At 37.9% G+C, this 103,120-nt stretch overlaps 3 protein-coding genes, 1 long non-coding RNA gene and 1 pseudogene across 4 annotated transcripts; 3 read left to right on the top strand and 2 right to left on the bottom strand.

Moving 5' to 3' along the window:
- The first annotated feature begins 16,867 nt into the window (after positions 1 to 16,867).
- On the top strand, positions 16,868 to 53,032 carry LOC139122036 (aldehyde dehydrogenase 1A1-like; annotated as a pseudogene).
- Positions 53,033 to 63,792: 10,760 nt separating this feature from the next.
- LOC139120957 (uncharacterized) lies at positions 63,793 to 65,415 on the top strand. Its single transcript, XM_070685546.1, has one exon. The coding sequence runs from the start codon at positions 63,793 to 63,795 to the stop codon at positions 65,413 to 65,415; it is 1,623 nt and encodes a 540-aa protein (XP_070541647.1).
- A 478-nt stretch (positions 65,416 to 65,893) lies between these two features.
- Positions 65,894 to 66,358, top strand: LOC139120958 (uncharacterized). The gene has a single exon (XM_070685547.1). It carries the CDS (start codon positions 65,894 to 65,896, stop codon positions 66,356 to 66,358), a length of 465 nt encoding a protein of 154 aa, XP_070541648.1.
- A 10,787-nt stretch (positions 66,359 to 77,145) lies between these two features.
- Positions 77,146 to 87,647, bottom strand: LOC139122038 (uncharacterized). Its single transcript, XM_070687403.1, has 6 exons — positions 87,207 to 87,647; positions 86,696 to 86,810; positions 84,488 to 84,655; positions 80,025 to 81,486; positions 77,954 to 78,241; positions 77,146 to 77,388 (listed from the first exon to the last, which is right to left on the bottom strand). The coding sequence occupies exons 1-6, from the start codon at positions 87,528 to 87,530 to the stop codon at positions 77,373 to 77,375; spliced, it is 2,373 nt and encodes a 790-aa protein (XP_070543504.1). The 5' UTR covers positions 87,531 to 87,647; the 3' UTR covers positions 77,146 to 77,372.
- Positions 87,648 to 92,073: 4,426 nt separating this feature from the next.
- On the bottom strand, positions 92,074 to 94,426 carry LOC139122039 (uncharacterized). The gene is made up of 2 exons (XR_011549383.1): positions 94,332 to 94,426; positions 92,074 to 93,148 (listed from the first exon to the last, which is right to left on the bottom strand). It is a non-coding gene; the product is annotated as an uncharacterized lncRNA (long non-coding RNA).
- Between the last annotated feature and the right edge of the window lie 8,694 nt (positions 94,427 to 103,120).

Below are 103,120 nucleotides of genomic sequence, written 5' to 3' on the forward strand. Positions count from 1 at the left end.
TATGTATGTATATGTATGCATTTATGCCTATATTTATTTGCATGTATGTCAGTATTTATGTCTGTCTATATATGTCTATCTGTATGTATGTTGTATATATGTATTTATGTCTGTGTGAATGTATATAAGCATGTATGCGTGTATGTCTGCAGGTATATATGTATGTATGTATGTACATCTGTATGTGAGTATGCATATGTATACATGTCTATAATGCAGACATACATATATGCATACAGTGTATGTATGTATGTTATAGAAATAAAAGGTGACGTGTTGACCATTAATGTTTATTTATGGGCAAGGAAAAGAGGAAAGCAAAAAATTAATGGGTAAGGCTTGCCGCGCCCTTAAATAAATGTTAATGGTCAGGGCAGAGTATGTTATTTCCATTATATTATCAACGAACCCAAGAAAACCATCAACATTTTCAAAAATTTACAAAGCATATGAAAACTTGGCCCCAGAACTGAGCAATACGCGACACACTGTCATGTGCACTGTAAAAATTTGGCTAATCCGGAGATGTTTTCAGGAAAAATGTATCTGAACTTGGCCCACAAGTGCTCCATTTCATTTTGTGATTGATTATGAATTACGTTTCAGCTGTAAAGTTACAATACTTTGAGTTGTTTATCTTATTATTCATATTCACGGGATGTAAACAAACCATTACTGTGTATTTGTGGTCAGTCACCTGGTTCTGCTTGACCAATCAAAATGCAACGTGCATGGTATGGTAGTGCGACTTTTTCTGTAAAATCCAGATTATTTTGTACTACATATGGCATAGAAAATCACAACTAAATTATGATGTAAGGTGTTCCGTGTAAGGACGTTGCAAGTACTTGCCCATATTCCCAAACTTGGTAATATTTTGCACTTACATGTTAGTTTTTGGTTATTTTAATAGGTTGCATATGGATTCTTAAGAAGATGTGTGAATGTTCAAGAGCAAGCCTACATTGGTTTTCAGAAATTTATAGATATATCCAAGTACTGCCCATACAATGCAAAGTGTTACGATAATTGTTGATATCGAGTTTGTAAATGCTAAGAATATCGTTGGTCACTCATGTATTCAGCATATCTGCGAAAGAACTACATGTAGAATTGTCACATCATGTAGCAGAGTTCAAAATAATGTAATCCGGACAAAAATATTTCAACACAATAGCCATTATCCTTTTTATAGAGTAAACAAGTATTTTATTGCAAATTGTTAAAATTATAACTATAACATAGTTTACATTTAACTTATATTGCAGTATTAAAAGACGGCAACTGTTCTATATGAGATTTATACTTAGACAGAAAGCTAAAAAGTGTGCGGTAGAGTCTGATTCAGTGGAAATTATTTAAAAATGGTAATTCTGAGACATTCATTTTTGTGGTAATTTGTATCTTCGCTGTCAGCGACATGGAGCACTTATCAAATAGACTGATTGTCAAGTGTCATCCAGCATCACCATTGTGGTCCATCTGTCATCCATCAAATTCTTCTCTGGGTCTAAAACCACATGTTTGATTGCTTTGAAACTCGATGTACAGTTCACTTGGGGTGGCATCAGTTAGGTTTGTTCAAATGTTGATGAAATTTGCATAATCATATTTTTTGAGTATTTTAAGCTGTTTTCAGTCAAAAACTCTTCTCTGAAACCACATGTTCGATTACTTTGAAATTTGATATGCAGGTTACTGGGGTGACCTCAGATTTAATAAAATTGTGATGAAATTCGCAAATTTGTATTTTTAAGGCAATTTTTTGTCATTTTTGGTAAAATCTTTCAAAAATCTACTTCAAAACTTCACGTCTGATATCTGGGATGTAAGTCCGTTGGGAAACTTTATTTCAGCTTTGTTCAAATTTTACAGAAATATGCAAATTTGCATTTTTAGGGCAATTTTTGTCATTTTTGGTCAAAAATTTATTTCACCAAAAGCTTATGTCTGCCAGCTTTGATATTTGGTATACAGGTTCAGAGGAATGATCAAAATGTGATACATTCAAATTATGATGAATTTATAATTTGGGGCAAAATTTTGCAATTTTTGGTCTAAAAGTCTATTACTCAAAAAGTACTGACCTGATAGCTTTGATATTTGGTCTTCAGGTTTCTACAGATGAGTTTCTACAGATGAATTTAATGTGATATATTGAAATTACATGCATGATGAAATATACAGTTTTTTCATTCTTTGGCAATTATTGCTATTTTTTTGTGAAAAAATTTTGTTTCTCAAAGAACTACTTGTCTGATAGCTTTGATTGACATGTTCTTAGGATGATATTAATGTTATACGTTCAAATTATAATGCAGTCTTCAATTGCGTATTTTTGCATCTATTTTTGCCATTTTTTTGTCAGCTCATCCTGAAATCTGCTAAAAAAGATTTCAGTCTTCTGTATCAACACATGACATAAGTAGTTATTTGCCACATCAGACGTTAGGTTGCTTGTTCATATCATTATACAATGTGCATTTGTCAACCTTGCTACAAATTCAAGATGAATGAATAACGTTCTTGTTGACACCAGTTATCTGGCTTACTTCACACCTGACCTATCATTGTGGGTTTTAGATATTGCACTATGTTAAAAACTTGAAATAGTGTGAAATAAATCATTAATTTCTGACATTAAAATGTATCATTTTTGTATGTTTCATTGCTGTAGCACTTTTGTATGAAAGAGGTGTTGTGTGGAGATGTATAAACACTCTCATAGTGTACAGAATTGTTAATAAGGTGCAAATGCAAGGCAATAAGAATGCCTGAAATGATACACAGGGTTGGTACACATGTGTGGCCAATAGGACTGTACAAGGTCTGTACGCACCCCTGCAACACATGTGTGTAAAGTAATGTAACAGGGGTGTATACACCTCTGTGGCAGGGCTTCTTAGCAGAGCTGCTGGGACATGGCTGTGAAAGGAAACCATAGTGAAGGGATCTAGTTTGTAGTCTAATCACAGTGCTGTTTCACACATCCCTGTGACACAACTATAAAAAAATTGACTCTGCTACAGGGTTTCGTGCTACATTCATGCACAAGGACTGCATAAAAATCTACTCTGTTACATGGATGTAAATCACAGCTATGCTACTGGGTTGTGCTCATCTGCACTGTACTAGGATGCTAGCACAACCCTGTAGCATAGCTATGCACATCCTAGTACATGGTTGTGCCAGGTCTCTTGTGCTAGCCTAGATGGGAAAGGATGAAAAAAAACCCAAGAACCGAAAGAAAATGCTCAGTATTTAATTGAGGGCAAGTAGAGGACGAATACCACATGTGCATTATTTGTCCTGTATATAGATACTGCGAGCTAAATTCATTTCTTAGACTAGTTATTTCTTTGACCTCCTGTAGAATATAAGTTTATCAACTTATGTCAACAAAAACGTTTATTTATTGAACCAGCTGAGGAAATATATATCTTTTGCTTTTCAAAACAGGGAGAATTTGTTACAAACTTAGATTTCTGCTCGAATATCAAGATGGTATGATGCATTGCTGTATGTCTTTTGTATGCAAAAGGCCATCGGCCTTATATGTACGGAATAAATTATCATTCTTTCATTCATTCAGTTAATCATATGCGGTATTTTCATAAATTGTATACTGAGACAAGCTGATAATTCCAAGAATGTCATTACAGTTCCAGGCATTTTATTAATCATCTCATCATGAATATGCAATACCTTTATTGAAGTTTTGTTTATCACTTCAGGTATTTGTTATAGTATTATAGACACTTAGTATATTATTTAGGCATATTTAATGACGTGAGAGACATTTAACAAGCATCTTAGGCAGCCGATTTATGTTGTAGGCATTTAGGCCAACTCAATAATTGGAGGCCTTGGCAATAGTTTTGCATATATAAGTAATTTTAGTATCATATCATGCAAGCCATTTTTACATTCCGTTTAAGTATGGATTTTCAAAGAGGAATGACCTCTAACCACGCATGATTTTAGTATCAGTCGTGGTGAACATTGTCTGACAAAGTACAAAACTGAAAGCCACGACCAGGCGACCTATCGCGGAGAAACGACATAAAACATAATTTTACACTTTGAAGCCAAGACTTGACCAGTTGTGGAGCGAAATTACAGAAGAAAGTCTAAAACCGAAAGCCACGACCAGGCGATTGGTCATCACAATATAGTAGTCTCAAAACCCTAGTAGTCACCAAAACAACAGGTATGTGGAAAGAATTTGGGAAACTAAAATATCTGAACGAAAGAGAGAAATGAAGTGAAGAGAGAAAAGCTGAAAATCGTTTATCAAAGGGACTCAGTTTCTAAATTAGGTTTTTTTTTCATCAGGGACATATTTTCCAGGCTTTAGCTCCATGGTGTTCTGTGTTACTGTCGTTGAGTTGCGCGTTGGAAGCACGATAATGGTGGTGTATTTTAAACTGCATAACAATTCAACATCCCGGCGTGGCAGTCATTTGACCTTCGTCCACATTTGTATCTATACTACCAGTACTGAAAGTAAGCCGACACAGTTCGTAAGTGAGTTTCACTAATTCTAAGCAGTCGTACGACAGGTTGTGTAGCGTGCTTATATAACATTTTGGTTGATGGTCCTATGTGCCAGCTGTCGACGGATCTGGAGACCAATGGTGCCAACTCCCAGTTGCATGAGTTGGCTACTCATTGATGGACCAAGCGTTTGATCAATCCGCTCAGCTTCAAAATTTGAAGCTGGGAAACATTTTCTCGAGGATTCCTTTTAAGACCAGACAAAAAGTTCGAGCTCGCTCCTCATAATATGATGCGAGTGGGCGGACACGGCAAAAACAAACCAGTTGTAGTGGGTATACAAAGTGTGCGGGGGTGATGCACATTTGTTATACAACGCAGACTCAAAGTTGAGAACAGCGCTGCACAAATGGATTCTATAATGATGAAAATGCCAAAGACGACGAGCGTAATAACTTTGACTGTATAGTGCGAGCTTACTATTGACTTACTACACTGCAAATTTTTCTGGTTTGCCGGCCAGCTAAATTCAAGCCAAAAATAAACCGGCTTGTTTGTCAGTAAACGGTTTTAAATTTTGGCTTATTTTTGGCTTTCTGGCATGCCAAGTCTTGTTTCTGTGCATGCCAGTTTGATATTTGAAACGGCATATATACATGCCAAGCAAAGATCACTTCAGCTTGCCAGTAAACCAGTTAGTACTACAAAGTGGTTTACAGGCAATCCACTCTTATATGAACAAGGCTTGCTGGCAAGCCATGTTTAAGATACTGTGGCTTGCCCATATACCAGATAATGCTGAACAGTGGCTTATTTATAAACCAATACCACACTTCTCTGGCTCGACAGTAAGCCAATTCTGGTTCCATCTGGTTTGAAGACAAGCCAATATTACTGCAATATTCCTTGCCGACAAACCAATTTCTGACTAATTCCGGTTTACAAGCAAGCCACTTTAAGGATTCCTCTGGTTTACCAACAAGCCATTACAAGCTGGCTTGCAGACTTGCCACTCTATCTTTTTTGTATGGCTTGCTGACAAACCAGTTCAATATGAACCATAATGGGGAATAATTATTTCTCTGACCATCCTTCAAATTTAAATTGGATTTCTTCAAATTTTGTAGACACAGGGGAGGATTATCATCCAATGGAATGGCCTATTGGGTCCTCCATGTGATGGAGCTACACAAAGCAAGACTGTAAAACATCTGAAACACAAACAACAGCTGAAGTAGTTAGAAATCTTGCATGCAAGCTACATTAAAAAAACAACAACAACAATCATCAAAATTAATTTCAGACTAACATTTATTGCAATTTACAAGAAATGAAACAGTAACTGTTGCAACATAATTAAATTTAATACTTACAAGGGTATACTCACTAAAAATGACATTCTTATGAATGTCACTTGTAAAATCATACTGCTAACATAATTTGATGTTATGAAGTTTACCTCATGCATCTGATGCAAAATTGCTAGCTGTTTCACTGGGAAATCCCCTGCACATTACAGACCACTCATAATTGTCAGCACATTTACTTCACATCCCAGCTTTGTCAAGCCAGAAGTACTCTACAAATTGACAAGTTCCTTTCATACATCTGATGTAATCAAACTTTGAAACCCTAGATAACTAAGCAAACCCACCACAACATTGTCTCTTTCCATGCTGTAGAATATAACACCTTCAAGAAACAACACAAACTGCTTGCTCCTTCATAGACGAGCATACCTAAACAGGGCTGCTGCTTTGCATCTCTTTCTCGGAAAGTGAGTTTTCCAGCATCCTGGAAAGATGTAAACATTCAAAATTTGAGGTAAAAGATTAGATCCTGGTAAAACACTCAGTGCCAAGCTACTAGTACAATCAGGGCAAGGCCCAACTATTGGTATGTTTAGGGAATTTGTACAAGTATATTGTAATGTTCACTGGCAGCATTCTAAATTACAATCATGTTCTTAAGGTGAAGCCCCAACTCCCGTATAAAAGCGCGAGAACCTACGAGAGTGGTCATAATGGTGGGATATTCAAACGTACTCGGTACGCTCTGGACGTCGTCGATAGAAACCTTTAATTTAGAAATCTACCGATTAATTTTTTTCTTGAAAATTGAGGGATAGGTGTATAAGTATTTGGAGCACAATATACTTGGTTTCTGACGAAATTAAATTTGAAATGACGTCTGGAACCAGAAAAAGAATAAAATATTTGCCGTCAATATCGCCGGTATAACGTTCGATGTTCAGTTTGAATCTGCATGACTGACATGATATGCAAATTGCAAATGAGTCATTAGCGATACGTTGTTTACTTTTTACGTACGTAGCGTTGATTGTTCAACGCAGAGAAAAAACACCAAATACTCGGAGCGTACCGAAAGATACAAACGCACACACACTGTGTATAATAAATACATGCAAACACATTTGATTCGGTAGTTCTCTTTTTGGAAAATTTGTTGGTCCTGAAAAGGACCGTTTTCATTTATGTTGGCCTACCTGAGCCGTACATTTTACAGACAGGAAGGCCTACCCGGTATACTGTCATTTCTGCCAGACATAAAGTACGTCTGCTATGTTCGGGTTGAGACCACTGACAAGTACCAGCACGAATTCTGACATGATCTCTCACTTTGTCTACATTGTCTGTATATCTTCTGTCTTCTTTTCAAATTTCAAGTTTTACCTTCTAGTCAACGTACTGTTGAAAGCGCAATCATCGCAATGCGATATGCGTAACTATCGCTTAGCTGTTTCCAAAAGTGATATACATTTTCTTCCCGACCTAAGCCGTGCATGCCTATGTAACACAAAGCGAACAAAGTCAAAATTCAAAAAACAAGTAGCCTCCAGAATCCAATGTGCTGACAAAACCGGGATTTTTTTGACGCCTGCTATCGCCTTCGGCATGTTCGGTCGTCACTGCTGGGTCACTTATGCTGATCAGACGTCGAGTTGACAAACGTCGCCGGCGCGGCGGCAGCTGAGGTCACCGTACTATGTCCAAAGTTGCACTCAAATGTCCGCGCTCGATCCCCATCACAGCTAGCTCCAATTCATTCCTGGCAAAGAAAATTCCCGAGGCTACCTCTAGTGCTCATCAGTGACCGCTATCTTCATAAAACCAGTTGACATAGTGTGATTAGCAGTCTGACTCTAACTTTAGCTACCACGCGTTTGTAATGAACTAGTATCGCGACTGCATGAAGAGTGTAGAAGTGCAAGTGCACTCGATTTTGGCGGGATCCGTTCAAAGTAGCGAAATACTAGAACTCACCATTTTATAAGGAGGGATGAACATTGAAACGAATGCGCCGAGAATTCATGCGATCACTTTATTCTGATTTTATTTTTGGTGATTAAATATTAACAGGTTTGATTTCTAAAATGAGTATTTTTCAGAAGCTTTTTGAAATAATCATAAGACAACAAATCGACACCATATTTCATTTCGGTCACCATAAAACTTGTAATCGAAGCCTGGGAAATAGTCGTCGGTACCCTCCCATCCGACAGCGCCGAGTTCATGAGACAACGAAATTTTTGAAATTTAAACTACAACTACCATCCAAGAACTGTAGAAAACTACATTTTATAATGGAGACACAGCCCTGCCTCGCTGAACTAAGATCGAATGAGGAAAGGATTGTTTGTAAAGCTCTACAAAATTTGGTAGACGACTTGGCCGTTGAGCATCGAAATAACCACACTCAAATTTGGACACGTTCTAGGCGAATTTGCTGTTCTTTCAGAACTGTTTTGATTTTTTCCCGTTCTTTCCTGAAATGCGGCATTTCTAGGACAGCGTTCAGACTCTGTAATCAAGACTCCCTGCAAGAGTGATGTACAATATGAGCCGAGGAAAACCCCGATAATTGATCCCGTGGCAGAAAAACTACTCGTTGGATTTCTGCATCGTTTACCCGTATACAAAGATGCGGATAGCTATTGCCACTGTCATGATACGCATTATGTTGAATCATTCAAAAACGCGCTGAATACAATGACAAACGCTTCGTTTTCGGACGAGAAACGTATACTAGTGTCGATCGATCGCCTGGCAACGTCATCACGGTTTGTACAAATCCGAGGCGCCGCCGCGCCGAACCTCTGCTCCAGTAAGACTTCGAAAAAGTCTATGTTCACGACAAACCTATGGGGAAATGAGTGGATGTATCGTATGGAAAGTAAACCGTAAAATTGGGTGAAAATAGTATACGTAAAGTCACCGTGCAGTCAATGTTTACATTATGTGGCATGCACGTTCTATTTTTGGAGGTGTTCAACCAGCTGTTTTAATTTGCTACTTTTTGTTCACAAAGAAACCATATTAGTTATGTTTTGCTCCGCCCATTTTTATCGATTTTTCTCGGTAGGGCCCTACCGAGAGTTACCCGTTTAAGGTGAAGTACTACGAATTACGTCAAAATTAGGTTGTGGTGTCATTTTCTTGAAACTTTGCACAAATATTCTTGGAAGTTGTGCAAGTGCAAAAATGAAATAAAAAATGGGGGTCACCACGCTCGTTTCCATGGAAACGGAAGTTAACATGGCGTCGTTAGAAATAAATAAAAATGATATAATTCACTTAAACTAAAGAAAATAATTATAAAACGCTTAGCAAATGAGTTAATTTTAATAAATACCAAGAATTAAGATCCATATCGATCGAACGTATAGTTTTCATGATGTTTGTAAAGAAATTTTAACATAAGTATCGATTACAAAATGACGATATCGAAATTATATCACTACATAATTTTCTAACTTTCTTCCTGTCGCTTTGAATGGTGTCATTTTGACCAAACTCAGCAAATAAAATCCTGACATAATACCATTTAGTTTACACTTTTAATGAAAGGGTGTCACCACGCTACTTTTTACAATATCTCCAGGTGAATGGGTGATATGCGCCATGTAAATGGGAGAGAAATGTTAATTTTGCTCTCATATTGAATAAAAACCAGCTTCTTAGGGGGTTCAAAATATGACAAGGTTAAAGGTCACATGTATTTCTAAGGGACTGGGTCAAAAAATTAGGTAAAAGCGCAATTTCAACAATGACAGGTGATGTTAAATACATGCGCTACAAAATAACCCATTTGCGACAGGCCGGAGTTAAATCTGCGCAGTAACGTTCTAAAGCGTGTGCGCGTCCGAATTCGGCGCCCTTTACCTTAAAAACATATTTTACTGCAGGTACACAATTATCAAGTCTTTCTTGGTGCACCAATAATCTGACTAGATTGCTCAGGGTAAAGTCTCTTAGCATGAAAAAGATAGCTCTTAGTAAGTTATTGTCAATGTTATAGGCCTTGCTGCATCACTGCACTGACAAAAATGTGTAAAACTATGGTTTGAATGTCATAATAATGAATTTCAATTCCAGAATATCAAAATGAATATATTACAAGGCAAGATACATTAGAGTCACAATGCGATGTCCTTTTGAGACTTGCAAATACGTTGGAAAGACCTTTGAGAAAGCATTTTATCACTCTGGCTATGCAACAGTCATCATTGATGATATACTTCACCTGTACGATGTAGTTTGAAATAAGTAAATGAGGCTCCATTAACTGTAACTTTTGGCTACTTCTTCAGTATTCCACTTCTGTTTATCATCTAAAGTTTCTTGGCCTACTTTCCTCAACATACTAAAATGCCAAGTATTATGTCTGTAAACACAGCCTTTATTTTTATGATTTTTATAATTGACAAATGAATTCTTGTCCGGCCCTAAATTAAATTTTCAACAATAACAATGCTACATGTACAATGTATTGTAGTGAGATGACTTGAATGGGAAATTGCAGTTGATAAGCAGAACAAAAATGCTGGCAGAAAGCCCCAAAGTTGTGGCTAATGGAGATCAGAACAACAAAACTAAGCCAAAATCTACCAAGTAAACATGATTCATGTGAATGAGGGTATGATTGATGGTCATATTGGCCTTTTATCCTGAAACAAATTGACAAATGCATGGCCATGTCCTTGTACAACATCCTAGCACAGCTTTGACGAGCACGTCTGTGTACCACCTATGTATTGACAACACTGTAGCAGGGGTAATTTTATACACAGCCCTGATATAGGAATGTGTGATGTAGTTATGTGACGTGCCTAGCGCTATATGCATGTACCAGAAGTACCAGCCATGTTGAAATTTTCAGCACATAAATGCTCACCTCCCTGTACCAGCCTTATTATAAACACACAGTGCAATTGTGCCTATGCAGACATTCATGTACCAGTTATGTTGGAATTTCCCTATTACAGAACTGTATACATTGCTTCTACAGGGTTGATTTGGAAGCAAATTTTCAAGCTCATTTTTTCAAACCCATGTTACATGTACTATTTGCAAAACTATTGTACAGGACTGTTGACACACTAGGTACATGGATGTAACATGCAGCTGTGCTAGTTATTTTTCTGACTATGCTATACTTGGGATATTATTTCAATAGCTGGTAGTCTCTGTAGTATGTGCACATCCCTGAACCAGCCCTCGTAATGTAACAGGGCTGTGAGAGATTTCAAGTGTAGGATTACACGGACGTCGTTGTACTGAATCTGACAGGAATTATAAATCCAGCATGATGAAAACTCCATCAGCTGTAGCCATTGGCAATTCCCAAGTAGTCTTGTTGTGTGTATATACTGCAGTTTCTTGTTCTACTTCTTAAGGTATGATGAATGTCCAACATACATTATCAACCCAGTTCGTATGTGTATAGCATTGTTATTGTTAAAAATCTAATTTCAGTCTGGAATAGAATTCATCTGTCAACAATAACAATGGTTGTTAAACATTTACACAGTACACTGTCAAGCAGAATATTGGTATTCCAAGAGACTGTTATATAGCTATCAAAACTGCAATTTGTCCACACAGAAATGAAGATTGAAAATTGCTAAAACTTGCAGCTAATGTGCCTTGACTAGTTTGCACTGAATCACAGTAACAAATGTTTTTAACAAGCAATACTTACATCACAAGTGTTACCATTTTTCCAACTGCAGTTTTTCCACCAAAGACACTCTTGAGAACCAAAAATGTTTGATGCCTGTTCACAAATAGGGATATGGCAAATTATGGTAATTCTGCTCTTGATACACCAGACTAAGATTCAATATCATAAACCAGGTGCAAGCAAGTGGCTCCCCTCATATGATTGATTATAACAATAATAAGTTTAAACATGTCTGTCTGTTGCTTGATGACGACAAAGATATGTCACAGATATGTAACAACAGCTCAAATTTAAACAAAACCCAAAGTGTTTGTGTAATATGTGGAAATATGAGGAACATTCATGCCTGACGTAATTATCATAACTGCACATAACGATACTTGATCACCTTTTATAACCACTTTCTGAGTTCCACCATATCTGAGGGCAGAGTCTTCATTCTGCTTCCACATTAATTGTACTCAGAGAATCCATTGTTAATTTGTGGAGCTGAAGGCATTTTCTATATCAAGTATATTATGTCCTGCACTATCTGTTGAAAAAGAAACAAATAAGTATCTATTACCGGTAAGTTGAAGTCAATAGTCAACATTTGTACATGACGTTATTTGCTGAAAAAGAATCACTTTAATATGTACCTGTCTTGAATGACAAGATGGCTCACAAGATTTGTGTAAGCAATGATGTTGAAGGACCAAAGTTCAAATCATGCTGTGGAAACATAAATTTGCCACTTTTTTTCATTATACAAGCCTTACCTGTGTCTAGTTTGTGCCCCGAGTAAATCAAGCTCGTCCATAGAGTGGCGCTCCGTAGTCAGTAACCCTGCAGGTTTCACGCTATGCTAATATCGTCGTCACTTTTATGATTTTATTTGCTCATGTACTTCCTTTAGCACTTTTGTCAGTCACACTGGGTCCAGAATGCGAAATTACTGATAAGAGCTTCGGCCTCAGCAAACTTTATGCCCACTTGTTGTGGATATATCGGCCTGTCAGTATAACAGCGTAGGACTGCGTGTTTAATTACTGTTACCGGCCTCCCACCACAGCTAGCGCCGCGGACTTGCGGCGCGCGATTTCTCCACCGAAAACAGTCGATTTGGAATCCAGAACTTGCTTTGATCTGCGTTTTCGAGCACACTGACCTCGTCTAGGTACATGGTATGCTAAGCTGCGCTTGTAAACTCATGCAAAGCCCACTTTTCCCCCTATATGCGAGGGAAACGTGCGTATCGCCGCCATTGTGGATCTACTTCCCCGAAAAGCATGCTGGTATACTATGACAATCCTCGGCCATCGCCAAATTCTGATTTTTTTCTTTTGAAAATTTTTGCTTGTGACACGACGGCCGAGGATTGTCATTAGACTGCATGTAACTCTATGGGAACCGAAAAGGATGCTGGTCTACTATGACAACTGTCGGCCATAGTTGAAATCATTTCATTTCGTTTTCATTTTACTTTGAATTTAATTTCCTTTTTACTTTGAATTAACTTTTATTTTCATTTTACTTTGAATTTTTATTTTCAATTTTACTTTAATTTTTTTTTCATTTGACTTTTAATTTCTTTATTTCACGTGAAATGTTTTTCATTTTAATTTCACTTTATCATATTTTCATTTCAAGTATGATTTTATTTTTTTGTTTCTTAAAAAATGTTTCAAATGAAATGTTCCTGCTTTTTTAATCAAAATAAAATCATAAAACAAACAATTTTTGTTTTCAATGTCTAATGTTTGATTTTTTCCTTTTCAAGAAACAAAAAAATATTTTTTTAAAATTTATTTTGACTTATTTGCGATAGTTTTTCGTTTTTGTTTTGATATCACTTATTACGCACGGATTCGTTTATCGCTTTTTAAATAATATTTGACATAAAAACAAAATACAATAATAATTTAGACGTATTTTTATTAGTGACAACTCCAGGCCACCATAGACCTGTACGCACGCCTAGACAACGCCCGTGTATTTACTGCAGTGGATCTCATCCGCCAACTGTGCTGCGAATCCGTAGCCTTTGCCACTCGGGTAGCTTGACCACTCCCAAAAGAACATGTCAAGGAGTGGCAGGGCTCGTTTCGCAGCAACCGCCAACTGATTGCACAGTAGTATCAGATGCAAAGTCCCGCATGGAGATCGTACGCCGAAATAAACTTTGCTATAACTGTCTGGGAAAACATACTGTCGGACATTGTGCTTCAAAATTCTCATGCAGACTGTGTAAACGTAGACATCACACTTCGCTACATCAAAAATGTATTTGTTCCTCGCCATAAATCAAGTAACCATAACGAAAATGGATCAACTCGCAGGCAGGAAAACCATCTAACTGAACGAAAAACTCAAACTGATAGCGGAAGCCAAACTTCAAAGTTTATTAGTGAAAATACTCGGGTACATTTCTCGCTCGTCAGGCAGTTGTACTCCGACAGGTCCACTATTGTTGAAAACCGCCAAGATACCAGTCTCATCAGACAGTGGAACTGTTGTGACCGCTACCGTACTATTTGACGAAGGGGCGAACCGTACATTTGATACGGAGAGTTTTGCCGATCGCGTTCGCGCCAATGTCACGCGTTCAGAAACCATCGATTTTGCCGCCTTCGGAAATACGCATACACGGGTCCACTCTATGAAAAAAGGAACTTTCGATCTTCACACTATATATCTATACTGTGAAGCGTACTTCTAGGTAATGAACCCATCGAAAATCACGTGAGCACATCCAGTTCACATCTGGTTTTCCACATAACACAGAGGGCTCTTTCGCTCCGGAATTTCGAAGTTCTCCATTATTTTCCGTACACAGCAATAGTAGGCACGCACTTGGAGTCTTATTAGGCATCCAATTCGTAGTCAAAGTATCAATAAAATGTGTAACAGAAATTGATAAGGGTGTGCCAACCGTCGGAGTTTTCTGAGTCTTCCATTTTAGTGTTACTGCATGTTACTTTTGTTGGCATTAGCATAGGCCTAAAATTTTTGGCTTACATTTCCTCTGTATCTTTGCAGCACTACTATGCGCACAGACTGTGTGCCGTAGTCGGTCGCAACTATAGTATTTGTAACCTTGAAGAAGGGAAAATATGCTTAGGTCTTTAATGGACATTGTACTTAGAGAACAAACAAATGTGACTGTCCTCAATATTTTCGTATTTATCCGTTTCCGTCGGCGAAAAGGGATAGCTGCAAACTTATCAATGGACAGAATTCAAAGTATATAATATGGATGCCAAATTCAAATTCCCGCGTCTGATTCATAACGAAAAAGAGAACGCCCAGCATTCATCCTCAACGTTAACATCAACCCAGGATCTATATAAAACTCGGCCTTTACTCGAGAGCACATTCAATATTCCGAATGAGAAGCCCAAGCAAAGTGATAATTCAAAGGTGACGAACGATAAAGACACTGCCAAAATTTCAGTTTTTTTAAGAGTTTCCTTTGAGTAATATAGGACCGATTAAAAGACTGAATAAGTGTATAACACAGTAATAAGTGTTGAAAGTGGCAAGTATTTTAACATCATTTTAGATTTCCCGCCATTTTAAAACTAATCATGTGACAGAGAAAATAAGATTACATCGTGACAAGAAAATGTTGTCTACCGTGTGTTGTGCATTCAAGTAAATGGCATCATGCTTGTTTCTTGTATGCTCACGATGTGTATGTGCAGTAAATACTGCATTTTTGTACTTTTCCGTGGGGGCGCCATTTTATGAGTGTGGCACCCGTTTATTATCGAACCTGTTAAAACGTTTAGGTATGGTCCAAATCAGCGAGCAGTGATACTTCTATTCATGTCCCTCAGTTAAAACATTTACACGAACCAACTTTAATTTGACAATAAAATCATGAAAATAATGCATATAAATTCGCCGCTATTGTTACTTAACTTGAATAAATAGGTGATCCATAGTTTTAATAATGAAATGAAGTATTCTTCAATGTGCCAAATCAAAAATGTTAACTTGGAAACAGAGAAACCTTTGTCCCCCGCTGAACACTCTCATTTCCTGTGTGATTTCACATCATTTGCATGTCAAGTTGATTACAATGCAACAATATAATTGTCACCTCTTATACTTGTTACATAAGTACAGTATGCACAAACGTTAAAACAAATCTAAGTTCGAAGTCCCTTTTGAAGGTAACATGGCCTCCAGATTTGCGACATTTTATACCAACAGCATGGGAAACGTTAAAATATTGTAGTTTAAGGGGGTGAAAATGACACGTAAATAGCATGCATAACCTCAAGTTAGGTGTTACTTGATGTTTATTCATATTAAGCTCTGTCACAGAGAAACCTGTGGCCTTCCTGATGGAGAGAGTGAGGAAAGACAGTGTTTCGATCCACCTTTTTAGGGGCCGTGTTTGATATAATACTGAACGTTACAACTGAGAGAATTTATTCCACGTACCTGCGCCGATACAGAACCTCTCACATAACTCGATATCTGTGACATTTCCAATGAAGAACTGTATTTTTTCCATCAATCGTACGCTAAAATATATATCGCAACATGTTGACTGACTCATATAATCCCCTGATAAGGTCAATAGCTTGAGGTAGCTCATAAGGCAATGTTTATCGACTAACTGCTGTGACTGTGTGAAGTTACGTGATCAAAGATTGCGATAGAAGTGCCAAGCACGGTCCATTCACCGTGTGCCAAGTCATGGTCCTTCTGGTCCTTCCATCATGTTCAAGTAAAGGGGGACAATATAAGGATATCTTAATATCTTGATTTTCGTGCAGGCCCCAATGGGTCGGTGGAAATCTGACACACGATTTCCAGATACGTCGTTTATAAGCACAATCTTCAGATGCTGACCCAATTACACTATTCCGAACCTCTTTTGGAGATAATGTCATCCAACCAAATCGTTCGACATTACCCGTGTAGAAATATTTCAAAACGAAAATAAAAAAAATATTATGGAAATCATGGTGTGAAACCTAGTTCTCCCTTTAATAAGCATAGTATGACCCGGTCTTGTAACGGCAAAGGGGGAATATCTTTTAGCAGAACGGGAAAATAAAATGGCACTTCTCGTCTAGGCAATCGGATAATAGTATATCATAGTACCACTCCTGTGAAGACTATCTGCTTGAAGCCCTATGAAGGGTGCAACAACGCGCAACTATCTCTTCAAATGGAGGTCGATAGCCTATCACAACTAGCCAGATTCCGATTGTAGATCGGCATTTCATTTTACATAGGAAAGATTGTACAAGTCATGCATCTTTCTTTATTTTCAACATGTACGAACGCAAAAGTGGTATTTGTTTAAACTTGTGCCATTTCAATTCACAAATCGTAATCACCTTGACAATGACAGGAAGTGACAATGAGGGCTTTTATTTGACAAGCGTGTTCCCGTCTTTGAAATGGAACCTACCATCGGAAGCTCTTTCTGTAATATAATTTCGCCATTTCGCTCATTCACAGTTTTTGTCAAACCGTTGAATTTCTCAGTCGTCCGCGAGCTACGATGTCGAAGTCTATCGCTGAACCAGTAGTCAAGTACACACAGGTAAGCCAAGAGAGTACAAGTACAAATATTGTTCCTCAGATTTTTCTCGGCACATGCAGATACAGAGACGACGAGCGAAACTGTTTTTATTTTTGTTTACGAACAAGTAAAATCTACCGCTAGTTACATTGTTACTGATGACATGGAGTATTGATTTTACAAATTGTCCACAATAATAGGCATTACATATACAGTCAGTGTTAACAGAACACATTCTGAGCGAATCTTTTTAGAGCTCAGAGTAAACAGCCTCAGAGCCTCTGTTATAAACACCAAATTACCGGCATGGCGATATATAAGTATACCACTCACATCAACATTTTATTCTCGGCGGAAAAGGGGATGTACTGTACATGCTGGTCTTGTGAGTCACGTGTGAAATTTTCTTTTGTGTTGGGCCGCAAGTTTTATAGCGGGAAAATGCTGAGAAGTGGGAACAGCTAGTGGTATATCCTATCAAGAAAACATTATTCGTACAAATAATAAATGAATTGTGGCCTTACGTTAAGTCCATCCTGATCAAAATCAAGTTTGAAAAATTTAATAGCTAAAAATAGTGTAGAATCAAGGAAGTTTCCTGGCCGCCTTTGTTTTCAGACAATCAGCCCTAAAGTGAAAACTTTCGAAGTTCATGAATAAATTAAGTTCTTTGTTGACCAATAAGTATTACATAATAAGGCCTTGTTTGTCGATTATGCTTTACAACACGACGGCCTAAAGCAACGCTTGCGTATTTACAGCGAGGTCAAGGCATGGTGGGGAAGAATAACCATAGTTTCTGCGAAACTTTTGGGTAAACATCGGTTGAAATCTCTGCTGCAATAGGTCTTAGGCCCGAAAGTCTCAAAGCTGGCCGTTTTACCCAGAACATTGGTTAATTTTGCTTTTCGGCGGCGATCGTGCTCACGCTTACTTCCTCAAATCAGGCAGCCACTGCAGCTTTGCTAATTACGCTGCACCATGGAGGTAAATGGTTGCACTATGTCGAATTTTCAAAATGCAATGAAATGATCTCGTACGGTTTTATCACCTGTTAATCGGTAAATGCTGATGGTGAAATTCTTCAGACCGTTACAAAGTGTAATACCAAACGATTGAATTGGCACAAACAGTTGCAAAAAAGTTCCGCTTTCTTCTTTTTCCACGTAAATACAGACGAAATATTGCGATTTTTTGGCAACAGACAATAAATCATTTATCATTGGTTATCATCTGGAAAACCTGAAATTCACTAGAATTACGTACAAACCTAGATTTCTTCGTTGAATGGATTCCTGACAACACATTCGCATAGTTTTGGCGTGTGTTTTCCGTCGTTTCTCGAGAAGACATAATGTGGAATGATCAATGTAATGGTTTAATCCTATAATGAATGCAATTAGCAACTCGTGATACCTTAGCCTAACCACAGACATCGACCATTTTCTATGGTGTATTGCCTAACCGTAAGCTATAAGGATTGGACAGGGAACAGCGGCAAACACAAGGGAACTTTATTACTTCCGCTGTGTAAGGGGCGTGATAAGTGAATTGCGGATATTTCCGCCTTTTTCTTTTGATAGTGCAATATGGGTTGTGTACCGGATTTACTATAAAGGTGCGGGATTGCTGGATTGCCAAAATAGCTTAATTTGAGCTATTTAGCAGCTAATGAGCTAAGATAATTTATAGCTGTAGCATGAGATATTTAGAAGCTATTTAGTGATTATACTTTTTAGCCATTGGCCGAGATATTTAGCAGCTACTTAGCTTTAATAGTTAATAGGTTAAAATCGAGATATTTAGAAGCTATTGAGGTATAATATTTGATAGCCATTAGTCGGTATAATTAGCAGCTATTGAGCTAATATACTTTATAGCTCTAACTCAGGATATTTAGCATCTATTCAACTAGAACATTTAATAGCCATTAGCTATGATATTTAGCGGATATTTAGCTATTAGCAATGGAGCGGGATATTTAGCAGATGTCCAGCTATTCAGCTATTCAATTTCCCCTAAACCCTAGCTATTCAACTATCCAAGCTTATAGCCGTTTTTAGACGCTATTAGCTGTTTGTAGCAAGCTATTAGCTTGCTAACAGCTATTCAGATAATTTGGCACAGTGGGCGCCTCTACTCACTTTCATATGGCTTTCATCGTTTTGATCATCATACTGTGGAATACAAATTCTTTTGGATGCTAGATGTGCATTTTGATGAAGAACGGTGACAGCTGTTGTATTTCTGTCAATACCTTTTCATCGGAAGTTCAACTCTATTGTTTACCGTTTAGAGCCAATTTCTATGTACGAGAAAAATAATTCTCCAAATGACTTTTTAAGGTCACATATTATTTTCTAGGTAGAAAGAGACCTCCATGGTTCTACAAAGTTTCGGTTACATTCTTTATATTTAAAACTACCATGAACAATTGAAATAAAACATGACTAAATACAAAAATAGTTGCAAATAATTATTTGCGCTCGGATCGGTTACTCATTTTACTTTTATTACAACCACAAAATTTTATAGTACTTTCTGGGTTCTACACAAGTCATCCACTGGTTAGCTGGTAGCCAGCTACTAGCTAGCTAAGAATGGCTATTAGCGGCTAAAAACGGATAATAGCTTGAATAGCTGAATAGCTTGGCCTTCTAGGGAATGCTCACTGGTTAGCTGGTAGCCAGCTACTAGCTAGCTAAGAATGGCTATTAGCGGCTAAAAACGGATAATAGCTTGAATAGCTGAATAGCTGGGCCTTCTTGGGACTCCTCACTGGTTAGCTGGTAGCTAGCTAATAGCTAGCTAAGAACGGCTATTAGCGGCTAAAAACGGATAATAGCTTGAATAGCTAAATAGCTGGGCCTTCTAGGGAATGCTCACTGGTTAGCTGGTAGCCAGCTACTAGCTAGCTAAGAACGGCTATTAGCGGCTAAAAACGGATAATAGCTTGAATAGCTGAATAGCTGGGCCTTCTTGGGACTCCTCACTGGTTAGCTGGTAGCTAGCTAATAGCTAGCTAAGAACGGCTATTAGTGGCTAAAAACGGATAATAGCTTGAATAGCTGAATAGCTGGGCCTTCTTGTGACTCCTCCCTGGTTAGCTTATACGTCCTTGTAATGGGGTGTAAAATAAATAAAGAGTCACAGAGGCTAGGTTAGATTATATAACCGTTTATTTTATTTACTCCGATCAGTCAGAGCATCAAGACACAGTCCCTATATCCATTGAGGGACTGTGATGAAGAAAAGGAGAGGAACTGATAGAGAAAACAGTGAGAAAAACTCAATAATAAGCTTATTAATACTGTCTGGGTAGCCTGTGGTCCAAGTCGGTGAATCCGGCAGAAACTAACTCACTACTGCGCAGACTCAAAGGTAACGCGTTCAATCGCTGGGGAAAACCTGGCATGGACCGCCAAATTCCAAATAGGTTTGAATGAAATAGGAGAGACACGGGAGAAACTATTGCAAATGATTTTATTTTTTTTTTAAATTCGCCGACTTGAACCAAGTCTAGATCAGTTCATGCACAAACAGCTTTGACTCTTCTATTTTCTAAAGTTTCAGTGAACAAAATCAACATACCTTGTCATATATGACCATAATATCCTTTGAATTTATTTGCACTTTTTTTACGTCTTTCAGTGTAAATGTGTTATAAATACCTTTCAGTTTAAAAATGGATATTTTAAACAATAAAACGTTTAATCACAATTGTTGTTAACATCAGCCTCTACAAACATAACAAACTTATTTTTTTAGTGTCTGACATTGGTCAACAAGAAGTTCGTGCTTACACGAATGTACTTACTCATAATATTAATCTTGGTTGGTATGAAATATGGTTTGTATACGTATGATACATATTTATTTTTCTTTTTCATGTATGTTATTACAGCTCTTCATCAACAATGAGTTTGTTAACTCAACAAGTGGTAAAACATTTCCAACTATCAACCCATCAACTGGAGAGAAGATTTGTGATGTTCAAGAAGCGGATAAGGTCATTTGCACTATTTACATAAAAAATCTTCACCCACCATGGATTATTAAAGTTTCCTCCGAGTTGATAGCTCCGCTGTCAGTGACACGGGGCCTATTTTGTCTGGCGTCCAGCTGCTATTGCCCGTCAACTTCACACTAAAACCAGGTATCCCTGGCCTGAAAATGTTATTACCCGGACAACAATGAGCTTACTTAGATAATGATATGATAATGATATGCTAATTTTGAGCCGAGTCTTCTGTTTTGATTAACAAGTCTTTTCTAATACTCTCTAGCGTCACAGTTGTCAAATTGGATGAGCTATTTTCACATTTGTTAAATTTGATTTTTTTTTTCATGTTTTTATCCACTTTTTCAAAAGTCTACTTTTGTAAAACTACTTGTATAAAAGCTGCCAAATTTCAGGTATAAAGGTTTACAAGGATAACGTTATTCAGCTTGTTCGTTAAACCCCGGTGCGGGGTATAAAAGACCCCTAACTCATCGAAAATTCATAATGGCGCTTGAGTGACAACTGGCAACAGCAAGGTAGACCGCTCCGTGAAAATCAGCCGAAGCGATTCTCAAACAAACATTATTGGCATACCATAAACATAGACTGTTTCATAAACACGTAGGCCATACAGGTATCCGCAAAGTTTCACAAAGCCTTTTAAAATTACGACGATTAGGGGAAAATCGCTTTCGTAACAAAGGAAATGGCCCCAAGGGAACAGTCGTTCCACGATTCAAACAATTGTCAATCATTCAGTGACGCGCAGAGGTGTAAACTGGTCAAACATTTGCTGTGCATACGAGAATAATTACGATGTAAGCAAACCATGTGTACGCTTAGAGTTACATGGATATTGGCGTGCACACAGAATGAAAACTTCGTGGTTGTCATAAACTATATTACTAACAAGCGTTTATGATGCAATGACATCGCGAAAGTGAGTCATTTTCGGTCGTGACTTAGCAAGAGATGAGTCAGTACCGGTACGATGTATCCTTGCGAAAAGTGCGTACACTGTATTTTACCATGGAGGTAGTAGAACTGCAGGCAGAGTCCATAGTTTACAATGACATCGAAAACAACTAAATATTAAAGCATGGCGGTAGCCTACATGATCAATTTAATTACAGTCAGTCAAAGAGAGCCACTTTTTTTAAACAGCCCCCGCATATCTACGGCCGAAAGTACCGGTACGCTACAGTCGCTTTTGATATAAATGCTAGCCCTGAAAGCGGCCGTATGGTTTGTGTATATGTACACGTGTTCTCACACATGGCAATGACATGTCGTGTTCGGAGGGTTGGTAAGGTTTTGACATACCGGTTGCCCCAGTAACGTTTGGACTTCTGTTATGAGAATTAAACAAAGCTTGTAAAGACATCAAAACAACATTTGTCAATGTCAGTTCAAGGTGAGCAAGTGAGCGTCATCACCCGATCTTCTTTGAAAGGCTTAGCCTATTGATACGTGTGTCCGAGTTCGGCTCATTGAGTTGGCACTACATCGTAAGATTTCGACAAAGGTTGGACTTTAATTTCTTCAATAACGAAGATATATATGAACCCAGTCCGTGGTTCATCCCATTGCTCCGAAAATGTGGTGAGTTGTCCGGGTCACCCTCAAAGCAACCGAACAGCCGACCTTGATCGCTTACAGATACCGTGGTACGCGAGATTCATGGAAATCTCGATCCTTCCGTGATGTAGTGAACTTATTTTTTATTTTTAGCGATCGGTCATGACGTCGCGTCATTCACCTATTTCCTACCATTTCCTTACCGTGTTTCTCAGTCAATGTTCTCGGTAATTCGTGATTGCAAACATACGAAATTGCCAGCTTCGGATTATTTTTAATGTTTATGTTTATTACTTTCTTGATGATTATTTCCACTACGTACGGCGCAATTTCCAAATGTAGATGTGGGGGTCAGTAGCCGAATCATTCTCGAACGATGACATGACACCGAAACTTCAGTAAATCAACTCAGCAAAAACTTCAGTAGATCAACGCAGCACGCTCCTGTTTTTATGAAATTGATATTTTTCCTTCTTCTTTTTTCTTTCGCGTATTGCGAAGGCTGTGATTTGAGAGCAAACAGATTACGCAGATAATGCGAACGATAGCAACCGTTACCAACAGACTCATTATGCAGAGCCATGCCCCAAAACGCCACCCAAACTTGGCATTAATCCGGATCCCGGTCCATTTCGCCCCGGGCTTTAAAACGGATTCAAATAATGGATTTTGCATATGCCACGTTTAGTGCGGTCATTTCCTTTTTTAAAGATTATATCTCTTAAATAACCACAGTGTGACAACTGTAAATTTTAATTCTAAACTCTCGAGCAATGTCCTCATTAATATTGGTTAAAATTTTCATAAGATTGCATAATACACTTTTAAATTTTTTCATACACTTTGTTCATGCTTTCTTGAAAACGATTATTTGTCGGTAAAACCACCCGTGCAAAAGCGGGCATAAATTTTCCTAAGGATGACCTGTTTCATTTTTGTTCAAATTATGATGAAATTTGCATGTTGAGAGTCTGTGCATAAAATATTAATACTTGGAATACTTTATTTTTTCCTCAGTAAAGCCAAACTGTAAATTCCATGTGTAATGTTAACTGAGAAGAAATACTTAAATTGCAACAGTGGCTGGTAAATTATTCCTTTAGAATTTTGCATGAGCAACCGTACAATAATGCATTATTTGTATAAGTTTGATGATGTATTTCGAATATTTCATTGCCATTTCACATTTTGTGTTACGGCAATGCAATATTCTCGAAATATATCATCATAAGATTCATACGTTCAGGTTCGATGAGATGTATGACTTTTAACTGTGCAATATGAAAATACTCAATGCGAGTTAACTGTCGATATTTATCGGATATACATACACTGAGTACATATCTTGTTTTCATAATGTCATCAATAATATAACGTATCTGTGTTACAGCATATCTTAACTAGAAGATCGGACAACTGCTGAGTTTGATCACTGTCAAAAATGTCATAATGACATCGATAATATATTTTTATTTGTTTAACACCGTAACTTGGCGATTAGACGATTGGCTTTGAGTACACATATTTTTCTATAATGACGTCGGTAATATACTTTTATCCTGTATAAGGTCGATGTTGATATTGCAGTGAGGGCTGCCAGAAAAGCATTTCAGCTTGGCTCGCAGTGGAGAAAAATGGATCCCTCTGCTAGGGGAAAACTTCTGTATAAACTTGCAGATTTGATTGAACGGGAAAAGGAATACTTGGCTGTAAGTAAGAAATAATCATTTTCCTCAACATCTTTTCAAACATCGGTGTTAAGCATTTTAATTTTCTAATTTTGATTTGTCTTCTTCTTTTCCGTACAGATGTTTTGTTGACTCTCATCTGACTCTGGTTATTACATTTATTAATTGAATCATTGAATCAGTATTTTAATCACACTGAGATATGGATATAGTACTACCATACTTGTGTTTTTGTATTTAATTTGATTTATTTGGCAAATTATTCATTACAAAAGCAGGGGAGGTACAGAAATAAAACACTGAAATAAACATTTAAAAAATTCATTGAAAATCACTTGCCGATCATTACACAAAATAGTTAAAATCTTATTTCCATTATGGCACTCAAGTTAAAGTAGACAAAATAATAAAATTAGTGCGAGCAAATACAACAACCAATGAAGGACTAGCCAAAAACCCTACATACATCAAAAATTACGGTAAAAAGAATATAAATACTCTTAGCCGTCTAGTTTTGAGTACAGGTAAATTTTAACCTTTTTGAAAGCCCGTAAGCATCGGCTTGAGTAATGAATACTAAATGGAATATGCACACAGGCTGTATTAAAAAGTTGAACATTAGATATCTTACATAATTTTGGGTAACGAAGAGATGGTGTACTCTTGAAAATAATACTTAAAAACCTCAGGATTTACACCTTCGGCTGCTATAACCGCAACTATGCTAACATTAGGGTACTTAAGCCTCTCCTTTCATATATAAACAGTAACACTGGAAAGTTTTTTATTTATTTTTAGGCACTTGAAAGCCTTGACAATGGCATGCGATATTTTGATGCATTGGAACAGGCAGAGGAAGGAAGCTGCTGTATTCGTTATTTTGCTGGATTTGCCGATAAAATCAATGGTTTGTTTGCTGGATTTGCCGATAAAATCAATGGACAAACCATTCCTGTCGGTGAGGAACGATTTTTGCTTGGTGGTAGGACAAGAGGAAATATGTTAGACTGAATGGGACGACTAAAGATTAGCGGAATCACCTTTGGTTGCGAACTAAAAAAAATGATTTTCTTAGCACTCTAAATATAGGGTAATGGTATGAGTGGACTCCCTACGTTACTTACAATTGGAATAAAATTCTTTGTGTACACTAATCTCCAGTCTTGCCAACTGAATAAAAATTGAAGAAAGGTCTGTTCTTATGGATTGAGGCCGATGTTTATTGGTAAAAAGAAGGAAATGCCGAGACGTGGGTATAAACTTATCCAGTCTTAATCGGCTTAATCTTCTGTCCCCGGTATACAGCACAAATTACCATTTACAGTATAAATTAAAAATTTGAATGTAAACACTTATTTATACATATTTAATTATCCCAAACGTGTATGTATGTATGTAAATATATATATATATATATATATATATATATATATATATATATATATATACACAACACACACACACACACACACACACACACATATATATATATATATATATATATATATATATATATATATATATATAGCTATATATATAGCTATATATATATATATTAGCTAGGCGACTGATGCCGTATGTTGTGGGTTCGAATCCGATTGAAAACTATCCGAATTTTCTACCCTGGGTAGGTAACACTGCTGGTGGACAGAATTGTCCCCGAGGTTATCGTTCGCCCAGTTAAAGCGATGAAATTCGTTTCTTCGCTTCGATAAAGTGTGTATGTGCGATGTATGATAGTGAGCATGCGTGCGTGAGTGCTTCACGAACTCTACAACGTGTTGAGCGGTCTCAGTCAGAAAAATGTAACAACTTAGCCGGCTATTGAACCACTCTTTTTTGGGAGTGGAGATTTAGCCGACTGGTTCTGTCTGTGGCCTCTTAGCTAGGCGACTGATGCCGTATGTTGTGGGTTCGAATCCGATTGAAAACTATCCGAATTTTCTACCCTGGGTAGGTAACACTGCTGGTGGACAGAATTGTCCCCGAGGTTATCGTTCGCCCAGTTAAAGCGATGAAATTCGTTTCTTCGCTTCGATAAAGTGTGTATGTGCGATGTATGATAGTGAGCATGCGTGCGTGAGTGCTTCACGAACTCTACAACGTGTTGAGCGATCTCAGTCAGAAAAATGTAACAACTTAGCCGGCTATTGAACCACTCTTTTTTGGGAGTGGAGATTTAGCCGACTGGTTCTGTCTGTGGCCTCTTAGCTAGGCGACTGATGCCGTATGTTGTGGGTTCGAATCCGATTGAAAACTATCCGAATACAATAAATATGGGAACATATACAGTATGTTTGGTACCTAATACTCGAGTTTCACGCATACAGGCGATCGTCAGACCATCGCATGTACCAAACATACTTGATGTGTTCTTATTTTTATTGTAATATTGCTCTGCATCCCTACATCGAGCACTTTACCCTCTGAGAAGATACACCTAGGGTTTTTGCTTTCATTATATTTGTGCATTATATACTCTATTTTGTAGTGCATAAAATAATATTGTTATGTTTCTGTTAAGATGTTCTCTGGAAATTGGGTTTGTTAGTCGGGAATGTTTTATATTTTTTCGTATTTATTTCGGTGAAAATAATCAAAGCAGAGCAAAATTTGTAACATTCATGCCGTGAATTTTGAAAATGCGAAAAAAAGTTTAGGGTTAGAGGGTTATAAAATAGGGTACGTTGGGTTACCGGAAACACAAAACTTTTCTTTTATTAGGGGGTAATGCATCAGTCCGTTAGTGTAAGAGATATTCCCCTTTTTGCCGTTTTGTTGGATAAGTAAAAGCTTACGATTATATGTCTTCTTTTGTCCCATTTAACCTTACGAAGAGTGATGTAGAATGATCAATCTTAGCCTATGACATGCATGTCGATTCAAAATGATCTGCGATTTCTGTTGATTTTTGTTGATTTCTGTTGATCTGCGATTACTGTTGATTTCTGTTGATCCTTACATATGACTTATGTTCACACCAAGGAAGCAAACTTAAAACGACAGAGTTGATAGTAAATATGTAGGAATCATGAAATTTTAAAAGAATCGATCATGGAATTTTATAGTTTGCAAATTTTACGTTGCATAATTCTATCTTGTTAACAGATGGCCCTTACTTGAGTTACACACGTATTGAACCAATTGGTGTGTGTGGCGTGACCATCCCATGGAACTTTCCCTTGAGTATCACGTCTTGGAAGATTGGCCAAGCTATAGCAAGTGGCAATACAGTCATATTGAAGCCATCAGAGGAAACACCACTCACTGCATTATATATAGCATCTTTAGTTATAGAGGTACCGTGCGTTCACATTTCATCATAATATACTTTGTCTGAATGGAGAAACCTGATAAGTTAAAGCTGAATTCCAGCTCTAGCTAAATTTCTTTCCTCAACTAGAAAAAAGCTTTCCTACGCTACAGTGAAACATCGAATGCAATGGTTTGCTCTGGCGTGATGAAATTGATGATCTGCAGAACATCATTTGACGTTTGCTACTTTGGAGATGACATGAAGATTAATGATAGTTTATACATGTCGGAATGTATAATTAAAATGGTTTCATTTTTTTCAAGCCGTAAGACAAAACACCAACAACATCTTTTACTTACACACGCACAGAACAGAGCATTTGCTCGCTAAATAATTCATCATTTTCTTCTGCGGTTTCTGTCACAAGGCTGGATTCCCTCCTGGTGTTGTTAACGTTTTACCAGGATATGGCTCGACAGCTGGTGCCGCCATTGCAGAACACATGGATGTGGATAAACTGTCCTTCACTGGATCTATTGAGGTATCACTGCATCTTAATTCTCGACCATGGTAGACAATGTAGAACTAATTCGTTGGTATCAATAGAGACGTAGTATGTGATCCATATGGCGCAAACAACTTCAGAACAAAATTAATAATGTTCAAATAATTTATCAATGTTGTTTTCGTTTCCCAACAAGTCACCCTCACGATAAAGATGGTTGCTATAATATGACCCAAGATGTTTATATTTCGTACATGCGTTATTTTGTTTTAAGGTACAATAATGCCTATGAGACAAAACAAAAATTAAACAGCTATCCCTGGTTTATTTCTATCGTAAATTTCAATGTTCAAGAAGAATCACTATGCAGATACAAGGGGGTGTTTTTTCTCGGAGACTCATACATTCAATGGAAGCTTCTATTAGTGTGCCCGTGGCCATAACTCAGCTACCTGCTTAATATGCAGCTCAATTAGATGTATCGTTTTTGCTTTTTTGTTGATCAGATGATTTGAAATCAAATGTAACTTATGTAAAAAGCGCTCCTTTTTTCAAATATTTACGAAAAACGCACAACGTAAATTTAATGATTAAATAATTTTCGAGTTGCACGTCCCAAGATAAGTGCCGCAAAAATCCCGTTTGCGTCGATATTTTATAGAGGAAATCCACCATTGATATTTTCAAAGTCAATTTGGCTGAATAATGGAACATAACAGCTCTCCTAAGACAGGATGGTTGCTTTTCTAAGCAAAATGCAAAAAACAATACAGCTACATTGGGGTTTAAAATAATTTGCTTTGAGCTGCAATTCATAGCGTGTCAGGTTGCCCTTTATTCGTTACCCAAACTCATTACTGGAGCATTTGGTTAATATTTAAAACTAGCATAACGAGAAGCTATGCTACTATAATAGCGTCAAATATTGTCGCCAAGAATCCTTTCCGTAGATAGAATCTCTCCAGTGCAAGGCTAAAATATTCATACTGTAAACAACTTGTGAGACCTCTTTCCGCATCGGAAGATTGGTAGTCACGCTCGCTAATCGATCACTTTTAATAGGACACGAATGGAACAGTATACACACTCTGACTGGCCTTTCAGTAACAACTCAGATTTATGGGTGAGAATAAACCATTTACATGACCAAGAGTGACCTTGATGTATCTTTAGCTGGAACTTTTGGCTAATTTTTTGTAGTTTTGATTTTGTATCTACTGCAGTTTCTTGTTCTACACCCTGAAGCGTAATGAAAAGTCAAGTTTTTAGCTCATCAACACAGCCATATGTGTACAGTTAGTGTCCCTTTTTACAGTTATGATATTTATGTTCGGTTGTCTTGATGTGTGAGAGAAGTCATCCTGTTTCCAGACCTTTTTCATGTGATCCTTGTTTTTCTGTTTTACAAGTTTCCAGTATGAGAAAATATCAAACCAACGCACTCTTCCCTGGAAGAAACACACACATACACACGTACACACACCTAGACACAGACACACTGGCACAGACACAGACGTACACACACTCACAGACACCGAAAAAGTCTGTCTATTCCATAATCAGGCCTATTTTATTTTTAGGGGAGATTTCAAAATTATAGCATGTCGGGAGGTGGGCATTTGAACGCGTTCTCAGTTTGTAGGGGGGGGGGGCATATCGAAGAATTTTTGAGGGATTCTCTTGCCCCCTCCACAGGTGTTTGTGAATGCAGCCTAAGGACATTCCATTCTTGAAACCCAGGACACCGACTATTCTGTTGGCTATACCTCTGCAATTATCATTAATGTAGACAATGTCTTGACCTTATATCAGGCATTTTTACTGCGGTTGAAATTTTAAACTCCTTCTGTAAACAGTTTCTCTTTCAGAATTATTGTAGCCACTTCACTGTAGGTACTCGATTTTGATTCTCTTACTGCCGTTACTTAAGCATCTAAAACTCCATCAACTCATTAGGTTGGCAAGAAAGTGAAGGTCGCTTCTGCAATGGGTAATCTTAAACGTGTGGCATTAGAACTAGGCGGCAAATCTCCAATTATCATATTTGCGGACACCACAGACCGTATGTATGACTTATTTCTTTCTCTTAAATTTTATCTTACGTCGTTGTCCTTGATATTTTCTCTCATGACGGTATTTTGTTATTTTTCAGAACTTGCGGAAGGGCCATCAGCTCTACCTTTGATCATGTTTTTTCACTATTTTTGTATTGTATGCCAATCGCAAGTTCTTGTTCTACTCTCAAAGACATGTTGAAACACTTACAACTTAACTTGTCAGAATAGCTTCTACATGTGTACGATGCAATGTTATGTTTACATTGAATTCGATTCGGGCAAGATTTTACTTGTCAACAATAGCAAATGCAGTTAAAGACCCGGTTCGAGACGAGGGTAGGTCCAGAGTAACGGACTCATTTTCAGGGGATGGTGGGTTCGAGATTCTAACACGGTATTGTGGCCCTGAGCAAGTCACTTTACTCCCCATTTGGTTGTGAGTAAATTGTGGGTACCTCATCCTGTAAGTTGGTTCGTCTGTCGGATGATAAATAAAGAAATTAAACAATACCCATGTATAGACTGAATTGACAAGCTAAATAAACATAATGCTTTGGGGAGTAGAACAAGGAACTACATTTGTCATAGAATGAAACTATAGTGAAAACATTGCTCAAAAATTAATGATAAACAGCAGCTGGTCCTTTAAATGAATCGACGACTTTGAAGTTGGTTTGAAAAGCAGTGCATATGAAATGATTGTAACACGTTTTCCAAACTTTCTCCAAACTTGTAAGCGGTTATGTTACGCTCGATTTTGCTCATCAACACGGTCTGAAGCTAGAGTGGCAACAAAATTGGCCTCGCAGTCTAGATCGGTGCATAGACTAGACCATCTTGTTGACACTTGCAATGCAAAACAATTTCATTTACCGTTACTGAGTAAGTGCACCATATCGTCCAATTGAGGTACTCGCAGAAAGTGTTAAGATGTTATTTTCTTCAAAGAGACAGTTTATGGCTGTCCATAATAGACAAACTTAACTTGACTTTTGTTTTTTTATCTCAGTGGATGAGGCTGTGATCATGGGTCACGATGCGGTGTTCTACAACACGGGCAAGGTTTGCTGTGCTGCTTCTCGCACATTTGTTCAAGAGGAAATCTATAATGAATTTGTGAAACGCAGTATAGAAAAAGCCAAAGCCAGATCAATAGGAAATTCTTTGGTGAATATTGATGCTGAATCGGGTCCTCAGGTGAGAATTTTACATCCTTGTCGCTGACCAAAGCAAGTACCGTATGTCCTTAGAAATCCCTGTGTATATCAATTATGCTGATTTCACTGCTGATCAGTGCTACTAAATTAACAACTTTTAGAAGTGTCCTGCCGAAAAAGAAATAGAAAAAGTATTACGTCACATAGAGTTTGAAAGACAGTAAATTGTCAAAATCACATGTACATTTTATAGAATATCCCTTCGGAAGGAGCATAGTTCTCAGTTGAAAATAATTGTAGTCCATGGTACAACTCTACCATGCATCAGCCATGTAAGAGTCGGGCATGGATGATCTGTTCCAACTTATTACGCCTGCTCGCGCGCATTAAAATATGTGTCAATGATCTTCGTTTTCTGAACCTTAGACTAGTATACTAGTCCCAGCCCAAACACTGTAATTAGGACAGAGGGTGCCTGGCTTTGGATTGCATTGCGTCACGAGCAGTAGAACGAGAAAGGAACCAATAGTGTTTTAGGAGATTCTCGATCGCGTGCGTTTGTTTACCAAAAGGAGTGATGCTGCTGCTCCGTTTATAATTTGTATTTCTGTACTTGCCGAAGACGTCGTCAACTGCTTCATGCCAGATTAGTAAAGGTTTGATTTCGAGGCCTAATAATTGGTTTTACCTTCCCTCAATTTCTTCAACTCTATGTTTTAGTCTGATTACTAAAATTTCACACTGCCACGGCGTTCCCTGCAAAATGTTTACATCAGTGTCATGAGCGCCACTTAAAATAATTCTTCGACTTTGGGACCCTTGCACCACACTTTTGAACAAAAGATAAAGAAATTGTAATTCGGTACAGTAAGCGAGTGAATTTTCATATCTCTGTCTGTCTGTCTGTCTGTCTGTCTGTCTGTCTGTCTCTCTCTCTCTCTCTCTCTCTCTCTCTCTCTCTCTCTCTCCGAGATGTTTAAAAGTCTTAAATTAGCAAGTAACAGAACTAAACTGCTGCATATAACTCACAAGTCGGCTTATAACGTGTGAATTATATCAAGTTGGCAACGTAAGATTGAAATTACCAATGTATATTTTACCACTTTTCAGTTTGAATTCATTTCCGGGCGATACGACTATTTCAGTGTACAGCAATCAGATCAAAGTTATAAAAAGTAAGCAAGTACGTAATTAATACAGTGGGAGAACTATACCACGTGACGCACCTAGAATTTTACACAAACTATGTAATTTAATAAAAGCCTGATTGACGGCGGGGGGAGGGGTAGAAATAGCTTAAGTGAAATTAGTGTAAATCTACCTACCTCAAGGGCAGTAACTGAGCGGCGAATGCAAATGGGAATAAAAATGAAGGTCAAAGATATACACAAAGAAATGAAGATTGATATGTGCCAGAACAAAACTTTCAGGGCATGCTCAATGTGTACGGTGTGATATGGGTTTTTTTATAGGGACAGTTAGCCCTTCCAGAATGTAGCAACGTTATGACCAGTCTGTTGACCAAAGCAACGTTTACATTGTGCTAACAGAAAGAACACGTTAGAAACTAATGTGTTGTATATTTGTAAGTCAGAACGGAGAAAAGTTATTGACTCTTGAGGAGATTGCTGGACGAATGAAATCCCTATCTGTTATTCAACTGATTGTAGTTGTTCAAAATATTCAATTCCTTACAAATCGGTTCACAGGGAGTTATGGGTGACTTGAAGGTAGCATATACTTTCTATTTTTTTGTAACTGGGCTTGTTTGAAAAGTTTGATATGTTTTCCGGCTAGCAGTCGCAAAATGGGACTAATGGGTTTAATCTGCGACATGAGTGTGTAGAGCCGTGTTAATTGCCTTGAAAAAGGCTGCAAAGATGTGTCACGTAAAATCAAGACCGTCGTAACCCAAGCTGCTCGTACCCAGATATGACATTGTAATTGAAAGGAAAAATTGGTCGCCAGTTACACAAATAACAGCTAGGTTTTGCAAAATCTTAAGTTGACTGTTCATTACTTGATACATTTGTTTCCGAACTTCGCCGGAATTAAGCCAACTTGATCAGGGGGAGCGCAGCGATTGAGATGATCTGATGATCTGGCAGCGCAGACTTGCGGCGTAGATTGAAATGCGCCGGCGCAATGTTGGTGCAGATTATTTCTGAGAGCTTACATGCCACAGTGAATATACTTGATAAGCAAAGAGAAAACGGTCACATTTATAGGGACACTCTCTTTCTACAGATTAACAAGAAGCAGTTTGACAAAGTTATGGAGCTAATAGAGAGTGGAAAAAGGAAGGTGCAATACTTGGCTGTGGAGGTTGTCGTCATGGTGAAAGCGGTTATTTCGTTCAGCCAACTGTCTTCTATGATGTTACAGATGACATGAGAATCGCACAAGAGGAGGTAAGGAACAATGGGAGAATATGAAAAGCCTCCCAACTATACTTTAAAGACGAAACTTGAGAAAGCAAACCAACTAATCAACGTATTTTGCACAATATTTGGAAGATTGAAACAGGGTTTCTTTAACAAGACGTTTTCAAACATTTATGTTGAGGTGTCTATACCAAACCTTCAGCTTTAAATGTGTTTTGCTCTCATTTCGAAATATCATTTCCCTCGCAAAAAGTGCTCTGTGGTTGTAACGAAATTGTTCATCGATTTTGTTCACATTATGGCATAACTGACGATATTATGCAGTGATTCAATTGACTTGACTTGACAAATGCTAAGGTCCCAACCATAGCGCATGCGATTGTATTGAAAATCAATTCGTTTGAGGTCAAAGATACCTGATGAAATATGGTCAATATGTGTACATGTAGTATATGTGTAGTGGTTTTAATTAAACAGATTCAGTCACTTCAAATAAATAAAAGTGTGTTCTGCGAAGGGCAATCCGGAGACGTGATTGGCCTATTTACTTTTTGAATATTGCTCACTGAGGTTCGAAAAATAAAATTATCGTAATTATGATATTCCTTCAGAAACTGTGACACAAACAATGACAGGTTATCCATATCGTTGTTTTACGTTGATCTCTTACAGATATTTGGTCCGGTTCAGTGCATTTTGAAATTCAAAAGCATAGACGAGGTGATTGAGAGAGCTAACAATACAAGATATGGCCTTGTTGCATCAGTCTTCACAAAAGATATAAATAAAGCTATCAAAGTCTCAAATTCCATCCAAGCAGGAACTGTATGGTAAGTTTGGATCAAACACCACATCATACTACCCACTCCTTGTATTTACCCCATCTTGCAAAAAGGTGCACGTCTTGCAATTCGGCACTTATGCTCTATTGTTTGGTGTATAATAGAATAACAGGAGAACGCAAGACATGCACTTGTGATCTTGGGCCCGTGATTACTTTGAATGTTCATCTTAGTTGAATCTAAAGTCAATTGTGCTAGATCCTTGTTCTTGTGTTCAGTTAAGGCCTGAATTAATTGCTTTTTTCATAGCTGTTCAATTCAAGATCAGTATGGGCGGTAGACATGCGGCTGTTTACAAAGAATTGCTTTCAAGCAAGACATATTGTCTAAATCGAGATGATGCCAACACTGTCAGGTGCAATTAACAGCTAAGCGGTAACATGAGTCGATTATAAAAAGAATTAACTCTCCAAAAGCTGAAACATTATTGTCTAGCCGGAGGTCAGACTTAGTCAAAACAACACCACACCACACATATTTAACCTACTATGCGGCAGGGGTGTGCGCTCAAGGGTAGTAAACCATGAACTAGAACATGCCCCTATACACATCTGCATGAAGCCACGTTTTTCATTCAGTGTAGCTAAAATGTGTGGAAATGTACATGAATATTTGCACAGCCTGCCAACTGCCCAGGACGTATGCTGTCACGTTTATAATGTCTTTCGAATGTACAAATTTTTGAACTTTTGAATATTTGTGTGCCGGTTAAAAATTGTAATGCTGTAATGTAATTGTAATTCGTAGAAGTATTATATTATGTTGAACTAAGCAACAACAAGTGATTGCGTGCAAGGCAGACGTGATGTGTGTGGATTGGGTGTGTTGTTTTGACTACATCTGACCTCCTGCTAGACAATGTTTCAACTTTTGCAGAGTTGATTTCTTTATGATCGGCTCAGTCTCATATTACCGCTTTGCTGTTAATTGCACCTGACAGTGTTAGCAACACTTCGATTTAGACAATATGTCTACTACGTCTAATGCCAATGCTTCAAAGCAATTCACTGTAAGTTATATTGGTTACACAAGGAAGATCGATATTACATGTATACAGCTGCGTGCAGCCTGCTTTTGTGTCTATGTATAGAATTTCTGACCAACTATCGACCAGACGGTAATATGGATAGTGTATAAATGTAATAAAAATAATCACACTAAGGTGTAGAGATCTGGTTAGTTGTAAGTATAATAGTGTGACGTAGCCACGCGATAGTTAATATTTTATCACTCGAATTTAGCTTTTACCAATGACAATGACAGTGACCTATAGTAACCCCTTCTGCACGTGGGGCATCGAGAGAACGATTTGCTTGTTTATCTTCGAGACTCTTTGATGTAATCGCTCATCCGTCTTTAGCGAACGTATTGTTTTAACAACAGCTTAAGTCATTAACACCGACCAGACACTTAAGGAAGACCTCCTGCTTTATGTTGACAGATGTACTGATGGGAACGACCTTCCTGTCTTTCGACTGCTGTTAGTTACAGCGAAAACGGAGTCAGCGTGGACTCTCTCTTGTGCCGCGCGACAAAATAAACGCAGCCACTGATGGTTTTTACAGACAAAACAAACAGACAATGTAGCAAATGTCATGAAATCTTTTTCAAGGCGTACTAGGATTATAGTCCAGTCAATCTAAGCCAAAAAAGGGGTCAACCTAGGACTAATTGCAACAGAAATTATTTCTTCACCATGCATTTTGGAAAGGTCCTAGAAATAACATACTAAAAGTATAATAAAATCTAAGGGGTGCAACAGTGCCTAATTTGCATAAATGTAAAGGGGGCTCATGGGTATAAAATTGTCGCTGATAGATGGTTTTTACTTAAAATATGTGGCTAAACATGATTTTGATACAGGGTTTTGGCTTATTTGCCTCGTTTTTGGTCGAGGCAATGTTGATGGAAATATTTTGTCGTCATAGAAATATTCCTCATTTGCATAAATCCAATATGGCCGCCACAACACTTCACTTTTCTTTGTTTTTCTCCAATTAATAACTATTCTTAAGCTACTACTGACACTAATAGAATAATTTTTTTCACTTTGTATTTTAGAGAAGTCCTAGAATAACATACTAAAAGCCTATTACAATCTAGAATTGTAAACAGTGCCTAATTTGCATAGATGTAAAAAGATTATGGTTACAAACTTGGTGCTAATAGAATGTTTCTGCTAAAAATATTTGGCTAAACATGATATGTTATGTAGGTTTTTGGCTTATTTGCCTTGTCTTCGGTTTAGGTAATGTTGATGGAAATATTTTGTCGTCATAGAAATATTCCTCATTTGCATAAATCCAATATGGCCGCCACAACCTTCACTTTTCTCTGTATTTTTCCCAATTAATAACCATTTTAAGCTACTTCTGACACCAACAGAATATTTTATTCAATGTGTATTTCAGAGAAGTCCTACAATGACATACTAAAAGCCTAGTACAATCTAGAAATGTAAATAATGCCTAATTTGCATAAATGTAAAAAAGATTATGGTTACAAACTAGGTGCTGATAGAATGTTTCTACTAAAAATATTTGGCTAAACATGATATATGCAGGTTTTTGGCTTATTTGGCTTGTTTTTGGTTTAGGCAATCTTGATGGAAATATTTTGTCGTCATAAAAATATTCCTCATTTGCATAAATCCAATATGGCCGCCACAACACTTCGCTTTTCTTTGTTAATCCCTCATAAATAACTATTTTAAGCTACTTCTGACAGCAATATAATTATTTTTCTCTTTGTATTTTTGAGAGGTCCAAGAATAACATACTAACATACTAAAACCCTAATACAATCTCAGGGGTTTAACAGTACCTAATTTGTATAGATATAAACGGAAAACGGGTGCAAAACATTAACTGATAAAAGAAATATGCATATTGAAATGAGAAAAACGCGACATTATGTTAAAGTAATGTATGCATTTACATTATCTTTGGTCCAGGCAATATTTTTTATTACATTTTATTGCCCAAGAAATATTCCTAATTTGCGTAAATCAAGTATGGCTGCCACTGTGTTTCACTTTTCTCTGCATTTTACTTAAAAATTGTATTTAATCTACACAAAAAGGAGTTAATGTTTCCACTCTGTATTTCGGGAGGGTCCCAGAACGACGAACAAAATGACTAGTAAACTCTAGGAGGAAGAGATGAGACAGTGCATAATTTGAATAAATGTAAAACTCTATAATGGGAACAAAATCGTTGCTGTTAATAGATTTCTTTCAAAAATATTGAGCAAATTGACATTTTATTCAAGCAATTTGATTATTTATTGTATTTTTTGTGTGTAGGCAATGCATCATCTCATTTAAGATTCCTCATTTTATATAAATGCAATGTGCCCCTCCTACCACTTTACTTTTCCCTTTCTTTGACCTATAAATGTTAAAAAACAACCGAGATCATTAGAACTATTTCTTCCTTGTAAATTTTAAGTAGGATCATGAAAATTACAAACCGCAAGTTTTAGGAAGTTGTGCATACGACAGCTAATTTTACGCAAATGCTAAACGGGTCGTAGATGCTATACAAACCTGGTGCTGATAATCTATTTACGAAAGTGATTTAAGAGATAAGCTGATATTGTAATGAATATGTAAGATCATTTTTGTATTTTTAGTTTAGGCAATGTTTACAAATATATCTTAAAGGCGGAAATAAAACAGTTCTCATTTGCATAAGTCCAATGAGTAAACCATGTCACTTCCTTTTTTCTAATTGGAACATGAATTACTTCTTCACCTCAAATATTTAGAAGGTCCAAGAAAAGGTATATTCAAGGTCTAATACAATCTACATTGTGCAACAGGGCTAATTGTATAAGATTTTATAGGAAATGCCTACATTTTATTAAATGTAATACTTGAAACTTGAAATATTATACAATATCACAAAGAGAGATTGGAATTTCTTACCAAAATTTGCGAAATATATTTTACCTATTTCTGAACAATTCCTCATGTGCACAAATCCTATATGGTGATCATTAGAATAATTTTCTTTAATTTTTCAAATTGACGTCAACTTATTGTAATTAATTATATTATCAGTAAAATGAATAGTTACATTAAGAGACACTACTTGTTTAAGTTATTTATTTCTTTAAGTTCTTCCTATCGAAAGATGATCATTTTTATAACTTGAATGAAGATTCAAGCTTAGATCCCTTGAAAAAAACAAACTCTCAAGGGTCTATGATTCAAGTAAAAAGGAAAATTGACATAATTTTTTATTTTTCTGTGTAATTTAACTCATTGTAATGATTATATATTAATAGGGCTTACAGAATTAAAAAGCCTGTGAAACTAAACAATGATTGATTCGTATAGTTCGTTAGAATTATCAAGGGAATTTGCATAAGGTCAAGACAATTTAATCGCTATACCTACCAATAATATTTGGATTATCTTAATGCATACCAAAATGCTGGGCCAAATAACCAACGCTTTGTACTAAGGAAGGCTGAAGAAAATTAATGGTTTCATCTATTTTCACCCTTACTGCTATTACTAATATAGATTAAGTGTTGGTAAAATGTAACTAAAGACCAGGTTATGTGGTCACTGGTAAATCAGATATACTTTTGACTGTGTGCAACTTGCCTGTTAAAGCCACGTACAGAAATTTATGATAATAATGATATAGAAATACAATTATAATGATCATTGTGATATAGAGGTACAATTTATTGTACTATACTGCCAAATATGAAATATATAATGAGCAAAGCTGTTCCTTAAACAGCTGGAAGACAATACAATAATCGAAGAACACTGCATTTCTCAAAATTTTGAAATTTCTTGAAGACAACAATTGAAAATTAATATAAAGTCATATAATGGACTGAAGAGATAGGTTTCCTGTTTAATCTTACAGCACACGGCCATAGCATTTAAGGAAAAACTGAAAAAAAATCTGTTGACTGAATCATGATAATCTAAATCACTGGTAAAAGTAAATCTAGATACTTTTCATAATGTTACATGGTCTAGCTGCTGTTTCCAATTTTTTTATCACCGTGAAACAAGAAAACCAAAATGTGAAGGGGTTTGCATCACGGAAACTGCCGTTAATGGGTTTATCAATTTAGATATCAAATTTTTGACATCAAATTATTTTATAATTGGTCATCCTGTATTTTGAAACTTATGGCAGTCTCACCTAAGATTGTCCAGACTGTCAATTCCTTGAATCAATCTTATTGGTAATGATTCAAAAGTCTTATAATCTGCAAATGGAAAGTCCATTAAAAAGTCCCCGTGATACTTGCATAACTAAGATCTGATATGATACGCGGTACAATTATACCATCCTTTGCTTCACATCTTTTCATTGAGTTGCCCTTCCCCATTCTTATGGGTTCTACGATGAACTGCAGCAGCCTCAATAACACCGGCAGAAAACAAAATCTAGACTTTCTGTTGTCAACGAAAGGATTCCGGCTGTAAACAAATGAACCACCTAGAGGAAGATGTGAACAGGGAGGAAGAGGAAGAAATTTATGATATGATAATGACCATTAAAACAATTGTCATCACTACCACCATCATGGTGATTCAAATGATTCAAATGATATTTATACTAATCATAGTTCAATAATGAGAAAGATGATTCAGGCACAACTGTTAAGTGTAGTGAACCGTTTATTAGTAACTGAATATTTAAATTGTCATTGAAAATAGCAGCCAAAAGCATAAAAATTTCCTTCAAAAATTTCACAGCAATCAAACATGTTGTAGGAGAAAATGACTGAACTATTGACAATTGATGTCAAAAAATAGAACACGTCAAATGTTTTTTCATGAATAACCTTAACATCGTAAAAGAAAGAAGAATATCCGAAGAAAGTATTTTGATTCTCTTTATTTAAACAGTAGTGCTTTGAAACTCTTCTCTTTATTCATTGCATTTCTGAATTATCAGAAAATGTCAATGGACGCTATTGTAGTCGTATATTATTCAGAAGACAGTTTGAGTCAATTATGCAAATTAGGCCTTGTGTATTAAAATAATTAGCATGCAAATTAGGTCAACCTTATATTTTTTGTTATGGAATTGATATTTCTCGCAAAACCTTAACAATATCATAGAGAAAAAAATTATATACGAGCTTAAACATTAATTTTGTCTAAAATAATGGAAAAACTGCAAATATATGCAAATAAGTTAATTTTCATAATCTTTATTGTTCAAGACATTTAGAAAATAACTTGTTGAACCTTACTGAATTGTGTTGCAATGAAAAAATGTCACTTGAATTCAGTTTACGTGCCCAAAATGTGAGTATGGCAGTCATTTTAAAGGCGATATATAGCTAATTTGAATATATGCAAATTTAGCCAATTTGCACCCCTTATATTTTCCTATACTTTTAATATGTCATTAGTGAGACCTTTCCAAAGGTCATGGTGAAGAAATAATTTCTGTTGCAATTAGTCCTAGGTTAAACCGTAAATTGACTGGACTATTACCAGGACTTACTTTTTTGAACGTGTTGATTTCGTCATGGATGTGTAAGACAAATATATCCATGTCTTGAACAAAAAAATTGAAAATTCTAAATTTTAATATTATCGATGGTTTTATCCAACTCACAAACTGAAGCAAGAGTTTTCCGTCTTTAAGAGGAACTACTGACGCTAAAAGCGGATAGCGTCAATGGAAAAACACTACGAACATGACCCCGGGACCCGACCCTAGTACGAGTAGTCGCTGGTGGGTGTGGGTAGCGGTAGAGGTGTCAGTCAAACAGTCGACGGCGTGCTCACTGTCGTCGGAATTTCATCTGGACGTTTATAATAGACGTACGTTGATGAAGGTTGCATCGAATAATACTGTCATTTCGATGGCAGCAATCTATATTGAGCTGCTTGATGCGGTGTTTGTTAGGTTGATGCTGTCCCAGTTTCGCTGAAGCTACCACCTCGATTGACCAAGGAAGTCTGTGTAGATGCAGACGCAGGAAACGTGATACCGCGCCGTTCAAGCTCTTTCTGTACATAATTTACCGTATTTTTGGATTTATTCTCAACTCGTCATGAGGAACTCTTTGTAACAATAAGAATACAAATTGAATCTTTTGTTTGATTTGTGGGATTGATTGAATAGGCGGTGTGCCTTCGATGACGTTTAGTTTGGGTGTTCATTCTGAAATTAACGTCTGTGGCTGCGTTTATTTTGTTACGCCGCACAACAGAGAGTCCACGCTGACTCCGTTTTCGCTGTAATTCTTTAGATAATGAAAGACGCACACCAAAGTCATGACAAAGCCAGATATTCACCCAATATAAACTCTGCATTTTAGTGTGTTAGAGTAGAACCTGTTGAGACGCCCCAGACGACACTGACCGTGACCGACGCCTATTATTAGACTAGTGTGAGACATAGAAGTTTTACCGTGTAACTAATGTTACTCAGCTGAATAAAGTGCTACGACTTAGAGTATATTTCGGTGTATCGTTGCCGTCTCTTATACGTCTACTGCCCTGACGTTCCACGCCACAGAGTGTACGTATCCGACGATAGCTATATCACAACCACGCTACGTGACAATAGAAACTTTAACAAGAATACTAATTTGCATTGGTACTCTAAATGTAATGTTTTACTCAATGGCTACTCTAAGTGTAATGCTGCTAGGTGGAAATCTTGATCATATAATGCTATGTACTGGTAGTCTTCGCTGTTGTTTTGTAATTTGCCAACTAACTTTATAAATGAGACAAGATTTATATTTACTAAAAGGCTGCCTGGCACACAGTGTTTGTTGCAATGGTGTTTTTATGACTTCTCTACCTACTTTGATAACATACTACCGGTTGATTTCCCTGTTGTATTGTTTTTACCTCGTCTAACACGCTTTAGACTTAGTTTTCGATTATGTAGTTGGACAAATTAGCATCGCAACGACCGTATCTCCGATTGTGAACTTATCCTAATCCGTGTTTCTGGGAGCAGTCTCAATCAATGATGAATACCTTGACTCGTTAACCCTCGGTAATCATAAAGATAAGGCCTTGTCTAGATTATATCGTGTTTTAGAAATACTGGTATTAAAGATCATATAGGTGTATTACTTTTAAGTTGCCAGATCTGATGTAATTAAAAATTCCACAAGCAAATTATACTTGTAGTCAATGTAGTGCTACACATGAATATGTATACTTATAAACATGTTTGTCTTCCACGCCCTGTGACTGTGTGAAGTTTTCGATTACTAGATAGAATAATACATCGCAATAAGAGGGTGTTACTGCTCATTACCTCCCTTCGGGGAATAGCTAGGGAGAGTACGTTGGGACGGGGCATAGAAAGAGAGTTGTGGCTCAAAGTCTTCAAAGATAACACCATTACCGTTTATTTCTTATACATGGGTGTCGTCCCTTCTTCCTTCTTCCCTCTGCCTGCTCCCCCTGTCTTTCGTAAACATATCTCTCATGCACATGGGTATTTACTTGCAAGTAAAATATAAACTCATCATATCATCCCCTGTACATGTGGACATCATGCATGATCAGAACCTCTCACACTGCTACGTCAATATCATTATCGTTTAATGGTTTTGTTTATAATTTATTGACTTGTTCGTCATAAGGGGAAGGTAATAAGTGTAGATATTACTTGATAATATCAAAGTGAATGACCTTTGTAACAAGGGAATCTCTTTATCAGCAAGGAATATTAATCGGATGAAAAATATAAAAATATTGGAGTAGATCTCACGTCTTCAGTGCATGCTAAAATCATTCAAAAACAAGCTGATAAATGCAGAATAATTTAAATACTAATTTATGTACCACATATCAAAACTATCTGACAGGTGGTTTCGAAGAAGAAGATTTTTAAAGATTTTTTCCAAAAACGACAAAAATTGCCTTAAAAATACGAATATGCAAATTTCACCACAATTTGACCAAATCTAACTGAGGTCACCCTAAGTAAACTGCATATCAAATTTCAAAGCAATCGGACAAGCGGTTTCAGAGAAGAAGAATTTTGTACCAAAAAAAGTAAAAAATGCCCCAATTATACTAATATGCAAATTTCACCACGATTTGAACAAACTTAAGTGAGGTTACCCTAAGTGAACTGCATATAAAATTTCAAAGCAATCGTATGGAAAGCCGTCGCTGTCTTAAGTGAAGTAAAATGATGATTTGATGCGCGTTCGTTATACGGTGATGGGCATTTGTTATATGGTGATGCGCATTTGTTATACAGTGATTGGCATCGTTTATATTGTGATGCGCATTTGTTATATGGTGATGCACGCTGTTATATGGTGATGCGCATTTGTTATATGGTGATGCACGCTTGTTATATGGTGATGCGCATTTGTTATATGGTGATGCACGCTTGTTATATGGTGATGCGCATTTGTTATACAGTGATTGGAATCTTTAATATAGTGATGCGCATTTGTTACATGGTGATGCACGCTTGTTATATGGTGATGCGCATTTGTTATACAGTGATTGGAATCTTTAATATAGTGATGCAGCATTTGTTATATGGTGATGCACGCTTGTTATATGGTGATGAGCATTTTTATATAGTGATGCACATTTGTTATATGGTGATGCTCATTTGTTGTATGGTGATGTGCATTTGGTATATAGTGATGCGCACTTGTTATATAGTGATGTGCATTTGTTATATGGTGATGCATGCTTGTTATATGGTGATGTGCGTGTGTTATATGGTGATGTGCATTTTTTATATAGTGATGCACACTTGTTATATAGTGATGTTCATTTGTTATATGGTGGTGCACAGTTGTTATACGGTGATGGGCATTTGTTATACAGTGATTGGAATCTTTTATATTGTGATACGCATTTGTTGTATGGTGATGCACACTTGTTATATGGTGATGCAAACTTGTTATATAGTGATGTGTATTTATTATATGGTGATGGGCATTTGTTATACAGTGATGGGAATCTTTTATATTGTGATGCGCATTTGTTATATGGTGATGCATATTTGTTATATGGCGATGCGCATTTGTTATATAGTACTGGGCCTTTGTTATACAGTAACAATCATTTGTTCTACTGTGATGCGCATTTTTATACGGTAATAACGTGAATTTTAAAGGTTAATTATTGACCAAAATGATACCCATAATGCCTCGCCATGCACATGCTCAGTTTATATTACTTATAGCACGTGAGATTACCACACATCATGGCGACAACTACATGTATGGAGAATATTTTGGATGCTGTAGGTTTGGGACACCTCGTTGATAAATTTACTTCTGAGAAAATAACCCCCAACATGGTATGTAAACTATCAGCTGTAGACATGGAGACACTCGGACTGCATAATAGGGCCGATATGATGGCACTACGTGTAGCTTGCACCACATTTGGAGGAAGAACGCCAGCTAAAACATTAGGACCCAATGGTGGCGCACCATTATTTACCATTCCAAAATGTGTATTAGAGCATCATCTTGGTGAAGGCTTTACTATTGCAGAGGTAGCGTCAATGTTGTCAGTTCTAAGAGCAGCATTTACCGCAGAATGAGGCAGTATAATCTGAGTAAAATGGATTTTTCTGATATATGTGATGATGAACTTGACGCTAACATCAGGCAGCTGACCACGGAATTCCCATATTGTGGTGAAAACATGATAAAGCAGATGTTATACGATAAGGGCTTAAAAGTCCAAAGGATGAGGCTAAGAGACAGCATCCATCGTGTTGACAATAACGGTGTCCAATCAAGGAAGAAAGGGCGCTTACAGAGGCGCGTTTATATGTGCAAGGACCAAACGATTTGTGGCACATAGACACTAATCACAAGCTTGTAAGGTGGCATTTTATCATCTTTGGAGGAATTGATGGTTTTAGTAGATTACCTTCCATTTTATCATGTATCAATAACAACCAGGCTACTACCCTGTTGCAATTGTTTATGGCTGGTGTTGAGAATTATGGACTGCCAAGTCGAGTCAGATCAGATTTGGGATTAGAAAACAAGGCAATAGCAGAGTATATGGTAAGAAAGAGAGGCCCTAACAGAGGGAGTATGATAACTGGGAAAAGTGTTCATGACCAAAGAATTGAAAGGCTTTGGAAAGATGTGTATGATGGCATATTAAGTCTCTATTATCAGCTGTTCTACTTCATGGAAGATAACGGTATCTTAGATCCATTAAATGAATTGCACTTAGCCGCACTCCATTACGTATTTATGCCAAAGATCAACGAAAAGTTGGAAATATGGAGAAGGGCATGGTGTCGCCACAGAATGCGCACAACGAAGTCGTCCCCTCTTCGACTGTGGATCTCAGGACAGTTACAAGATCCTGTAGGAATAGAGGTGACTAACTTTGAAACGTATGGTGTCGAAGGTGTTGTGCATGGTGATGATTCAGAACAAGAGGCCTATTCAAGACCGATCGTTGACCCCATAGGATTTCAGTTCAGTCAGCATTGTGAAGAGGCACTCTCAGCACACATACCACCGAACTGGACATCGGACAATTATGGCATTGATGTTTTTAATACAGCAGTTGAAATAATAAGTAACCATTCTCAGGGGATATAGATTCATGTCTCCTGAAAAATTGTCATGCAATCTCGGAAAATAATTTTCTGGTTCAATGATTATAAAACATTAGATTGCAATGAAGTAAAATGCATTAAAATTATCACCATATATAGGTAAGCTTTCAATTTCAGGGTTTTTACACATTTGCCAAGCAATAAAACAACTTGAACCATTGGTTTTCCGACAGAGTTTAAAGGGTGGAAACAATTGTAAAAATTGTGGTCAATGCAAAGCATGTGTCAATTTACCGGGTCCGTATTTCTGATGAAAATACTGTTTCATTTTATTCCGCCATAGTTGTTACCCTACAGGTGTTTCAGAAAATACCATAAATACCATCTTGTGTATATTGGCCAACTCTTAGACGATTAAGTAATTCTGCAAAATGTTTACCATCTTTCTGTCTGTACAGGCACAATAGAGAAATAAATATGCAAAAAAGATGAAAGGCTACAGTAGTTGTGAAATCGAGCTCAAAGGTCATCGAAGTCATGTGACATTTTGTCAAAAAAAAATTGCATCTCATAGTTATCCCTCTGTAATCTAGAATCGCGACGATCGCGTTCCGAAACATTTCTGGGAGCCGTCATTACCAACTTCCGGTAATGGCGGCTCCCACAAACACCAACGCCCCACGCTCAATGTTTTCGGAACGCGATCGTCGTGTTTGAACAAATTTCAAACCCCATAAACGACAAAGTTAGTGCAGTATACTGTTTAGTCTTCAATAGTGATAAATCGGTACGACCAAATGCAGTAAATATGTTGCATTCCACATCAACACGCCTGGTCGAGTGGGGTGCGCTTATATGATACTCCCCAGGGCCATTGGCCTTGTAGCGCTACTGGTGAGCGAAGTCGCAAAAACCAAAAATCACCGACCGCATCACCGTAGCGCTACAATTTTGCAGCTATCTGTCGACCATTCGTGGGGTGATGCCATTTTCGTTGAAAACAGACCACAAGGTCGACAGACCTAGTCTTGTCAGAATGTTCTCCATATTTTAAGTGTAAGAAGCTGTGTGCATGGCAGGCAGCAGGGCAAAGGAAGGCTCAAAAGGGTGCACGCATTTGCTCCCCATGAACAGTGAAAGCATTATGCGCATGCTCAATCTGTTGGCCCATGCCTACAGGAAAATTCATATTATGCCTACAGGCGTTTATTTAGAGACCAACTCTTTTTTATCAATAAACTCACAAAGTGTAATAAGACCACTTATTCTTGATTTCATTACATCGTATCACATGTATAGTTAACGTTTAAAAACTAAATTTCAAGATGTTAGACTTCTCATTAAAATACAAACACTTATTTGCATCCGATTAATAGGGGTTGTGTGGTCCTCATCACTTCATGAAGAGTCCACATCACTATATAATGAATCACCATTACAACATAAGAAATCCACATCACTATATAACAAACGCACATCACCATACAACAAATAAGCATCACTATATAACAAACGTGCATCACTATATAACAAACGAGCGTCACCATATAACAAACGCACAGCACCATATAACAAACGTGCATCACTATATAACACATGCACATCACCATACAACAAACGTGCATCACTATATAACAAACGTGCATCACCATATAACACATGCACATCACCATACAACAAACGTGCATCACTATATAACAAACGAGCATCACCATATAACAAACGCACAGCACCATATAACAAACGTGCATCACTATATAACAAACGAGCATCACCATATAACAAACGCACAGCACCATATAACAAACGTGCATCACTATATAACAAACGAGCATCACCATATAACAAACGCACAGCACCATATAACAAACGTGTGCGACAACTTTTTCTCTTTCTGGCCTTTGTGTCGTCAGTCGGGTTCGAACAGGGCTTAACACAGTGAGTATATCTTAACAGGAAAGTGGTAGCCGGCCTGAGTAATACAACACTGCTTAGAGGCCCCGTAAGGGTTTCTGACTTAATGGTACCTGCCGGCGAAGTTCTGCTGGGGTTAACGGCCCAACCCAGGCCAATAAAACACTGGGAGTCGTGTATTACAGCTCTCTGCCATTCGGCTTATATTCTTTAATGGTTAAATACAGCATTCAACAGGAACTACAGCAACAGCTTACTGGAACTAAAGCAACAGCTTTACTGGAACTAAAGCAACAGTAAACTCTCTGCTCTCTAAACTCTCTGCTTACTTAACTCTGGATCGTACGTAGCTCCACTCAGCAGGGAATGAATGTCTGGAATGCCAAGTATGCCCACTGGAACTATTTGACAGCAACGGAGTACTGGAACGAACTGTCTGTTAAGACAGTCTGGCAAGGCTACAGCGGCAACACCAGAGTTTACGGTGATACTCTGGGAACAGGAACGAGCAGCATACAGCCATTAACCAACTTTTTTCCGAGTCCTTAACTGGACTTACCCCTCTGCTCGCTTAACAGGAACCTGGTCTCAGTGGGGTTGGCTGTCGGCACACTGGCCGCTGGTCAATGCTGAAGCCCCTCGAGGCTAAGTCAGCAGCTGCTCAGGATATCTGCAAGCCTTGCCGCCGAGACGTCTGAGACGTCTCGTGCACATACAGCAACTCCGTTCTATCAGCAACTCCGTCTATCTGCTTACAAAACTTTAAGTCCAGAGCTTAGAGATCTCTGCTACTACTGCTGGGCATAACAGCATCCTTCTCCTGTGCGTGGAGTAGCGCCCGATGCTAACTCAACAAAATCACACAAAACACTGGCTTAAGTATGACTTCTCCGCCAATCAGAAGCTAATTTTGCACACGAACAAAGCCTTAAGCCAATGACATACAGTATTTCGCTCATTATGATTGCCTAATCTGTATATTAATATCCCTACTTAATATAATCTTAATACTAATACTGCCACGTTGGCAAAAACAACTGTCAGAAGAAGTGATAAATTACTACACACTCTAAGACAAAGAGACGCATTGGAATGCAGGCCAGTCATGTCATCGGATATGTCTACTGACCTCTTAAGTGCATGTACCAAGGACAGTACGCTACTGGCTACTATAATTAAACGTAAACACAACAATTAAAAGACACTTAACTAATTAAGAAACCATTACAAAGACGTTTACACATCCAGAAACGTCACACGTGCATCACTATATAACACATGCACATTACCATACAACAAATCATCATCACCATATAACAAACGTGCATCACTATATAACAAACGCACAGCACCATATAACAAATGTGCATCACCATATAACACATGCACATCACTATACAACAAATGAGCATCACCATATAACAAATGTGCATCACTATATAAAAAAAAACGCTCATCACCATATAAAAAACGCCTATCACCTTATAACAAATGTGCATCACTATATAACAAATGCACGTCACAATATAAAGGATTGCTATCACCATATAACAAATGCTCATCACCATATAACAAATACCCATCACTGTATAACAACTGCGCATCACATAATCAATTTGCTTTACTTAAGACAGCTACGGCTTTCCATACAATCGAACTTGCGGTTTCAGAGGAGAAGGCAATTGTTGACGTACGATGACGGACGATGGACGACAGTGACGATGGACAACGACAGAAAATCAACCTATTTGATAAGCTCCGACAGCGGAGCTAAAAAGTTGGTCAAAGATTCCCAGACTTCCTATGCTACATTAGTTTTAGTGCATGACAACACTGACTCTAAATGTCATCAGCCGTTATCCAAAATCTCCATAAAGATAGATATGGAAGCATTGAAACATACATTTTTGAATAATTGTACAGCATGATGTCATACTGACCCATGCTTTTACTTTATTTTTTGTTCCAGGGTGAACACGTACGGTATTATTCAAGCCGGGACACCTTTTGGTGGCACTAAAATGTCAGGTGATAGCAGAGACCTGTAAGTATCATTTGGAAAAACAGGTCGTCCTCAATGTGTATTCAACACCATTTCTTAGACTGTACACGCAGATGAACAGATTCACTCGAGAGTTGCCATGGCGAGTGTTTCCTCTGACACTCTGCTCTTACCGCAGTGGTAAACACACAAATTAACATTCAAATCAAGTTAACAAAATCAAAGGGGTTTCTGTACCCTTTACATGCACATGTACATAAGCCTTCAAGGCGTCTGCTGTCTTTGCAAACTGCAGATTCAGGAAAGGTCCCTAAACAGAGAGAATTATGGGAAAGCGCTAACCAAAAACCTACTGTCTATGAATCTGTTCATCTTGCACGGTAGAACCACATCCAGAAAGTGCACTATGTGTGTTTGAAAAACAGACACATTACTCTAAAATTTCCGTTTGTAATATTTTTTGATAGAGTTCAGAGCAAAAAGCTGGGAACATCAGCAAAACCGATATTTGGTAAAACCATGCGCGATTTTCGAAAGCAGAAAGATGGGTCAGCAGGTTCAGTACAGATAGGGTTAGATTACAGACACATAATCACGTCTTGTCAAACTACAGTGTTGATATCATCCCACTGAAAAGGAAGTTATGATCTTGGCAAACTCTCACTGGCACTACCTTACATTAATTCAGCAGCGCCTCTGCATACGACAATTTTGTTTGCATCGATTTCCATAACGATGCGATCCTTTTTGCAATTGGCAGAACACTCCAGAACTCCCTGTTTTATGTTAATAGGAATTGTTCACCAGGATTTTGGGTGCCCTTGGGATAGCTTGGTCACAATTGACAACCATTGATTGGCCCTAAAATTTGTTTGAATTTGTATAATATAAAATCACTGAGACATTGACCTTCGTAAGCATTGTATTTAAAGCACGTGAATCGTCTACCATTCTGTTCTAATCTTTGAAAACACCATGGTACCGAAGGTTCTCTTTTATATAGGCAGACAGCAGCACTGTCATTTGTCGAATACTATATGCAATTAAAACATAGTTATTTTTTTCAATTTTGCAGTGGCGAATGTGGTTTACGGGAATATACCAATATCAAGACAGTAAGTGACTTGAATAATTGATATGTTATACTACAAGTTATATCATACCAGTATATCGATGGCGCAAATACAGCGATCTGATTGGTCGAGACGCGAAAAGAACCATGGTATATTGGCGATATACCACGGCTGGCACACGCGTGAGCTCTCAGCTTGAGTAAAAATCCGTTTTTGACGTTCCACGCCATAATTTCAATATACTGTTATGATATAATAGCAATAAATCACACCAAGCGACGGTATATCACTCGATTTTGACCAGTTCAAGTCATATATGAACTCGCTATCGCTCATGCATACATGTCGTGAACTGGTCAAAATCTCGTGGTATACCGTCGCTAGGTGTGCTTTATTGCTTAATCAATACATGTGGATGCTATATGTACTTGCTGATCCCAGATCATCTCACACGCTGTCGAAAAGAATTATTTGCTTAAAAGATGTGCTGGAGTTTTATCTATCAAGGTGATTTCAGCTTAGATCTATGAAAGGGCAGGAGTAATTATTGACACATCAAAATCATGTACATCGATTACGATTATGAAATGTATGTCCCGATGGCAATGGTAAGGGTCAAGAAATATAGTCCAGAAATAGAATGTATCTTTATGCACGAGGGGAGGCAAAACAGGGCAAGTTTCTGTGGTGTACACCGACAAAAGCATATTTTATGACTTTGCATTCATTCCAAATAGAATAATGCTTGTTCTTTCTTCAGTTGCCGTTCGCATTCACAAACAGAGACCTCCCAGAAAAGTTCGTTTAAATGACTCCCTCGTTCCTGATTGCTCTGTACATTATATAAGATAGTCATTGTGCAATATCAAAATGATCCAAATTTAGCAATGGTTTGGTAGTGTTTTACAAATAAAGAGTACACAACTTTGAAAGGTATCATATGATTTTCATCCATTTCAGGATTTCAATCCAAACGTCTGCTTTCCACAAGTAAGCTTAGGCCAAAAAAAGAAAAAGAAATGTTTCTGGTCAGCGCGCGCGTCACTTGAACAACAGCGCGTCACCCTTTTTTTCTGTTTGTGGCCGGCGGCCATGGCTGACACCAAACCAAAATGGCTGAAGAGAAAGAGAAAATTCTTTGGGGGGCATGATCAGTGACTGCATGAACAGTATATATGTGACTACATTGATAAAACTATAAAACTGACCCTCCTCCCTCCCTTGAGAGAAAAAAAAATAAAAAATGAAAAAAAATAAAATGCGCGTCGCCGCACCATTTTTTAAAGAAGGACCTGACCAGAAACATTTCTTTTTTTTTTGGCCTTACATAATGTTTTTTTTATCCTGCAGGTGACTGTAAATTTGTCCCAGGATTGCTAGTATGTGCACAGGGAACAACCAAACAAAATTTGTACCAAGCTAGCGATCCCCATGTACCATATTTCTGTTTAACATAGTTGTTTAAAGGGATACATATTGTAAAATTAAAAAAATATATTGTAAATCTCTCCAAAATCTATCCTTTACTTCACTTTAGGTAATGAAGAATAATGTCACATCGTGAATTTTTTAAGATGTTTGAAAATTTCGTGATTCACTATATCATTTCAGTCTGAAAATCAACCCCAATGAGTCTTAAGACTGTCAAGGTCGTGGTTTAGCTTCAATGTTAAAGAAGAGATGTTAATGCTTTCACTGTCAAGACATCACAATCTAAAATAAATTGGTTCTCACAGGTTTTACATCCTGGTGTGTTTTTAGCATATTCATTGATATAACAGTCTGAAATGATGAAGACACCTCACTAAAGGAAAACAAAATTTGTATAGTCTGTTTTGCATCTTTAAAAGTTATAAACACGCTTAATGCTTAATATACTGTTACTTGTCAAACTATATATTTTACCTGAACACCGATGTTCGAAATTTGTCGACAATGTGTAACAGATATCAGGGCTTGTAACTTTTAAAAGTTGTCATTCCTTCTAGACTTGATTCAAGTCGGTGAACTTAAAATAATAAAATCATTTTTAAACGTTTCTCTTGAGTCTCTTTTATTTCATACCAGCCTAATTGGAAATTGGCAGCCCAGGTCACGTTTTCCTTGCGATCGGACGCGTTACCTTTGAGTGTGCGAAGTAGTGATTTAGTTTAGTTTCTACGGGATTTACTGATTTGACATCCTTGCACAGTACCAGCGGCTAGACGGACTGTGTACACGGTCACATAAAGCAAATACAAAATGATTGACAGCCCCGGGTGAAACTCCCCTCTGTCGCATTCATTCAAATCATCGCGGTCACACGTTTCATGTGAGAACAGAATACAAAATTATGTGTCCACCCCACTCACAAGTACACAAATCACAGATTTGAACCACGTCTATAATCCTGCCAGAATGTTGAAAGCCCGGAAACTTTAACTTATTTCTGCGGTCGGAACACATAATACTACTTTGAAAGTTCAAATTTGAACAATAGGAATCGATCGCCTGGAATCGAGCGTGTGCACAGTGTCCTACCTGCACATTCAAAGGATACAAAATATATGCCCTAAAGTTACTAATTGGCTATCGTTTTGCCATATACCATAAGCATTCACTCATTTGATCATGTTACGCATTTCCAATACCTTGGCACTGCAAGTTAAGTATGTTATGTAATCTGGGTTTTGCAGAGCTGTGGTTGCTATAAGGTGTTTCAAATGAGAACGTCTTTTTACAAACATTTAAAGAGCGTTGTCAAGATGTACAGGTGCAAAATATCATGTCTGACCTTCATGTAAAATCTGTTAGGAAGATGAGTACACCTTTGTTGTTTGAAATATAGCCAAAGCATGGAAAAATATTGTTTGTAATGGCAAAGAAGATTTACGTGCAGAAGTGCTTTGACTCGCTTTTGACTATTCAGTCATGTATTGCGCAATAAACAATAAAGGCTTACATGGGAAACGATTAAACGAGATGGATAAAACTCCCAAGAACTTAAAGAAAATGCTTAGTATGTAATTGTGGGCAAATCAAGGACGAATACAACATGTGTCTTATCTGTCCTGATATAGATACTGCGAGCTAAATTCATTCCTAGTAATATTTCTTTGACCCTCCTGTAGAATATGTTTATCAATTTATGTCAACAAAAAACGTTTATTTATTGCACTAGCTGAGAAAATATATATTTGTTGCTTTTCAAAAAAGGAGAATTTGTTACAAACTTCGATAGATTCCTGCTCGAATACCATATGATGCACTACTGTATGTCGTTTGTATCCAAAAGGTCATCGGCCTTATATGTACGGAATAAATGATCATTCTTTCATTCATTCAGATAATTATATGCGGCATTTTCATAAATTGTATACTGAGACAATTAAGTGGATAATTTCAAAAATTTCATTACAGTTCAAGGCATTTTATTAATCATCTCATCATGAATATGCAATACCTTTATTGACGTTTTGTTTATCACTTCAGGTATTTGCAATAGTATTATAGACACTTAGTATACTATTTAGGCATATTTAATGACGTCAGAGACATTTAACTAGCATCTTAGGCAGCCGAATTATGTTGTAGGCATTTAGGCCTACTCAATAATTTGAGGCCTTGGCAATAGTTTTGCATATGTAAGTTATTTTCGCATCACATTATGCGAGCCATTTTAACATTCCGTTAAAGTATGGATTTTCAAAGAGGAATGACCTCTAACCACGCATGATTCTAGTATCAGTCGTGGATGATTCTAGTATCAGTCGTGGAGAACATTGTCTGAAAAAAGTAAAAATATTGAAAGCCACGACCGGGCGATGTATCGCAGAGAAATGAGACAAAACCTATAACATTTTAAAGCCACGACTTGGTGACCAGTTGTGGAGCGAAATTACAGAATAACGTCTAAAACCAAAAGCCACTACCAGGCGACCGGCCATCACAATAAAGTAGTCTCAAAAACCTGGTGGCCACCAAAACAACAGGCATGTGGAGAGAAAGCGGGAAACTAAAATATCTGAACGAAAGAGAGATGAAGTGAAGAGAGAAAAGCTGCAAATCATTTATCAAATGGACTTAGTTTGTCAATCAACTTTTTCATCCGGGACATATTTTCCAAGTTTAAGCTCCATGGTATTCTGTGTTACTGTCGTTGAGTTGCGTGTTGGAAGCACGATAATGGTGGTGTGTTTTAAACTGCATAACAATTCAACATCCCGGCGTGGCAGTCACTTGACCTTTTTCACATTTGTATCTAGACTATTAGTACTGAAGGTAAGCCAACACAGTTCGTAAGTGAGTTTCACCAATGGAAAGCAATCGTAAGACAGGTTGTGTAGCGTACTTATGTAAAATGTTGGTTCATGGTCCTAGTTCATATGCCAGGTGTCGACGGATCTGGAGACCAATGGTGCCAACTCCCAGTTCATGATTTGGCCACTCATTGGAACAAGCTTTGATCAATCCGCTGAGTTTCAAAATTTAAATTCATAAAAGTACTGCGAAACATTAGCTCGAGGATTCGTTTTATGACCAGACAAAAAGTTAGAGCTCGCCCCTCATAATAGGATGCGAATAGGAGGACACGGCAGCGACAACCAAGTTGTAGCGGGTATACAAAGTGTGCGGGGTGATGCATATTTGTTATACAACGCAGACTCAAACTTGAGAACAGCGCTGCACAAACAAATGGGTTGTATAATGATGAAAATGCCAAAGACGACGACTTTTACTGTATAGTGCGAGCTTACCATTGACTTACTAATGAATTGGTCAATCTTAGATTACAGAACAATACGTTTCAGTGTGATGTGAATGACTAATGCCACAATGATAGTGGATTTCAAAATAAAACAAATGTAAAACAAGGCAGTATTGCTGAAGGCAATGAGTACTTGGGCCGTGATAGAGTAATTTTGAGGACAATATATACTACTATTCAAATATGGTCTTGAATTTCCTCCTGTCAATTAGGTATTTGATTAACTGGTTATTAAACGAAGCAATGGCATGACAACGGCAAAATATGTCTAGCAACTTTTGTGGAGTTTGAGCAGGGGTTCTTTATTTATAGTGGAAATTGCTTAAACTCCTTAAATATTCAAATTACAGCAAATTTCTTTTGTTCTCGATGGTAGATGTCTAATATTTAGATGGGCATATTTAGATTTCTACCCTATAGTTATCCCTATATACCAAAAATCGGACATCCAGCTCTATTGGCTTGCTCAGAATTAGATATGCGCATAATTAATGAGGTACAATATGTGGTGTCATAAGGTGTCCCATCATACCAAATATGAAGGGTGTAGCACTTGTGGTTACTGAGTTGTGGACAAATATGTATATTTGAGGTCAAAGGTCATTGAGGTCACGTGAAAGTTTGTCAAACAAATTACATTGTTAACTTATTCCTATATACCAAAAATCAGACCTCTAGCTGAATTGGCTCGCTCAAAATTAGATATGCGCATAATTAATGGGGTACAATATGTGGCGTCATAAGGTGTCCCATCATACCAAATATGAAAGGTTTAACACTTTTGGTTACTGAGTTATTGACAATAATGTATATTTGAGGTCAAGGTCACCAAGGTCACATGATATTTGTCAAAATGTCTGAGATATCTGCGTGAACCGATGGACTCACTGATGGACTCACGGACGGATATGACCCAATCTATAAGCCCCCTGGACTTTATCCGTGGGGACAAAAAACTGTGTCACTGCATCCTTTAGGCAATATGAATACAATGAGAAACTAAATTTTTATTTTTCTTGGCCTTATACATGGGAGTCTATGGAGAACTGCCTTATACATGGGAGTCTATGGAGGTGTAAACTAAAAAGTCCTCTAACACAGCCAAATTCGATCGCATTGTGAAACAAATCGACGTGCATCTGTATGGGGTTGGGCACTATTCTTGTGCAAAGTTTGAAAGAAATTGACCAGGGCATTACTGAGATATCTGCGTGAACGGACGGACAGACGGACTGACATGACCAAACCTATAACTCCCCCAGGACTTCGTCCGTGGGCACTAAAAACAACACAACAGTACAGCTACACCGGCGGTAGGTTCATATCCAGAGCCCCGTACGGTCTGCCGCCGTCGCTTGAAAACAATCTCATAAACCTGGCCATATGGGCAACTGTGTATGGGCAGCTGGATACTTGACTTCCCGGAGAAGGCGCGCTGTCACGTTCAAGCTCAGGATTATTTGTCGATCAAATTTCAGTAAATTTACCTTACCTAGATGAAATTTTGTCTATAGGCTGAAATTTCGCCGAAGTTTGACAAAATTGCATCGATTTTTCAGGTTCATATCCGACATTTTTGAGTTTTGAGTGCAGACAGAAATAAGTTTTGAGGCAACATGGCTGCGACCCCATGTTGACCCCTAGCCCTGCGTACGATGCTATGTGCTACAGCTAACACACAGCATCGTACGCGGGGCTAGCGAGAGAGTTGCCGACATCGACGGTTATTTACGAGAAGTGAATAAAAGACTGTCATTTTTGGAAGCGATCGAGTAGCTGAGGTAGGCTGGGATACGACTTGGGCCCAAGAACGCTGAATTTCGGCAGTAATTTGGCTTTTTACGTCAAGTCCCAAAATGGATTTGAAGTCACCGACCCTACGTACGGGTCTTTGCAGGGCTGTGGTGAGCGGGGCGATTAGCTGTAGCGGAGCACACAGCATCGTACGCAGGGCTAGTTGAAAATGTGTTCGCGATCAAATCTTCCTATATTTTTTTCAGAATTTTCGACAAAATCATTGCTTCTTGATTCTTTTGTAAAATCTAAAATACTAAAATAAAAATGCGATGTGCCATGTCTCCAGATTTCTAAAATATCGTTCGTTGACCGTTCGACGGAATACTCATTTCGCAAACTTGTGACGCAGTTGAAATTCAATACTGACCGCCAAATAATCTTAATGAGACGAGATCATTCTAGACATCCTCCAAATTATCCAACCATTCGCGTTAGAGTTCAGCTCGCTTAGAGTATCATAACATTCTTTGGCCTTCGTTTAGATCGACCCTAATCTCTCCCATTTAGGAAATAAATACACAAGCTACCTTGACAAAACTTCGTGCACCATCCAGGACCAAACGCACTACAAATCTGTCTTGACGTCATCATCTCCTTACATGGTAATCGGCATACCGTATTTTTTAGCAAAGGAGACACAGAATACGTCGGAGTATTCAGTTTCAAAACGTATTACATTGTGTGATGTTGTCAAAAAAAGGTAATGTTACTGCAGTGGTATAAATTACAAAACACAAAAGTTCAAATCAGTTTATTTTGGACTGGCTTTACCCAACATTTCATATTGTTTCTTATGCCAGATTTGACCACGTGCTTACTGGCGACCCCTTTACATGCAAATTTTGTGTCAAATGGTGTGTTCTCCTGGAAAAACAAACGTACGATTTCTATATGAAGGAGGCGAAACGAAATTTGCCCTCAAAACTCGAAACCACCCCTTTATGGGGTGTACCTAGCTATTTTGAACGAGCTTCTCGAATCTGCAGCTCTATTTCGAAATGATGGTCTGGTTTTCTCAGCTCAAGGATAAGTGTTCTCCATCGCTGTGGGCATTACTATTCTCAACTGGGGGTACAGTTTCCAGTCGTAATGTTTTTCATTGTGTCCGGGATATAAAACCTTTCCTTTTCACACTTTTACTTTGATTAACACTAGTCCACATCTTGTCAGCGATTAAACATGTTTCAAGTTTAAATGTTAAATTCTGGTCTCGAGCCCTCTTGTTCGACCAAACTGAAATTACCCCTCCCACTTTGGCTCGTCCAGTGGGTGTAGCAAGGGTCGTGCCATCGCCTAGGAAACGGAGGGTGCATTAATTGTTGCATTTCGATGCACATTTTGATTATATTCAGAAGATTTTGTGGCAAAAACTCAGATAGAGAAGCATTAATATTCACATCTCACTTATTCAAGACTGGCTGAGAGCAGCACTTCCATTCAGTTAACATCATTACGCCATTTATTATGCCAAGAAAGATGAAGCCAAGACATTTTGCCCTCCCTGGTCTCAGCCAGAAATGGTTATACCTTACAGAGTTTTTTCCCACGGAATGAAAACAAATGTACTTGGGCTGAGGCCCAAGTACAATAAACAATGCAAAAGGATGAAGAGCATATAGGAGATATTTGAAAGCCAATAGAAACTGAAAAATACACGATTTGGAAGAGGAGCAGCAATAGAGTATAGTAGCAGAAATACAAATGACAAATATGCTTTTTAACAATACTGGCAATTTTTAGAATATGACCATAGTGTTATCTTAAATTATATACCACTTCGTATCGATTTCAGCACAGACAAATAGAAGAAACAGACTTGCAACGCGGCAAGGCTTTTGTTCCATGGTCGTCTCGGTAGACTGTGGCCTTTTCATATTAAAATGAGCTTCACAGGTGTTAGATTTTTTTGAGACCATTGTTCGTGGTTGATAATTGCACGAGATTATGCAAAACGTACGACGAGATGGCATCGTGCTGCCCGTCGCGTAGCAACCATACTTACTTTGTGAGCTCTCAGGGCAGAAACACTGCTTCACGCCAATCAAAACATAACACGCCCGCAGTTTCATATAGTAAACACGTTCTTCAATGACCAACTTTTAATAGTCGATATTACTGACCATAAACCATTGAGTAAAACCAGAAAGTATCGATAGAAGATTTTCAAATTTGGTTGAAACACACTCATTATATATTCATAAAAATGTGAGAGAAATTTTTAAAATGGTAAAACTCACTTTCCCGAAGCTCAAAACTTTCCCGTTTTCGCCAGCATGCCGATTCCACTCAGCACCACATGACAACAATAACACAAACTTTGCCGAACATACTTTCGCTTAAAAATTGGCGAAAATCCGGAAACTACCAAAGGGTGCATGGCCGGCACTCTTCGGAAAAGCGAGGCGAGAGCTACCTGAGGCGAGGCGAACATGGATGACTTACGTAACCGCTTCACGCCTTTAACAATACCCGTTGCAAGTCTGTTTCTATTTGTCTGTAATTTCAGCGATATATGCTAAATTTGAAAAAGAAAAACCATAAAATAATTGAGACAATTTATAAATTCGGGATCACCTATTGAATCACTAAAATAATATAGAAAGTTTCTACACAAATCTGCAAAATAACAAGCAAAAAACATGATTAAAAACTCACATTGCCAATAAATGCCCTGAATATTTGTGCAAAAAATACACAGACATATACAAATATAATGGCGTTATTTGAAAGAATAAAATGCGATGACATATGCCTAAACCATCTGACGAAAGTCAAACTTATTGTCAATAATCAATAAACATAAAGAAAAGAAATGTCACAATGTTTGTCTAAATTGACATAATGCATGCAGAGAATACTGCACAACACTTATCGCCAAATCTGAATAAAGACTTGCAAATAAAGGTGAATGCCTATGATTATGCCTTAAGTGGCCTGATATGTAGTGAATTGTCTCAAGTGTAATTGGAAATGCTTCACAGAATAGGCTAAATGCTATTGTAAAGTTGTAAATACCTTAAGTATTTCATTCAATGCCTATAGCAGTATTTCGAGTGACAAGAGTGACCAATCAAGTGCATTAGATAAGTTGCTAAATTACCTATAATATTGTCCGAAATGTCAAACGTGATCAATTGAATGCTATTAATGTTATGATCTGTCGGGAACGAACTCTGAGCACAGTAAAAGTATCAAACTATCTGTCAATCATTACGTTAGTATTCACCTCCGGTCACGTGACTAAGAGTTATTAGATTTTAGAACTTTCTAGTGTTCATGGCGTGCAGACGTGCGTTGTCTTGCAGCGCCTCGTTGTACTTGCACTGAAACCAGTCAATAAAGCTCACGTTCAAGTTCAACCAGGTTTACGTCTTCCCTCTCTATCCATCTCACGAACCTAATCACCACATAAACTTTGGTGCCGAGACCAGGATTGAATTGGATTAGGATAGGATAGACATGGCGACTGGACGGGAAGAAGCACCCAAGTTACAGAACGAGGGCAAAACTGCAGCCGCATCAGGAGACCCAGGGCCCACCTCACGAGCATCGTCACAAACGTTCAGGGACGCTCACAGAAGACAAACTGTGAAACTACTTGGGATGGCAGACTCTGCGATTCGTGACGTCGAATCTAGCATCTCTGAGGAAACGAAAAACGACAAACTGTTGGATTTACAAGGAATTATCAACAGTCTACACATGAAGGTTGACTACCTGCAGCGATTGGATGAAAACATACTTACATCGGCAAGACAAGACGAACTCACAAACCTCATCATAGAGGCAGACGACTACCTGCACGATACTCGCGTACAAATTTTGAAAAGGGAAAATACTCTGAAACGGTTATCTACTTCTGAGTCTTCGTCCGCTACCCCAGTGACCCAGCGAGGAAAAACAACTCAGCTACCAAAGCTACAACTACCTACTTTCGAAGGTGACGTACTCAAATGGATAACATTTCACGATTCGTTCAAGTCAGCAGTCGGCAACGATCCAAACTTGACTGGAGTACAAAAGTTCCAGTATCTCAAAGCACAGCTACGCGAAGAAGCGTTGAAGTCGATCGAAGGACTCTCAATGACAGACGCAAACTACGAAAACGCACTTGATATTCTGATTAAACGGTATGGGCAAAATCATAAGATTATCTACGCACACATGTCAGCTCTTTGGGACTTACAGGCACCGAGTAGAGAAATTTCCAGTATGCGAAATTTCTACGATACATTGGAGACGCACGTGCGCGGTCTCAAGGCTCTTGGTAAGAGCGAAGATTCATACGGGGACTTGCTTGTTCGATCATCATGCGGAAACTACCGGGCGAAACACGTACACAAATTTCGCGCGACCACGAGGATGAGTGGAATTTGTCGGACTTACGAAACGCTATACTCAAGGAAGTCGAAGCATTGGAAGACGGCTCACAGTCTGATTTATTCATGGGTTCGGAAACCTACAAATCTCGTGACATTGCATCGACTGCAGCTTTTCATGCTCAAGGGAAAAAAACCCGCGAAAAACCGAAATGTGCGCTCTGCAATGGAAGTCATTATCCCAACAACTGTGACGTCATAACAGACATTGATAAGCGCAAGCAAATTGTTACACAGAAGAGATTGTGCTTTAATTGCCTCGGCAACCATGTAGTCAAAGTTTGCAAATCCAAGTCGCGCTGTAGAAAGTGTGGTAAGAAGCATCATACGTCGATATGCCACACACCCGTTGAAACGAAATCGACTGATCGTGTACAATTTGCAGGAACTGGCACTGACTATCAGTTTGGTTCAGTGATGTTGAAAACAGCTATCGCAGACGTACGGCATCCATCAAAACCAGGCGTACAGACTACAGCGACAATTTTGTTTGATGAAGGGGCAACATGCTCATTTGTCACACAAGATCTCGCGGACAAATCGGCGCAGTTACTACGTCTGCAGAGACAATAAATTTAGCTGTATTCGGCGACAAATCACCTCGGTCGAGAACTTTCAAAGTTACTGAAATAAGCGTCATCGCGGAAAACGGAGAAACCATTCCAATGAAAGCTTTGGTCGTACCAAAGATCGCTGCACCGCTACAGAATCAGCTGTCAAGGAAACTCGGCGAGTTAACTCATTTACGCGGACTGAAACTCGCTCACCCGCTTTCGGACTGCCCATCATTCGTCGTAGACATACTCATCGGGGCAGATTTCTACTGGGATTTTGTTGGCGACAAGATAATACGAGGTCCACCCACAGCGGTATCATCAAAGTTAGGCTATCTGCTCTCAGGTCCAGTACCCGGACGCGTGCATGGTCGCAGATCAGATTCTACATTTCTACTTTTGGATTCATCGGATGAACAACAATCGTTGCAACGTTTCTGGACATTAGAAACACTCGGTATTACGGACGATCCACAAAGCGTCAAAAATGAACTGACATTCGAAACTTATCGGGACAGTTGTATCACCAGAGAAGGTGATCGATACTCTGCGAAGTTGCCATGGAAACAGGACCATGCTCCTCTCCCAACCAATTACGAGATTGCCGCCAAACGCACTCGTAATATGATTCGCGCTTAGAACCGGACATTCGGGACACTTACAATCGGATCATCAACGAACAAGAGAAGCGAGGCTTCATAGAACGAGGTACCGATCGACGACGTTACTGTCGGACATTACATTCCGCATCACGCTGTAAAGAAGGATTCCCTGACAACACCCATACGCGTAGTCTACGATTGTAGTTGTCAGGCTGACCGCCAATCACCGAGCTTGAATCAGTGTATGGAGGCGGGACCACATATGCTAAATGATCTCGTCAGCATCTTGCTTCGTTTTGATTGAACAGAACGGCCATAAGTAGCGACATAGAAAAGGCATTTCTGCACGTGGGACTTGATGCCGCTGACAGACAGTATACAAAGTTTTTATGGCTGTCTGATCCCGCAGACCCAGAAAGCGATCTCATTACGTATCAGTTCAAGTCAGTCTTATTTGGTGCTACCTGTTCACCGTTCATTCTGAATGCTGTCATCAGAACTCATTTGGACACATTCGATTCGGACACTGCAAACGCAATCAAGGAAGATATTTACGTCGATAATGTTTTGAGCAGTATCAACGGTGATGCGACTAGTTATCTCATCGAAGTGAACGATATAATGGAAACAAGGCGGTTTCAACTTACGTGCGATATCAACGAACGATGCGACACTACGGACAATCGCTGAACGCAAAGGAACGTTCCATCCAGAAATGACCACAAACCTTGTCGGCATGAAATGGAATACGGTTACTGACGAAATTGGCTATAAGGACAAGGATACAAAGCTTACAGATCAGAGTGACTGTGATACTTCAGAGCTACACACAAAACGCGAGGTCGTCAAACGCGTCGCTTCATTGTACGACCCACTAGGATACGTATCACCTGTCCACATCAGAGCGAAGATGCTTATCCAAGAAATCTGGAAATCAAATCTAGACTGGGATGAGTCTCTCCCACAAGAAATCGTTACTAATTGGCGAGAAATTAGAAACGACCTTGATCATGTGACTGACACTGTGTTGGCGAGACGATATTTTCCAGATTGCAGTTCGGACAATAACGACTACGAACTCCACTGTTTCGCAGATGCCAGTATGAAAGGATATGGTTGCGCTACATATCTGGTCCATGATTCGAAATCATCACTCGTAATGGCGAAAAACAGGGTTGCTCCGATCAAAGAAATTACTCTGCCCAAACTGGAATTGATGGCAGCTGTAATCGGAGCAAGACTGACCAAGTTTGTACACACTGCACTGGCTAGCAGAATCAACATAACTAAATCTGTTCTATGGCTAGACAGTCAAATCGTGCTACACTGGCTTAGAAGTGACAAAACACTACCACGCTTCATCAGAAACCGAGTGAACGAAATTCGCACAACAATACCGAATGCTACTTTCAAATACTGCCCGACGCGGGACAACCCAGCTGACGTCCTCACCCGGGGTATTAACTCAAAGCAACTAAAGGAATCACAGCTATGGTGGAACGGACCGTACTGGTTGAAAACCGGTGACTGGCCAGTATCAAGGCTAATCACAGACACAGACGCGAACGAACAGGAAACCGCTATGGTAGTAAAGGCAAACCCTACTACAAACCACGCGAACGCAGACAAAACGCACACGGGAATTACCAAGATTATTGATGTCAATCGTTACAGTTCCCTAACTCGACTGCGTAGGATAACAGCATTAGTTCTACGTTTTGTCGGAAATCTGCGGAATCCTAACAATCGGGTAACCGGTGAAATAACCGCTAGAGAGATCAAAGCCGCAGAGAAACTTTGGATCATCGGCGTCCAATCAGAGTGCTACGCAGATGAACTCAGACTGCTCAAATCAAACGAGAGAAAACACGGACAACTCGTCAAACAGTTGAAACTCTTTCTAGACGAAGATCACATTGTCCGCTGTGGAGGTCGTCTTCACAACTCGCCGCTGACGGAAACAGCAAAATTTCCAGCATTGATACCGAAGTACCATCACTTCACGCGCCTCATCGTGTTGTATCATCATCGTCGTTCCAAGCACATCGGCTTACAAGGAACAGTCACAACACTACGCCAATACTATTGGATACCAAGTATTCGCATTGTTGTGAAATCAGTCACACGTCATTGTGTCACTTGCAAATTCGTAATCGGACAATCATATCAGGCACCTATAAGGCCACCACTACCCAAGATGAGAGTTACCGATCACCCAGCATTTACTGTAACAGGTGTCGATTTTACAGGGAACTCTACGTTAAATCGGAAATCAGCAAGGAAACCAAACGCTATGTTTGTTTATTCACCTGCGCTACGACACGTGGTGTACACTTAGAATTAGTGGAAAACATGAGTACTGGTGCATTTCTACGAGCATTTCGTCGCTTCGCTGCCCGACGCTCATTACCACATCGCATGTTGAGTGACAACGCATCAACATATCATGCAGCAGCGAAGGAAATTCACGAAATCATGAACTCTCCATCTGTAAGGGGATTTCTCGCGAACCACCTCGTCCAATGGGACTTCATACCGAAGCGAGCCCCCTGGTTCGGGGGGTTCTGGGAACGGTTGATTGGCATTACAAAATTATGCCTGAAGAAAGTACTGCGACGAGCTTTCATATACGAAGATGAGCTGAGAACACTACTCACAGAGATCGAAGCAGTAATTAACGATCGGCCACTGACTTACGTGTACGGCGACTGCAACGAACCCCTACCTCTAACTCCGTCGCAACTCATCGTCGGCCGAACAATTACCACTTACCGTACGACGACATCAACGTCGACGAACTACGCGATCCAAACTACATGTCGCAAACCGTCTTGGAGAAGAGATCTCATCGTCTTTCAAGACTTTTAGAGCAATTTCACGCTCGTTGGAGCAACGAATACTTGACTGCACTGAAGGAAAGAGACTTTAATTGCGTGAGGGGCTCCACTACGAATGAAATTAAAGTCGGAGACGTCGTACTCATACACGACAGTCAGAAGAAACGTGCGCAATGGAAACTAGCCATTGTACAGAAACTGAACGCTGGCAACGACGGGTTAGTTCGCTCAGCTGAAATTAAAACGGCAAATGGACCTAGCAACCGACCTATCACCAAATTACATCCCCTTGAAATAAACACTGGCGATGTCAACGGAACCAGCCCATCAACAGATGATTGCGCTACAACTAATCACATCCGACGCTCATCCAGACGAGCAACAAAGGAGGCTATGAGACGAATCAAGGAGTGGAATAGAGTAATTGCCACGGATGAACAATGACAATTAACGTCGTATGAGTTTCATGTATTAACTTTATCAGAACTTTGACGGACAGTTCTCGTGCAAAGAAATAGTTATGCTTGCAACTTTTCATGTTTCAATAGTTCATTGAATTTCATATTTGTTGAGTTAAGTAAACTGATACTTCGCGGGCCGGAGTAAATGTCGGGAACGAACTCTGTGCACAGTAAAAGTATCAAACTATCTGTCAATCATTACGTTAGTTTTCACCTCCGGTCACGTGACTAAGAGTTATTAGATTTTAGAACTTTCTAGTGTTCATGGCGTGCAGACGTGCGTTGTCTTGCAGCGCCTCGTTGTACTTGCACTGAAACCAGTCAATAAAGCTCACGTTCAAGTTCAACCAGGTTTACGTCTTCCCTCTCTATCCATCTCACGAACTAATCAACCACATGATCTGCAAATGTCTAAAAAAACATCTCAATGCCTGCTGACGTTGGAGTAGTGGCTAGCATGCTCTGAAATGTAAACACGTTCTAAAAATGGAAAAGAGAATAGTTTAATGTGCATTATATTACAATGCGCTGCCCGTCGCATCTTGATTGGTCGAGCTGAACCACGTGACTGACCACAAATACACAGTAATGGTTTGTTTATATGCCCGTGAATATGAATAATAAGATTAACAACTCAAAGTATTGTAACTTTACAGCTCAAACGTAAATCATAATCAATCAAAAAATAAAATGGAGCACTTGTAGGTCAAGTTGAGATACTTTTTCCTGAAAACATCTCCGGATTTGCCAATTTTTACAGCGCGCATGACAGTGCGTCACGTATTGCTCATTTTCTGGGGCCCAGTTGTCGTTCGCTCCTGAAATTTTCGAAAATTTTGACGGTTTTCTTGGGTTCGCTGATAATATAATGGAAATAACAGACTCCGCTCTGACCATTAACATTTATTTGTGGGCGCGGGCTCGAGGAAAGCCAAATTAACGGGCGAGGCTTATTTTTTGGCTTTCCTCTCGCCCTTGCCCACAAATAAACGTTAATGGTCAGCGCGTCGTCCGTTATTTCTATATTTATGACAGCTAAGGCATCCACGCCATTAGTTTGGAAATTCATGTATCGACCAACTTGCTATTTCAAATAAGAATTCTCTTAAATTAATAATTTGATTAACAACACCAAATAGAGGCATGGGTAGGAATCAATGTTCGCGTGATGCTCAGGACAACACGGTGAAAGCCTAGTACAGCATAGTAAATGCCTAGGGCCGACAACAACATAGTGAATGAATAGGACAGCATATTGAATGTCTAGGATAATACCCACATTGTGAATGCACAGGACAATATGGTAACTACGCATGCTAATGCACAGGACAACACACAGTATAGGGAAAAATTGCGAGACTAGAGTGAGAAAATGACGCTTTCTCGCAATCAGTGAGAATCTGTTCTTATTCTCACCGCTGTCGGTGAGAAAATTTTAATCTCCACTGGAGATTGGTGAGAAATGCACTCCTTGGCGAGAATTAAGTGTGAGAACGAATTCTCACCGGTGAGAATGGAAAAAACAGTGAGAATTGAAATTCACTGGCGAGAATCATCAAGACTCCCCATTCATTGGCAAGAATCAGAATTTCAATTCTCACTGTACTTGGTGAGAATTTCCATTCTCACCGGTGAGAATTTGTTCTCGCCAAGGAGTGCATTTCTCGCCAATCTCCAGTGGAGATTAAAATTTTCTCACCGACAGCGGTGAGAATAAGAACAGATTATCACTGATTGCGAGAAAGCGTCATTTTCTCCCTCTAGTCTCGCAATTTTTTCCCTATAGTGACAATACTCAAGACAGCATGAAGTCAATTCGCTGCACCCAACACAGCGTATTTTGATCAAAAATCACTTTTTTTGCAAATATTCATTTAATTTTTATTAATTAATTAACCAAAGAATAAAATATTTGATGTTTACACATTTTAGCTTTTCAAGCAGTGGTAAGTTGCGTGATAAAGTAGTGCTAATTTATGCAAATGTTTGCAAATCACCCGATTTCCTGGATTCTTTTTTCTCCCGATTTCAAGATTTCAAAAGAATTTAACTCCACTTTTGCTGGGTCAAATTTTCTGACATTTTCACATTATGTTTTTTAAATGCTATGTAACAAAAACCATGATTGTAACAAATTTGCACTGTGTTGTCGCAGTCGACACGTCAAATATCGACCGTTGGCATTAAAAAAATGTGCTTTAAAAATGTTACCAAGTGGGAGTGCCACTTTTAAAATATTTTTCAAATTTCTCAAAAATGTCAGGTGCTATATGGCTGAATATTGCAATACTACAAATTACTCATAAAAACAAGTGTCTAACTTAAAAAGAAAAGCAGATGAGCTTACATTTGCAGGTTAAAACAACCTTACTTCACCATCCAATTATCCCAAATTAGTTCAAATCGTGTTAAAACGACTCTAACTTTTGTTTGGCAATAAAACTCTTACATTTTGGGTAAGAGGCATTTTAATTTTGCTAATCATGATTTTAGTCACTTTTTTGAGTGTCAGTCTTTCAACCCATGACAATTTTAGAATGAGGAAGATAATGCATAACAAAAAAGTCGATTTTTTTTCATATAAACTTACTCTTCTTTCGAGTGAAATATTACATTTCAGAAAATAGCGTCAAGTTTTTGACTTCAATTAATTTTTATCATTAATACCAAAATTGAGTTTTTTTACCCCAAATATATACCCACTTCATCCTTCGAATTAACTACTGCTACCATTCTAAACTTTAGAGTCTCAGCTTTTTGAAATAAATAATATGAGGGGGTTTCCTTGTCATCTTTGATGAGAAATATTGCTTTGCAAAAAACTGTGTTGGCAACATACACATCCAGCTTAAGTCAGTGACGACTTTTCATACAGCATCGTGTAAGTTAGATTGAAGCATTTTAGGTTTTCAACAGATACCATGATCAGAACACACTTCATCCACAACGGTGGAGAGACTGTGGTTTGAAAAATACAATCTTTGAATTAAAAAAAAAATTAGGAAATGGTCAATGAGTCGTTATGTTTACAGCCCTGAAAAAGTACTGATGACGATGTCACTGTTCTTTTATGCAAAAACACACACTGAAACTGCCTTACAAAATTGTATCGAATATAAGCAAGATTGAAAAGTCAGGTTAAATTTATATTTTGTGTAATTACAAAACTATGTATGCTACAGAATAGATTGCAAATGAAAAAGTCACTCACCTGACGTCATGACTTCCAACTGCCACCTTGCTTCAAGCTGTAAGCATATCCTGAAAGTAAAGGTAGTTTTAAAGCCTCCACGTATGTCTGGAGAGCTTTGTGATGACCTTTCAAGATGAAAGAATCATTAAAAGATGAATTCAGGTATTTCGAGATTAAAATGTGACACACCTTTGTCAGCAACCCCAATAATATCACCCTTGTGCGCTTACTCAAGGAAGTAAAGAGGGTTCATTGAAGCATATAAAATGGGAGGGCGTTGTGGGTTTAGGTAGAACGTGCCTCGGGACAGAAATTCGAGTTTTCAGATTTTATCAATTCTCTCCTTACCTACCACTTGTGGAGCTATTTTGAAGCTCTTGATGACAGAAAAGTCTGCACCTTCTTAGTTTTTCGAAAATCGTAAATTTTATTTTTTACGATAGAGTTAACACAGGGATGGCGGCCATTTTGAACTTCAAATATCGGGAAATCTCAGGAAATTTGTCTCTCTAGTACAAAAATTTGCACGGTGACCCCTAATTTTTATTCTTGCTTCGGTAAGAGAATGGTCGACAGTTTCATTGAGGCAAGTTTGATCACAAGTTTAAGTCTTTCACTTTCGAGGCGCACATTACCGTAAGTTTATTATGAATCACTTTGAAACATGGCGTTTCACGTAACACAGTGTATTTTGCTCAAAATGACTTTTCTGCTATGAGTCATTCAATTTTAAGTAATTTGTTAACCCAAGATTAAAATACTGGTTGGGTTTACCTTTTAGCATGTCTAGCAGTCGTAAGTTGGGTGAGATAGAAAAGTAAATTTATGCTAATCATCGATTTCCTGGTTTCTCTTTTCTCCCAATTTCAAGATTTTAAAATAATTTAACTCAATTCTAGCTGTGTCAAATTTTGCGAAACTTTCGCGTTATAAGCTGTGAATGCTTTATAACAAGACGACTATTTATTTTGCAATAAAGGTTTTACATTTTCAATGAGGCATTTTAATTTACTCATGATTATACTCACTATTTTGAGTGTCAATCTTTCAACCCTTGCCATTTTAGAATGAGGATAGATAATGTAAAATAAAAGTCGTTTTTTCTACATCTGCTCTTGTTTCAAGTGAGATATTTAATTTTAGAAAATATTTTAAGTTTTGACTCCAATCGATTTTTATCATTAATACAAAAATTAATGTTATCTACCCCAAATATATACCCCTTCATCCTTCGGGTAAACTATTGCAACCATACTAAACTTCAGATTCATTGCTTTTTGAAAATATACAATATGAGGGATTTTCCTTGTCGTCTTCGATGAGAATATTCCTTTGAAAAAACCGTGTTGGCCATGTGCGACTCCACCTTAAAAAAATGAAAGTAATTATGTTACAGGTAAAGTATCTCGTTTTAATATTGCATGTTAACAGGTGATCTACATACAGCTCTCCTTGAGAATAATCACTACTGGTAAGGATAACATACGCTAACGTGAAGAAAAATGTGCTCGTGGACGATCTTCTACGAAAATGGGAATATCAATACCTGATCTTCGTTATTGTTTTGAGTTGTGCTCGGTCAGACTCTGGTATTAGCTTCACTTGCGTTTCGTTCATTTTCCCTGTTGAATCGTATAATGTGTACCCTGGCTGACGTTTCTTGTTTAGTTCTCAAGTATCTTTTTCTTTTGTTTTGTTTCCGCGTTTCGGGTAACCTTATGTGTGTGAAAAGCTTCGCTGGCTGTTTCTGCACATCTATGTTCCATGCATGTATAGAGGCTGTCTGTCTGTACACATGTCTATCTAATACATAGACGACGAGAAAAATCCCAGATTAATTATCTGTGATTTTCGTCTGAAAGAGAAACCAAGGTAAAAATTCAATGACCTTGTGAGATAGAAAGTTATTTTTACATGTTCACGGAAATAGTAGAAGCTGTTCCATTCACTTCCATATGAGATGTTCGGCAAAAAGGAAAGGGCTTGAGAGATTTTCGTAGAGGAAAATGCGAATGTCAGAAACACAACATGTTTTATACATGTGAACAACTTTAATGGACGGTATACATATTTCAAGAAAGTGGCCGTTCTCAAACGAAGACCTGCATTTTTCCTTTCAACTTGACCGTAACACATGGCAGTGAACAGTATCTTTATCAAAAGCAAATTTTTTTTCAGACGAAGTGATCGAAATCCCATCATTAATTTATAATATCTCAAGATTACCTGTAGGTTAATGTAGAGGAGGCCCACGGTGTCAGCCAATTCCGTTTGTTTGTAAGTAGAAATGCGAGAAAATATCTTAGTATTAATGCCATTTTCTCAAAACTTCACGAAAGAATTGAAATAAGAAGTGATTTTAAAAAAATAATCAAAAAGTTATATCACTGCTAGAGTTAAAAATAAAATGGTAAATATTGTTCTTTTCTACGCAAAAGTACTTGAAAAAATGTTGAGTGAGCAATTTTTCGTAGTGGCTTTGATAAATTTATCATTGTATTACTTCATCATATCATGAGGTCAGGAGCACATTTTGCACACAAGATTCAAAATTCAAATTTTCGATTCTACGCTTCAGGAGATAGTATTGATCATATCCCTCTATATTGTAGGGCTGAAATTTTTCATAAAGTAAGGTGAAGTGTATAAACTCAAATAATGCATGGCATATTTCTATCAGGTGTTTTTTAAAAGGCATGATAGGTACCCTACTTTTTGTCATCGTGTTCTTGGAGAATTACTGTAGCCTACGCTGCGTATGCAAAACTCAGAAAAAATGACTGTATTTTATGGCAAGTTTTCCCCTTGTGTTTGGCTGAAAAAATCAAAATATATAAAGGAAAATTCAGCCCGTTTGTAAGGTAGGGTAGGGGTACTTCAGGAACCCGGAACTCAAAACGTAAGACTCTAACCCCCCTGTTACTCTTTATTTTTGTTATGAAATAAATCAAAGAACAACATTTAAAATCTAAGAAAAATGACAATATTCCCTATAATGTTTTAGACATGTCATTTGTTGAAATAATCAAAAGATGATGAAAAGGCAGCTCTACACAGGTAGGGGTATTTTGGCACCCTAACTCAGACAATAGGACGGGAACCTCGCTTATCTGTTTCATATCATTTATCACAGCAAAACGTATGCAAAAGTCATTAAAATGACATTACTCTCAAGACTTTTTCGTGTGTTTAATGATATCACGAAAAGATAACAAAGCCTGATTTAGTAGAAAAAGCGTATGTACGGTTACTTATCATAATGACCCCGAACTCCTTAAGAAGTGAAGCGGGAACCTTGAACGTTTCTGTGTTTTTGTTGTTATAATTAATCAGAGCAAATATCAGAGAAATGACAATGCAAACGTTGAAGTAGACCCATCTTAAAGGCAAGATTTCATGTAAATGGGTATTAATTTAATTGAGAAGGGGATGTAGATAACCGTCGAGTAGCTGGCACTATTCTCACTCATTAAACTCAGTATGGCTGCATCGAAATTCCAACTTAGGCTTTCCTCAATGGTATGCATTCTTTATACACTTCTATAATGACACAAGCTTACTGGCGCAATTTCAAAAAAATCTGAAATTATCAGAACGTCATATGTATGTTTAAATTTTATTTGTCCCCTTCGAAAGTAATGCAAAGGTAACTTTGCATCGATATTAACCCTTTGAGTGCACTGAGTAATTTTAATTTTCCCATCAAAATTTTACTGCCACATTTTATCAATTTTTATAAATTTTTCTGAATATTTTTGATAATTTTGGACCGACAAAATGGACATCACATTTCATCGGCTACAGATTGTTATCAAATTTTTAACAAAAATCTGAAAAAAATTGACAGGAGTATATTTCCTAAAGGTGACAAAAATTGACTTTGGCGCTCAAAGGGGTAAACATGAATATTCAGAGGTGGAATTTTCGAGGGCCACTGAGATCACACGTATATGTTGTTGTCGCATTATTTGTAGTCCTGTTTATTTGTCATAAGTGCAACCATATCTTCGTTAGAATGTGAACAAATCGCTATTAAAATTATTGTTATTGATGACGTCGAAACAAGCAGTTTTCGTCAAATTCTTGACTTGTTTTATTGTTATGTTGTCTTCCAATCGAAACAGTAAACTGGATTGGAATCATATGTGTATTCGCAGAATCTTTGTTCTTGTGAACCCCTTCGCTGTCAATGAACAATTAGGTCGAAGTGTTTTTACTTATTTAGCACAATATATCTAAAAAGACAGATAATACCCACATGGCCAGACTGTTCTCCGCTTTCAGCCAAAATCACTTCCTCTTATGGCAAAAATTACCTTGTGAAATCTGCGTCCTATTTTTTTTTATTTTGCACAAGGTTCGATAACCCAGCTGTCACGACTTTAGAACAAGTTTGACTATAGATTCAAAAAAACACATTACTGCACAATACCTGTTGTGTAAGCCACTTTCGTTAAAATATGGTCGAAACAAGCAGCTTTTGACTTGATCTGAAAACTATTTGTTACAATATCGTTCCGTTAATTCATTATGATTGTTTTTAGTTGTATGACGTGTCCTGATCGGTGTCGTTGGAATGGCACAGTTTTATAAGTCAACTCACGAAGTTCACCAACATAAATCACCAGGACAATGACTAGTGGTGAGTTCTGATAAATTGTGTTTGGCTTGCGAAGCATGCCAGGGAGAGTGCTACCAATGAAAACAACGCTAGTTGAACATCAAATTATTACCACAACTTGATCCTTGTACCTGTTCCATTCATCCTAGAAGACACTGCCGGGGCACTTTTAATCACAGGGCGTGCACGGTATTTTATATATGTTGACTGTGTAATCCCATCGTTGTTATTGGCAACTTCAAACTCATGACTATTGTCGATGAGTGCAGTTACACGAGTTCCCGGTGGGCAGGTACTGGGCCTTGTGCGATATTTGATCTTGTTATTCTCACACTGTTGTATGTGGTGATCTTTCCAGTCTTCCGTACAGGTATTTCCAGACGTATTAAAGCGCCCGCTTCTCCTCCTAAGATGAATTCGTTCACCGTACATCATATAGCTCGGTCGTTGTCTATCGCTGGCAGTTTCCTTATACCATGGCGGCCTTCCTTCTGGGCTTGTACCGCTCGAAATGCGAACTTGGGCCAGTGATAGTTTCAGTAGTCTGATGTCATTGTTGTAACAACGCAGTACATGCGTACGTTCTCGGTCCAACATTGCCAGCCGAAGTCTTAATCTTGCTATTTCAGTTCGATTACACCTCAGGGCATGCTGTACTCGGTCTGAGTAACAGTTTGGTTTTTCCACGTTGCCGACCATGTTGCGATAAGTTTTTCACTCCGTGCAACCATACTAGTAAAGTCTTATTGTGTCTGAAAATCGACACTGAAACACTAGCCAATTGTCTATTCAGCATGCATTTAGCGCCGTCCTCGTCCACTCCGGTGTTGTATTCTCCGGTCGAGTTTCATAGCCATTGAATGACCGGATTTTTAAAAGCCATGCCAGTAGAGCATATGGTGGCTTTATCTTACCAATCTAAAGATGGGATCATTTATCGTCCGAAGCCAATGTATATGTACTCAGGTCTAAGCTGGCTTTAACTCTGCTAACGCCTTGTCATCTTTGATAGGAGATGGAAGTTCAAATCAGTTGCTGTTCAGGGTCACTATACAGACTAAAATTCGCAAGCAAGCTATAATCAATTTGGAAGCAGCGATGAAGAATTCAAAGTACTCAGTTATATCTGCCGTACAGACATCCTTTACCTACATTTATAATAGTTCGGAGGAAGTAATTGTTCCAGCACAACACTCAATTTTGAATCTGTACACTAGAATAGGTCTGAAAGTCAATAGATATGCATTCAGTGTACTAATTTAGCCGGGAACGGATTTCTGTCACAAAATTTGGGTCCAAGACAAGTTCAAGGAGCCTTAGTTTTGTAAATCTATAGAAATGTTAAGAAAAGTTTTTCGAGTGTTAAAAGTCATGAAAAAGGTCGATAACAATCAAATAATATATCGATTAGTCCAGTGTATCTCTATATCGCCAAAGGTTTTGCAAGAAATAAAGGCTCAAATATTACTCAATGCAAAGAGTTTTCAAAACAATGCAGAGAGTTAAATTTCAGACATTTGATCGTTTGAAGTTTCCCATTTTCGACGGACTATGTAGAGTTCAGCTTTGTAATTCAATACAAAGGGTAAAGTTACGCCTTTACCGAAGGCGTGTAGATTTTCTGTGTTTAAAGCACGGGTGAATGCACTTCCAAAGTCGCACATAGAGTTTTCTATAGTTGAAACTGCCAGACTGGTCTTCATAGACTTGTATGCACCAAAATGTTTAATTTGAAGTCTTTTCTTTTCATCATTGTAGTGATATTAGTAAGATGGTTACGGTTACTATACCAGTTGCTTTGTCTGCTAATGTATACAGCGTCCATATTACTGGTCAACATAGTATTGTCCGCATTGCTAGATTAGTTTAGCGTAGTCTAATCTCCCCATTTAATTTGAGGAGCCTTGCTCGAATAAACCCCTTGGCTATAGCGAAGTTGTGAATCTACCAGTGTTTGATAATGACTGACTGAGAACTTCCTGATGAAATATTTTCATTTACCTCTCCAATTTGAAGGAGGCACTCAAGCAAATGCAACTGATTTTTAACACTAGTTTTCAGCATTCTGGTTTGACATGAAGTTGAAAGGCAGAGCGTGTACACTGTGTTTAACGTTTGAAACTAACCCGGGGTAGATTACACAGTTAATACTGGCTCAGATTGTCTCATAGTAAATGGGAACCTAGACTTTCGAGGTAGAATGGGCCTCGGGGACAGATATTCGGACTTAAACTTTGTCAATTCTTTTCAGATTACCACTTGTGGGGGTTTTTTTTAAACTCTTGGGGTGAGAAAACTTCAGTCTTAGTTTTTCGAAAATCGTGAATTATATTTTCCTTCATGGAGTTAATACGGGGATGGCGGCCATTTTGAACTTCGAATTCAGATATCGGTAAATCTTGGGCAATTTGTATTCTACGTCCAAAGTATGCACTGTGACCAAGATTTTTATTCTTGATTTTAAATTTGAAAGAAAATGTTTGAAATATTCTTTAAGGAAAGTCTGAGCAAAAGTTGAAGGCCGTTCACTTTCGATTCGCATAATATCTTAAACAAGGTGTCGATTACATAACTGAACCTGGTTCAACAGAGTAAATGGGAATCTGAAACCAAGCGTAAAAAAGTATCTTATTATCACCTAGAACATCAAACTATTGTTCTCGGTTAAACAGTTTCACGAAATGCCCGAAGTTCCGACTGAATTTTGAGAGCATTACACAAACTAAAAGCAAAGTTTATGTCAAAAAGCAAGGCCATCTGTTAGAGGTTAATTCAAGAAAAGACCGATATAATTTTGTCGAAAATGTAGCTTCTTAAATGACAAAAAGGTGGCACGAATGACCACAGAATCAGAAGGCTAGTCTTAGATATGTAGAACGTAGTCTTTCACCGTTAGGGTTGTTTGGAAAGTAACCGCATTCTCTCGACCATACTCTCAGTAAATAACAGACAGGAGTGGATTTTACAGTAAACTTAATCATTTATGTCGAAATAAAGTATATTACATACATACATATGGATAAATATATTCTAGTATTTTACATTTTTGTACATACTCTTGATTTTACAAACAGGAAGAGAAGCCACACTTTGTCAGATTGTTTAAGACCATAGTATACAATGGAAGGAATGTTGTTCTTTGCAGGCTCTCAGCGATCCGGACTTTGAGAGTATAAGAGTTTCTTATTCGCCATCAGACCTGAAAAGATCAAAATAAATTAGAGATCTCTGGAAACAGACACCTGTAGTGAGACTACTATCAGCTAGCGAGAACAGAAAAGGACAGGCACCTATAGAGAAACGACTATCAGCTATAATGAGAACCGCAAAGGACAGGAAGATGTGATCAGATTTTGATTGGATTGGGTTGAGACTTAAAAAAATTAAAGTGCTATATTAACGACACAGCACAGCTGTTACACGCGCGAGCTTTCCGTAAGAAAATGAGTCTTTTTAGCGATTCACACCAGAATTTCAATATAATATTATGATATGATTGCAATAGACCATCTCTGCGACGAGTATTACAATATTTTGACAGGTTCACTGAATACATGCACTCACTTGGCGTCCGTGCATACACAACGTGAACTGGTCAAAATCTCGTGGCATGCTCTTCTCCCAGTGTGGTACTGCTTAAATAACCTTGGCAGGTGTCACGTGGTACGAAGACCATGAAAAAAATTGGCCAAAGCGAAGCTGCTCGAGAAATTTTACACATGGGAAGCATCTTTTGGAATAGTAAATATAAATATTGTACTTACAAGTTACAGCCAAACCTTATGTCAACCGCCAGAGTTTCCTTCAGTGTAACAAGCCATTCAGATAGGGTAGCTATTGTGCTGCTGACCGACTGTGGTAGCATTTCCTTTCCAGCAAACGAGTTGGTAATGACAGGAAAATCCATAACTGGTGGAGAGGCAACTTGACTCAATGATCGGTTTATCATATGTAGAGTATCATTGGAGACTTTGTATTTGTTTTCCAGGTATGCTGCCAGTGTAAAACACCATTTGTCCACATCTCTCCTTTGCCGACTTTTCTGTTCATACCTGAGATACGAAATAATCCCATAGTGATATTGATTCCCGAAGAAACGAAAAATGTTAGGTACTTGATTGAAATCCGCTACCTATGGCCACTGCTTTGAAAAAAGCTGAAGTGTATCCTTCCAAAATTAACACAAAGGTAACATCAAAGATGCAATTGTCTAGGGTGATAACTGAATACTGAAACTTATTTTAAAAGTGGCTTATATCTTGGCTCTCAAATGCAAATTAGTTCACTGGCCAAGTAGCCAGGAACTTGCTGTCATCTATTTCATAAGCTTATGCTGTTCTGATGATATCATACCATATTGTTCTTGACATTGAGGAATCGATTCTGTCACAAAGTGGAATTAGTTGAATTTCTCGATTTTCTCCATGAAATCTCTACAAATGAGAGAACTTTCAGAAGTAAAAATGGAGTAATTTTGACATTTCAAACCTAAACATCTAAATATTCGGACTTTACAAATATAAGAGAGGTGACTTGACAATCCGATCGAAACTCTAAGAATTTGCAAGATCTTCATTCGGAGTATAGTTTTTCGGTCAATCCAGTACATACACATTTATTTTGAGATGAGATCAAACATGGCAGACAAGCACGACAAATTAGGTGTATGATTAATTTTAAAGACCTATTAAAATACGTAATATTTGTGATTACTTTATCATGGCCAGCAGTAAATTGACATACAATGGTTTCCTACGTCCATAATCAATTCCGAATAGTTTTGCAAAAAGGTCGAGATGATTGTAAGAAACTGGAACGCCAGTTTCTCCGAAGAGTATGATATCAGTGATATGAAGTCTCGACTTTACAAGAGCGACTATCTGATTGCCTCGAGAATGAGTATCGGCTGCAACCTCGCGTAAATCACTCGCTTTACACTCATTTACAGCCATACAGTATAGCAAGCTAGTGACATCACAGGCATATAAAGAGTTCCATGGCTTTGATTTCATTCAAATTCTGCTAAATGACAATAAAATTCACGATAAGAGCAGAAGCACCCATTTGTTATGGTTTTTAATTTTCAGACATATACTTGATTCTATTAAAACTTGGCGAAGGTATAATCCATGAGCGCTTTGTCAATTTGTCTTGAAATAAACAAAGATAACATAAGTGATTGACATGCTGTGAAAATGGATCGCACATTATTATATTATAACCATAGTTTGTCAACAACTTCATAACTGTCGGGGGTACTGTATCATCGACGTCGAATCGCTCTTGTAGGGCCTAACGTAACCTTCATAACATACAATCCGGAAACACTAGTGTTCGTCTTGTATAATGATCTCGCATCTTGTAGGAAAATCTTTAGTCATTGAAAATGAAAAACTGGGAATAGTTAAATATCAACTTGCTGCAGGCATCATCTCGAATATGAAATTGTCTTGGAAGCTAGTGTCATTGTGGTAAACGTATCAAACGATCGCCGATAATTGATAATGCAGTTTACATTTTCTAACATTATAGCATTTCATTAAAATTAAATGAATCTAGGACAGTATAAAAGAGCCAACTGCGTATATAATCAATCCTGAGTACGAGTTTCCAAGATTTCGATACTTATATATAGTGATGTCCTCCACTTAGGGCCTAGTATGTACGACATTACAGACGTGTACAGATTGTATGATCTTCGAAGATTCGCTTTCAGTGCCATTATTTGAAAATTTCCATACTGAAAACTATGGTATAGCTCCGGGGAAAAGAGTACAGGAGAAAAATACAGAATGTTACCAAAAATATGTTTCCTAAATCATTAATCATACTCACCACTTCTGAAGTAAAAGCTCTTTTATATCTCTTATACCGACAGAAACTGATTGTCCCAATTTATTAAAGACATCAATGACAGCTTGCTGCAATTTCTTGGAAGGAACCGAAACACGACCTTTACCACTTTGGATTTCCTTGGCTGCTTTTCTGAGTTCTTTCTCTTCAAGTGCATCCAAATCATCTTCCTTCACAATTTCACAAATTGCTCTATCCATGAAAGTTTCCAACACAGAACAGTCACCACGTAGACCTAGGAAGAAATTTTCTCCATCCATTTCACCTCCAGCACCAACAGACACTGATTGTCCCAATTCATCAAAGACGTCAGCGATAGCTTGCTGCAATTTCTTGGAAGGAACCGAAACGCGACTTTTACCACTTTGAATATCTTTACATGCTTTTCTCAGTGCTTTCTCTTCAAGTGCATCCAAATCATCTTCCTTTACAATTTCACAAATTGCTCTGTCCATGAAGTTTTCCAAAACAGAACAGTCACCACGTAGACCGAGAGAGAGATTATCTTCATAGATTTCATTTCTTGTACCAACAGACACTGATTGTCCCAATTTATCAAAGACGTCCGCGACAGCTTGCTGCAATTTCTTGGAAGGAACCGAAACACGACCTTTACCACTTTGAATATCCTTACATGCTTTTCTCAGTGCTTTCTCTTCAAGTGCATTCAAATCATCTTCCTTCACAATTTCACAAATTGCTCTGTCCATGAAGTTTTCCAAAACAGAACAGTCACCACGTAGACCGAGAGAGAGATTATCTTCATAGATTTCATTTCTTGTACCAACAGACACTGATTGTCCCAATTTATCAAAGACGTCCGCGACAGCTTGCTGCAATTTCTTGGAAGGAACCGTAACACTACTTTTACCACTTTGAATATCCTTACATGCTTTTCTCAGTGCTTTCTCTTCAAGTGCATTCAAATCATCTTCCTTCACAATTTCACAAATTGCTCTATCCATGAAGTTTTCCAAAACAGAACAGTCATTACGTAGACCTAGGAAGAAATTTTCTCCATCCATTTCATCTCTTGCACCAACAGACACTGATTGTCCCAATTTATCAAAGACGTCCGCGACAGCTTGCTGTAATTTCTTGGAAGGAACCGTAACACTACTTTTACCACTTTGAATATCCTTACATGCTTTTCTCAGTGCTTTCTCTTCAAGTGCATCCAAATCATCTTCCTTTACAATTTCACAAATGGCTCTTTCTACGGCGCTTTGGGAAAGTGAACACCCGTTTCTAACTTGTAATTCATCTGATTGACGAAAACTGTCACTCACTGTAGATCCGTCAATGTCGAGTAGTCTTGCTAGTACGCTTCTCTTTTTTCTTTCAGTGGTCACCTCTGGCGTCTCACAGAATGTGTGATCTAGTACATCCCTCACATGAGTTACATAACGGACCAACTCTTCAGGAATTTGCAAGCGAATCGTGTCTGAAAGTTAATTATAACAATTTTATTTTTTTAGATAATTTCAGAGTGCGAGCATAATGGGCATGAGTCAGTACCATGAGAACATTTCTAAGTAGGTTATTACGAGAAGTTTTGTCAATATTGCGTCGTATTCGAGCGGTGTCTGTATTTTGAAAAGATGCGCAGGAACGAGTCAAAATAACCCCTTTATCATACATGCATACTTTGTTCATGACTTTTCATTCGCGACGAAATCGACAGAAATCAACTTTGCTTGCCCCTCGTTGCACTCACAGAAAGTTAGTTGCTATGGAGTAATGGCAACAGCGTCATTTATTGATATTATTCCGCTGTTGGGCCATTCCACTTCATGGGAAGAGTTGCGGTACGCTTTCAGAGCAAACGATTTAAATATTAGGATGTTGACATGGGTTTTTACTATATGAAGGATGTTTACATTTAAGTTCAGTACGACGGTAGATGTTAAACATACGATAAAATCACGAAATTGTGAGGCCCACCAAAGATCGGGTCAAAATCGAACTCGCACCGGCATTCAAGACCTTGATCTCGTGGCCGTTCAGTGCTGCACAGAGCGAGCAGTTCAAGGACATTTACAGACTGGATACAAATTACAGGGGAACATTGGTGGCGGTGTTTATCAAAATGACGCTGTGTGAAAAAGTGACCCTTCAAAGTGTTTGCAAGAAAACGTGGCCCTCCTCAATTTCCATGCGCAAAAACTGGCCTTCCCCTTCAAGTTGCGTCTCAGAGTGCCTATCAACATCTTAATTGCATATGATTATTAGTTTGACCTTTGAACTTTCAACAAATACGGTTTAACCTTTTAAATAATCATTTAATGCAAGGTTTAAAGTCATTAGATAAAAAATGGTCACATTCACATTAAAAAATTCTATCAACAACTTGCAGCACAATTGGCTATTCAAAATCACAAGTGACAACAGCTGTAATGTTAACCTCCATTTCAAAGTTTGGCTTGTAATTGTACAGAGAACAGTTATTGTCAAGAAACCTCAAAAAAGCATGAAAGTCAATATTTAACAACATTTACATGTAAATGTACAGATATAGCAGTTTTGCAAGGGAAAATCGTTTAATAGTTTACAAAAGCACTACCATGAGAAATGAATAATGTATTGGGTGAAATCCAAAAACCATATTTGTTGTTCACTTCTCCACTTTTAAACACCTGACAATTATGTCAATTGGAAAAAATTGTTCATAGGTTTCTTATAGACTACCATGAATGGTGAGTGGATCAATATTTTCCGTGAAATTCCAAAATAAATCCCCCCCCCCATATATGCGCTTGTAACATTCCTATTCCTGTAAAGTACATTTATCAAACCGTCTGTAAATGCACAGATATTGATTGCTTTGTCTTCGAAAAATGTTCATAGTTTCCATTCACATAGACTACTATTAATAGTCAAATCCACATTTTGGAGATCCAAAAATCAAATGTCTGGTACGCGAATGTTTCTTTACTTCCCACTTTAAGCAAAGTACATTTACACAAACTATCAAAAATAGAAAAATGTACAGATGAGCTTGTTTTGTGGTGGGACATTGTTAATAATATGCCAAATAGGCTCCCATGTATTATAAGTCTATATTTATTGACAAATCACTATAATTAGCCACATCTTGGCTTCTTATATTTTTGCGAAAAATGGTGACCGTCCCCGAAAGCCATGTGCAACATTTCATGACCCTTCAAAAATGCTTGCGCAACAAATGGCGACCCACCCCCGCAAGACACTGGCCTCCCTGTTCAGTCCCTTACGAATGCAATGTTGATATATTAGCTGTGACAGTCACAGAGTTCATCTCCTGGAATAATACATGTCCTGTTACGTCCCATATGTATGATATGCCACACTTACCACTTTAGAAAGGATATGGGGAAAGTTAAGTACAGCCGTGTAACTAGTTCAGTGTAACACGGTCCTCCCGTGGAGGGACGGTGATTCTACTGCAAATTTTGTTGCAGTACGAATAAAACATTTCAAAGGTATTTACATATTCCGTTCGTATAATTTTGTCCCTGGCTTGACTAGTAGAACTAAATATTAACTGATCTACACGAAAGTTTGACTTTCTTGGGAATACACGTATCTTAAACTTTGTATCGGAAACTTGCACCGACCACGATCATGTCCGAGGCGCTGTATGAATCGGAAACATGATATGAGCTTATGCACCTTCTCTGTTGTGTATTTTCAGAGGTGTAGTCTGATTCTTGTGGCTCACATGTGGCAATGCTCGATATAGTTCATTACCTAGATATCAAAACTCGTCAACAGGAAATTTGTCGTATTGTATAGCGGTTCTCAGGCTGTCACGATGCACTATCAACCAGGACCGTACTCCTCAGCAGCGTTGACAACATGAAAACACAGTACGGAACCGTGAACGATGAAAAGTGTCGGTCGTAATACATACAAATTTGTTACATACATATATATTAGTTCGTTTGTTTGTCATTGGGAAGACCGTGAGTATACTTAAATGCAATGCCCAAAAAACTGAAAGTAAACAAAATCTGGTCCCTAATAAATGACCTTTCCGATTGTCAGCAGTTTTATCTGTTTATGTACATGAACACAGGCATACGCCTGGCTGTAGTTCCGGTTATAGTGAAAATATGATTCATATTTTAACATGTACGGGTTCATATCAGGACTCTTTAAACAACATGAGAATGCTGATACAGGCATAACATATAGGATAATTGTACGAACAATAGGAAAGTGGTGATACGGGCATAGCATATAGGATAATTGTATGTATCCTTCGTGTTATTTCCAGGATCCGAAAGTTCTCAATTATACTTTACTTTGGCTTATGCCAAAGTAATATGGCGATTGGAATGCGTGAAAAATGTAGGTGTAATACATGGGTTTACTTTTACCATAGACTATAAGGGTCCATGCTTTTTCATGTACCAGCGATCTGGTAAAATTGATAAAATGAATGATGTTACATAAGCACCAACCTTTGTATTTTGGAGTAAAGTCCAACGTATCCTGCAGGGTGTGCAGTGATGTCGATGTTACCATGACAGGCGGCTGCAAACTGTCAAGTACACTCCACGTATCGAAAGAAGTTTCTGGATAACCATTCCGTTTTCTCAAGCAGCCGCGTCTTGTTAATCTTTGCAAATCTAAAAAAAAATAATACAAACGATTTCTTCCCTGCCTACATACTTCTGACGATGCATCGAAGCGGACAAAAGTTTCTAGGAATTCTATGACTGTCACTTTTACCAATATACTAAGACCAACAATAGACTAGTCGATCCGAAGCATTACATTGCTATAAAAACCTTAAACTTCAAATGAATCCTTTAAATGAAATGAAATGAAGGTACACGTACATGTAAATGAAAAATTCGGTTACAGCAGCGTACAAGGCATATGTAAAACTGAAGTTCTTTGCTACAGCAAATAAGTCCGACATGCAGCGCTCCGGTTGTCTTGCCTTGCAACATACGGTCGGCCGTAATTAGTGAAAACGCTGCCATAGAACTAAATCTCAAAAGACGACTGACCAATTACGTCAACTTAAGCGGATAACTTCTGTACAATTTACCTACAAAACTATGATACAACCATTTCCTATGAAACACTTATTTCATAATTTTAAGACACGTCTTTCTCAAATAAATAGACATTTAAGGTACTTTGAAACAAACTCGCTGGCACTTGAATTAGCATTTTCAGTCCTGCCGAGCGGCCGCGGCTGCCCCTCATGTTTCAGCCGAGTGTAATTGGCAAGGGTAATTGGCAAGGGAAGATAAGGCTGCATTCACAAACGCCTCAGGAGTTGGGAGAGAGGGGGAATTCAAAAAAGTTTTCAGATTTTTTCAAATCCCCCCAATCCCGCAACAAACTCAAAACATGTTCAAATGCGCCTCTTCTGACTTGCTATAAGAATAAATCTGGCCTGATGTTGAAATGAACAGATCTTTTTGGGTGTGAGTGTGTTTCTCTTTCAGGGCAGGAGGGCGCTGTTGTTACCATATTCTTTCTTACCGAAAAGCTTAATCTTGTAAAACAGAAAAAACACTATTACATATAGGTTTGGAAACGGGATGACTTTCCTCACCTGTCAGGAAAACTGAACGTAATTAACAATTGTATAAAAGGTACATTATCTGTACCGTTTAGGCCAATTTTTCAGCACATGTTCTGCGTATCAACTGCAGTTTCTTGTTCTACTCCCCACAGCATGCAGAAATAAAAACTATTGTTTGGCAAAATTGTCTGTATATGTGTAAAGACCGTAATCATGGTTCTTGATGACAAATGAATTCTAGTCCTGACGTGAATTCAATTTTAAACTATAACAGTGCTGATTGTATACATATGGCTGTGTTGATTAGTTCAAAACATTAATTTTCATCGCACTTCATGGAGTAGAACAAGAAAGTGCAGTAGATGAACAAAACAAAATTATCAAAAACTTAGCCAGAAATTTACCTCCATAAATGGACAACAGACCACATTCATATCAGAGAGTTTCGTTTCGAGTCCCACTAAATAAATCTTCTATATACAAGTCCTAAAATCCCTTCAAATGAAAAAACACATACCGTTGATATTTTCAAATTTTGGGGCTTACGTTGGGCATGAGGTAGTATGCGCCTCGAAAGTGAAAAAATTAAACTTTTGCTGAAACGTTCCAAAATGAGAATTTCAACCATTCTCTTACCAAATCAACGATAAAAATACGGGGTCACCGTGCAAAGTTTGGAACTAGCGAAACAAATTACCAAACATTTTGCGATATTTGAAATGCACAATGGGAGTGGCCGATATCCCTTTGTTAACTGTATGGGGAAAATTTAGTTTTGCATTTTTCAAAAAACTAAGACTATGAAAGTTTTTATTTCTCCAAAAGCTTTAAAATGAGCTCTCACAAAGGATAGATTAGAAAAGAATTGTAGATATTTGAAAGTCCGAATATTTGTCAAGGCCCAAGGCGCATTATCATGATAAACCACACAAACAACCGTAACGTCAAAATCAAAATGTCAAAAGTGCATTTTTCACAAGAAAACCAGGCAACTTTTTTTCTACTCTGAACTTTTTCTGTCAAGAAGCCATCCACAAGTCGTTCGCCTAGTTCCAACTATTCGCAATTATACGGCACAAAACTAATGGGTTTTGAATCCAAGTTAACACTTAACGTCTCTACTCACCGTCAAGCAATTGCGTTTCAAGGCTCTCGATTTGGTCCAGAGCAAGAGCGATAGTTTCGAAGCATTGAGACCATTCATGCATTTTCTCGTATACTTGAATCTTCAACCCGGATATCTACAGAGACAACGTTGCGTGAGAATATTTTTCAGTTACCCGACCTATACACGTTTACACTTTATGCATTTTAAAAGTAACGAGAATATGATGCATTCCGAGTTGGACTTTCGGTTAAATTAAATGTGCGCAGACGATTTCCTGACAGCATTTGAAGAATTTAAAATCGACTTTACTGTACCCCACATGAAAAGACGGAGACTTTGATAATTGCATTCTACTTGTTGCTGAATGTAACAATTCCTTGTTTTACAAGCGATTTAAAATTATGCTGAACATTCGAGTTTTCTCGATCTTATAACAACTTCATGGACAATTAATGCTCGTTTTTGCTCATTACAGTATGTTGCATTGCGCCTTGCACCGACACTTGACAATTGTATTCTCGAAACTTACCTTGCCCTCAAAGTCGTCAATTTGTTGAAGCAGTACATTCACGTCTACTGAAGGTACATCTGCAAGAACGGCTAAAGTACTTTTAATGCTGTACAGTTCTTCGCGGATCTCATGGACGTGCCTGAGAAGACCAGTAGCCCCACTTTCGCTGTAACGTTCAGAAATTGTCTGGTTGAGAGCTTGCAAGACCATATGTATGCCGTTGACATCAGTGAATGCATTGGATAGAGCGTCAAGAACTTTACCCTTCCTTGACATAGTTGTATTAGAATACGTAGTGTGGAGAGATGCTAGCATAATGGTGAACAATACAAACTGAACCATGGTGAGCAGAGTCCTTGGATTGAAAATGATAAGGAGAAATTATCTGAACTAAACTCAAACAACGGAAGAAAGCAAACGAAACACAGAGAATACTCAAACAAATGAAATCCAGCATGCCTTCATGGATACTTATACCCGACATTATTTGCATAAACATCTGACTTTTCCATTACATAATTGGCCAATTACGCATTGATAAATGAAATCTTTATATAACCACATCTTCTGGAAATAATAATTTATTTGTCAAATTCTGTCGATAAAGCACTTCGATATATTTTTTTATTTTTTTTATAAATCAAACAGTACACACATAAAAAAATATTATTTTTATGTTTCATTATTGAAGGGCTAACAGGATGATATATTGAAAGATTCAAAAGTATACCAAGCTTTAGGTTGGCTGACATCAGCCAATCACAGCGCACCCACCAGTTGTGCGTTTTCGGGACCACTAATAGAGACGCTGTGATAAGGTTATATGTAAATTACGAAAAACATGTCAGTGGCTGGAGGAAAAAGACAGCTGATTCGCATTTCACCCGAGAACTATCAAAGACATATCCAATTCAAACTCTTAAAATAATGGAATTTCAAGTTGATAGTACAGCATACGTTATTCTTGATAAGTTGAGGGCGCTAATTTATTTATGCAGTGAGCATGTCTTTCGACACTAACGGATGAGATAACATGAATATATATTTCTAGAGTGCTAAACCTCCACCTTATGTAAGGCATATGGCCAAACAATGACGTCATAAACCATCGTTTGATCCCATACTCTATGAATACTGATTATTACAGTCTGCTTCGTATACATTATATTTTTGTGCACCCACATCTTTATTGTCAAAAGAATTTGAAAAAAAACTACGTTTTTAAAGTATCAGTTCAAGATAGTAACACCGTTCAACACAAAATATAACACTCATTGCCACCAGATGTTGTGTTCAAGTCCCGAAAATAATACCTTGATTTCTAAGGTTTGCACATGTTTTTTTCTGACACAAACGTCATGAGCTATAAAACGTATTGAACTGACTTGCTCTTCTATTCAATTTTGAGTTCAGATTCATCTGCATGACAAATATTGTCAATGACTCTTTGTGCGCCCCAGTTTAATCAGAATTGACATACATAGATTTAAATGTACCTATTTCTCATCAAAAGGCCCCTTTTTTAATATCAAGGGAAGAATTTCAAAAAAGTTTAAAAACTTTGACCAGGAAACCACGCGAAAGGCAAAATCAGCGATTTACATATAACACTTTTAGAACGATCGTTGTTGCCGTTGGGCATAGTGCCAGGTGAGACAAAGCTGGTGGTAGTAGACCCTCGGGAAAAGATGTTCCGGCTGTCAAATTTCACGGATACCACTTTTCTAGGATACCACATACGGGGGTTCATATTAAAGCGCTTGGAATAAGAAAAATTGCTATCGTCTTCGTTTTTCGAATTTTTTCCTTTGAGTTTACACAGGGTTGGCGAACGTTTTGAATTTCAAATACCGGTAAATGTCAGATAATTTGTTTCCTTAGTGTCAAACTTTGCATGGTGACATCTGATTTTTATTCTTGATTTGGTAAGAGTATCGTTTCACTGAGAAAACTTTAAGCAAAAGTTTGTATAAAATTATGCAACTTTCACAAAACTTGGAACTAATCTGAAACATGTCAACTGTTGGATATTGTAAATGCAAAACTATAACTGTCATGAAAATTTGAACAGGTCTGAATGAGATAAATAATCATAAATCACAAACAAAATTTATAAGCTAAAAAAGGAAAAATTCAGTAAGATGGAATATAAATTTCCTCATTAAAGAAAAAAATTGAATGACATCATTTGCAGTCAGCTAAAACTGACAACAATTGAATTGGCTCTTTCTGACGTGATCTTTTGACCAAAAACGATGAAAATTCTTAAGGCGTGCAGATGTCCGAATCACATTGTACAAATATGAAAGTGGTCTTCACTAGAAAAATACAAGCTAAATTTGATAGGTATTTAATTGTCACTTAGTACTGGAAGATATTTTGACCAATAATGACCAAATTGGCCAAAAAGCTATGACTTTATCAGAATTGAGCAAATCTGAATTAGTTTATTTCAAGGGGCTAATAGAGAACAGGAAAACATATTAGCTCGTTGTTCGTGAGTAGAAGCCAGGTGATAATGACATGTGATGGCAGTTCATCTATAAAAATCCACCTACGTGATGCTCCACATCATTGACAACTGAGCTAAATAAATAATAGACATGATGTGAAGAGCAGTGCTCATATCTTGAAACGATCAAGAGAATATGTCATCTCACACTGCAGTGCGGCCTTGGAAGTTTGTGATTAGTTTTGAATTCTAAGAGAGGTATTTCATTATTCCAAGTGAGATTCAATCAGTTTTTCCGTTAACACAAAACCCTGCTTATTTTACGCAAAATTCTTCTGAAATACGCTAAAAAATCACGACTGCGTAAACTTGTACGCATTCGGGGAAATATCGCCCCATAACACGAATGTACTTGGCCGGCATACATGGCCTGAACGTGGTTCAATGCAGGACAAAAACAGAATATATGCACCTGCCTGCAAGTGACGTTTATCATGATATTGCAACATTTTAGACTTCAGCGGACCGCAACTCTCCATGCAACATTGTATTTCATCATCACAAATCATCATGTAAATCAGTTCTGTACAGACAATGACTCTACAGAGGCAAAAAATTCACAAATCGATCGAGTCTTCGTTATTGGAAATACAATACAATAATGGTCATTACTTTGTCAAAGTTAACCCGGTGATAATCTGGTGACAGCATACCAGTTGTTGAAATCTAAACTTTATGCACCATCGATACAGTCTAGCTTGAGCAAGGCACTTTACTAACCATTGCTCCCCTCCTGGCATTGGCCAATGCCTGTTGGATGATTCATTGAATAAGAATAACAAACTGAACCTTTTTTTCCGTCATTTATTCTGAGGGACTGGTCGATTTCTTCGGCCTGGGTGGATTATTTTTTTGCGGACGTCAAAACGTGGCTGACCCCCTCCCATTCCAACTTTCGAAAAAGGTGACCCCCGGCGAAAAAGATTAAACAAAAGGTGAAATATAAATTCAATTATATATTTATGATAGAGAGAGAGAGAGAAAGAGAAAAAGAATTTTTTAACAGTAGAGTGAAATTTCAAAGAGTAGAGAAAATTCAAACAGTAAAACGGAGAACGTCTCCTAGAAGAGAAATTTAAAACTGTATAGAAGTATAGAGAAATTTCAAACAGTACAGTAGAGAAGTTTAAACAGTAGAGAGGATTTTTAAACAATAGAGAGAAATTTTAAAGAGTAGAGAGAAATTTCAAACGGTAAAGAAATTTTAAACAGTAGAGGGAAATTTCAAACAGAAGAGCGAAATTTTAAACAGTGCGGAGCATTGTAGACACCATTCTATTTCCTCGGTGACGTCACTGTTTACTGTATCTTGTGGAAAAAGTTTTCTCTTGACGAAAGATCCATCCATGCTGTGACCTCTAAAATGATGCCGGTGAGGATTTTATTTAGACAGTGTAATCGTTATCCAAAATACCAAATATCGATCGACAATTTATCTGCCAAGTGACATAATAATATGTAGTTTTAATAACATATTCTGTTTTAATCACTTTCCTTGTGTCATATTTACTCAAAATCCCATTAGTTCCAGTAACATTCATCAACGGCAAAGGAAAAGATTGGTTTGACGTTTAAGTTAACTACCTTGCGTCTAACCTTTGAAGAAAAAAGTTGTATTCACGTTCAAAACTGCTGAAATGCCAAATATTGTGAATGGTGACGCTTCTGTCGTCGTTTTGTTGTAGTGATAACCTTTGCCGTCCAATCAGCGTGAGGCTGTTGTCGCCAGCCTGTTCTTCGAAACCAACCATGACGTTCCGAACTGAAAGGTTGTGTTCCCGTCCAAATTTAATGAACATACTTACATTCTGGAATTATAACATGTGTACATTTACTTCTAATCTCGCGCAAAAATGGGTCAATGCTGTACGCATACTCTGCCACTGTAAAGACACTGAATCGGTCACATACAAGTAGATCAGTTCTGAAACACAATTTCAAATTTTGAGCAGCATTTAAACGCCGCATGTTTTTCTATAAGTTAATTTAGTCTTGTTCCGATTTTCCTGTTATCCAAAAGCCCTGTGTTTTCTTCATTATGCTATTTCAGAGGCTTGATAAAGCACATTTATAAAGTTGCTGTACCACAGCCGGTACGATCGAGCTCTCTCCCTTAGAACGACGCATTGACTTACCTGACATATTCAATATTCAGGGACTGTGGTTTCGCCATGGTAAATTAATTAGGATATTATTTTGACAAGTACCATCACCATTTAATGTTTTACAACTCTAAGGACATAAGACATACGCGCGGTCACACGAGGCGCGAAAGGAAACTTTAGTCATGAAACCGTTACTGAGTGGCATTTTGCGACAAACATTATGAGAAAGATGGAATGAGATTGAAAGTTTGTACGAATCGGAAACAAGTCGAAAAAAACAAAATGTCGCAAATCAGTTTATTCAAAAATTGTATGACGGAATAATGGCATTAACTTGAAATGTCAGAAAAGTTACTAGATGATTTTGGTGTCAGAATATGATGGATATATGGTAAAATTAGTGAATACTTGCCAAACACAGGCTTGAGTTTTAACATGCATCCTATGCCATGTAGCGCTGTAGGTCCAGCTACACATCCTGAGACCCTCTGAGTACTGAAGGCCATACACTCGTTCTGAATTTTGATCAGTAGTTAACAAATCAAAGGCGGAACTCAGCACGTTGTATACCATCGCACTCAACTTTCCTCGTAAAATTTGCCGTGTACGATGAACAAAGTGCATTTGTTCACAATCATAGCGCCCTCTGTCTTTACATACAGGTTTAGATCGATTTCGGTTAATTTTTTCGACCTGGAGGATGTATTACCGAAGTGATCAGGAACTTGTTTTCTCGGTAGAATAACTTCACCGTCATGTTCACCTGTTGCACGTGATAATTACAAGTACACCGACAGATATTAGATATCAGGAAATTGTCACAGCTTACCTTGGTTATTGCGAATGATACCGAATTCTAAGCTTTCGCTTCTAACGACGACGACGGAGGTATTCTTACTTGTTCATGTTAAAAAAACGTCTTTTAATAAGCTATCCGAAATCGTTAGTGTACAGTGCAATTAAAAGTTACACAGCATAAGTGTCGGATCGTCAGGGCTAAAACAGGCTACAAAAGTTGTAGGAACTTGCAAAATCAATCAATGAAGTCTTCAATGTTCGCAAACCTTGTACTTCATTGTTTTCAATGGCTTTTTAGCAAGTGAGAACGTCCCCTGCCGATGACGTCATCACATTGTGTGGCGTCCTCGAACGTTCTTCAAATGATTTTCAATCATACCAGCATGTGCATTGCCAAACATTCTGTTCGTAGCCAAGGTAACAAGGTCGAGCTCCTGACCAAGGTCCTTGACACTGGTAGTAGCAGTAACGATGGCAACGCTGTTGGTCGTAAATGTTTGCGTCCAAGCAACCTTCAGAACAATCTAGTCCAAAATAGTCATCAGCTGAGAATTAAAAAAAAACCGTCTCACTTAATACATGATTCTTTTTCCACTAGTACCATATATGCTTCAGATACTTATTAACATGTTTAATTCATGATGGTACTCATGAAATCCAGAACACAATATGCTGGTATAAATTTGTTCGATGAGTCCGTACGTTAAGGTAGTATGCCCATCGGAGTGAAAGACTTAAAATTTTGCTCAAACTTTCCTGAATGAAACTTTCAACCATTCTCTTACCAAATCAAGAAAGAAAATCAGGGGTCACCGTGCAAAGTTTGAAATCAGCGAAACAAATCATCCAACATATTTGCAATATTTGAAATTCAAAATGGCCGCCGTTCCTGTGTTAACTCTATGGGCGAAAAATAAAATTATGGATTTCAGAAAAACTAAGACGGTGAAACATTTTCTTTCACAAATGCCTTTGAATGAGCCCAACAAGTGACAGATCAGAAAAGAATTGTAGAAATTTGAGTTCGACTATCTGTCCCCGGGGCGCGTTCTACCTTAAGATACATGTACTCTGATATTGCATATGCATTTCAGTTCTGATACCGTTCACAAGTTGATATCTGTGTGTTGTTTGATTTAGCTGTATGTCTGATCAAATCGTCTGTTAAACCCATGCCCTTACCGAGCTGTCCTACTTCTCCTTCAATATGGATTGACAGATGTATTAAAATTAGATCGCGTCCAGTACATAAGATGTGTATTGCAGAGCACTTTGGCCATGCACCAATGCACGTAAAGGTCGCTTTGAGGTCATGCCACAAGGTGTCTGCGCTTTTAATAAAACTCAGGCTTCCTCAGTCAATTTCAGTCTTCAAGGATAGACTTGACTTGCTTACTACCTAGAGTCTATCACTACTGCCAATTAATATCGCAAAACCCAGTATTGTGACATGATGTTCTACATTCAATACCCATGAATAATCTTGTGTATGAATACTAATCAATCATTAATTAGAAATTAAAGATCAAAATGTAAGAAAGGAGGTCCGCGATGTCACCTCACTAGTCTTTACCTTGTTTCATAGGCAGACAGACCCAAGTTCAAACTATAGCTGACAAGTTAAATGTGCGCCAATTTTAAACCGTGAAATTGTATATATATTTTTTCTTATAAATATTTTTATGTAAACAGGACACTGATTAACAAATACGGCGAATGAATACTTACTTATAATCAGTCCGGGACGTGCCTCTGCTTTTGTTGTACATTGGCATTGATAGAGATTATGGTCTGTTCTGTAAAGACAATACGGTTCTAGTCTACACTGTAAAGTTAAGTGTTCAAGGATAGAACACCAATTAAACGCCTTTTTGTAACACTTTTTGAACGCCTCTAGACGTTCAGAAATTTAACACTACGTGTTCAACCAACGTTCAATTTTTGAACATACGTGTGCAGATTTTGAACGCTACGTGTTCATCAGACATTATATTGAACACCATAGTGTTCCATATCTGAACACACGTTGCACGGGAAATGTGTTCAAAAAATTGAACGCTTTTACGCGTTCAAAGGGCTGTAACACTTTTTGAACGCATGGACGCCGTTCAACGATAAGTGTGTTAAAGGCTAGAACACATGATGCGCGCTTGTTGAACACCTTCAATTTTGGGCGTTCACGGGGTGTTCAAGCCTTGAAATAACATGACAGACCATTGATATCCAGTAAAATTATTTTATTCTAAAAATACACGAAAACATTTCTAGAGCAAAATACAATAATTTACTGTAAAACGGGCAAATAACATTGCAACTTTGTATGTAAAGTTTGTCACAGGAAAAAAACACAGTGTTGACACCTTCCTATCAAAAACATAAGCAATAAAAATCACCATATTGTGGATGACGTTTTATGTTCATACTTGTTTAAAATGTACGAAAATCATCTGAAAAAGCTCAAAATTTGGCATACTTATTGTGTTGAAAAGACGTATATGTATGAAATGTATACTCCATTTTTGTAAGATGGTTTCTTAAAGACATTTCCTCTTGTATAGACAATTGTAAATTTTGAAGAAAAAAGAAGTTAGTCAAGGCTTCTCTGGTTCACATGGTATATAGTTGTCAGCACTAAAGTAAACACAACATGTCAAGTTGTCAAAGTGTCACAGTAAGGCACAAAGTGGGGAAAGTGGGTCCTTGGCAGGGTAAAACCTATTTCCTTGTCCAAAAAAGTCATTCATAAACAAAAAGGTTTGTTTGTTTGTAATATCTTTAAATAAACCCTGAAATAAATGGGTGACATTTCAAAATATACTTCTCAGAAATTTAAAACATATTCATAAAGACCTTTCAAATTCTGGTGTACCCTGCTATTAATTTTTATACAATTTTTTTTACCAAAAATGGTAAAAATCACCCTTAAAATGAAAAAAATGTACATTTCATCATAACTTGAATATATCACATTCTGGTAATCCCTAATGTCTTAAAATGTCTGAAATGTCTTTAATGTCCTAAAAATACAAAGTTGCAAATTTCTGCATAATTTGAACAATCTGAAAAAGACTATCAGTAGAGATCTATGTCCTAAATATCAAAGCTGTTTGATTAGCATTTTTGAAATAGATTTTTTAAAGATTTTTGACCAAAAAATGACAAAAATTGCCATGAAATATAAAAATTTGAATATTTCATTACAACTAGCACAAATTTGACTAAGGTCATTTTTAGGGACATGTTTACCAAATATTGAAGACGGCAGTAAAAGAGAAGAAGATTTTTGCCAAAGAATAGCAAAATTAGCCTCAAAAATATAAATTTGCATATTTCATCATAATTTGAACATATCTGATTAGGGTAATCCCTTGGGACCTGTAATCCAAATATTAAAGGATTCGTACAGGCTGTTTTGAAGAAAAGCCTTTGGATGTACAAATTTGAGGACAATGCTACACATCCACATATTTAGCTGACAGCAAAGCTAAAACCACTTGCTAAGTACAAGAGACGTGTTGAGCTACAATACAAAATAATCTACGGTTTGGTAGCAGGCTATGATCAAATAAAAGTTACAAGGGCATAAGCTTTCAAAGACGTGAAGTCTCCTTCGTCAGATGCAAGGGGTGTGATGAAAAATTGAATCAGAAAGTGACAGAAAATTCAGAGTGAAAATTTCAGAAAAACCAGTAATTCAGAGTGGACATTTTTACTCTGAATGGTCTGTCGCTTTCAGCTTTAATTTAAATAAGGAAGACTACACGTCTGTGAAAGCTTATTCTCCGACAACATTAAGTTGATCATAGCATGCTACCAAAGCTTGGATTAATTCAGAACAAAAATACAGAAATTTATCAAAATTCAGTTACTGACCCTTGGAAGTTTAAATCTACATTAGAGATGAACTGAGGTTCTCAAGCTTGTTTCCAGACAGCTACCTGTACACTCATCTTCTTCGTTATCTATACCACCAGCTTCTATAACAATTCTTCGATTTTCAGTTTGATCCAACTTTTTACATCCTGAAAAAATGCAACAATAGGTAATATGGCGAGATGAAACTTTAAATGAAAGACAAGGGGCTGATTAGGTTAAGGAAAAGGGGAGACTTTCATATACAGTGCCTCTCTTCAATACTGTTACATAATATTTGCTGCTTCTTGTCATCAACTGATTAAAATAAAAAGCCAAACTCTCATATGCTGAAACAATACATTGTATACTCTACGATGTTTAACGATGTTTTACATGCGATATTGTGTTTACTAAAAGACATGTGTTAGCTGCTATTACGCAGCAGTACTATGCAAGGCGTATCGATCGCTCCCACGTCAAGGGTTATAGCTACAGTTGTGTTTTGATGACCCTTGACCCGAGTGAGATCGATCGATAGGCTATGGCCAAAAGTACCACTGCGTAGTCACAGCTAGTTGTTGGTATAGCAGCCACGAAAGAAAAAAGGTTTCTTCACGTAGTTAAGCTATTTCAAGGTACAATACAATTAATTTCAAAGGACGATAATATAGATGCTTCAAAAATCTAATACCTTTTACTATTTTGGAGAGGAAACTTACCCTTTCTGGTCTTGCTTCTGCACGATCACGACTTCAGGGTGCGCTTACAAGAAAAATGTCGCAACTTCCGTTTTAATGCATCATGGGATAGGAAAAGACACCAAACTTGAACACCAAGTGTTTAGAAGTAGAACGCCTCTTGCACGCCGATGTTAAAATTAAAACGTTCATGGTGGTTTTCTGATTTTCTTTTCTAATTTTAAACTTTCAACCGTAATAAACGTGTAAAATTATTTTGTATACTTCCTTTTTTAGAAAAAACATGCTTTCAGCAATTGTATGCCGGAAATATTTTTCATTTAGTGTGAAATTCGTTACACCAAAATCCGTGTACGTTTACCTGACAGTGAAGCAATAGTAAATTTAATATAGCCATTGTAAAGTAAAAAACACAAAAGACTGTTAATTGTTTCACAGTATTGTAAAATTTCTGTGATGCTGAGTTTTTGAACACTTGAAGAAGATCGCTGCTAACACATAGTGTTCAGGTTTAGAACATCATTGTTAATATTATGAACACTGGTGTTAACAATATGAACACTAGGCGTTCAAATTTGAACACTGACATGTACATTTTGAACGCGTAAAGACGCGTCTAGCGTCCGCTATTTTTACAGTCTATATATGGAACATGTCTTCTTACAGTCTCTTCTACAGGAATCAATGTTAGGAAAGCAGCCACTACTACAATCCAGGCAGTCAACAGTGTTCAGCTTTGAGCTTTCTGTCGGTCTGTCTGATTCGTGGTGGGTTTTATGCACGACGTTTACCGGGGTTTCTGCTCTATGGTGATGGTTCAAAGTTGTGTTCACCTGTCTTTGTGCGTGGCCGCCTTTTAGTTTTGCCTGGACGCGACTGACACCTGAAAATAAGTGAGAGAGCACTCGGAAAATTTGCGTGTCCATTGCTACTGTGAAGTATTACCGACAAACTCACATTTACCGTATTTAACGATAGGAGTTTTCATCAATTTTAACATCGATCGTCATCGATCGTCATACATTTGTCCAGAGTCTTGTTTTTTGCGAATATCCTCAGAAAAGCAGCAAGGCAATAATCACTCTGTAAAGATAAAATGAGTCTCGGCCCAGCCGTTGGGAAATGAAACGAGATTTGTAAATTGCATAGAAACTTAGGGAAAATTGTCGAGCGTGTTTCATCAATATTTACTTATACTCCAAACACGGTTAGATAGATGCATTCCAATATCACGGCCATCAGCGGCCGCCAATGTACTATGCAACACTATAACCTGCTCACTCAGTAGTCGATGGCGCAAAAAACTTGTATTTAGATTTAACTTACCAGTTCCGTCTTTTTGGGAATCAGCACTGGAAACGACGCAGCAAGTGAGCAGTGCTACTATGACAAGATGCGATGTGACGGACTGTAATCTGGTTGATATCATGACTATAGCTGCAATTTGTCTTTGACTAGTATTAGGAAAGAAATTGTGAGGCCGGGTCTTGAATGGGACTTGATGCTAACGCCCTTCAGCTTTACTTTAGACCTGTGGTACGTCCACGGTGAATGAACTCTCTTATGTGAAGTGAATCCCACTATCCCCTTATATTTCGTATTTCCCAAAAGAAGCGGATGTGTGAACAAAGATTGAAAGGACGGGCTCTGCATGACCTTGTGTTGCGGGCCACTCACCGATCTGTCGAGTGAACATGGAGGCCACGTGATGTGTTAGTGCCCAACATTTAAGACGGACTTTCGCAACCTTTAGCACATAAAGCAATAACATTACAGTACATTGCTCTCATTGCCTCTTTCAAATTCTGACATGCATCTCATTAACGAGTTCATGTGAGTGAGGGCATGCTACAGATCTTCACTATTGTTTCGTTGACAAGCTAACCACGTGTTTTTACAGTACAACTAAATGAGAGAATCGATGGAACAGACAAATCGTTTTGTTATAGCAGCGTCAAAATATGATAAATGAAACATTAAAAATTCACAGGAAAGCCAAGAAATACATATGCACACTGTAAACGCTCAAATTTCAATCCACGGTGAATATTATGCAGTTCAGGAAGATAACACATGGAAATGTGAAAACAATGATTTTTCAGTCTTGACATCCGCCCTGCACGTCAAAAATCCATGATTCCTTTGAAGTTTTCCAAACAAAAAAATTAAACATTCACATAAATGAGCGGATAACAGAAAGTAAACACTATTTTTCGGAGTTAGGATTTTTGTCATTTCAATCGTATTCCTGACTCCACTTTAGAATATGTATGTATGAATTTTGATGTCACTTCGCTTCTTTCAACTGAAACATCTTATCTAATGTGCAAAACAAATTTTCCTCTCTCAATTTTGACGGTTAATATACATTTGTAATTGCTCGTATATGGGGAAAAAACTTCGTTGAAATTTACTCTACTTAAAAAACGATCCGTAATGTTAGCGCAAAAACTAAGTTTTAAACTGTCTTTTCCGGCGAATAGTTTTGTAAGTATATCAATACCAACTATTGTGGATGTCACAATAAATAGTTTTTCAGACCGGTGTGTATTGATTCTACTGTTGCAACAAGTTGTACAACTGCACATTTTCGAGAAACAGCGACAGAGACCTCACATCGGTCAAGCGTCTTGTACCTGAAGAGATTGCGAACATTGCGCCATGTTCCCTTCCGGCGCTCTCAGCTCGGCAGTACAAAAAACGTCCATGACAACACGGCGTAATACTGCATGTGAAAAGGCAGATGATAAAGAGATATATTTGTAAAGCTTAACAAGTGGGCTGGCACATCTTTCGCATCAACGAGTTGAAAGAGCGGGAAATTTTTGACTCAGTGTTATCTTGAGCGGTCAGAAGAGGAATTTTAGTATAGAAATAACGGGCGACGCGCTGACCATTGACGTTTATTTGTGGGCAAGGGCGAGAGGAAAGCCAAAAATTAAGGGGCTCGGCTTGCCGAGCCCGTTAATTTGGCTTTCCTTGAGCCCGCGCCCATAAATAAACGTTAATGGTCAGAGCGGAGTCGGTTATTTCCATTATATTATCAGCGAACCCAAGAAAACCGTCAAAATTTCCGAAAATTTCAGGAGCGAACGACAACTGGGCCAAAGAAACTGAGCAATACGCGACGCACTGTCACGCGCGCTGTAAAAAATTGGCAAATTCGGAGATGTTTTCAGAAAAAAGTATCTCAACTTGACCTACAAGTGCTCCACTTTATTTTGTGATTAATTATGATTTACGTTTGAGCTGTAAAGTTACGATACTTTGAGTTGTCAATCTTATTATTCATATTCACGGGCATGTCAACAAACCATTACTGTGTATTTGTGGTCAGTCACGTGGTTCAGCTCGACCAATCAAAATGCGACGGGCAGGGCATGGTAATATAATGGTGAACAACTTAAGCCGCACCATGCAGGTAGGCGTGCACTTTTTTACATTTTTATGAAGCGGCCGAGTTACTTTACAGTAATTTTCATTGGGGCTCCCGAAAATACTGAATAATCAGATATCACAAAAATATTGTAATTAAAGAGAGAAACCATCGGGGAATGTTCCTTCTGATATAGTCTCTCAAGTTACATTTGAAGGTAGTACTTTGTTTGATATCTGTGAAGTGAAATCAGGCTGTTTGATTGGGTTTGCTTTGGGTGAGGACAAAAATATTTGTACAGAAAGGTAGCTAGGAGCCTGGAAGAGAACAGTCAGGAGTTTTACGATCGAGAACATGCTGACTTTTTTTTTCGTTTTTAATCAAGGTAAAGTAGTGAACGTAATGGAGAGGGAAATGTTGAGTTTAAAATCGTATCGGAGGGGCAGTTGCAAACAGCCAAACGGCTTTCTCACACCAATAGCATGAATAGAAAAGCCCTTAATCGTTGGAAACTCGTGGTTTCTCAACCGTTTTTAGGGCGAAATAATATTTCAGACAGAACCGTTATTATTGTAACTGAGGCTATTTCTTAAGTCTGTAAGTCACACCAAACACTGCCAAGGTTCTAGATATGTCCTGTTCTTCGCATCGTTACTCATCTCTAATGGAATTATACCAACTCATTTATTTGTCATTTGTTTGATTATTTGTTTGATTTAAGTCTTTATACGTTTTTTGATCTAGTTTATGTATTTTTTATTTATTACCGTTATAATTTGCCAACGCGTTTGTGTTACATTTTATTTGATTTCTTGTCTTCGTGAACCGTTTAGGCTTCCGACAGCGAACTAAAGACCGATCAAATTTGTTGACTACATTGAGATATTGACCGGTAATTACTAAGGCTCTTTGTTTACTTCAACACACCGGTGGGACTCGCTTAATCGATGGCAATTGATAAAGATTATTGACGAACGACAGTCGCTGATAACTATTGTGATAAAAAATCGCATTAAATTCGTATAGGTTGGGAAATGTATGGTGGATAATCATCAACTGTATGGGTCCGCAATTTTTAGCTGACGGGGAATTACTAACAATAAAGTTCACTGGCGTTGGTCTAGCATTCGATTAATGGATATTGGGCTAAAGTTAATATATCAAGCCATTACTCGGAGCCGTCTAAATGATCGTCATAAAAATTTTCACCATTCTAGGGATTAAAATTAATGAAATATCGACGTGGGTTTGATTAAAGACAACAATCACAATCACAATAAAATACTTATCATCACTATCTTCCAAAGGAATTAATTAGGTTAGCCTAAAGGTGGCTCTGGCCAAAATATCATAATAGGTTTCAGTTGAATGAATGCAAGAAAAGATTTTATGGAATAATAATAATAATAGTAATAATACATAGAAAAATATTCTTTGAACTTAAAAATTGTTTGAGACCTGTATTAAATGATACTTGTTTCTTTTAGCCTATTATACCCTCTGTAATCCATATGGCGGACTGATTGAGTATTTTGATGTGAAATGAAATGTTCAGAGTGGATAATACCTGTTTTCAATCACTTTTTGACGGATGATGAAGACCAGTATATTAAATGGATGACGATTTACAAATCCTGTAATCGCATGTCAACCTACGAAGATAGTCATGTAACATAAATGAACGAAGCTCAAGCCACTTTTATGAATATAATTTCCTATATTGTGACTTGCTAGACATACGGATCTCGAATAAATCTCACCAAGCTGAAGCTAAAGTACTCCCTAACGTTTGATGATGCTGGCAGGAGAAACGTGATTCTTCTTGTTCAACATAGAGGGCGTGGTTTCAACATTTCAAATCACGGATGATGTTAAATCATATGTCAATATATGTATTTTGCAAATGTTTGGCACAATTTTAATGCTTCGCGCGCCTCAATTTTTTCGATTAATTTTGAAAAGTGGAAGGCGATACCATCGCGTACCATGTGCTATATAATTATATACTTGCTTCTCACTTACATCAAACTACCATTTAAAGCATCTGGTGCGATTTTGTTAAAGTTCGATTCTCTTCTGAAATTTCTGTTATCTATTGTCTATGCGCTCTTTTCTCTTGTTTTCATCTATTATTCGGTGACAGCCGACCACCCGACCCAGAGAAGTCGAAACAAGAGGAATCTTAACGCGTTTAGGTGCTATTCTGACGAACATGTACAACTTTGGACAGAAAAGTAAAAATTGTTCCCAGCTGCTAGTCCACTACAATTTCAAAATTTTCCCTCTAATTTGCAAATTTTACATCCTCCCTAGCAGGACGGCTCCCTGTTTTTCCTCCCCAGCAAACAACACAATAAAGAAGAAACAGTCGACGACGATGCACAATGACTCTCTACTGAGCAATTATTATGTTCAATTCTGATAAATTTGAGAGGAGTGATCAACCTGACATGTAGTAGATGTTTCATTGGTTATGGATTTGTACAACCCAGGTGAAAGGAGTTGGATTGGCCTAGAATCATTCTCGCACTCCGGAGCGAGCGCTTCCGTCGTTGTGCTGTATATTTCACACATGCTTGTCAGTGTTC

The sequence above is a fragment of the Ptychodera flava genome, chromosome 21 (assembly GCF_041260155.1).
Source record: "Ptychodera flava strain L36383 chromosome 21, AS_Pfla_20210202, whole genome shotgun sequence".
In the NCBI taxonomy this organism is placed as follows: Eukaryota; Metazoa; Hemichordata; class Enteropneusta; family Ptychoderidae; genus Ptychodera; species Ptychodera flava.

Bases quoted from the DNA above. Each gene is read 5' to 3' on its own strand.
- LOC139120958 (XM_070685547.1), top strand. From the start codon at position 65,894: ATGTCGCAAACCGTCTTGGAGAAGAGATCTCATCGTCTTTCAAGACTT.
- LOC139122038 (XM_070687403.1), bottom strand. From the start codon at position 87,530: ATGGTTCAGTTTGTATTGTTCACCATTATGCTAGCATCTCTCCACACT. The intron at 86,811-87,206 runs GTAAGTTTCGAG...TTGTCTCTGTAG, and splicing joins TTGACGACTTTGAGGGCAAG to ATATCCGGGTTGAAGATTCA. The intron at 81,487-84,487 runs GTTGGTGCTTAT...ATTAACTTTCAG, and splicing joins CTTTACTCCAAAATACAAAG to ACACGATTCGCTTGCAAATT.
- LOC139120957 (XM_070685546.1), top strand. From the start codon at position 63,793: ATGACCACAAACCTTGTCGGCATGAAATGGAATACGGTTACTGACGAA.